Source organism: Bos grunniens, chromosome X, assembly GCF_055505025.1.
Source record: "Bos grunniens cultivar Pamir isolate PY7600 chromosome X, Bosgru_T2T1.0, whole genome shotgun sequence".
Lineage (NCBI taxonomy): Eukaryota > Metazoa > Chordata > Mammalia > Artiodactyla > Bovidae > Bos > Bos grunniens.
In genome coordinates, this window is record NC_141194.1 from 125,919,016 (window position 1) to 126,062,780 (window position 143,765).

Genomic DNA, 143,765 nt, shown 5'->3' on the forward strand with positions numbered 1-143,765 from the left:
TTTCTCAAGATCTATAGGCCCCTTCCTATGTAGTTGGTAGTAACCACAGGGTTTTAATCTATTGCCTGTAGCTTCTAAGGCGGTTCCCTCTGTTATAACTTCTTCTGTCTGCTGGTCTCTTCAGTGTCTGGTTTCTGCCCTGACACAAAGGGGACGGTGGAGGACACTTTTTTTTTTTTTTTTAAGGCTCACTTGTTCAGTCCCACTGAGGGGAGGTGGGGAGGTAGGGAGGGATGCTGCAAACAAATAACACTGGTGTGTGCTCGCAGTGCCTCAGCCACACTGGGTCTGCCCCCCGTTCACGGCGCGTGTAGCCTCTCTGCCCACGCTGCTCATACTCTAGGTTGCTCCTCCGGGAACCATCCATGGCCGGCCCTGGGCTGCCTGTACTTCCCAGGTCCAAGCCGCTCAGGTTCAGGCACTCGGGTAGTCCTCAGAGGCGCAGACTCTCGGTTGGGCCTGTGTTTTGTGCCCTTCCCAGATCCGAGCAGCTCAGGTGATGAGGTGTTTGGCGCGCGCAATTGCTGTGACTTATCGCCTCCCCGCCGCTCGGTTATCTAGGTGTGCCCAAGCACACCTTCTCAGGCAGATGTTGACCGTCCAGACCCCCAAGAAGTTTTAGTTAGCAAATAAGCCTGCTTACAGTTTTGTAGATAATGTCTCTCTGGGGCTGGGATTGTCCCCTTCCGGCTCTGGCTGCCTATCACTGGAGGGGGATGGTCTGCCGCCAGCTATCTCTGTTCAGTCCTTTGTTCCGTGCGCGGGCCTGGCGGTGTCATAGGTTAGGGCTGGCTTTTCGCGTGGTAGATATTCCACAGTCTGGTTTGCTAGCCCAAATTATTTCGCTCAGATAGCGCTCGGGGTATTCAGGCCAGATTCTTGCGATGCAGCCGCGCCACACCTCCCTGTCCAGCCCCTGCTTGCTAATGGCAGATGCAGGCGTCTGAGCTGCTTCTCCGCTGGGGGAGTTAGCGTAGGGCTCGCAATGTGCGGGTTTTAATTGTTTATTTATTTTTCCTCCCTGTTATGTTGCCCTCTGTGCTTCCAAGGCTCGGCACAGATTCGGCAGTGAGAAGGTTTCCTGGTGTTTGGAAACTTCTCTCTTTTTAAGACTCCCTTCCCAGGACGGAACTCCATCCCTCCCTCTTTTGTCCCTTTTTTTTGTCTTTTATATTTTTTCCTACCTCCTTTCGAAGACTTGGGGTGCTTTTCTGGGTGCCTGATGTCCTCTGCCGGCATTCAGAAGTTGTTTTGTGGAATTCACTCAGCGTTTAAATGTTCTTCTGATGAATTTGTGGGGGAGAGAGTATTCTCCCCGTCCTACTCCTCCGCCATCTTAGCTCCTCCCCCGACCACAGCTTTCTTATCCATTCATCTGCTGATGGACATCTAGGTTACTTCCATGTCCTGGCTATTATAAACAGTGCTGCGATGAACATTGGGGTACACGTGTCTCTTTCAATTCTGGTTTTGCCCAGCAGTGGGATTGCTGGGTCGTATGGCAGTTCTATTTCTATTTTAAGGAATCTCCACACTGTTCTCCATAGTGGCTGTACTAGTTTGCATTTCCACCAACAGTGTAAGAGGGTTCCCTTTTCTCTACATCCTCTCCAGCATTTATTGCTTGTAGACTTTTGGATAGCAGCCATTCTGACTGGCGTGAAATGGTACCTCATTGTGGTTGGATTTGCATTTCTCTGATAATGAATGATGTTGAGCATCTTTTCACGTGTTTGTTAGCCATCTGTATGTCTTCTTTGGAGAAATGTCTATTTAGTTCTTTGGCCCACTTTTTGATTGGGTCATTTATTTTTCTGGAACTGAGCTGCAGGAGTTGCTTGTATATTTTTGAGATTAATTCTTTGTCAGTTGCTTTATTTGCTATTATTTTCTGCCATTTTGAGGGCTGTCTTTTCACCTTGCTTATAGTTTCCTTTATTGTACAGAAGCTTTTAATTTTAATTAGGTCCCATTTGTTTATTTTTGCTTTTATTTCCATTACTCTGGGAGGTGTGTCATAGAGGATCCTACTGTGATTTATGTAAGGGAGTGCTTTGAATATGTTCTCCTCTAGGAATTTTATAGTTTCTAGTCCTGCATTTGAATCTTTAATCCATTTTGAGTTTATTTTTGTGTATGGTGTTAGAAAGTGTTCTAGTTTCATTCTTTTACAAGTGGTTGACCAGTTTTCCCAGCACCACTTGTTGAAGAGATTGTCTTTAAAAATAGGGTTTTTTTTAAAGAAAGGTTATAGGCTATAAAATGAAAGTTAAAGGAGTAATAAAGAATCAAAAATTTTAAAACTCTAAACATGATAATAGTAAAAATATATCTAGGTATTTCTCTAGAGCTGTTGTGGGCAGTGTGGGGTCAGTTCAGTGTCAGATAATCCCTTATTCTGGCTTGTACTTGTTCTCAAAATGTCTATAGGTGCCTCTCAAGTGCACAGTCTCGGCATTAACTGCAGGGTTTTAATCTGTTGCACCTGTCACTTCCAGAGTGGTTCCCCCTTTGTTTATTTTGGCTTCCTCTGTTTGCAAGTCTCTTCCGTGTCTAATTTCTGCCCTGATACAAGGGGGCGAAGGTGGCCCCTTATTTAGGCTCACTTGTTTAGTTGTGTTGTGGGGAGGGAGGGACACTGCAAACAAATACCACTGGCATGTGTGGGGAGTGCTTGCAGTGGATGGACCACACTGGGTTTGCCACAGCCTAAGGCGGCGTGTCCTTCCTGGGTCCACCCTGCTCAGGCTCCAGGGTGCTCTGCAAGGGAATTGTCCCAAGTGGGCCCTGTGTTTTATTCACTTCCCAGGTCTAAGCCACTCAGGTCCTCAGGTGCTCCACAAGGCCACAGACCCAGAAGGGCTGTGAGTTTTGTGCCCTTCCCTGGTCCAACCCACTCAGGAGACTGGGTGCTTGGCGAGCACCCGGTGGGCCATGAGTTTTATGCACTTCCCCGGTCTGGCTGCTTGGTTTCCCAGGTGAGGGTACAGTTCCAGGTGTGCTGTGTGACTCCTCTGGGGAGCTGATCTCAGGCCGTGACACTCCTGGCAGATGTGAACTGCCCAGGATCCCAGGAAGACACGGTTAGCAACTGGGAGCCTGCTCACAGTTTGGTGGAAGCTGCAGTCTCTGGGGCCAAGAGGGCAGCAGCCCCTTGCCCTCTGGCTCTGGCTGTCACACAGCTGCCTCTCTGGCTCTGGGGAGGGAAGGCCCTAAACAGCAACGGGCTTGTTCTCCTTGTTCTCTAGGGCACAACCCTTTGTTCTCTGAGCATGCCAGGGGTCACCGTATGGCATTAGAGCCTTCGTAGGAAAGGTCCTTTTTTTTTTTTTTCTTGTCTCATTCGCAATCCCAAGGTTTGGGTTGTTATGTCGCATTAACTCCCTCAGATTGTCCTCAAGGCATTCAAGTCTGGTCCTTACCCTAAGGACCGATGAATCAGCCCATGCTTCCCTGCCCAGGCCCCACTCACTGCTGCCAGATGTGAACTTCTGAGCTGCTTCTCCACAAATATTCGTGGTTAGGCATGTATTCTATGGGTTTTTTTTTTTTTCAATTATGTTGCCCTCTGAGATCCCAAAGCTCCCCACTGACGTGCCCATGAGAGGGTTTTCTGTTGTGTGTAAACTTCTTCTTCTTCACCCCTCCCTCCCCAGGATGGGTCTCTGTTCCTAAATCCTTTGTTTCTGTTTTTGTCTTTTATATTTTGTCCTACCTCCTTTTGAAAAGATTGGGCTGCCTTTCTGGGTGCCTGGTGTCCTCCACCAGTGTTCAGAAGTTGTTTTGTAGAAGTTGCTCAACATTCAAATGATCTTTTGATGAGTTTGGGGGGAATAAAGTAGTCTCCCTGGCCTATTCCTCTGCCACCTTGGGACCTCCCCCCTCAAAAAATTCATAAAATAAATAATATTTAGATCTACATTCTCACCCCTGGGACAAAGGCACCTGAGCCATTCACATTCAGTCAGTCTTGTCCAACCCTTTGTGACCCCATGGACTGTAGACCCAAGGCTCCTCTGTCCATGGGATTCCCCAGGCAAGAACACTGGAGTGAGTTGCCATTTCCTCCTCCAAGGGATCTTCTTCACCCAGGGATCGAACCTGCATCTCCTACACAATAGGCAGATTCTTTACCACTGAGCAACCTGTGAGCTTCCTCAAAGCCACCAGAGGAGTCCTCCTATTGTACACTCCTGTCCAGTCCATCTTCCTGCTGCTTCCTACTATGGTGAGGCTTTCTTTTTTGTGTGTAAATTATGTTTTATTGAAAGTATCTTTCATTCATTGCAGATGCTTTCTGTGTTATGCCACGTGTTTTAACATCAAAGGTTAAATTATTTTTTACATGCAAGGAGTGGAAATAGTTTTCCCCACATGGGATTACTGATTATAAGATGATGACACATCACATGGGTTGTGTGTTTTTAAATTGAATAGCTAGCTAACTGTCTTAATTATATTTCCTCCCAAACCACGAACTGAGTAGTAACTGAACAGATTCAAAGCTGAGAGGGTTAAAAATGCAAAAACAAGTCCTCAGATCCAGTTACCAGAGCCCTGCTACATACTGGCTAATCAATACCAGGGAGATGGAAGATATTCTGATAACACCACTTGGAGCATTTATCTCAAGTAAGATAAGGCTTTTTTTTTTTTTTTTTAGTAAATCATAATAATAAAGACCAGAACTTTGGTGCTTAGAAGAATAAAGACCAGAACTTTGGTGCTGAGAAGGTCAAAGTCAGATTAATTTTAAATGAGAACCATCTAATAAACTCAATCTGTTTGTTACAGCAGCACCCACAGTGAACAGAGGAACACAAATAGACTGGGAAAAGATGCTACTGACCAGTGAGAGGAGTAGGTTGTCTCTACTATGGAGCAAATCAGCAATGCCCTGGAGTGACCCTACCCCTACTGTTAGTTCTAGAGACCCAGGGAATGCATTTCAGCACCAACTTTAGTGATGGCACAGAGGATAGGAGAGAATTGCTGCCTCTGCCGGTACTCCTACCTCCCTAAATAGAGATGTACTACTTTTCTGGCTGGTCTTGACAATTAGGTCTGGCTCCACTTTCTTCACAAGTCCCTAGGCTAACCAGTATTGAATTTTTCCAACAACAGGTCCTGAAAAATTGACTATTGTGCATGCTCTGTACACGTAACTATCGCTGTGTGCTATGTGTACCAGAAGACTGGAACTCACAGACTGGGTTCCCTCAGCCTCTGGCTGGTGGTTGGGTTTGGTCAACGGTAAGCAACTTCACGAATTCCAAGGATGGGGGAGGGGAGAGGCCAAAGTGTTTAATCCCTACCACAACCCTGAATTGTCATTATTGTCACCAGACCAAACTTGGGTCCATTCATCCACAGGCAGTCTGGCCAGAATACTAACACCAGGTTGTGGTGAAGGAAAATGCAGCATTTTTCCTAAGGGTTCCAATACAAGGATGACAAGTGCATCCTACTTTAAAACCCTGAATTCCCCAGAAGGTTGCAGCATAGCATTTTTAAAGGCCAAGTGAGGGAGGCATGTGTCAGGGCCTATGATCAGCTTGTGCACAATTCTCTGCTTGGCTGGTGGTGATCAATTCTTAGGCGCCAGAAGGTCTAGGGACTAGTGATCATGATCCTCAAGTAGTTAATTTCTTCCATTTGATTTTGGTGGGTTTAGCATCGGAAAAACTCAGGAAATTTGCATCACATAGAATCATTTAGGTACTTCAGAGAGAAACTAAAGTAAAGGATATGGGGGAGGGGTATGGCCCCATAGGGTCCTACTCAGTTCCACTGTGTCTCTCGCAGTGGCTGTGTCCCTCCGCAATTGTGGCTGCTGGTGAGTGCCCCTTCCTCTATGAATCTGTAATGACAGAAACTAGATCGGTGGTTGATGAGAAGTGGGAAGCAGGAAAGGACAGGAGGAAGAAATTACAAAGGGGCCTGAGAAGACCTGTGGGTGATGGATACATTCACTTGATTGTACTGATTGATAGTTTCAAGTGGGCATACATACTTAAATAGTTATTAAATCATATACTTTAAATATATTCCTTATATTGTGAGTCAATTTTACTTCAATAAAAGTGTCTAAAAAAATAAAATGAACATTCTCTTTTATCTCATGCCATATGCACACATTATTTGGCCAGACCAGGCAAATTCTCCCCTGTGTGCAGACAACTCCAGCGGGCCCACCTGCCTACTCTCTTGGCAGTCCTTTGCACCATGAGCGAGAAGTGCCCAGCCACCACTGCAGCAGGGCAGGGGAAACCAAAAATTATTTTGAAGTGTGTAACAGATCAAAGTGTAAAACTAAAAGAACTCAAAAACAAGGCTTAGGAGGTCTTGGCAACTTTGTAACATGCACAGTTTTCTTACATAGCATCAAAAACCATGAACCATAAAGAAAACACTGATAAATTTCATCAAAATTTGAAAGAAAAGTCATCTTTGAAATACTTTGTGATACTTAACGGCAAGCCACAGAGTGGGAAAAAGTACTTTCAAAACATATATCCCTCAAATGCTTGATATCTAGAATATATCAATATAAAGCCCTCTTATTGTTGTTGTTTAGTTGCTAAGTCATGATCGATTCTTTTGCTAACGCACAGACTATAGCCTGCCAGGCTCCTCATCCATTAGATTTCCCAGGCAAGAATACTGGAGTGGGTTGCCATGCCTTCCTCCAGGGAATCTTCTTGACCCAGGGATCAAACCCATGTCTCCAGCATTGGCAGGCAGATTCTTTACCACTGAGCGACCAGTGAAACCCATAAAGCCCTCTTACAACTCAATAATAAGTAAACCAGCTAATTTGTTAAAGGAGTAAAAGATTTGAATGGATACCCTACAAGAAAATAGATACTGAATGGCAAACACGCACATGAAAAGATACTCAGCATCATTATTTGTAAGGGAAATGCAAAAGAAATCCACAGTGAAATATCAGTACACGAGGGTGGGATGATTTGAGAGAACAGCATTGAAACATGTTTATTACCATATCTAAGGGCTTCCCTGATAGTTCAGTTGGTAAAGAATCCACCTGCAATGTAGGAGACCTGGTTCAATTTTTGAGTCAGGAAGATCCACTGGAGAAGGGATAGGCTACCCACTCCAGTATTCTTGGGCTTCCCTTGTGGCTCAGCCTGTAAAGAATCTGCCTGCAATGCGGGAGACCTGGGTTCAATCCCTGGGTTGGGAAGATCCTCTGGAGATGGGAAAGGCTACCCACTCTAGTAATCTGGCCTGGAGAATTCCATGGACTGTATAGTCCAGGGGGTCACAAAGAGTTGGACACAACTGAGCAGACACAACTGAGCGATTTTTCACTTCAGACGGGCTGGGGAGGGAGATGGGACGGGGTTCAGGGTTGGGGAACACATGTACACCCATGGCCGATGCATGTCAATGTATGGTAAAAACCACCACAATATTGTAAAGTAATTAGCCTCCAATTAAAAAAAATTAATTTTTCAAAAAAGAATCAAACTGCCCAGGGTTGCTATTAAATGTATGTCAGTAGGTCAAGCCTACATTCAAGACTGCAATTGTCCAAGGGAGTGAATACCAAGCAGCTGGGATCACTGGGTGCAGTCTTAAAGGCTGATTACCATATGTGAATTGCTCAGTGATTAGTGACATATCTATATAATAGAAAACTACTTAGCAATAAAAAGGAATTAAGTATTTACTTGCAACAACAAGGATGAATCTCAAAAATAATATGCTTATATGCACACTACTGTATTTAAAATGGGTAAGAAAACAAGGACCTACAGTATAGTACAGAGAATTCTGCTCAATATTATGTAACAACCTAAATGGGAAAAGAGTTCGGGGAAAAAATACATGTGTATCTATAACTGAATCACCTTGCTGTACACCGGAAACTAACATAATATTGTAAATCAACTATCAGTTCGGTTCAGTTGCTCAGTCATGTCGGACTCTTTGTGATCCCATGAATCGCAGCACACCAGGCCTCCCTGTCCATCACCAACTCCCAGAGTTCACTCAAACTCATGTTCATCAAGTCAGTGATGCCATCCATCCATCTCATCCTCTGTCGTCCCCTTCTCCTCCTGCCCCCAATCCCTCCCAGCATCAGAGTCTTTTCCAATAAGTCAACTCTTTGCATGAGGTGACCAAAGTATTAGAGTTTCAGCTTTAGCATCAGTCCATCCAATGAACACCCAGGACTGATTTCCTTTAGGATGGACTGGTTGGATCTCCTTGCAGTCCAAGGACTCTCAAGAGTCTTCTCCAACACCACAGCTCAAAAGCATCAATTCTTCGGCGCTCAGCTTTCTTCACAGTCCAACTCTCACATCCATACATGACCACTGGAAAAGCCATAGCCTTGACTAGACGGACCTTTGTTGGCAAAGTAATGTCTCTGCTTTTCAATATGTTATCTAGGTTGGACATAACTTTTCTTCCAAGGAGTAAGCGTCTTTTAATTTCATGGCTGCAATCACCATCTGCAGTGATTTTGGAGCCCAAAAAATAAAGTCTGACACTGTTTCCACTGTTTCCCCATTTATGTCCCATGAAGTAATGGGACCAGATGCCATGATCTTAGTTTTCTGAATGTTGAGCTTTAAGCCAACTTTTTCACTCTCCTCTTTCACTTTCATGAAGACGCTTTTTAGTTCAAATTAAGAAGATTAAAAAACAAAACAACAAAAAATAATATGCTTAGCACAGGAGGCTAGATTTCATAGTGTATAATTCCTTTTATGTGAAACAGAATAACAAATCTATAATAGCAAAAACAAATGTAGAATGACAGAAAACAGATCAAGGGTGGACTGGGCATGAAGAGAAGGCGTTGTCTGTAGAAAGGAACTTTCTGCTGTGAAGAAAATATTCGGTATCTTGATTGTGGCAATAGCTACACAGGGGAATGAATACTTTTTACAGAACTCATCAAAATGTGTTCTTATTAGCATTGCATTGCATTGTATGTTAATTATGCCTCAAACACAGGAAAAGGTGGAAGTAGGGACTCCATCAGGACCCTGGGGCTTAAGGAAAGGCCTGGCAGTGAACTCCCTGGGTGTTATTTTGCCTCTCACATATCCCCAAAAGGGCACTGGAGGAGCCTGCAATCCAGAACCATCAACAAAGAAAAGCTCCAAGAAAAGCTGTTCCCCATAACCAAGGGACTGGGAAAAGGTGGCCTAACAGAGCAGGGCACCTTTTTGCCAATAGTCACCTTCCTCCAAGTCTCTTTTCTGCAGTTTCAGCAGGGCTGGGTGGAGAGCTGGTCTTCAATACCCGCTTCAACCTCCTCATGAAAATAAGAGGGCAGGACTAATCAATCCTTTGCTTTTCTACCCACTGTCAGTAGCCAATTATTATTAGTTTTTAGCTTTTATTTTTTAATTAATTTTATTGGAGTATGGTTGCTTTACAATGTTTTGTTAGTTTCTCACTGTGCAGCAAAATGAATCAGCTGTACATATAAATGTTGCTGTTGTTTAGTCCCTAATTCATGTCCAACTCTTTTGCAACCCCATGGACTGTAGCCTGCCTAGCTCCTCTGTCCATGGGATTTCCCAGGCAAGAATACTGAAGTTGGTTGCCATTTCCATCTCCAATACATATACATATAACTTTTGTGGATTTGGGTTTCCTTCCCATTTAGGTTACCACAGAGCATTGAGTAGAGTTCCCTGTGCTATACAAGTAGGTTCTCATTAGTTATCTATTTTATACATAGTAGAGTATATATGTCCATCTCAATCTCCCAATTCATCCCACCCCCTTCCCCTCTTTGTATCCATATGTTTGTTCTCTATATCTGTGTCTCTATTTCTGCTTTGCAAATAAGTTCATCTGCATCAGTTTTCTAGATTCCACATATAAGTGATATACAGTATTTGTTTTTCTCGTTCTGACTTGCTTCACTCTGTATGACAGTGTCTAGATCCATCCATGTTTCTTCAAATAGCACATTTCGTTCCTTTTTATGTCAACAGCCAATTCTGTATCTAGCAAATACAACCTTCAGGAATGAAAGTGAAATAAATATATTCTCAGATGAAGGAAATCTAAGAGAGTTGGTTGCCAACAGACCTACCTTTAAAGAATGGCTAAAGGAAATTCATTAACCAGAAAGGAAATTATAACACAACAAGGATGGGTCTTTAGGAAAGAAGAGCGATAAAGTGAGTAAAAGTTAAGGCAAATAGAATACTCCTCATGAATTTTTTAAGATCATGTTTCATCGTTAAAGCAAAAACTGTACCATCATGTGATGTGAGTTCAATGTGCACAGAGGAAATACTTAAGTTATTTCTATTTAAATGTGGGAGGATAGAGGAACCAAAATGGAAGCAAAATTTTTCTACTTGATGAAGTGATTGAAATGATGATACCAGTAAACCGGGATATGTACACATGTATATTGCATTGAGAACTATAAAATAAAACAATAAAATAAACTATATGAAGAGCTATATTCAAAAGCACTATACATAAATAAAAATGGAATTTCCAAAAAATGCTTAGGTGTCCTACAAGAAAGCAAGAAAAGGAAAACAGAGGAATGAGAAACAGAAAACAAATAATAAAGCAGCAGACTTAAGCTTAAATATGACATAATTACTTTAAATGTAAATGGTGTAGGAATAACAATTAAAAGAAATTAGCAGAGTAGATTTTTTAAAAACACCACCAAATTCTATGCTGTACACAAGAACCTCACTTCAAATTTTCATGGTGTTTTAAAGATTTATTCATTCTAAGCATAGTTTTATGCTTCTTACACACAACAAAGTAAAATTATTTTATTTTATAACATAAACAATGGTGAACTTGAAAGCAACCAAGCCTGGAACTGTGAAGGATCTTTTGTGCCATCTAGTTTAATGGCCTCATCATGGAAAACTTAGTTTAACAATATCCTAGACCAACAATTAATTTCTAGGTGATGCTAGTATACTTAAGATGGCAGTCGTCTCACTACCCCTCAAGTCTATCCATTCCCTAGGTTGACCAAGGACGGTTGCAGCCCTCCGGTCTTAATTCCAAACCATGCAATAGTACAGTGGTAATTTCATTTCTCTTGGGCCTGGTAAACTTTCAAGTATTTGAACATGCTGTCATATGTCCTTTCCAAGTCTTTGTTCTCTAAACCAGGTGTCCCCCACCTCCGGGATCTAATGCTTAATGATCTGAGGTGGAGCTGATGTGATAATAATAGGAATAAAGTGCACAATAAATGCAATGCATTTGAATCATCCTGAAACCACCCCCCAACACTGTTCCATGGGAACATTGTCTTCCACAGAATCAGTCCTTGGTGCCAAAAAGGTCTGTTGGCAACCAATTCTCTGCTGCTCTAAACCACAAATGTTTCTTTCATCCATTCATCACAAGACATGGATCCAGCTCTTTTATCACCCACATTGCCTTCCTCTGGAAACACTCCAGAAGAATGCTTTTCTTAAAGTCTTAAAACAAATCTTAAGTATTTAAAAGCATTGAAAGTATACAGAGTTTAATTTCTGACCACAATGGGATCAAACTAGAAATTAATAACAGAAGGATAGCAAGAAAGTCTTCAAATGTGTTGAAAAAAAACCACACTTCTAATTAATTCTCCATAATTTCTATATGGTAACAATGAGCATGTAAAAATGTAAACTAATATATATATAATTTATAATTGCTTCAAAGAAAATGAATACCTAAGAACATATTTATTAAACACATACAGGATCGAATGCAGAAAATTATACAAATTTTGGGGAAATTTATTAAACATGTACAGGATCTGAATGCAGAAAATTATACAAATTTTGGTGAAAGAAATCAAGGATCTAAATAAATAAATAAAGAGATATACTCATGGGAAATGCCAAATGAGTCATAAGCTGGAATCAAGATTGCCAGAAGAAATATTGACAACCTCAGATATGCAGATGACACCACCCTAATGGCAGAAAGCAATGAGGAACTAAAGAGCCTCTTGGTGAAGGTCAAAGGGGAGAGTGAAAAAGCTGGCTTAAAACTCAACATTCAAAAAACCAAGATCATGGCATCTGGTCCCATCACTTCATGGCAAATAGATGGGGAAAAAATTGCGACAGTGACAGATTTTATTTTCTTGGATTCCAAAATCACTGCAAACAGTGACTGCAGACACAAAATTAAAAGATGCTTGCTCCTTGGAAGAAAAGCTATTGACAAACCTAAACAACATACTAAAAAGCAGAGACATTGCTTTGCCAACAGAGGTCCATATAGTCAATGCTGTGGTTTTTCAGTAGTCATGTACAGATGTGAGAGTTGGACCATAAAAAAGGCTGAGAGACAAAGAACTGATGCTTTCGAACTATGATTCTGGAGAACACTCTTGAAAGTCCCTTGGACTGCAAGGATATCAAACAAGTCAATCCTAAAGGAAATCAATCCTGAATACTCATTGGAAGGACTGATGCTGAAGCTGAAGCTCCAATACTTTGGCTACCTGATGTGAAGAGCTGACTTATTTGGAAAAGACCCTGATACTTGAAAAGATTTAAGGCAGGAGGAGAAGGGGATGACAGAGGATGAGATGGTTGGATGGCATCACCGATGCAATGGACTTGAGTTTGAGAAAACTCTGGGAGATGGTGAAGGACAGGCAACCTGGCCTGCTGCAGTTCATGGAGTTGCAAAGAGCTGGACATGACTTAGCGACTGAACAGCAACAATAACAACTGTGTTCATGGACTGAAATATTAAACATATAAATGATGTCCATTCTCACCCAAACTGATCTGTAAGTTTAACACTTGCTAGCAAGCATTTTGTACCCATAGACAAGTTTATCCTAAAATTTGTACAGATGAACACCAGCCCTAGAATAGCTAAATAAATGTTGAAGAAGAAAAATAAAGTGTGAGGAATCACTCTAACCAATAGTAACATATACTCTATAGCTACAGTAATCAAAATAGTGTGATATTGGAGAGGATAGATAGACACATAGACCAAAGCAACAGAAGAGAGAACATCAAAATAGACCACAGAAATATGCTCCACTGGTTTTTGACAAAGATGAAAGAAAAAAAATTCAAGGGAGGAAGGATAGCTTTTTTAAACAAACTGTGCTCTAGCAATTGGGCATTTTTAGTCAAAAATTGAACCTGGATTTAAACCTCCAAACCCTGCATAAATATTAACTCAAAATGGACTACAGACTTAAATGTGAAATAAAACTTCAAAAAATTTAAAAGAAAACATAGGAGAATATCTTTGAGACCTAAGGCCTGGTAAAAAGTTCTGACATATAATACCAGAGCCATGATCTATAAATAAATTGGACCTCATCAAATCAAAAATCTTGCTGTGAGAAAGCCCTTGTTAACAGAATGAAAATACAAGCTACAGATTGGGTGGAAAAATATTTGCAAACCATCTATCCAACAAAAGAGTCATATCTAGAATATCTTATGTAGAACTCACGAAACTTAATAATAAAAACAAGCAGTTCAATTAGAACATGACAAGACATTTAGCTAAGGAGGATATATGGGGTTTCCCAGGTGGCGCTAGTTTTAAAGAACCCACTTGCCAATGCAGGAGACATAAGAGATGCAGGTTTGATCCATGGATTCCCTGGAGGAGGGCATGGCAACCCACTCCAGTATTCTTGCCAGGAGAATCCCATGGACAGAGGAGCCTGGCAGGCTACAGTCCATAGGGTCGTAAAGAGTCAGACACAACTGAAGCGACTTAGCGTGCATGCACAGACAATATACAGATAGAAAATAAGCACATAAAAAGATTTTCGCCATTATTAGCCATAAGGGAAATATTGGGTTAGCCAAAAAGTTTCAATTAACTTTTAGGCTAACCCCAATATAAATTAAAACCACAATAAGATATCACAATACACCTATCATAATGGCTAAAATTTTTAAAAATAGTGATAACATCAAAGGCTGACAAGGATGTAGAGAAACAATATATTCAGAAATTGCTGACCCAGAGTGTAAAATGTTACAGCCACATTGGAAATTTTAACCGAGTCTTATGAAACTAAATAGGCACTTACCATACAGCTTAGAAATTGTACTCTTGGGCATTTATCCCAGATAAAGAGAAAATTTTGTTCACACAATAATCAGTGAACAAATATTCACAGCAGCTTTATCCCTAATAGTTCCAAACTGGAAGCCCTGGTGTCCTTCTTGGGTAGGAGGTATACAAATTCTGGTGCAACCATGCGAAGGAATACTAACTTAGCAATAAAAGCAGTGAACTATTGACACTTGACATTTCCAGCAACTTGGATGACTCTCCAAAGAAGAATGAGAAAAAAAAATCCCAGACTGAGTGAAAAAGCCAATCTCCAAAGTAAAAGAAAGAAAAAAAAAAAACCCAATCCCCAAAAGTTACATCCTATAAGATTCCATTTTTACAACATTCTCAAAAAGACTAAATTATAGAAATAGACAGCAGATTAGTGGTTGTGAAGCATTAACGAAGGCGAACAGGAGAGAAGTGGGTGTGCTCAAAAAAAAGGGCAACATGAGGGATCCTTATAGTTATGAAACTGTTCTGTATCTTGACTGTGATGGTGGATGCATGAATGCACATATGTGATAAAACTGCATAGAACAATTCACGAACACGCACACACAAACGAAAAAGTAAATTGGGGAAATCTGAACAAGATCGGTAGATTGTGTCAATGTCCTGATTTTGATATTGCACCATACTGCAGTTTTGAAAGATGTGGAAAACTGTGGAAAATTGGGTAAAATGTACGCGGGATCTATTTTTTTCTTGCAACTGTATGTAAATCTACAGTTACCTCTAAATAAAAAGTTTCATTAAAAATTCAATTGCAGGGACTTCCCTGGTGGTTCAGTAGCTAAGACCCTGATCTCCCAGCGCAGGGGGACTCAGGTTCTATCCCTGGGTAGGGAATTAGATCCCACATGCCACAACGAAGACGGAAGATCCTGTGTGCCACAACTAAGACCTTGGTGCAGCCAAATAAATAAATTTTAAAAATAATTGCATTCTGTATATGGAAAGTGAACATGTGGAAACCAAAATTAAGCACACAGTACCATTTACAGCCATTCTAAAGGAAATGAAATAGATGAAACTCTAACAAAATATGTATAGGGTTGCTGAGTAAGTACAAAGAGGTGGCTCAAATCAGTTCTTTTGTGGTGTTGGAATATTTTTGTATCTTGATCATAGTGGTGGTTGCATGAATCCTGACATGGGATAAAATTGCTAGAGCGATACAGGCACACATACACACAAATTAATGCAGGTTAGAAAAATGGAGAAACCCGAATTGCGCCTGTAGTCTAGTCAAGAGTAATATACCAGTGTCAGTTTCCTAGTTTTAATATTATACTGCATCTACAGAAAATGTCACCATTGGGGTACGTGGGTAAAAGGCACAAGGTCTTTTTTGTGCTATTTGTGCAACTTCCCTGAGTCTATAATTATTTCATAATAAAATGCTAAAGATAAATGAGATGTGGCCAAGAAGAGGTTTCAGAAATGATTGGAGGGAACAGGCTCTGCACATGAATGAGGCAGGATCCAGTCTAGGAAAAAAAAAAAAAAAAAAGGTTTCTATGTAGCTTAAGTCTATATTCATGTGGCCCCCTCTTTTTCAAATATTTTTGTTGTATTATACAAGTAATAGTTACAGATACACAAATGGATATACATACATATACACGAAAAACAAAAAGTATGTCTTTCTTTCTACTTCCTTAACCAGAGTAAATGATGTTCAATAATGTGACATTTATCTACCATGATTTTTTTTATGCATTCATATTCATGCATGGTTATATTGTTGTGATCCAATAATCTAGTGCCTCTCAAACTCTCTCTTCTCCAGGACAACTGCTCAATCAGTGTATATGAATCTGCTGGGTTTCTTAAACATTTATACAGATGTCACAGAGATATTCAGTATGACTGTGAACAGGCATTCTGAGAGGAATTAGTAAGGTATTAACTTAGGCCAGCCCTCCTTGTGAAAACTGGGATGAAATCTTCATGAATCAACTTTTGCAGACGGCTTTTTAAAAGTCCTGACTACAATGAAGCAAGCACATTTCAGTAATTCTGAAAATGTCATGGACTTTGAATTGGATTTGGTTTAGATAAAGATTAGGTGAAACCACGAAAGGGCTTTAAAACCCAAGAGCAGATAAACAGCAGTGAATGAGGGCAAATGTATAGCTGAGAAGACCTTGCGCAGCATCCAGGGCAAAGACAGACAAAGAGGAGTGCATAGAAATCACCATGGGATGAAAGGTAAGGACAATGGGGTAAAGGAGCAGTCACGAAATACACATGAACGGGGGGAAAATGAGCATGTAGGTTTGGTGAAATTCCACAGTGCAGAGTTACCAGAAAAAACATGAATTAAAAGTGCAGTGGCTAGCTGGCCAGATTTTCTGCGGAGACAGTGAGGGAAAGGGGATGGTGTAAACGGATAAAGAGCTCCGGGTGGGCCTTCCTTGCAGAATAGCGCATTCTGCAAAAGGATCCCAGGAGGGCAGCACTTGACAAAAAAAGCTTTCAGGCCCTCCGGCTCTCTTGGGAGTCCGGGAGGAGGCGGGGCTTCTCAGAGGGGCAGGTACCGGGGGTGGGGCTGAGTCGTTGGCAGCAGCTCTGTGGTACCCGACAAGGGGCAGGGCCATGCTAGGGGCGGAGCTGCGCAGGCGGTCGCCAATGTGCGTGCAGGCGAGGGGGCGGAGCTGTCCCTAGGCAGCTCAGGTGGGGCCTTGGCTGTGGCGGAGGAGTCATCGGGAGCCCAGCCCCTGAGGGGAGACTGAAGGCGGGGCGCGGCGGAACAGGGCGGGGTGGGACGCGACTGCTGTTGGCCAGCGGCTCCAGGCCTCGCGTCCACCTGTCCGCCAGCTCGTGCTGCGGTCGGTCCGCGGGGCCCGCGCCGGCCCGGGCCCATGGCGGCGTCGGGGGCTCTGTCTGCGGCGGCGGCAGCAGCGGCCCTGTCGGGCGTGGCAGTGCGGCTGGCGCGCTCAGCCGCGATCCGCAGCTCGTACGGTGCCTTCTGCAAGGGGCTCACGCGCACGTTGATCACCTTCTTCGACCTGGCCTGGCGTCTGCGCATGAACTTCCCCTATTTCTACATCGTGGCCTCGGTGATGCTCAACGTGCGCCTGCAGGTGAGGATCGAGTGAACGCCCGCTACCACCTCCGCCCAGCCGCGACGGCAGGGGCATCAGCATGAAGGATCACTGGGCCGGGGGCCGCCGGGACGCTCCGGGGAACGAGGAAGGGGCGGATCAGGCCTCGGGGCCCTAGACCTCCGCCGAGGACGCAGCCACCGAGCCCCGGCTCTGGCCAGCCACTTCGCGGCCGGTGACGAACTGCACTGAAACTCTTAAAACGGGCCCTTTGAATCGAACTCGAGAAAATTATCTGAGTGCAACCGACCTGTTGCCTCACTTTGGCCGAAGCGGGGAGCAGAAGGAAGAAATTCTTCAGTAGGAACATGAATGACTGACCCCGACCGAAAAGGTAGGAGGCCAGAGGTTGGCCTTGCAGGCTGGAGGGAGGTGGTGGCCATGACATCTAGATGTCCAGGCTGCCGGGTGGCTTGGGGAGACGAGGAAGGGACCTGAGGAAACCAGCCTGGAAAGCTGCCTGGCCGAGAGCAGGCAAGGCAGGGTGCATGCAGGCCCTCTGGACTCCCTTGTCATATATCCAAGATGGGGATGAGGGGCAGCTGCCTGGGTATCTCGGAGGGTCAGCCCATCACCTTGTCCCACGGCCCCGGTAGTGTCACCTGAACACAGGGGAATAGAGGGAAATGGCCCAGGAGAGGCCCAGAAAGCCCTGGAAGAGAGCAGATGCTGGCCCCCTTGTCCTCCACCCCTCGAGAGGCAGCCTGGATGGATGGTTGTGTTCTTGGCCCAAGCCCAGGTCTGTCTCTTTCTCAGCCCTTCACAAGACTTCCTCCTGGCGGGTCTCTGGGACTGCTCTCTGCCTGCTCCTGCTGTCTCTCTTGCTCCTCTCCACCCTCCAAAGCTTTGCATCAGGGGACAGGGAAGAGGGAAAGACGTGTTCCTCCCAGCCCTGCCCCATCTCAGCCACGCTCCCTCCACCTCCTATCAGTGCCCTCCTGGTGCCACAGAATGCGCTGCTCCAGTCCTGGACAGCCTCAAGAAGCCCCTGTGTCCCAAAGGATTTGGGAAAGTGGGGGTCTCCTTGAGTGGAGGGCAGCTGTCAGGCTGGGATGGGAGAGCAGATGGAGAAGAGGCTTGTAGGGTAGGCGACAGTTGGGGAGACAGGGACGTCTTTGGGTGAGGAGGAAACTCTCAAGTCCCCATGTTTTTCTTGCAAGAACTGGTGTTATAGAAGGTGAACTGCCCCCTGTGTGGTCAAGAGAATCAAATCCCTGCCTGGGGCACCCCTGACCCTAGAGTTGCCTGGGGAGCGCACGAGAGAAGGGCCTGACCCCTCAAGGAGAGGCAGGGCCTTCCAGGTGGAGAGCCCGAGGGGAGGGGTGGCCTGGTGATCCAGTACTGGCATGAGGGAGGATGGATGGAGCTAGAGACACTCTGGCAGAGCTCTGTTCTTCCCATCTGCTGGGCTCTGGGAAGGGAGACATTTGCCCTTGTCACATAGATCAGAAGTGGGGGAGCTGAACCTGCCTCCGGGCCTGAATTCCCCACCTGCCCCCCAGTCTCTGGGAGACCTGGCACAGTGGGATGGGGGAAGGGAGCACAGGCTCCCAAGGGACCTAGAGAGAAAGGCCCGTGGCAGGGAAGGTGGGGTGTATGGCAAGTCACAGGGAAGAACCAGGGGACAGTCTAAGCTGAGATGGTCACAGGAGAGATGAGTCCCAGAACCCCTGGGGAGCAAGGTATTCACACACAGTCAGGCCTCCCCACCCAACCCAAGCCCCATGCAAGGCTTAACCAGAGGTTCCTTGGTGTTGAGTGGCACAGGTCTCTCAGTTTGGGTGGGGGTGTTGGCTGGCTCCTGGGGCCGAGTGTAATAGGAGGGAAGGGATACAAGTGGGTGGGGTGGAGCTGAGACCCACACATGACCCCATGTCTCTGTCTCCAGGCTGCCCCTCCTGCTAGGATCACACAGGAGCATCTGCTCTGGATGGGCCTGCAGCGGTCCTGGCTGTGCTGCTGACTGGTGCACCAGGAGCGGCACTGAGGGGAGCCGGGAGAGGCCCTGGCCCTCACCCCCATCCCACAACCACATCTGCCCCCTCACTGATTGCTTGCGGTCCTGGTCCTCAGTTCCTGGGACTAAGAACCACAGCAGCCTGGTTGCCCCTGGGACAGAGGGGCTGAGCCTCACACCATGTGCCCTTCTCAGCCACCCAGGTCCCGGCTGAAGAGCTCTGCCTGCCTCACCCCGAGGCCTGAGGCTGCACCTGGGCTACCACGTGCCCCCTGCAGATTCCCACAGACGGAAGGGCGCTGATGGCTTCCTCCCTTGTGCCAAGTTGCCTGGAAACCCCTGGTCCTGGTGGCCCCTCCTCCATCCCAACTGTGTCCCTCCAGGACCACTTCCAGGAGACTGCCAGCCTTTGGACTGCATCCCTGGAGTTCTGAGAGACTGTGACATGGGCTGCAGGGGAGGAGAGGAGCGGAGGACCAGGGGCCTCCTTGGGGCTGATGCGTAAATGTGCCCTTTTCAAGTTTGGATCTCACGCTCTGGGTGACTGGATCCCCAGCCGCAGCTTCTTCCTGGGCCAGCCTGAGAGGACCTGGGGAGGGCACTAGAGAGTGTCTTTACTTAATATGTGTGTTCCTGTGTGTGAATGGGTGTGTGAGCGCACATGTTGAGTGCATGTGTGAGTGTGGGGTGTGTGTGGGCATGTATGTGCGAGTATGTATGCACATGCATGAGGGCTTCAGTGTGTGAGTGTGTGAGGGGGGTGTGTGGATGAGTGTGTGGGTATGAGTACAGATGCATGAATGCACAGATGTTTGTGTGTGAATGTGCGGATGTGAGTGTGTATGTGTGTGAATACACGTGTCAGTGTGCATTTGTGAATGGGTGTGTGTCTGTGCACAAGTGTGTGATTGCTTGTGCACACACAAGTGACTATGTGCTGCAGAGGGTGCAGAGCTGTTTAGCTGGTGTGCAGTGCAGGACGGGCTCCCTGTCCTTCCCGGGCTCGTGGCTCTGTTGAAGCTGCCTGGGCCCTGGGAAGCTGCTTCCCAAAGTGGAGAAAGTATGTTGGAGATTCAGGGGCCCCGGGATCAGAGACCCCTCGTCACCTGCAGAGAATCCCCGCTTCTTGTGGGGCTCTGGCTGGGGCTGTCCGCCCCCAAAGATGTTGGCCGTGGGAGGGGCGGGGACACGTCCTCAGCACATGCTCCTGCCACTGCTCTTCTTACCGTTTTGATCTTGAGTCCTTTGCTGCTTCTGCTGTCCCGCCTCTTCCTCATCTCCCGACTGGGCCCCTGCTGCTCTCTTTGCACTTTATTTGCAGTCTGTTTTTCAGGCAGTGGAGCTTACACACAATCACTGACTTGAATAAGACCACTGCTCCTTTTCTGTGTGTGATGAACTCTGCACCAGTCAGCGCAGTCTGGTCAGAGAAATGTTCTTGTTTCCAGTGTTGTCAAATCTTGTGTCTGTCTAAGTTAATAAAAAATATTCTTTGAATTGAATAAAATAAAAACTGGAGGCCTCTTGTTTCTGGTGTGGTGCCCCCTTGGAGGAGAGGGGCTAGGGGTGAGCTCACCCTACTCTGGTGGCCAGAAGCTGGAGCAGGGGAGCATCCTGAGGGCTATAAGTGGGTGGGGTCATGGCAGGGATGGTGGCCTGTTCAGAAGATGCTCTGAGACAGGACTTGACTTGGAGCGCTGCTCCCATGATGAGAAGTCAGCAGCACAGGCCTGGCCTAAGATGTAGCGAGTGTCCTAGTTTGTCCCATTCACAAACTATTTGAATAACCAGACAGCTAAGTGTTTTCTTTATTTTAAAGCCTGGTGTTAGAAAGCACTTAATTCAGTTGAACCCCAAGGATGGGCTGAGGTAGGTGAGGTGAAATGGACCGTCTGCAGATCATTTTGTGTCACCCGGAGGCCCCTCTGCAGCAGCAGGTGGCAGGGACCCATCGCTTCCCTGGCAGCCAGGTTGGTGCCCAGTTTTGAAGAAGATCAACGTTGGGGACCAGAGACCAGCTTCCCTTCCCTCCACCTTAGACTCAAGCTGTCCCATCACAGGGCCCGGGGTGGGGACTCCGAGACTGCTGCAGAGGGAGCGGGGGTGGTGGTCAGAGGCTGGGGGAGGGAGGCCTGCAGAGAAGCACAGCACCCACCTCAGAGGAAGGAAGGTAGGGCCCTCTTCTGCGCACAGAAACAGAAATGTCAGGTCGTGGGGTGGCTGAGACCTGTGCTTAAGCAGAGTCCCACGACAGGACCAAGGCTCTGAGCTACTGGCAGATCTTAAGGCCTGGCCCTGACATTCCCCGAGGGTCCTGTCACCCCACTGGAGGGACTCATTCTCTGCTCCACATCCTCCCTGTCTGTCTCCTGACTCTGCCCACCCTTAGACCAGGATCCAGCTCAGACCCCACCTCCACGCCTGCATTCACCTACCCAGGCAGGGAGGAAGAGCACACAGCCTCCCCAGCCCTTATCTGGGCACCCTCGGCGCCCCCAAGAGATGATTGTCTGCTCTCCCTCCTTAGCTTCAGCCTCTGGTCTCAGCCAGACCTCTCCTGCTATGTCTTTCCTGCCATCTCCTGCTCTGCTCTTTCACTTCGACCACCCTGAGCTAAGGGCTGACTCAGCATCTGGGCCCAGGCACAGCCTGTGGCTTCTGGTCCAGTGTTCTCGCTGCCTCTGGGTCTCCTTCTTGGCACCCATGATTGTCCTGGGCCTGAGGCTGCTTCTGAGCCTGCACCCTGCACCCCGTCCAGCTCTCAGCTCCCTGCACCCACTTGCCCAGCCCCTCCAGGGAGGCCCATTCCAGCCCTTCTGCTGCCCCCCACACCCAATCAGGCGGGAGGAAGATGCCCAGACAGTGCCTACCCATGAAAGCCAGCACAGTGGGGCTTCCCCTCTGGCCAGAGCGCCTCCTGGGGCCTATGACGGACTTTCCCAACCTCCACAAACAGTAGGCCTCCATGGGCCACAGCTCCCCATCAAGGCACTGGGTATCCCCCCCAACCCTGCGCACTCAGAGACAATCTCACTCCCCACTGCCCCACTGACAGTGGCAGAAGCTCCTGATTATCTTGAGGCTGTGTTCCGCCTCAGCACTGGGAACCAGGCTGAACCTGGGAGCCTCTGCCTCTTCTGCAGAGCAGTCCCCAAGGCTACCTCAGGCCAGCTTCTCCCTTGCCTGGTCACCAAGCCCTTCTCGAGGCTTCCCTCAGTGGCTGCCATGACAGCCCTCCCTCTCTGTGGCCACCACAGGGTCCATCTGCAGCAGCCGCCACTGCTCATCCACCCACAACACCCCTTACCCAGAAATCCGAGGTCTCCTCAGGAATCCCTCCTTCCCCTGCCTCCCACATCCCAATTTATGCCACACATCCCCTGTAGCTCATTAACATTCACCCTGATAATGGGGTCACAGTGGCACCCAGAGGGCCTCAGGGAAGGCGATTCTTCAGAGACCCTCAGCCGCTCATTTGGCAAGACATATTTCCTGGGCTCCTCTCCATGCCTGACCCCAAAGTAGGCCCTGAGCACCGAACCCATGGACCAGACAGAGGAGCCCACACAGACCATGTGAGAGCATAATAGGTGCAGGGCTCATGGGAGGGTTCAGTCAGGAGGAATGCGACCCCTCGTGTACCCAGGAAGTAATCTGGGGTGTCGTTGCTATGGCCAGCTCCAGGTCCAAGGTTAACTCAGAGCAGCCTGGCCACCCGGACCAGCAGAGCCATAGGTGACTTTCCCAGTTCCCAGAGACTGGCAGCCAAAGATTGCATTTTTACATGGTGTAGATTAAAAAGAAATGTCAGGACACATGTGGCAGGAATTCCAATGAATGCCCCAGACACAACTGGAAGGTAATTCCATCGATGTTCTCGAGGCAATTGTTCTGGAAAGTCTTATCGAAAGTTGTTTCCAGGTGAATACCACGGCAGATCGGAGCACTTTTTAAAGCATTTTTTATTCAGATGTTGTGCACATCCTTAACCCAGACCCCATGGAGTGTTCTCCATCCTGCTTTTCCTACCTCTCTCTACAACAGGGTTTTGCACTCAGGAGTACAGAGGGCAGAGCCCTAGCCCAGGAATGAAAGGCCGGGTGGGTTCCAGCTCCACAGATCACCAGCTCTGGGCATGTGGGCATGGCACCGTGCCTCCCTGCACCCGTTTCCTGGCCTACAGGCACAGTAGTGCAGGCCCCAGGGAAGCAACTTCTCAGTTCTCTTTGATGTTTTGAGACCAGTAGACTATTTTCTCTATGTTTCTGTTTTCTCATTTTCCATGACCTCATAATGATGGCAACTCTCCATGTACATGCCACCTGCGAAATACTGCAGTTTGACCTTGCCTTGCCGGGTGCCCTTTCTGCAAGGTCAAATTTAACAGAAAGCCAGTCTCTGTCACCCTGGGAATCCCAGTCATATGGCTAAAGCAGAGGCTCTACAACCTCATCTTGACACCCATTCCTCCCACTCCCTTTCTGTGCCCCAAGACCTCTCTTCTCATCCCCTTAGCATCTATGTCTTTTTTTTTTTAGAAATGTCTGTTTAGCTTTTCTGCCCATTTTTTTCATTTTCTTATATTGAGTTTCCTGATTTGTTTGTATATTTTGGAAATTAAACCCTTGATAAATTAGGAGTATGGTATTAACGTATACACACTGCTGCTGCTGCTAAGTCACTTCAGTCGTGTCCGACTCTGTGCGACCCCATAGATGGCAGCCCACCAGGCCCCGCCGTCCCTGGGATTCTCCAGGCAAGAACACTGGAGTGGGTTGCCATTTCCTTCTCCAATGCATGAAAGTGAAAAGTGAAAGCGAAGTCGCTCAGTCGTGTCCAACTCTTCGTGACCCCATGGACTGCAGCGTACTAGGCTCCTCCGTCCATGGGATTTTCCAGGCAAGAGTACTGGAGTGGGGTTCCATCGCCTTCTCCAGTATACACACTACTATATATAAAATAAACAAGGACTTACTGTAAAGCATAGGCAACGATGTTCACTATTTTCTAATAACTCAGAAAAATTTTAAAAAGAATATACATATATAAAACCGAATCACTTTGCTGTGCTCTTAAAACTAACACAATATTGTATATCAGCTGTACTTCAATTTAAAAAACAAAACTGACTGTATATGCATGACTGCTTCTGTCAATGAAGTTCTTGGTCACACAATACCCACAGGGTTTTCTGATATAGTTCAAGGGATCAACCAGCTCTGGCCAGCCTTGGACTGGAGCATGGAGCCTTCACCAAGTTTTGGCAGAATTTGCTTTCTGTAATGAACAAACCGTGAGGACGAGATATACAGGTTTTCAAGTTATAGGAGGTGCAAGATCTTGAGCAAATAAGAATCTATGAACTGACTATGTGCTTCAGATTTCTATGCACACCACAAGATTTGCAAATACATCTGGGATGCAGGGTACCCCCTTAAGTCACCAGGGACTTTTCAGAACACCAGCAGTACTGGAAATTGTCATTACCTCTTATACACCAGGCACGTGGTGCTTGGAGCAGACTTGGGAGGGGAAACTAGCTGGGTTCGAACCCAGACTCTTGAGCGGAGTCACTTTGGCCAGGTCCTTCAGACTCTCTGGGCTTCCCTGGTGGCTGAGTGGTAAAGAATCTGCTTGAAACCCACTTGAGAGGCGGGTTCGATCCCTGGGTCAGGAAAATCCCCTGGAGAAGGGAATGGCTACCCACTCCAGCATTCTTGCCTGGAGAATTTCAAGGACAGAGGAGCCTGGCAGGCTATGGTCCATGGGGGTCATAAAGGGTAAGACAGGACTGAGCGACTGAGCACATTCAGATTCTCTGTCGTTCACTTCATCTGCGAGATGGTGAGTAATTCCATGGTTCTCTGAGGAACATGTGAACCAGTACACATCAATCACTGAACACTGAGCACGGTGACTGACTCGTGGAAGTGGTCTGTACACAAGACCCCATCTTTGTTATGATCAGCTCGATTCAGAGCTGGTCAGAAGAGCTGCTCAGTCTCAGGACATCAAAAGACAAGCTGCTCTTGCTGAAGCTGGGGAGGGGCTGGTGACTAGAGTCCTGCCTCTGGCCTCCACACCAGCAGTGAGAGCCCTTGAGCCACTTCTGTAGTGGACGCTTGCCTGCTACTCAAAGTGTGGTCCAGGGACCAGCAGGATCAGTATCACCTGGGAACTTGTCACTCTGAGGCCTCCACCACAGGCCTATTGAATTAGGACTTACACTTTCATAATAACTGGTGATTCCAGTGCACATTAGAGTTTGAAAAGCACTACTCCCTGATATCTTGAGAGTCGAAAGGTTGACATAAGTAAACTGTAGTTTACTTATGTTTAGTTCATTTAAACTAAAAAAGGACTTACAGTGATGTACCGAAAACCACAAAACTAATGGGTGGCAGAGCCAAGATTAGCATCCAGGTCTCCTGACTTTCAGCTCAGGCTTTTCTGCACGATTCTGGTCAGTTGCACCCTGTGGCAGATTCCCCTCTGGTCCCAGGGGACAAGTTCATGTCTTGTTTCTGCAACCAAGCCCCTGTCATATGTCCTTGCATCTAAATCCATGACTTGTGAGACTTCCTTGGTTATCCAGCAGTTAAGATTTCACCTTCCAGTGCTCCCTTGATGGTTCAGTGGTTGAGAATTATCCTGCCAGTTCACTGCACAAGGCTTCCATCTCTGGTCCAGGAAGATCCCACTTGCCACAGAGCAACGAAGCCAGGTAGCCACAACCGTTGAAGCCTTCTGGCCCTAGAGCCTGTGCTTCGAAACAAGAGAAGCCACCGCAATGAAAAGCCCACGTACTGAAACCAAGAGTAGCCCTGGCTCGCTGTAGCCAGAGAAAAGACCCAGCACAGCCAAAATAAATAACTTAGGAACCACAATGGCACCCCACACCAGTACTCTTGCCTGGAAAATCCCATGGATGGAGGAGCCTGGTAGGCTGCAGTCCATGGGGTCGCTAAGAGTCGGACACGACTGAGCGACTTCACTTTCACTTTTCACTTTCATGCATTGGAGGAGGAAATGGCAACCCACTCCAGTGTTCTTGCCTAGAGAATCCCAGGGACGGCTGGGCCTGGTGGGCTGCCATCTATGGGGTCGCACAGAGTCGGACACGACTGAAGCGACTTAGCAGCAGCAGCAGCAGCAGCAGGAATCCATTACATTCTTCCGATTTCTGAGTGGAGCATCGCCATCTGCTTGTTGATCCCTCGAACTACATCAGAAAGCCCTAAAGGTGTTGTGTTGCCAAGGCCTTCAGCGACAGGGACAGTCATCCGTGCACAGCCAGTTTTGATAAGGGCAAGATAAGAAAGAGAAGAGAGACCTTGGGACACACGAAGGGAGTGGGAGGAATATATGTCAACGTGAGTGTGCAGAGCCTCCTATAACTCGAAAACCCAGTGGAGCTGCGCCATCTACTGGTGGATTCTTTGAATTATATCAGAAAACCAGGGGGTGTTGTGTTGGCAATTCACATCACATCAATTAGTGGACACTGAGCACAGTGGCTGACACGCAGAAGCGGTCTATCCATGAGGACCCGTCTTCGTTAGTGATCAGCTTGATTCTGAGCTGGTCAGAAGAGCTGCTTAGTCTCAGGACGTCAAAACGCAGCACTGCGTCAGGGTCAAGGGCATAAACTCTCTATTTAGACACAGCAGCTCTACCACTTAACCAGGGCAGGCCACTCGGCCTTTCTGAGCCGCAGCTTCGTGACTGGTCAAATTGGCGTGGGTAGCACCCACCTGGCGACTGTCATGGGTCCAGTGTGGCCACGAGTATGGGTAAGGGCCTGGCTGGCTGCGGGGGCGCCTCCACTGTGCACCATCCAGAAACAACTCACTCCTTCCGCCTCATCTGTAGTTCCTTCACCCAGTTCTCATCTGCTTGCCCTCAGCTGCACAGAGTGGGTAGCCGAGATCCAAAGGAAGAAAAAAGAACACAGGAAATGGAAGGGATTCTATTCATCAACCTTCCCTGGATTTGGGAAAGACAAAGCCACCCTGCGACTTTCAGGGTGTACTACAGCTGAAACCCCCTCACAGCCTCCCCCTGCTGTCTCTTTGGTGTACCTGAACCTTTGGCCTCCCGAAGCCTCAGGAGCAAGCCAGTTGGTACTATTGCCTCTCCTTCTGGGTGCGGGGAGTGGGGCCGCTGGGAGGGCAACTGAAGGCTGAGAGCTCCACTAGATTCCTGCCCTCCCTCGGTTCTGCCCTCTGCCTCCACCAATCCCTATCTATGCTTTTCCATCACCTGTGTGCTCCATGGAGCATACGGATTTGCTCAGCCTTTTATGCCACAGAGGACTTAAACCTGCAAAGTCAACCACATTGTTTTCCTCTGGAAGATTTATGGAACTGCAGACTATTATTTTTCACCTGGGGCTTCTGAGGTCCCCAGTTAAAATACATCTGTTCTGGCATCACTTTCCCTCAAGAATATTTTCTGCTTTCTAATTCGTGTTGGTATTTTACCCTGACCATTATAGTTCCCACTGTAGTTCTGATTGGCATTCTAGCTTGTAGATCAGTCTCTGGTGAGTATATCTTAATTTTTGACTCTTGCAAAAATGAGTTCATTACCCTGCAATATCAAGAACCAACCCTTAGTGGTAACCAAGTAGATTCTCATCAGAGATCTAGCTGCTTTTGGCACACTCAAGTGTTCATAGTCAAACTGTTCCAAATTGAATTTGTCTTTTCTAAAAACCCAAAATACCCTTCTTTTCTTTTTCAGTTCCCTATCTTGTGTGGTGTCACCACCATCCACTCCAAAATCAGGAGTCGTCTCTTTACTGGCTGTGTCCTTCTCCCTCATGTATCCAGTAAGTAAGACTCCACTTCCTGTTGTTTCTTGAATCCATCCCCCATTAGCCTTGCTTTGGTTTAGATACAACTTATGTTGCTGTTGACTCTCTACAAGATTCCTGTCACTGTCTACCCATTCCCAGGTTTTCAGCCCCACCCCAACCAATGCCAAGTTCACCCTCCTTCTCCTAGATAATGTGGTTCATAAATATAGCCATCCCATTCTTCTCTCAATATCTTTCAACAAATCCCAAAGTTTAGGATGAAACTGCATCTCCAGAGCACCTCTGACCCCGTCTCGCTGAGGCACATTGTGCACTGTGAGGTTTGTTTTCTTGCTCTCCAGAGACTAATGAGCTAAAAGAGCACTTCATGTGCACCAGGGCCTGCACTTGTAGCTTCTCGCCAAACAGATTGCATTTCACAAACTTCATGACAATGATCAAAACACATGGAAGTTGAAAAATAATACAGAGATACTGCATGTTCTCATCATCTATGAGCAATAAGTATCAACCCATACGCAATCAGAATCGATCTCTGCCCCCTTCTCTTTCCTGCTGCTGCTGCTAAGTCACTTCAGTCCTGTCCGACTCTGTGTGACCCCACAGACGGCAGCCCACCAGGCTCCCCCATCCCTGGGATTCTCCAGGCAAGGACACTGGAGTGGGTTGCCATTTCCTTCTCCAATGCAGGAAAGTGAAAAGTGAAAGTGAAGTCGCTCAGTTGTGCCCGACCCTCAGCGACCCCATGGACTGCAGCCCACCAGGCTCCCCTGACCCTGGGATTTTCCAGGCAAGAACACTGGAGTGGGGTTCCATTGCCTTCTCCGTCTCTTTCCTACCACCATGCAATTAATTCAAAATCAACCCTATATGAGTATGTGCAGGAAATTGCTTTCAAAGGTGAACTGGAAGGCCTTATGAATAACACTAAATAAGCAATTTTTGGATCTGTTGTATTCCTCCATTTTATTGGCTTGTGAGATAATTCAGACATCCCCGATGCAGGAATAATGTTTTCAGTTTCTAGGTCCATGAACAATACACAGCCTTATAGGAAAAGAAACTTTTGCAGGTGACTCCAGCCAATGCAAGTGAGTGTACTAGGCCATGTGGTGTGCTGTGTGATGGTGCTGTAGGGCATATCAGGTGGCTGTAAGAAGCCTATGTCAAGCCAATAGATGAGAGTCTTCCTGGCACATACTAGAGGAACTGCATGCTCTCTTCATCTTTTCCTTGCCTCCCTGATACTAGATGACTAAATGCCCCACTGTGAGATACCAGATCTCTCAAACTGCCCTGCGTAACTGGTGATTTCTGAGGCTTAACAATTCATTAAGGAAAGAAAGAGAGTAGGTAAATAAATAGATCCCTATGAGAAATTATCCTTTGGGCCACAACACAAAGGCCACACATACATATTTGAGGACTATAAGAATGTTTAAGGAAATCTCCTGACCCTGCTAAGGTAAGGCAGAATTAGAGTGATTGGTATGCTCCTATGCATGGTCACAGAAGAAGTCAGGAGGTTCTGACACCAAAATCAAAGGAACAAAAGCAAAACATAAGCAAGCAGGGCTATATTAAACTAAAAGGCCTCTGCCCAGCAAAGGAAACCATCAATGAAATGAAAAGGCAACTATTAAATGGGTCAAAATGCTTGCATGTCATGTATCTGATAAGGGGCTAATATCCAAAAAAAATATGGGAACTTCCCTGGTGGCTCAGATGGTAAAGAATCTGCCTGCAACTCAGGAGACCCAGGTTTTACCCCTGGGTAGGGAAGATCACCTGAAGGAAGAAATAGAATATGTAAAAACCTCATACAACTCAAGAGCAGAAAAGTGAATAGTGCCATTAAAACTGGGCAGAGGATCCGAATAGAAATTTTCCCAAAGACATACAGATGACCAGTGTTACTCACTCACTTGTGTCTGACTCTTTGCAGGCTCCATGGACTGTAGCTGGCCAGGCTTCTCTGGCCATGGACTTCTCCAGGCAAGAATACTGGAGTGGGTTGCTATTCCCTTCTCCAGCGAATCTTCCCAACCTAAGGATCAAACCCAGGTCTCTCACATTGCAGGCAGATTCTTTACTTCTGAGCTACCAGGGAAGCCCAGATGGCCAACAGGTACATTAAAAGATGCTCTCACCACTATTATTCAACATAGTTTTGGAAGTGCTAGCTACAGCAATCAGAGAAGAAAAAGAAATAAAAGGAATCCAGACTGGAAAAGAAGTAAAGCTCTCACTGTGTGCAGATGACATGATACTATACATAGAAAACCCTAAAGATACTATCAGAAAATTACTAGAGATAATCTGTGAATTTAGCAATGTTGCAGGATACAAAATCAATACACAGAAATCACTTGCATCCCTATACACTAACAATGAAAAAGCAGGAAAAGAAATTAAGGAATCAATCCTATTGACCATTGCAACAAAAAGAATAAAATATATAGGAATAAACCTACCCAAGGAGACAAAAGAACTGTATCCTGTATACAGAAAATTATAAGACACTGATGAAATAAATCAAAGATTAAAACAACAGGTGGAGAGATATTCCATGTTCCTGGGTAGGAAGAATCAATATTGTGAAAATGACTATACTACCAGATGCAATATACAGATTCAATGTGATCCCTATCGAATTACCAATGGCATTTTTCACAGAACTAGAACAAAAACTTCACGATTCATTTGGAAACACAAAAGACCCCGAATAGCCAAAGCAGTCTTGAGAAAGAAGAATGGAGCTGGAGGAATCACCCTTCCTGACTTCAGATAATACTACAAAGCTACAGTCATCAAGACAGCATGGTACTGGCACAAAAACAGAAATATAGACCAATGGAAAAAGATCCAGAAATAAATTCATGCGTCTATCCATACTTTATTTTTGACAAAGCAGGTAAGAATATACAATGGGGCAAAGATAGCCTCTTCAATAAGTGGTGCTGGGAAAACTGGACAGCTACATGTACAGAATGAAATTAGAACACTTCCTAACACCACACAGAAAGATAAACTCAAAAAGGATTAAAGACATACATGTAAGACCAGAAACTATAAAACTCTTAGAGGAAAACATAGGCAGAACAATTGATGACATAAATCAAAGCAAGATCCTCTATGATCCACCTCCTAGAGTAATAGAAATAAAAACAAGAGTAAACAAGTAGGACTTAATTAAACTTAAAAGCTTTTGCACAGCAAAGGAAACTATAAACAAGGTGAAAAGACAACCCTCAGAATGGGAGAAAATAATAGCAAATGAAACAATTGACAGAGGATTAATTTGCAAAATATATAAGCAGCTCATACAACTCAATACCAGAAAAACAAACAACCCAATCAAAAAGTGGGGAGAAGACCTAAACAGACATTTCTCCAAAGACATACAGATGGCTAACAAGTACATGAGAAGATGCTCAACATCCCTTAGTATTAGAGAAATGCAAGTCAAAACTACAATGAGATATCACCTCACACTAGTCAGAATGGCCCTCATCAAAAAGTCTACAAACAATAAATGTGGAGAAAAAGGAACCCTCCTGTGCTGTTGGTGGGAATGTAAATTGATACAGCCACTATGGAAGATGGTATGGAGATTACTTAAAAGACCAGGAATAAAACCACCGTATGACCCAGCAATCCCACTCAGAGGCATATACCCTGAGGAAACCAAAATTGAAAAAGACAGGCCGCCCCGTGCCCGCCCCTCTTCCCCTCCCCAGGCGCCGAGGCCCGGCCCCGCGGCGCTCCCCTCCCTTGCCAGCTCCCCCCCGCCCCCGGCCCTGCCCCCAGCCCGGGAGCCACCGCTTCCCTGGCGGGCGGGCAGGGGGACGTGGGGACCGCCGGGCGCGGCCGTGCGGCGTAGCGGGATGCGGGTGGGCGGCGAGTGTGCCCAGGGGCGCGCGCGAGTGCCCGCCTGCCTGGAGACCGAGGTGCGGGCGTGGAGGGCGGCGGAGGCTCTGGTGTGTGTGTGTGTGTTTGGGGTTTATCACCGTGCTGGAGCGCCTAGAAGTGCGGCCCCGTGGATTTAGGTATTCGCGTCCACCTCAGAGCCTGCTCCCTCTGAAGTCTTCTGTATTCTTCTAACAACCCTAGAAATTCTTCAACCCGGAGCTGTGTACTCAACAGGCAGACGGCTCAGCCTGTGTATGTTGTCTACGTGTCTGGAATGGTTCCTGGTTCCTCTCCACTGGCATCCACAATTTAAGAAAGTAAATAGATGCTTTCAAGGAGGAACATGGGCACACCAGGATCAGGAGCTACTGTAGACATTTCCGTCTATTTTGGGGTTCTGTTTGATATGAGAAACTGTGATTGCTCAGATGTCTTCCTTGGAAAGACCCTTCATTAAAAGAAAGACTCCAGCACCAGATGTCTGCTATTAAATTTCAACTAATCAGTCCTAACTCGACTCTGCCACTGACTCTCTTCATGGGTGAAAATTAGTATCTAATTTTTGGTAGCTCACTGAGCAGTTTTTGGCAAAGTAACCACTCAAGCCATGCTTCCATTTGCCTGCTATTGTCCTGGTGGAATGTTTCTCCAGTCTCACTGATGTGTTCATTAATGTCAGTGTTCACGTTCAATGGTGGTGATTGGAGAAGACAGGGAACAAGAACCAGGAAGAAGAAGAGGCACTGACAGTGATGGCCCCGCTCATAGAAGCAGTAGAATAATGCTGCAGTTTACTAGCTGGGGTTAGTAATGTCCTCATTTTCCCTCTCACTCTGAATCTTTGCCCTGGATAAGGGGGAGTTGAATTTAGCTTTAAGAAGGGATTAGTAAGAAGAGAATGTGAATGTTGGTTTGACAGGTGGGGTGGGGGAGGCCACTAAAGCCCAGGGGCCAACAGCCACACTAGCACTTGCTTTTCCTCCATGTTCAAAACCCAGCACTAGTAGGTTTCCATTCTAAAAAAATTTATAACAAAAAGTAAGCCATTTGAGTGTGAATGTTACTAACAACGTGGTGGTGAGGATATTTGGCTTAGAATTTTATCTTTTTTAAAAGCTGAGGCTGTGTTTAAAATTTCATTGGTGATTTCCCTTTATTTACACATTAGAATTATTGAGAATTTTTAATAAAACTACAAACGACAGAAAGCTAACCTGAAAAAAAAAAAAGAAAAAGACACATGTACTCCACTGTTCATTGCAGCACTATTTACAATAGCTAGAACATGGAAGCAACCTAGATGTCCATTGACAGATGAATGGATAAAGAAGTTGTGGTACATATACACAATGGAATATTACTCAGCCATAAAAGGAATGCATTTGAGTCCGTTCTAATGAGGTGGATGAAACTAGAACCTATCAGAGTGAAGTAAATAGAAAGAGAAAAATAAATGTCGTACACTAATGCATATATCAAGAAGGTCAAGGTCAAGAAGCAACAGTTAGAACTGTACATGGAACAATAGACTGGTTCCAAAGCAGGAAAGGAGCATGTCAAGGCTGTATATCGTCACCCTGCTTATTTAACTTCTATGCAGAGCACATCATGAGAAATGCCAGGCTGGATGAAGCACAAGCTGGAGTCAAGATTGCCGGGAGAAATCTCAATAACCTCAGATATGCAGATGACACCACCTTTATGGCGGAGAGCGAGGAAGAACTAAAGAGCCTCTTGGTAAAAGTTAAAGAGGAGGAAGAAAAAGCTGGCTTAAAACTCAACATTCAGGAAACTAAGCTCATGGCATCTGGTCCCATCACTTACTGGCAAATAGATGGGGAAATAACGGACACAGCGACAGACTTTATTTTCTTGGGCTCCAAAATCACTGCAGATGGTGATTGCAGCCATGAAATTAAAACACGCTTGTTCCTTGGAAGAAAAGCTATGACCAACCTAGACAGCATGTTAAAAAGCAGAGACATTTCTTTGCCAACAAAGGTCCATCTAGTCAAAGTTATGGTTTTTCCAGTAGTCGTGTATGGATGTGAGAGTTGGACTATAAAGAAAGCTGAGCGCTGAAGAATTGATGCTTTTGAACTGTGGTGTTGGAGGAGACTCTTCAGAGTCTCTTGGACTGGAAGGAGATCTAACCAGTCACTCCTAAAGGAAGTCAGTCATGAATATTCATTGACTGATGCTGATGCTGAAACTCCAATACTTTGGCCACCCGATGCAAAGAACTGACTCATTGGAAAACACCCTGATGCTGGGAAAGATTGAAGGCGGGAGGAGAAGGGGATGACAGAGGATGAGATGGTTGGATGGCATCACCAACTCAGTGGACATGAATTTGAGTAAACTCCGGGAGTTGGTGATGGACAGGGAAGCCTGGCATGCTGCAGTCCATGGGATGGCAAACAGTCGGACACGACTGAGCGACTGAACTGAATGCATATACCCGAAATCTAGAACGATGGTAACAAAGAATTTATTTGCAGGACAGCAGTGGAGAAACAGACATAGAGAACAGACTAATGGACACAGGGAGAGGGGAGAAGAGGGTGAAATGTATGGAGAGAGTAACATGGAAACTTAAATTACCATATGTAAAATAGATAGGCAATGGGAATTTGCTGTATGTTTCAGGGAAATCAAACAGGGTCTCTGTTTGAGACCCACAACCTAGAGTAGACGGATGGGATGGGAAGGAAGATAGGAGGGAGGTTCAAGAAGTAAGGGACATATATATACCTATGGCTGATTCATTTTGAGGTTTGACTGAAAACAACAAAATTCTGGAAAGCAATTATCTTTTAATTAAAAAATAAATAGAAAAAAAAATGCACTATGCTCTTAACCATCAGGGAAATGCAAATCAAAATGATAATGTGATATCACATCACACTTGTTAGAATGGCCATTATGAAAAAGAAGAGCTATAACAAGTATTGACAAAAATGTGAAGAAATATGAATCTTCCTACACCACTGGCGGAAATGTAATTGGTGCAGCCACTATGGAAAACAATATGGATGTTCCTCAGAAACAAACAAACAAAAAAATAGAGCTACCATATGATCCAGCAATTCCACTCCTGGGTACGTATCACAAAAGAAAAAGAAAAATGCTAGCTTGAAAAGATACATGCAAGCCCTTTCCCAAGTGTTTTGGAGGAGACAAACCCAGCTGGCAGAAGCATTTGTAAAATGCTTACGTTTTTCAGTAAGATATGTATGTTGAAAAAGCTCCCACTTGTAGATGTTATTATTTGTGATGACTACAAGCGTGATCGATGAACATATGGCTCTGGGTGTGCATCACACCAGGTACCGAGTGGGACTCTGGGCTCTGTAATCTGGGCATTGATGAGAGGTGGTGGGTGGCAGGGGGAGGGGTCTCCAGGCCGGAATTGAAGTTCTCCCCTGGTTAAGGTAAGAAAGGTGGTAGGTAATCTGACACCTTCCTATGTGAAGTGATCCTTTTGCCTACTACATGAGAGCCACAATACATGTTCAGATATTGTGGGGGTGTTGGGCAGTTCCTGGTAGAGTGAGGCAAAGTTAGGGTGACCAGCACGGTTCTGCAGAACATCAGTGCAGAAGTCACAGGGAACAAAACCGGAACCAGTGAGCATGCAGTTCTGTCTGGGTAAGATGGTAATTGATGTGAATGGTAAGTCTCATAAGGATGTACCCTCTCCCCACTGCAGCCACTGTTATAGCCCCCATACAGATCTTATGATGTCACCAAACTGATGTTGCTCCTACTTGGAATGTTTCCCTTGATGCCGGAGCAAAGAGGAGGCCCATATAATTGCTCTTAGGCACTAAAAAGGCATTCCAACAGGGGTCTTCACCTAGTCTCCAATTCAGCCCCTCTTCTGGTAAGCTTTCACTAGTGGTAAAGAACCCATCTGCCAATGCAGAGATGTAAGAGACACGGGTTCCATCCCTGGGTCAAGAAGATCCCCTGGAAGAGGACATGGTAACCCACTCCAGTATTCTTCCGTCCACCTATAAAGTTGTTTGCTGCTCAGGATCTCATCTTGATTCCTTGGGTGACTCAAAGTTGAAGTGTTTACAGGAAAGAAAATCCTTTTTACACAGATTTTACATAGTTTCTCTTTTTTACTTAGTGTTTCAAACATATTAGACAAAACATAAGTATGGAAGGGATCTGGGCGTTATGGATTTAAATTATAAGTAAACTATAAACCTTTAATTATGCAGAGTTTTATAATGGAAAAATGTTTTAAAACGGGTCAATGTATGCTTAAACCACTAATCATATTAATAATATGTAATGAAATTTAAGTGAATTACAACCTGTCTTCCTGGAGTCTCTAGTCATTTAAACTTTTTTTTTCTTTTCTTTGAAGCATATAAGCCATAGTAGGTTATAAGGAAAACTGAAGAGATCATTATACTTATTTCCACATTCATTCTAAATGGCTAACTGTATAATCTAATTTCTATTGAAAACAATTATAAGGAATAACTTTGAGCAGATTAACATTAAATTTCACATGGTTTACAAATCTCACTATTTAAAAAAGAGGAAAAAGAAAATGCCTTTATCTGACCATCCTCACTGGTTAGTGACCCAGCTGAAAGGTAAGCCTGGGAATTATCCAGAAGCAACAATGCTCTGACTTTTCTTCTATTGTCATAAAACATTCGGTTGAAAATGCCTGACCTCAGGAACACAGCTTTGAAAGAATCATTCTGAAAACGACTCCCTGGTGAAGCAAACATGTTTACTAGTTTTACATCACAGATAATGCACGGTGTCCTCTCACACTTTTGGGCAGCTTTGCTCTATAAATAAGGATTAACCTTATCTTCTGAGTGTAATCTTAGTTTGCATGTGAAAAGGCAGACAGGCACTCCTTGTTTATTTTCCTCCTTGGCATGTAGATCTCTGGTATCCTTGCCAGAGGAGTTTCTCACACTGATTTTTCACACTGACGACAGTTTCATCTTCACTGTACCACTGAGCTACACATACTTTCTCCTCTTCGATTCCTATAGATAACTTTTGTCCAAATGGCTCTGCTGCTGCTAAGTCGCTTCAGTCGTGTCTGACTCTGTGCGACCCCATAGACGGCAGCCCAATAGGCTCCCCCGTTCCTGGGATTCTCCAGGCAAGAATACTGGAGTGGGTTGCCATTTCCTTCTCCAGTGCGTGAAAGTGAAAAGTGAAAGTGAAGTCGCTCAGTCGTGTCCGACTCTTAGCGACCCCATGGACTGCAGCCTACCAGGCTCCTCCATCCATGGGATTTTCCAGGCAAGAGTACTGGAGTGGGGTGCCATTGCCTTCTCCACCAAATGGCTCAATACTGGGTAAACAATGAAAATTTGGAGACACTGACAACCTGAGATATCCGGGTTCTTAGAAAGATGCCTTCTCCAAAGAACTATTCTAAGCACTACAGGACGTGTAAGATGAAACAAGAGTCCTGTCCTTCAGGGATGCATAATATAGTAGCAAAAGCATGGGGTATGACAACAGGAGACCTACATTGGTCTAAAATCTGCCACCTGTAATCCACGTGACTCTGCGGACGCCGCGTCCTGTATCTGAATTTCTTTATATATCAAAGAGAAATATAAATGGAAGGGACACCATGAGGTTAAAACCTATCTAATAAAAATAAACAATAATAGTTGGGAAGCACGTGCCTGCAAACCAGAAAAGGATTTTTAAAATATCAGGGACTGCTGCTCCTGATCCAGCGAGGGGTCTGGCCAGGAGGACCAAAAGCCTCTTAACTCGAGTCCGGGACAATTCTAGTGATGACTTTCGGAGATAGGGGTCCTAACCAGGCGAACTTCCCGGTAGAAAAAGCCACCGGCTGTTGGAACGTGATTCTGTAACAATCTGGACGCAAGACACGCGGCAAGTCGGAGGGTCTGAGATCGGGGACGCTCGCAGAAGACAGCCTCCTTCGCGGCGCCGCTAGGACTCCCGTGAGCCCGAGACACGCTGACCTGAACTGTCTGCATCCGGGGCTGACCCCAGGATGGGGCGGACCTGCGGGACACTTCCGGACTCGCGCGGGCGCGAACACACAGGTCTGGGGAGGGCGGTGATGGGCGTGGATATCACGCAGCCACCGGAAGCCATCCTCTCTTTTCCGGTCGGCGTCCGGCCCACAGCACGAGACCCCGAAATGGCGAGCCGGGGTACGGTCTCCAGACGTTAGAGGGGTCGCGCCGGGGACTGAACTTCCAAGGTCCGTGCGCTCCCGGGGCCTCGCGCCTTCCCAGCACCGCCCCTGGGGGCGCAGGAACCCGGACCTCCCTGCCTCCCCACGACGGCGTGAGGTGTGGTGACATCATAGCCGAGCCCAGGAAGAGGGAAGTGGCGTCCACGGAAGTCAGAGCTGGGTGGAGGTAATCAGGAAGCTGATTTTCCTTGGGGGTTTGGTCAGGAGACCCTCGAGAAATAACGAGCCATACCCTTAGAGATACCTCACGAGCCAGCTGGGTTGCGGTGAGCGGGGGTGGGGGGAAGGGCGGAAGTTAGCCGGGGCTCGGCCTTTTCGTTTTCGCTGTGGCTTCTTTGCCGGGCGGCGGGTGGGTCTGAGAACCGGCGATACCTGTTCTCGAGGAGGCCGGTACTCAGGCAGGCACCTACAGTCATACCTAACCTCCGGAAGCAAACTTTTGTACACTGTGTGGAGACAAACCCAGGGTTGCTGCTGAAGTAGACTCAGAGGCTGCTGGTGTGTGGAGAGCTTTTGGTACTTTGGACCTAGAAGGTGTAGGTGGGCCATAGGGCGGAAAGGCCTACCAGTGCACCCAGCGAAACTTGCCCGTTTCTGCTGGCTTATGAGCATATTACTGGTGAATTTGAAAGTCGCTCAGTTGCGTCCAACTCTTTTCGAATACAGTCCATGGAATTCTCCAGGCCAGAATACTGGAGTGGGTAGCGTTTCCCGTCTCCAGGGGATCTTCCCAACCCAGGGGTCGAACCTAGGTCTCCCACATTGTGGGCAGATTCTTTACCACCTGAGCCACAAGGGAAGTCCAAGAATACTGGAGTGGGTAGCCTATCCCTTCTCCAGCAGATCTTCCCGGCCTAGGAATCCAACTGGGGTCTCCTGCATTGCAGGCGGATTCTTTACTAAAACTGAGCTATCAGGGAAGCTCCGAGAAAGATGTCATTTCAGCCTCCAAGACATTAGTTTCTGCTGACAGAGAAATGCAGGAAGTGTCCCTGTACTTCTCGACCTAGATAGGCATCAAGAACCAACCATTTCTTAGAATACCTGTGGGTTCCTTGAAAGAGCTTTGTTGTTGTTTCTCTTGGGTCCCCTCTGAGAAAATCAGACTCTCAAGACCATCGTCAGCCTTGCTTAAAAATCTCTATGACCCTGAGGAAATGTCAAGTCAAGACAAGGGTTACCTTTTCTAGGACCTTTCTTGTTTCCGAAGAACCTTAATCGTCACTGTTTCTCCGTTTGTTTGTTTGTTTTTTTTAAGAGTGTGACGTTTGGATATCTTGTAAACAAAGCCAGCTGTCAGTTTTTCTGGTAAAGTGAGCAGAAATTTTCATACATAGGTAGAAAGGGGCTGCTGCTGCTAAGTCGCTTCAGTCGTGTCCAACTCTGTGCGACCCCATAGATGGCAACCCACCAAGCTCCCCACTCCCTGGGATTCTCCATGCAAGAGTACTGGAGTGGGGTGCCTTTGCCTTCTCTGAAAAAGGGGTACAGTGACATTCATATGTGTTCCCAGGAGGTGCCAAAGAAGCAGTGTTAATGCCATCTAATAGGTTAGTGGGGCAAACTTGCTGAAAGGAATAAGGTTACTTTTTCTCTAATTTTTTTCTGATCTGGGTGTCTCAGTTTCCCTTCCAGTATTAATATGATGGAAAAGAGAATCTAGATGTTCCGTGAAGCAAAGGAATCAGTCTGCATAAGAAGATGAAGGGACAGAGCAGTTGTCCCTCATCTCACTGAGGATAAGAAACTGGAATGATCTATTAAAATGTAGAGAAAGTCAAATACCCCTGTTTATAAAGGTGGGACAGGAAGTGCACAGATTAAATATTGGATAACATCAAAGCTCCTTTTAGCAAATGCATGTAAGTTTTTTATTCCTCAACCTTAAAGAAAAAGTGATGAACTAACATTTGTCTTTCCAGAGTTGTATATTTGTTTCAAAGTTGGGTAACAGAGGAAAGGTTGAAAACATGTCCTGAGTCTTGAGCCTTCAGGAGTAGCAGTTAATTTTAAAGAGGAGGCAGAACGGTTACTTTCTGTTCCTCCTTTTCTGATAACTTTCTGTTCTTCTTCTCTGATAAGTAAGTAAATGTGCATCATGTGGCTTTCTTCTTGATGTGTACTTTTTTTTTCCTCCCCTCTCTCAGTGCCCTTGGGGAGAAGATCCACTCATTGGTTTTGTACCAAAGCTGACAAGGCCTCAGTTATCAGGTGGCCCAGGAGGATGTCACAAGTAGGAGAAAAGCTGTTCCCAGAGCAAATAATGATGAGCCCTGTGAAGGCGCCTGCATGCTTGTACCCACATGTGGAGGTTTTACAGGGGACTAAGAGGTCTGTGAAAGAGAGTTCCAATAAGAGTAAGAAATCCAGCCCACAGATGGGCAGTCTTCATCCTGAGAGTGCTCGCCAGCACTTCCGGAGATTCTGTTACCATGACACACCTGGACCATATGAGGCTGTCAGCCAACTGCAGGAATTATGCTCTCAGTGGCTGAGGCCAGAGATCCACTCAAAAGAGCAAATCTTGGAATTGCTGGTGCTGGAGCAGTTCCTGGACGTTCTGCCCAGTCATATCCAGAACTGGGTGCAGAAGTATCGTCCACAGAACATCAAAGAGGCTGTGGCCCTGGTAGACCGCTTTCAGAGAGAATCTGGTGGAATAAGCAATGAGGTGAGCAGAAAGATTCCTTACATGTCACTGTGAAAGAGGGTGAAAGTGGGGTCAATAATTGGAGAATGAGATGGATTAAGTCACTCTTCTGTTGTTCCTTTAGAATAACTAAGTGCAATCTGAAATCACAGGCTTGCAGTGACAGCTTCCAGGTTGGGGAGTTCCTGAGAGTCTTTTCCTGGCCTTAGAAAAAAGAAATGCATTTTGCCCTCTTTAGGGCCAGGGTGAATTGAAGGTGGTGGGCCTGGCCTAGCATGGCCAAGGAGACAGGACTTAGCAGCCAAGAAATAAAAGGCAAGAAAATGCTAGGAAGGGAGGAAAAAACCTCCGAATGCAGGATTTTAAAGGTCAAAGGCAGGAGAGGGTAGCAGCCAAAGTATAAATCAAACCTTTCTGGGGAGACTGCAAAGAAAGAGAAGAAATGGAAGGAGAAAAGGGAAACAAGGATCAGAAAGAAGAAAAAAGCTAACAGTAAAATGGAGAAAATCTGAATGCTGAGGTGTGGTGCTCTCTGGGCTGGGAACACACATCTCAGGGCCAGGAGAAAAGTGTCTCCGTGGCCTGCCTTCATGCTTTGCCTTGGCTTTGCTGGTGAGTGGGTAACCAGGTCTGCCCTGGGGAGATGGCAGCCTACTTCTCCTTGAGAGCCCCGCCTTGAGGAGCACAAGTGTCTTATACACCTGAAGTGTATGGCGGAAAGTTGAATCCAGCTCTTCCCCCATTTTTTCCTCCACTGCATCCCCTTTCTCCATGAAATTGTTCCTGGACGTGGGAGGATTGGAAAATCCAACTGACAGAAAACCCTCTTTTATTCATTTTGTTGTTCTTTAGAGGAAACTAGAAAATAAAAGTCCACTAAAGCAAGGATCCAAGCCTAGAAAGCAAGAGATTGGAGGCAGTGAGAGAACAGGCAGCCTACCCCTACGCTGCTCTTGGCCTGAGCTGTGGCTGTCCAAGGAGGTGTGGAGGCAAGCAAGTCATAGCTTCTCTCATTTTAATCTGATTTTCCCAGATCATGTGTACAGTTCCTTGTGAGAAAATCATGGCGCAATATCTCTTCATTTTTAAAAATTTCCTTACACGCTCCCCAAACCTGGACTCTACTCTTGTTTGTTCTTCCATCACCACCCCAAAAACAAAAGCTCTTTTCTAATGAGGATGGGTTATTTTTAGGTCACAGCCCATGAACTGGGAAATGACACAGCGCTCTTGGGAGGAACAGCAGTGGCCCCAGGCTTTAAGTGGAAGCCAGCAGAGCCCCAACCAATGGGTGTGTTCCAGGAAGAATGTTCGAACATATACCAGGTACTGCAGGAGCCGGGCTGGAATACTCACAAAGAAAGCCAGCCTGTGGATGAAGGAGGTGAGGAGTTTCATCATAATTATCTTCTCCTGGGAGCTGTGATAGTAATTGGTTCAGGGAGCATTCCATGGGAATTTTCCAGGTGCCCAGTCATGCTTTCAGTTAGGATGACTGTCTAGTGGGAGTACAGTAGGTCCGTGGTGGGTGAAGGTGAAGGCCATTCTGGGGTACAGAAGCATCCAAACCACAGAACCCTGGTATTCACAATGTGGACCTTTCTCTATAGAAATTTGAGAGGGGAGAAGAAGGTAGAGCAGGGACAAGGCCGGGGGGTGGGGTGGGGTCATCTCATCATTAGAAGTTAGAGGAGAAATTGGGATCAGAAATGGGCTGTCAGTGGCAGAATGGGAAGAGAATTGTACACCAGGAAAAAAGTGATAAAAGAAATCTCCCATGTTTCCCACCAAGGTTTTAATTTTCAAACACCTCTAATGCTTGCCTAGCTCAGTGAACATTTTCTTTAATGAGAGGAAAAGCAGTGGATTTCCTTTCATTTAATGAAAACTGGGAACCAGTTCTATGGAGTGGTGGCTTTTTGGTTCTAATTTATGAGAAGGCCACTTGTGGTGCACATGTGTGAGCTTGCGTGTGCACACACACACGTGAAGGTGAGCTGTCTTTACTGAGGGAGTCCTAAACTGTAGAAGTTGGTTTGGGGTATTCATAAACAGAAAATATATATTTTTTTCTGGCTTCTTCCCCACAGCTGTGCCTGCTGAAGAGAGTCCAACTTTTTCTAAACAGAAAATCACCCCAAGCTGGAACATGGCATCTGAGCTCACCTGGCCTCAGTCCCTGGTGAGCTGTACTTTACAAGTATTTTCAGGCAGCCTGAATGTGGCCTTGTCTGCTTTTCTCTGCTGCCCATGATCCTGCCTTACACAGCAGATGCTCTGAGGCACATTAGCCCCGGGTGTTCCCTAGGCAACTAGGATTGGCACTGTGGGATTGGGCACCTCCCAAGCTGTGTACTGATCTCTTGGGCACCTTTCCTGTCATCTCACTCCTTTTCCCTTGAATCTTCTCTTAACTTTTTTGGTAACTGGCCTCCCATGTAATTCAGAAATGAGTGATAGGACGGCTTCTGTTGTAGCGAGTACTGAACTACAACTTACTCTCTTCTCTAGCGTCCATTGACATTTGAAGATGTGGCCTTGTATTTTTCCGAGGAAGAATGGAAAATAATGACCCCTGATGAGAAGACCCTCTACCTTGATGTAATGCAGGATGTCTATGAGGATGTCACCTCTGTAGGTAAAGAGTCTTCCTTTCCTTTGTACAGCAATTGAGCAATCTGTTACATCCTCAGTTCATGGAAAATGCACACCTGTGAGTGTCCCAGTGTCCCAGCAGTGGGTTGGTTCTCAGCTTGATGGTGTGAGGGAGAGGGAAGGCAGATCCAGATCACCTGGAGAGCTTTTTACAAATACACATCTTTCTCCTAAGTAGACTGCTTGATCTATCATACTCTTGCCCTACCCTGCAAGCCCACTCTTGCCAGATCTTTTCCATGTCCGTAGAAAGCACAGTTTACCCAGTTGTTCAGGCCCCAAAACTCTCAGTTATCCTTTTTTCCAGTCCTTTTGTTATACCCTACCCCCCAGCCAATCAGGAAGCAAGTACTCTTAACTCTGTCTTCAAAATAGGTCCTGAATACAACCATGTCTCAACCTCTTCTGCTCTTACCATCCTGGTCTCTGCCACCTCATCTCTAACCAGGTCTGCTGGAATACCACAGGACTCCTGTCCCACGACGTTTCCATGTGTCCTTAGGGTTAGTTCCTAGCTTCCTCATTGCACATCCAGCCACAGCCACGGTAGAATATAAAGAAGATACTGAGTTTAAGATTCCGCCCATTTAAATGTTTGGAATAAATAAAAGTATAAAGAGTTATTCACTTTTTCTGAAAATAGTCTGGAATTTAGATGGCAGTCCATGACCTCCAAGTTTTATCCTCAGAGCGTTATCATTGCACCCTAAACTTAAAGTGATCTGTTTAGCACAAGGGCAAGAACCATAGACCCAACGTCCCTAAGAGTTCGAGGACATTCTTGGAGAGTCTCTTTGAGGTAAACGTACATATAGGAAGAGGAGAAAATTCCTTAATAGGAGCCTTTATAAAGGCTTAACAATTTTAAGATTTTGTTCCTCCATATTTTTAAAAATTAACCTCTTTATTGACTGACTTGTAGATTCACATGCATATTTAAAATGTAACACAAAGAACCCATATACACTTTACCCATTTTCCTCAGTGATAACTTTTGCAAACGTACATGATGTCACAACCAGGATAATAAAGTGGGTACAGTCCACTGACCTTATTCATATTTTCATTTTCCTTGTATTCATTGGTGGGTGTGTATGTATTTAGTTATATAAGATTTGATCACGTGGAGGTTTGTATATTCACCACCCCAATGCAGATCCATTACCACAAGGATCCTTCCTGTTGCCCTTTTATCAATACAACAACACACCCTTCCCTCCCAAACCCTACCTCGTCACCAACCTGTGCCAACCACTGATCTGCTTACAGTTTTTAAAAATTTTGTCATTTCAAAAATAGAGCTTTGGGAGATTAACTTTTCTCCTTCACAATAATTCCCTGGAAATTCATCTAAGTTATTGTGTGTATCAGTAGTTCATTCATTTTTACTGCTGAGAAGTGTTCTGTAATATTGATAAACCATTGAAAGATATTTTTGCTGTCTTCAGTCTGGGGCTATTGTGAATAAAGCTGCCATGAACATTCCTGTACAGAATTTTGTGTAGAGATGCTAAGTTTGCGTTTCTCTGGGATAGAGAGTGAAAGAGTGAAATTGCCGTTTCATATGGTAATTAGATGTTGAATGCTAAACTGGTTTTCAGAGTGGCTGCATCATTTGACCTTCCTAGCCAGCAATGGATGTGATCGTTTCTCCACATTCTTGCCATTGTTTAATAGTATTACCACTTAAAATTTTTTTTTGGCTTTCTGTTAAGTATGTAATGTTATCTCATTGTGGCTTGGACTTGCATTTCGCTAATAGCTGATGATGATGTAGTTTTTCATGTGCTTATTTGCCATCTTTATATTATCTTCAGTGGAACGGCCTTTGCCATGGTTTTCATTTGGTTGTTTTTTAACTGTTGAATTTTGAGAGTTCTTGTATAGATTGTAGTGCTTTCTAGCGTATATGGTTTGCAAGTAGTTTCCCCAAGTCTGTATATTTTTCTTTTTATCCTCTTCCCATGGGTTTCCACAGAGTAAGTTTTTTATTTTGATGCCCAGTTTTTCACTTTTCTTTTTACCGATTGTATCTTTGCTATCAGGGCTAGCCATGGATCCCTAAAATTTTCTATGTTTTTCCTAAAAGTTTTTTAAGTTTGCATTTAAGTCTGTGATTTATATTGAGTAGATTCTATATAAGATAACGAAATTTAGATTGAAGCTCATTTGTGTTTTTGCTTGTGTAGGTCCAGTTGCTTCAGCCTTGTTTATTGAAAAGGCCTTCCTCCATTGAATTGCTTTTGCACTTTGGTCAAAATCAGTTGGGCATACTTGTGTATCTGTTTTGTTCCATCGAGTTATGTGTCTATCCCTCTGCCAATATTGCACTGTCTTGATTACTGTAGCTATACAATATAGAAAGCCCAAATCAAATAGAGTCTTTCTTCCCACTTTATTCTTTTGTCAAGGTAAATTTTATTTTAAGCTATGCTAGGGCCTGTGCCTTTACATGTAAAGTTTAGAATACGCTTATCTATAAGAAACTTTTTTGGAATTTTGCTAGAAATAACATTAAACTATATGTGAATTTGAGGAGGAATGATCTCTTTACTGTGTTGATTTTTCCAAACAATGAACACAGTATGTTTTTCAAGTTTTTTTGATTTCTTTCATCATTTAAAAAACGTTATCTACTTATCTATTTTGGCTACACTGGGTCTTTACTGTGGTGTGCAGGCTTCCCTAGTTAGAGCTCGAGGGCTCTCTCTAGTTTCAGGGTGCTAGCTTCATTGCCTTGGGGCATGTGGGATTTTAGTTCCCCAACCAGGGATCAGACCTGAGTCCCCTGCATTGGAAGGTGGATTCTTAACCACTGGACCACCAGGGAAGTCCCATCACCAACTTTTTGATAGAGAAAAAAATTTATTTTATCTATGTTTTTGTTGGAGTATAGTTGTTCATCTACTTTTTATAATTTTCAGTGTGCAGATCCTCTACATGTTTGCCAAGTATATGCAGGAGCATTTAATTTTCATTGGCACAACTGTAAATGGTATTATTTTAAATTTTTGTTAAAACAAATGTTCAGTGTTTTTACATAGGTCTGCCTATAATTTTATGTTTTCTTCTTTTATCCTGTGACCCTACTGAACTTGCTCATGAGTTCTAAGAAGGTTTTTTTTGGTAAATTTCTTGGGGTTTTTATACATAGTCACATGATCTACAGTGCTTTTTATTTCTTTATTTATTTGTTGCCTTGTTGCAGTAGGTCCAACTTCTGGTACAATGTTGAATACGAATGGTGAGAGCAAACATCCTTGCCTTCTTCTCAGTTTTATCATGGAAACGTTATGTCTTTCACCTTTACATATGATGTTAGTGCAGGGTTTTTATTGATACTTTATCAGGTTGATAATAATTCCTAACTTTCCTAGGGTTTTATTTATTTATTTTTGGCTGTGCTGGGTCTTCATTGCAGCACTCGGGATCTCTTTAGTTGAAGTGTGTGAACTCTTAGTTGTGGCATACAAATTCTTCGTTGCGTCCTTTCGGTATCTAGTTCCCTGACCAGGAATTGAACCTGGGCCGCTTGTATTGGGAATGTGGAGTCTTAGCCACTGGTCCACCAGGGAAGTCCCTCTTGAGTTTTTTTTATCGTTAATGGATGTAGGGTTTGTCAAATACTTTTCTGTGTCAGTCAATGGGATTATGATCTTTCAAAGCTCGTTGATATATGGTGGGTTATGTTGGTTGATTTCAAATATGGAAATCCTACTTGATCACAGTATATAATGCTTACATATTGTTACATTCAGCTTGCCAGTATTCTGTTGAGGATTTTCGTGTTGAAGTTCATGGGAGATGTTAGTCTGTAGTTTTCCTTCTGAGTACTGTCTTTGTGTGATTTTGTTACCAGAGTAATTACTGGCCTTATGAAATGATTTGGGTAATAGTTCTTCTTTTCTGGAAGAGATGATATAAAAGTGGTGTTAATTGTATAGATATTTTGTAGAATGCTCCAGTAACACTATATGAATCTGGAGATGTCTGTTTTGGCAGCTTTTTAATTATGAATTCAAGTTTTAATTTTCAGAGTGCTGTTCAGATTATCTATTTCACACTGGTTGAATTCTGGTAGTTTGTAGATTTTGAGAAATTTACCCATTTCCCCCTAACTTTTAACATTTGTGAACATAAGTTGCTGATAGTATTCCCTTATTATCTCTTTAATTGCTGCAGAACGTGTAGTGATAGACCCAGTTCCTTCCTGATATGGATGGTTTGCATCTTCTTTCATTTTTGCCTAAGTTAATACAGGTTTATCAGTTCTACTAATTTTTTGAGGAGCAAGTTTTTTGTTTAATTTTTGCTGTGATCTTTATTATTCCTTCAATTTTTATTTTCCTTTTATTCTAGCTTCTTCAGGTAGAAACGTAGATTATTTATTTGAGAGCTTTCCTCTTTTCTGTTGTGTGCCTTTAGGGCTATACATTTTCCTCTGAGCATTCCTATAGCTGCATTCCACATATTTTGATTATATTATATAATTTCATTTTCATTTAAGTATGTATTTTTAAATTTCCCTTGAGACTTTCTCTTTGAATCATGGATTATTTAGAAGTATATTTCCATTTGTTCCCATATATTTAAAATTTTTCTGTTGCCTTTCTGGTTTTGATTACCAATCTGATTCCATTTTCGTCAGATTGCCTTTTCACACTCAAGTTGTGTTTTTTTTGTTTTTGGTTCTACGTGTGCCGTGTGATTTATTTTTTTGTATCCTGATCATTTTGTCTATTATGTTAGGAGAGTCTGAGTCCTATTTAAATATTTTAATGGGCAGTCACTCTGTTTTAGTTTAGCATGTAAGTTCTTTTCTACTTTGTGGAATATGTGTCTAGTGACAGCTTAATTTTCAGAGCCTTTATGGTATTATTTTGGTCTCCTCGATTTATGTGGTACTGCTGGGATTCCCATGTGCTCCTGCTCATGCTGCCAGAGAGTGAGGAATGAGGAAAATCTTTACTTAGGCTAGAGTGTCTCTCAGTGGGAATCTCTGACCCGTAGGGATGAAGAGGCTTCCTGGGGCCGGCTGCTAGTGGCTGGTTAGCTAGGTCCATCTTGCTAGTTCTGCATGACAAATCTGATGTCTCCGATTGGAGTTCTGATGTTGTCAGACGGTTTCCCGTTTCCGATTGCGGATGGACTGAGCCTATTCAGGTAGCCTTCTGTTGCTCAGTTGAGATTTGGAAAACACGAGATCTGGGTTGCCTACATTTTTGGATGTGGGGATGTAAGATACCTACTGTGTTACTCTTCTAGTCCTGGAGTCCCAAACCATTTTGCCTTCCTCTTACCACTTTATAGAATTCTCTGTTCATTGTATCTTGCATTCTTGAATGGATTTGTAGTTGTGCCCAGAAAGGAAGACCAGGGAAAAATGGGTCTGTGCCATTTTGTCCAGATTGGACCAAAAATCCCTCGTTCCTGTATTTTTAAAAAGCTGTCAGTATTGATTTTTCTTCCATGCCTACAGTTTTCTTGTTCTGGGAAACAGATGGTTGATTCTTCTGTTTATTCCAACAGGGTTAAAGCTCAAAAATGACACTGGAAATGACCCACCTGTATCTCTTCCTACATTAGAGATACAACCATCAGGATGCGAAGTATTAAGAAAGGCCACAATGAAAGATGCTGAGACAACAATGGGCGATGTAAATCATGGTGGTACATGCAGGGTATGGAAACGACCTCGTGCTTTTCCAGGAAGGAAAAGAAAGAAACTTAAAACTTGTAAACAAGAGCTTCCAAAACCTGTTGATGTTCATGGGAAAGGCTGTGAGGGAGAGAAACCTTTTAAATGTCAGGAATGTGGAAAAAGCTTCAGAGTTAGCTCTGACCTTATTAAACATCAGAGGGTTCATACCGAAGAGAGACCCTATAAATGTGAACAATGTGACAAGCAGTTTAGATGGAGTTCAGATCTTAATAAGCACTTAATGGCACACCAAGGAATTAAACCATATAGATGCTCATGGTGTGGAAAAAGCTTTAGTCATAACACAAATCTACACACACACCTAAGAATTCACACTGGAGAGAAGCCCTTTAAATGTTATGAATGTGGGAAAAGATTCATTCAGAACTCCCACCTTATTAAACACCAGAGAACCCACACAGGTGAGCAGCCTTATACCTGTAGCATATGCAACAGAAATTTTAGCAGGCGTTCAAGCCTTCTTAGACACCAGAAACTCCACAAGAGAAGGGAATCATGTCCAGTGTCTCCAGTCTGAGGAAAGTCACCATTTAGAGCTAGATCCTGGATGTGATGAGAGTGCATAATGTTGAGATGGCCAGTAACAGTGTTTTTAGGAGGGGCACATGGGATGTTTCACAAAAAGGAATCTAAACTCTCTGTTTTATGCTTGTATCTTTTAGCTTTGTATTTTCAGTGCCTACCAGCAATACCTGGAAAATTCTTTATAAATAAAAGAGTGGAATCATTCTTTTATATCTGAAGTTACCTGTTTGTATCTGTCTGGTTACTCAGCCTCCCCATCCTCCATGATCTAAATTCTTCAGGTATCAGATACTCAGTAAATATATGATGGTGAGGAATCCTACTCCTATTCTTTCTCATGAGAGATGGATCATAAGAGTATACAGTTTCTCTGAAGGGAGCTCAGAATGAATTACTAAGTTTGAGGCAGTATCTGTGGCTATCACCCTATCTACATGAACAACCTAAGCCCAGGGTTCAGAGAACTGTATCCTGAAACAGGAAGAGAAGTTTCAGTGTTTGCCCTGGGAGAAGTACCCCCATTCTAGTTGCCTCTCCCCTGAGCACCCACTACTGCAGTGTTTTCTGTCAAGGAATTCTAGCATTAAGCAAAGGCCTAGGGCCTTGGAAGCACTTGGTACCTTTCTTCCTGCTGAGCCTTCGACACTTAGGTATTTAGACTGAAATGATGAAGGAGGCAGCCTGGGCTCTCATCTGAGTACTTATCTCTGTAGAAGGCATAGGGCATGTGAGTGGCCTTTTTTTTTTAAAAACTTTCATTATATGGACCAAAAGACTTTCACGTTGATGCCACCCTGCTCCAGGACCTAACAGGAGGCCAACTTGTATGGCTGTTCAGGCATTGCTTCATATGTATGGATGCTTTGCAGGAAGATCTGGAGATTTTGCAAACTGATTTATTCAGAATGGTAAGGAGAGCCCTGTGGCCTCATGGTCTTGTAGACTCAGTGAACATTGGATGCTAGGAGGGAATGTCCAGTCAGAGCAGGGTAAGGCCTGTGACTTAAAAGTGAAAGCCAAGTCAGACAGAAACTGGTTTGTTCATGTTGGGATTTTAGTTCCCGGACCAGGGATCAAACCTGTGCCCCCTGCAGTAGAAGCATGGAGTCCTAATCACTGGACAGCCAGGAGAATCCATGTGTAGCATTTAGAAAGAAGAGATGGACTCAAAAATTGAAGGAAGTATTGTGCAGATGGAGCCAGTAGTTATTGCCCATTCACCAAAGTTCCTGAGAACAGGTTGGCAAAGGGGCACTCCATCTTCCCAAAGCTGCTGTCCCCACTCACAACACTTGTAGCTTCAGAGTTCTGCAAGTTCTCATCTATACTGACATTCCCAGGAGAGGTTAAAAACAGGAAACATGGGTCTTCTTTTAGAGATTTTTTTTTTAATTGGAGGAAAATTGCTTTACAATGTTATATTGGTTTCAGCTGTACAACAATGCAAATCAGCCATAAGTATACATATTTCACCTCCCTCTTGAGCTTCCGTCCCCTCCCCAATCCCTCCCCTCTAGGTCATCACAGAGCACCTGCCTGTGATGCTATACAGCATCACAGATGCTATACAGAACAGCAACTTCTCACCTGCTATAGAGATCGAGTTTTTTTTTTTTTTTTTTTTTTTAAGGCATAAATGGCAGAAAGACCTTTTAGATGTAAAGAGAAACAGGAAAAGTATTGGGAATGCCTGGTTCCAAGTTCAGATACTCCACTGCTCCGGGAAGAAAGGACATTCTTGTAGTGAAACAGAATGTAGAAGTTGGGTCTCCTGGCTGACTCATTAGTACCTGTTCTTCCCTTTCAACCCTCTGCCGTGGCCTCGCAGGGCCCCCTTCCCCATGCATCTTGACCACTCATATCAGCCCTCACCATCTCAGAAGTGGGCACTAAGGGAAGAAATGGCAGGATGAAATGAAGGAGAGAGATTCTGCTTCATACTCGCTAGCCACCTCCCTGGCATGTGGCTAAAGAGGCAAGAACTCCGATGCTTTTCTGAGGACAACGGAGACATCATACAAAATCCAGGGGACTGGAGATGCAGGCTGGATATTCATTCAGGGGACAAAATGGAGAGGCCACTTAAGATCCCACAGGCAGAGATGGCACTGAAGAGACGAAAGATGACCAGAGCCAGGGGTGAGGGCTGTGGGCTCCTCTCTTCCCACCACTGTGCTCCGACTCACAGCAAGTGAGGGATATCAGGGAAAAGATGGGCTGAGAATGGAGCCAGGAGAGCAGCAGGCAGTGGTCTTTTGCCCTCCAATCTCTGTGATGCCTGAGGTTGGGAGTCAAGGGCTCAGGGAGCAGAGTGCCACTGCCCACTGTGACCAAGGTACCACCACCTGTCCTCACGTGCAGGCCAGTTCATGCAAGACATGTCTCTTCAACTTCTGCCCAGAAAACAGTGACGTGGCTGCTACCAAAGAGCCTGTGGGGCATCCTTTCCAGCCCTTCTCCCATCCCAGCAGCCTCTTCCTCCATCACTGCCTTGCTCCCTTGGCCATGGCCATGCCCGCTTCAGCCACCACCAGTTGTGAGTGTAAACTGTCCCTCTGTCCCCAGGGGAATGGGCACAGTGACTGAGAATGGGCAGGGAGAAAAGAAAAATGAAATTATGGTCTTGTCGTTGTCAGATTCAAATGCTCTCTTTGCTACCTCTTCCCTCTAGTTTTTGAAAAACATGAGATGTTAGGTTGTTGGTCATCATGATGACCCTGTTGGGGTGGGATGGAGGGAAGCTACTCCTAATAGGGAGGGGATTCCCTACAAAATCCTGTCCCAGGCTGAGTGGCCAGACATAGTGGCTGTGAAGGCTGTCCATTCCTGTCACTGTCTTTGCCTTCTTCCCTCCCTCTGTGCCACCTGCTCCTTCCTACCGTCATAGGCCAGGCGAGGGATGTAGCTGTGGACAAAGTGAAGGGGAGGGAGGGCCATCCTACTGAGGATCAACAGTCATGAGCACGTGAGGAGGAGTGGTGGTGAGCACCTGTCACCTCTTGATCTTCCAGACCACCTGGGGGAAGGAGGGAGGGAGAAGGCCAGGCCAGCTCTGGGAAGCAGTTCTGCTCCAGGGTTGGCATTTCAGGTGAAGTAGAGAGAAAGACAAAGAAGGAAATGGCAACCCACTCCAGTGTTCTTGCCTGGAGAATCCCAGGGATGAGGGAGCCTGGTGGGCTGCTGTCTATGGGGTTGCACAGAGTCGGACATGACTGAAGTGACTTAGCAGCAGCAGCAGAGAGAAAGAGCCAGGAAACGCCAAGAGAGGTTTCCCTCATCCATCCTTAGGCTCTGATGTGTGACCGGGGGTGACAGGAAAGAACTGACTCCAACCTCTGGGCTGCAGACACCTCAGAGGAACTTGAGTTTGGTGACAGATCTCATGGCTGAGAGTGTTCTCTTTTCAGGTAGTACCCATATATCTGCCATCCCCAGGCCTCCCTTGGGGAGGCCCTTAGCTTCCCTAATGGATGTTATTGTGGGTTTTCTTCTTAACCTTATGCCCCACTCACTGAAGTGTCAGCACCGTATTTTTTGGGCATTCCCCATGCTGGAGCCAGTGCAGGTTCTCACATAAAGTTGAGGTGGTACAGGCACAAGCTGTCTGCTCATTGTGTGTGTGTATGTGAAAAGTAAACCTAAAGGGAAACATCTAATCCCTTAGAAGACTGAAAAATAGCCATCTTAACTCTGTCTATTGTTTGCTTTTAAGAAATAGGGAGTTTGGGATGGACATGTACACACTGCTGTATTTAAAATGGATAACCAACTGTAGAGCACAGGGAACTCTACTCAATGTTGTGTGGCAGCCTGGATGGCAGGGAAGTTTGGGGGAGAATAGATACATGTGTATACATATGGCTGAGTCCCTGGGCTATGCACCTGGAACTATACCCCAAAACAAAAGTTAAAAAAAGGCCTTTCTTAAAACAGGTAAGCAGGTATGTAAGCTGAGAGAAATGTAACAGCAGGGGGCAGTCTATGTGGCTCATATTCTGCTTTGTCCAGCCCTTACTCCCACAGATCCCGACAGCGGGTGAAAACTTTCTGAAAATTCACAAGGGAAAAAATTCTCAGGTCTTCAGGCTCGGTGGACACAGGCCTACCCAGGCCCAGGCTCCTAATGGTCCTTGTACAAAGACTCGCCCCTCCCTTGCCAAAGCCTTTCTGCCCATTGTGCTGGCCAGGGCCCCTCTGGGAGCTGGCATCCCCACGGGATAGATCAGCACGAAAACAATATATCTTCCCATCAGTGGTCTTTGACAAGTCTGGGAAGCAAGGCTTCCTTATCTGTGGTCCATGGATGAGTTCAAAGGACTTTCAAAATTCTGAGTATGTGGGCATTTCTCTGAGAAGCTATGTGGTAACTTGTTGGGGTTATTGAAAGTCTTTGTGACCCCTGAGCCTTTAGGCACAATTACTGCTGCAGTTACTTAAAGCTGTGTCCCTGACTCCTCAAGTCTTGTAGTGCATTAGGGCTGAAGGGCCCTTGGAAAAGCTAGGGAGACCAATCCCTGGTTTTACAGAATAGGAAACTGGAGCTTAGATGGTTTCCTTTCCAGGGTTTTGAGACAGAGGGGGGATTGGAATAGAATCTCCCAAGACCCAAGCCTTGAGACTAAGGTCCCTCTCTCCACACATCACAGTACCTTCACCCTGGCAGTGGCATCTCAGGAAGTGTCATCACTTTCAAAAGGTGATCGCTTGGCTATCTCCCATGGGACTAGGAATTTGTTTTTAGCGATGGTCTGTTTTGTTGTAGCCACCCAGGTGGCTCAGTGGTAAAGAATCTGCCTGCCAATGAAGGAGACATAAGAGACACAGGTTCGATCCCTGGGTCAGGAAGATCCCCTGAAGGGGGGCATGGCAACCCACTCCAGTATTATTGCTTGGGAAATCCCATGGACAAAGGAGCCTGGTGGGATAAAACCCATGGGGTTGCAAAGACTCGGACACAGCTCAGTGACTAAACAGCAACAATATCCTTGCACAGGCAGGTCCAAAATCCTCTGATAAAGGAGAGCACTCTCCAGAAGTTGGGGGTGCTGCAGTTCCCTAGCCCCTGCCAGTCAGCAGAAGCCTGGGTGCTCGAGGCCCAGAGAGGCCTCTTAGAGATGCTTTCTGAGGAGCTACCTCTGATGAGTCCTTTAGTCCAACAGGCTTCAAACCAAGGTTCACTTATGCCTGGGGGGCACCCAAAGACTGCCCAAGGGAGACTGGAGCACAGATAATTTTAAAGGAATCTATTTCTGGGGCCTCCCTGGTGGTCCAGTGGTCAAGACTCTGCACTCCTAATGCAGGGGGTGAAGATTCGATACCTGAATAGGGAACTAAGAGTTCGCCTATTGCGACCAAAAATAAATATATAAAATAATCTATTTCCAAATCCTTAGTTTCATATCTTTTTCTTCCTAACACTGATCTGGGGAGACCCAAAGGACGGTATTCCGCTCCCACCTTCCCTTCTCCTCAAGCCTGCCACCACCCTCCCCTGCCCTGACCTCACCATGGCACCCCACCCCAGAGTGAAAAGTGTTTGAGGAGCCAAATAAGCCTCTTTATTAGTGCTGTTGGAATCTTGGTGAAGAAATCACCTGCCCCAAGGTCATGAAGATATTTTCCCATGTTTTCATTTACAAGTTCAATTATTTTATTTAATTCAATGGATAATTATCTAGCCAAAAAAAGAATGAAATATTGACACATGTATAATATGCTGCTGCTGCTGCTAAGTCAGTTCAGTTGTGTCCGACTCTGTGCGACCCCAGAGACGGCAGCCCACCAGGCTCCTCCGTCCATGGGATTTTCCAGGCAAGAGTACTAGAGTGGGGTGCCATTGCCTTCTCCGATGTATAATATGAATGAACTTCAAAAACCAATATGCTAAATAAGTCAGGCACCAAAGGTCACATATGATTCCACTTACTTGAAGTACCCAGTAGAGGTAAACCCATAGAGACAGAAAGCAGATAAATTTTCCAGAGGCTGAGGAGGCTGGAGTTTGGGTTGATGAGAGTGTTTTCAAAGTTGACAGATGTCATGGATGGACAGCATAGTGAATGTACTAAGTGCTACTAAACTGTAGCATTTTTTGAGGTCCACTTTTTGAGGTCCATCAGTGTTGTAGCATGTGTCAGTTCTTCATTTCTTTTTATAGCTGGATTAGATTCCATTGAATAGATAGGCATAGTTTGTATCCATTCTTTCACTGAAGGGCATTAGGGGTATTTTGATCTTTTGGCTATTGGGAATAGTACCATATGAAGATTCATGTACACGTATTTGTTTGGATGCCTCTTTTCAAAATAGGGATTCCCTAGTGGCTCAGATGGTAAAGAATCAGGTTGCAATGAAGGAGACCCGGGTTTGATCCCTGGGTCTGGAAAATCCCCTCGAGAAAGGAATGGCTACCCACTCCAATATTCTTGCCTGGAGAATCCCACAGACAGAGGAGGCTGGCAGGCTCCTCAAAATAATTGAAAATACCAATTCTTTTAGGTATATACCTAAGAATAGAATTTCTTGGCCACATGGTAGTTGTATGTTTAACTTTCTGAGCAAACTCCAAATAGTTTTCCACAGCATATGCACCATTTTATATTCTCACCATCCAAGTACAAGGGTTCCAATTTCTCCACATCTTCACCAAGTCTTGTTAATGTCCATTTACTTTTCATTATAGCCATTCTTGTGGATGTGAGGTTGTACATATCATTGTGGTTTTGATTAGATTTCCCCAATGACTAATAATTGAGCATCTTTTCATGTGCTTGTTGGCCATATGTATATATTCTTTGAAGAAATGTCTGTTTAAGCCCTTTGCCAATTTTTAATTGAGTTGTTTGTCTTTTTGCAGTTTGTTATTTATACATTCTGTTTATTATTTATATATTCTGTTATCTATTATTATATGTAATAGTTACTTTTATATATTCTATATATAATAAATAATAGTTATTTATATATTCTGGATGCTTGAACCTTATCCTATATGTCATTTGCAAATATTTTCTCCCATTCTGGGGAAATGCATCACTTTCTTGCACAAAAGTTTTTACTTTCATGAAGTCCTATTTTTTTCTTTAATTGCTTATAATTTTGGTGCTATATCTAAAAACCATTGTCAAACACAAGGTCATGAAGATTTGACTTATGTTTTCCTCAGAACTTTTATGTTTTAGCTCTAGCATTTAGGTCTTTGATCCATTTCGAGTTAATTTTTGGTTGTATTGTAAGGTAGGGGTCCAACTTCAGACTTTTTCATGTGGATATACAATTGTCCCAACACTATTTTTTGAAGAGCCTACTTTTCCTCATCGAATGATTCTGACACCCTTGTCAAGAATCATTTGACAGTAGATGTATGGGCTTGTTTCTGAACTCTCAATTTTATTTCATTTGTCTATATGTCTGTCTTTATGCCAGTACCATACTGATTTGATTACTATAGCTTTATGACAAATTTTGAAAAAATCAGAAAGTGGGGGTCCTCCAATATTGTTCCTCCTTTTCCATGTTGCTTTGATTATCGGCATGTCTTGCAATTCCATAGGAATTTTAGGGTTGGCTTTTCTGTTTCTGCAAAAAGGGCTGTTTTTGAGATCATATTGAGTTTATAGATTGCTTTGTGTAGTATTGTCATTCTATCAATAAATCTTTCAATCCATGAACACAAATAGTTTGCATAATCAAAGAAGGAATTACTTTGATGATTAAGGTCTGTTTAAAAATGCAGATTTTAAGTAGATAAATATCAGGTAGATCGGGGTGGGCCATATTCCAGGCCTTGTGAAATCCACTATAAGACCAATTGTAAAGAAGGCAGAGAAGAAAAAGGTAATAGGTAAGAAACTTCTAATTGCATGTTAATTAATTGATCATATGTAATATTTACTATGCCTGGAAAGCATCTCCAAAAGGTATATCCTCTAATGACTGAACGGTACTGATTTCGTTAGTGCTTTCCTTTGCAACAACATCTCTCCAATATGAAATAAGCTTGTTCTAAAATTTTAAGTTATAACTAATATTTTAAGAAATATTAGACTCGATTATACTTACCAAAGGAACACTAATATTTTCCTTTGTGTTAAATATGCATTTAGACTTTTACTTAAAAAGAAATTAATGTGATCAAACTGATTAATTCCAGTCATCATTGTTGGGTCACACCTAGTACCACAGTCTCTGAAACTTTTGCTTCTGTCTTCCCTTTCATTGCACGGTTGCTAGTCAATGTACTCAGTTGAATTTGGGGGCAGACCATTAGGAGGCTTCACAAAAGCTGTAAAAGTTCCTTTCCTCAGGTGGCCCTGGCATTCTAGGAGCTCTGGGTCTGCATAATGGCTCATTCTGATAACTGTGTGTGAGGATGATCCCAGGGCAAGGTACACTTATGTCCTTGTACATTTAACTTATAATTTGCACATGACTGTACACAACTGGCAGGAAATTACAGACACAGAGGGTCAGCATTTCCACATATTTTGGTGAGGCGGGGGCGGAAATTCAATCCACAACACCCTGTTTTAATTCGTATTGGACTGTATTAACTATTTTATGTGGGATTGAAGATTCAGGTTCTTCCATTTCATAGAGCCAATTGTGTCAAAGACTTTATTTTTCATTAAATCAGAGCATATTTTAGGGTAATGGGCTATGGGGGAATTTATGCAAGGCAACAGTTCTGATGGTTACAGTGGGGCATAGTTTTTGTCCTCTATTTTTGTGTTTGGTAACTCTCTCCTAAGAGTATAATAGGTTCCCTTTTAAAATTTAGTGAAGACTCCCAGGTATGACTGTGTTTCCTAAGCCTGGTGCTGATTAAGGCTATGAAGCTTTGCCAATTGGTGCATATGAACAGATCCTAAAGTTAATTTAGAACCTATATTGTAAGGGTACAAAAGCCAATTCAGTTCAGTTCAGTCACTCAGTCATGTCAGCACGCCAGGCCTCCCTGTCCATCACCAACTCCCAGAGCCTACTCAAACTCATGTCCATCGAGTCGGTCATGCCATCCAGCCATCTTATCCTCTGTCGTCCCCTTCTCCTGCCCCCAATCCCTCCCAGCATCAGACTCTTTTCCAATAAGTCAACTCTTTGCATGAGGTGGCCAAAGTATTGGAGTTTCAGCTTTAGCATCAGTCCTTACAATGAACACCCAGGACTGATCTCCTTTAGGATGGACTGGTTGGACCTCCTTGCAGTCCAAGGGACTCTCAAGAGTCTTCTCCAACACCACAGTTCAAAAGCATCAATTCTTCGGCGCTCAGCTTTCTTCACAGTCCAACTCTCACATCCACACATGACCACTGGAAAAACCATAGCCTTGACTAGACAAACCTTTGTTGGCAAAGTAATGTCTCTGCTTTTGAATATGCTATCTAGTTTGGTCATAACTTTCCTTCCAAGGAGTAAGCGTCTTTTAATTTCATGGCTGGAATCACCATCTGCAGTGATTTTGGAGGCCCCAAAAATAAAGTCTGACTCTGTTTCCACTGTTTCCCCATCTATTTCCCATGAAGTGATGGGACCAGATGCCATAATCTTCGTTTTCTGAATGTTGATCTTTAAGCCAACTTTTTCACTCTCCTGTTTCACTTTCATCAAGAGGCTCTTTAGTTCCTTCATTTTCTGCCATAAGGGTGGTATCATCTGCATATCTGAGGTTATTGATATTTCTCCCAGCAATCTTGATTCCAACTTGTGCTTCTTCCAGCCCAGCGTTTCTCGTGAACAAAAACCAATTAGTATAATTTAATCTTTCGTTGAATAAAAATTCTTTTAGTAAATTTTAGATTTCAAATTGGATAAAACTATGGACCTCTATTTTAATTTTTTGTCCTCCTCACCATCCAATATTTTGTTTTTTGAATAGTTACTGGATACTTCCAGGGTCCACTCTATCCTGATCAACCCCAAATTTGGTTTAGATATCAAGACTGATGATGCCACATATGCATTAAAGCACTAGTGAGGCAATGGCACCCCACTCCAGTACTCTTGCCTGGCAAATCCCACGGACAGAAGAGCTTGGAAGGCTGCAGTCCATGGCGTCGCTGAGGGTCAGACATGACTGAGCGACTTAACTTTCACTTTTCACTTGCATGCATTGGAGAAGGAAATGGCAACCCACTCCAGTGTTCTTGCCTGGAGAATCCCAGGGACGGGGGAGCCTGGTGGGCTGCCGTCTATGGGGTTGCACAGAGTCGAACACGACTGAAGTGACTTAGCAGCAGCAGCAACAACAGGATTACTACTCATGTATTGAGGCTTTCTCGAGAGAACAGGGCAGCCTCCGTAGGCAGATCTGAAAATGGCTTGAGTGAACATGGAAAGAAAATTGACTTTGGGGCTTTATTGGGCCTAGGAGATGGAGCTGGAGTGAGGGATTTTGCTACCACTGGATGAGGCTGGCATGGTTTGAGCTTCTGGCTTGCATCAAAGGAGGGAATATGTGTCCCAAATCTTCTTTAAGATGATATGGTCCATATATACAATGGAATATTACTCAGCAATAAAAAATAATGAAATAATGCCATTTACAGCAATATGGATGGACCTAGAGATTGTCATACTGAGTGAAGTAAGTCAGAAAGAGAAAGACAAATATTGTATATTGCTTGTATGCAGAATATTAAAAAAAATGATACAAAGGAACTTATTTACAAAACAGAAACAGACTCACAGACTTAAAGAATGAATTTATGCTTACCAAGGGGGAAGGATAGGGGAGAGATAGACTAAAAGTTTTGGATGGACATGTAAACACTGCTATATTTAAAATAGATAACCAACAAGGACCTACTGTATAGCACAGGAAACTGTTCAATGTTATGTTACAACCTAAATGGGGAAAGAATTTGAAAAAGAATTGATATGTATTAAAAAAAAAGTTGTAATAAGAGGGAGGAATTGGGAAATATATTCCACAATGAATGCATAATCCATGTACACAAAATGCTAAATAATAACTAATAAAAAATAGACATAAAAAAGGAGGGAATACTCAGGTGCTCTTATCAGCTTGCCCACATATGTAGGAAGAAGGGGAAGGGGTAGTAGCAGGGCTTGAAATCTGTCAGCAAACATTAACACTGAAGTGATATCCTTTACTATCAACATTTTCTTGACGAACTCTGGGATGGGAGCAATTATGACCTTCACTTTACAGATGAAGAAATGTGGCTTAAATTGAATCCTCAATGTGAAGGGATTTGAACATACATTTATTTTATATCAATCAGTGCTTTTGTCTTTGATACAAGGTAAAGTGGGGGAGCATTTGCACTAACAAGTTGATTTCCAAAGCAAGTGAGCAGAGTGTTATTATGTCTGGATTCCTGTAAATTAATGAAAAATGTTGTACTAATTATTTACAGTATACAATTACCCTTTAAATTTCAGGATGTTACTGCTGGTATATGAATCCTTATTCCATTTGGACACAAAGCTCACCTTTACATCAGTGCCTTGCACTACATTAATGAAAATGTCCTGGCCTGAGGGCACATGTTCCTCTCTGCCACCAGCAACGCTGTAGACATAGACCATAGTTGGTGTGTCTGTAGGCTACGGAACTTCATGGTCTTGTGCCTGACTTGGGGCAATGACTCCTTAATCAGGGACTAATGAGCACCATTAGTAACACCAGCAGCAGTGCTTCTGGTCTAGATGCCCAGACTGGCTCGTGTCTAGGTCACAGACAGACCTCAGGATCCTCAGCCCCAGTGAGAACTGGAATTGAGCTCATGCATGGCTGTAAGAGTAGTTGTCCTAGCTCTCTGGGACTATGGCCCATGCCGAGTTATTCCAGCAATGCTTCTCAAAGATGCTAGCAGAACTTTTAGGAATACAAATGGAATGTTGTCTTTTGAGAGAATACAAGTAACTGCATAATCAAGGACTTGACCATCAGCATGACACTGAGACCAGCTTGAGACTCAGGAGCCCTGCCCCTTCTGATACTGTGAGGAGCATGAACTTTGCCTTGCGCCAAGACCTCTTCTTTGGAAATGCGATAAAGAGGAGGGGAACAGTGTCACTGGGGAGGTGAACTTTGAAGGGACTCAATATACAGTATATCCAACTAAGGCTGCATCAGATCATTGTGGCTGAGATGACCACGAAGATGAATGCTAAGGTCATCCAAGCACTACCTGTGTGCTAGACACTGTTCTGAGCACTTCAGCAGTATCATCTCATTCAATCCTCACAACTCTAAAGGAAGTGTTGTTGTCCTCTTACCTTTACAGGGGGGGAACGTATGGATCAGAGAGTTTAAAGGACGTGTCCAAGGTCCCACAGAACTGGCACTGGAAATTAAACAGCCTGCCTCCTGAGCTTGTACTCTTAACACTACGATGCAGCAACATTTTCCTAATGTGGGCAAATGGTAGTCACTTAACTTTTATCCAGCAGGGCTGGGGTTCATCAAGCCAATTCATTTTGTGATGGCAGCTAAAGATGCTACATTAGCTAAATGTATCTGAATGTTTTACCACGGAGGTTATACTGAGAGGCCACATTTTTCACAGGAGTAACCATTGGTCTGGAAGGGAGAGCAAAAAAGGGGAAGAAAATGACTTTTCCCCTTCTTCCACTACCTTTCTCTAAGTCGCAGGGCCTGATTGGTTAGGCACCAAGAGGAGTCATGGTGACTCACAATGGCTCAGAACACTCTGGTCACGTGCAATGGTAAGATCTGACCATGGCTGCCACCACCTGAGTTTCTCTGTGTTCAGGCCTGAATACACTGAGTTAGAGGTGCTGGAAGACAGGGCAGACCATCACCTATGTTTGAGGACCATCTGTGTATCTGTTCCCTGGACATTCAGTTCTCTTGTCTTAGGCTCTTTCTTTTTATTTATTTTTTTAAATATTTATGTGGTTGTGTCTGGCCTTAGTTAAAGCAGGCGGGCTCTTCATTGCAGCTCACAGGCTTCTCTAGCTGTGGTGGGTGGGCTTCTCTCTAGTTGTAGCCTGTGGGTTCCAGAGTGCGTTTGCTCAGTAGTTGCGGCATGTGGGTTTAGTTACCCCGCAGTATGTAGGATCTTAATTCCATGACCAGGGATCAAATCCCTGTCCCCTACATTGAAAGGCAGATTCTTAACTACTGGACGGCCAGGGAAGTCCTGACTCTTCCTTGACTTGAGCAAAATCTCTCTGTTAAAACTTCTCCCATGGGAGGATACAAAAAGTATCCTAACTATGTTCATTGCATTTCAACAGGTCTGCTGGGTAATGTCAGCAATTGTGGTATCAAGATCCAATCATCCAGTGAAAGCTTCAAGGCAATTCAATTCAAGGTAGGATTCTCTACACTTCCTTGATCTCATTGCCAGCCTTGGCAATGATTCTCAAATTGCTGCTTTTTGTTAAATACCAATTCACATAAATGGGATGTTCAATTGTAGAAAATATAGTTGTGAGTGGTCAGACTTCTCATGCCATATTACCTTGTGAGTCTCTGATATAGAACAACTATATAGTTAATGTTAAAAGTGTGTGACCCATGGGGATATCGTCTCAAAGTAGGACATAGATTTCTACAGGATGTTTTTATTAACAGTGAAGACTGGGCTTTGTGTTTTTTACAGTGCTACTGTTTAAGGAACTAAAATGACTATTATGAGGAAATGTGACTTGGCCCCACACACTGGCTGCCCTGCTCAGTCTCACATGACAACTGAGAAAACCGAGATATGGATGCCTGGACGAGGGACCCAGGCCATGTGCCCCCTTCCTTGAGTGGCAGGGAAGGCTCGGCCATCCGGGTTTCCTCTCACTCATGTAGGACCATGTAAAGGCACTAGGATACTGTTTTCAATGTTCAGAACAAATAGAGGGATGGGAATTGTTTCCTCGTCTTCCACAAGGATCAAGAGAAGGCAAACTGAAGGGGTAGAAGGCTGGGGCCCTTATGCCAAACAAATTGGGTTCACTTCCTGGTTCTGCCACATACCAGCTGTATGACCTTGGGCCAATTACATGCTTTTCCTGTACCTCAGTGCCCTCTTCTGGGTAAGTGGACATGACAATGGACCCACCAAAGCTGTTATGACATTACATGAGCCAGAGTATGTTAAGCCCTTTGGAGAAGTGCCTAGCAGACAGACACCCTGAGCAGAGGTCTGCTGCTGCTGTTCTTATCAGGAATGTATTCCTCATAAAATGGAAGCCTGAGACTGGAGAATGCATATCATCACCTTCTCTTTCTCTCCTGAATGAGAACCTCTTAAAGCCACAGACTGGTAGAGAGTCTTCCCTGGCAAAGTCTGTGCCCTTGCCTTGAACTCTAGTTACAGGCTGGTTCACTGTTTGTTTGGGGTTTTGATATCTTTCTTCTGAGCCCCAGTGCTCTTTTCTTGGAGAAAACAGGCTGAATCTGGGTCAACCTGCCTTGAGGTTTGCACCTCTCTGTGTCTCAAATTTATGCTTCTAGGAATCTTTTTCTATTTAAATAGTTTTATAGAATTGACTCACGTTTTTAGACTCTTGTTGTAGAAAATACAAGAATTACATCTACAGAGATCAACTAATAATCCATCTCTCCACCCCTTTTCTGTATTCCCCCATCTTACACTCCTACCCCAGAAGAACTGCCATTTGCTTGCTGTAAACATTTCTGATTTTATTCTTTGCATTTACTTTTATCAATAGAGATGACTCTGAAGAAATACAAATGTGATACTAAGACACATATTGTTTTTCAAGTTTCTTTCTTCAACTACCATTTCTTGGATATTATTTCCAGGTCAATACATAGAGGACCCCTTCACCATTTTCAATAGCTGCATTTTATATCCTATTATTGATATACTATAATTTATTTACATAAGGAAATTAGAAAAATTGCCTTTGTCTTAAGTGGGTGTCTCTTTGGAATAACAAGTCATTCACCCAGATATTTTATAAAAACTATTGGATATAAGTTAAATACATAAAAGAAGATATGTGCTCCAACAATAAAATATGAAATAGCAGAAATGATGTGTCCATTTCACATTGACTACAAAACGCACATGAATATCATTTTTAAAACTAGAGAGAAATGTGCTTGAAGATTTTTGTTTTCTGTTTTAAGACTAAAAAGACCATTTCTTGCATGACAGGAAAATTAATTACTGCCATCCTATCAGTTCTTCCCAAAATACATCTTTGAATTCAGTGCAAGCACAGTCATGAACCTCAACAGGATTTTGCCATGAAATGAACAGATTGTTCAATCAAATAAAAGAGCATCAATGTGAAAGCTTCCTAGGTGTCTCAGTGGTAAAGAATCCTCTTGCACATTTGATCCCTGAGTCAGGAAGATCCCCTGGAGGAGGAAATGGCAACCCACCCCAGTATTCTTGCCTGGAGAATCCCATGGACAGAGGAGCCTGGCGGACTACAGTCCATGGGGTCACAAAGAGTTAACATAACTGAGCAACTAAACAACATGTGGAAACAGCCATGATTGTGAGCTGTTTCAAGATGTGAAAATCTATACTATAGATTTAGCGACTAAAACAAGAATCAAAAATATGTCAATGGAACAGAACAGAGATTCTCAACACAGACTCATGTATATGACAGAATGAAGGAAATGATAAGGTTGACATTTCAAATTATACTATGCCCCAAAGCAATATCTTATGACCACTTGCTGAAAGCAAGTGTGTGTGGTGGGGAGGTGGCAGGGGTGTGGGGCAAGAAGTCCCTCAGTCCACTGGATTAAGTAGGTTTCCTCATCTTTTTCAGGCCCTCTCAGCTGTGCTCTCTTCTGAAAGCTGTCTGTGGAATCAACCAGTCATGGATAAAAGAACCTCTAAAGTCAATCCCAACACACCCATACCAATCATCAGAAGGCTGGCAGATAAATACCTAAAACCCACCCTGGCTTCCAAAAACATAATGAGTTTTGTACTTGGTAGGCAACTGGGGAGGCACAGAAATGATCTGGATTTGTCCAAATGGCTGTGGATGCCGACACAAGCTGCACCAGGGTGGAGTTGGCCATTGCCAAAAAGTCATATAACCTACCTGCTTATGCCTGTCCATAATCTTGGAAAATGCAAAAAAAAAGTAAAATAACAAAATCCTCCCTTGTTTCACTGGCTAAAATGAAAGATGCCTGTCAGTCCTTCTAGTTTGATATGTTTTTATGTTGATATAATTTTCCTGAGTTACACTGGAGAGGAAATTCTATTCATTATAACAGTCTTTGCAGGGGCTCTCAGACACAGTGGAGATGGTGAGATCACACTTCCTATCAGATTTCTTTCAGCTTTAATCTGAAAAAAAATCAAGGGAATAGTTGGATAGTTCTAGGTCACTCAGGGACCCAAGACTCCTGTCCCCTAGGAAAGACATTCACTGCCATTCACTGCCAAGGAAGAGCACTGCTTCTCAGCTGGGCCTGAAACTGCCCTCCCCACTCCCCCAAGACCCACTCTGCTGCTGGGAGGCACCAGCAAAAGGAATCAGGCCACGAAGAGCCCAGGCCCAGGAAATACTCCCCAGCCCCACTGGTCCGTGCCTCTTGCCTCCAGAAGCTCCCCACATAGCAAGCATTCCTGTCTCTGGAGGCAGCAGGGGGAATCCTTTCCCTTACCTAGAATCCCAAGGTGGCCTGGCCTGGGAAAACTGCTTCCATTTTCCAGGCAGCATCCCCAGGAACTCAAGGAAGCCCCAGTAGCCTGCAATAAACCAAGCAAGGCAAAGGCCCCATGAAGGCTCGGAAAATCACGCTGTCCACACAACCACAGCCCAGGACCTGCTCTCCAAACCCAAACAGGGAGACTACCTACTACACTACCAAGCTTCCACAGAATCCAGTGTCTCCTAACATGACACCAAAAGTCCAAGACACAATGGAAAATTACCCTTCATACAAAGAAGCAGGAGATTCACAACTTGAATGACAAAAGACAACCAAGTGACACTAACTCCAAAATGAATTAGGTATCAGAATCATCTGACTGTGATTTTAAGCAACAACCATAAAAATAATTTAACAAACAATTAAATGTTCATACCAGCTTATTTGGGGCTTCCCAGGTGGTGCTAGTGGTAAAGAACCTGTCTGCCAATGCAGGAGACATAAAAGACGAGGGTTTGATCCCTGGGTTGGGAAGATCCCCTGGAGAAGGGCATAACAACCCACTCCAGTATTCTTGCCTGGAGAATCCCCATGGACAGAGGAGCTTGGTGGGCTACAGTCCATGGGGTCACAGAGTTGGACACGAATGAAGTAACTTAGCACACACACACGTACCAGCTTGTTTGTAATAGCCAAAAGCTGGAAATCACCCCCAGGTCCTTCAGTGGGTGAGTGGTTCAACAAACTGTGATACATACATATCATAGCATGCTACTCAGCAATAAAAAGGAACAGATATTGTTACACAGAAGGATTTAGATAAATCTCTGGAGAATTACAGTGAATGGGGAAAAAGCCATCTCAAAAGGTTACAAACTATGATTCAATTTATAAAACATTCTTAAAATGACAAACTTCTAGAAAAGAGTGGTTGCCAGAGGTGAGGGGTTTGGGAGTGGGTAGGAGACGGGTGGATGGGAAGGACAAGATGAGGGTGAGTCTATGAAAGAAAAGCAGGAGGGCCCTTGCAGTGATGAACTAATTGTTCTGTATCCCGACTGTATTCATGTCAATATTCTGGGTGTACCTTGCGCTGCAGTTTTGCAAGGTATTACCACTAGGGCTTCCAGGTGGCTCAGATGGTAAAGAATCTGCCTGCAATGTGGGAGACCTGGGTTCAATCCCTGGGTTGGGAATATCCCCTGGAGGAGGAAATGGCTACCCACTCCAGTAGTCTTGCCTGGAGAATCCCATGGACAGAGGAGGCTGGCAGGTTACAGTCCACTAGGCTGCAAAGAGTTTGACATGACTGAGTGATTTTCACTTCACACCACTAGGGAAATGAGGGAAAGGGGAAAGAGACACCTCTATTTCTTTCAACTGCCTGTCAATCTACAGTAACATCAAAATGAAAAGTTTAATTTAAAAGAGGGACTCGAAGACATGCTCCTCCCTTCCAGAAAGACCCCAAACCACCATTTCTGAGGTCTTTCACTCCACACTCACTCCACCTTGACTTCAGAAACTCTCTCTTGTTAGCAGCCATGCTCCATCCTGCCCGTCAGTGAGGCCATTCCCCAGCCCTGACTGCTGACCTTAATACAACACCTAACAACTTCCTTTGTTTGTTTGTTGGGGGGGGGGCGGGGTCTCGAGATGTTGCCCAGGCTGGAGGGCAGTGGCTACTCACAGGCACAGTGTGGTACTGATCAGCAGGGCAATTTTGACCTGCTCCATTTCAGACCCGGGCTGCTTCACCCTTCCATAGGCCACCTGGTGGTCCCCTGCTGCTGGGATGTTCCTTGTGGACGATCACAGAGTGCCCTGGATCCCAGAAGTCCTGAGCTCAAGAGGATCTCCTGTGTCAGCCTCAGGAGCAGCAGGGTGTGCCATAAGCAGAAATCGCACCAGGCCTGCTCAGTTTTAAGCATCAACTATGTGATCCAAATGTACACGCTGCTGCTGCTGCTAAGTCACTTCAGTCGTGTCCGACTCTGTGAGACCCCAGAGATGGCAGCCCACCAGGCTCCCCCGTCCCTGGGATTCTCCAGGCAAGAACACTGGAGTGGGTTGCCATTTCCTTCTCCAATGTACACACTGGTCTCCCTTAAATCCTCAAAATCCCAGATGCCATTTTACCAAAAGGGAATTGAGGCCCAAAGAGGAAAGTGATTTGCCCCAAGTCACGTTGCCACTGAGCAACAGGCAGAGCCAGGATCCAAATCCCTCTGATCCAAGATGACACTGACTATTTGCAGCAGTGACCTGCCTCCCTGTGAAGACAGGCACTCTACACTGTTCCTCTGTGTGCTTGGGTTGGGGGTGGAATCTGGAGGATGAAAGTTCCAGACTACACTACAAAGTCACTTGCCCATGTCGTTCTACTCAGGAGACTGTTGAGGGGAAGTAAGACATTGTGATGTCCCAGTCAGGGCTACCGAAGCCCACATAAAACATCTCTTTCTTAGTCACCTCTTCCCTCATTCTCGAAAGCTCTGTCTGCATGCATTTTAAAAGAGTCACAGCTTCTTGGCAAGTTTATCAGATGGTGCAGAAGCTGCATGTACACCCTGCTGTGGGTCTCCTGGGACAGGATGGTCAGGAACTGCTCCATCACCAGCAGCTTCAGGACTTGCTCCATGCTCTTCTCCAGCCAAAGGCACACATCCATGGCAAAGCTCAAGGAGCTGCCTGAGTGATTCCAGGGACCAGCAGCAGAATCCACAGAAGCGCAGATGAGAGGCCCTGGAGCTGGGCCTCCTTTGGCTCTAGCTGCAGAAACTACTCTGGTTTCACAATGAGGACCACTTTTTGCTCTTGGGAGTTGGGGTCAAACGCAGACTATCTTGGCCTGCAAACCATCCAAAACAGCTGGTGAAGGCACCTGGCGCCCCATGCAACAATACACAAAATCTGCAGGAGTCAGCGTATCCCTGGTGCCAAGTCCCAGTCCATGAGCCCAACTCCAGCTCAGACAGAGCTGTTTGAAGTGCTTTGGCCTCTGTGGGTTCGGGATGGTGGGGTGCCTGCCTCGTCTAGCTTCCACCAGCGCCTCTGGGAGGCACAGTTGCTGGCAGCTCTTTCCTCTCTGTCTTGGACCAACACCAAAGTTTGGCGTCCAAAGATACACACACACACACACACACACACACATCCCTAGCCCAGGTCAAATGTGAGGACACACACACAAACTTGCTCGGGCCAAATGTGAGGACTACATCTTCCGGATGACATCATTGCCTCTGGCCTGGCCAAAACACCGCTGACCACCCAGAAGTGAAAATTTGATTCCGGAGGCGGGAACAGCGAAAGACCAATTGGAAGACAAGAGGAGGGGCCATGTTGGCGACCTAAAGATCCAAGAGCTCTCTGGTGGCGGCCGAAATCAGAGAGGCGTATCAGTCCTGAATATTCATTGGAAAGACTGATGCTGAAGTTGAAACTCCAATACTTTGGCCACCTGATGCGAAGAACTGACTCATTTGAAAAGACTGGGAAAGATTGAAGGCGGGAGGAAAAGGGGACGACAGAGGATGAGATGGTTGGATGGCATCACCGACTCAATGCACATGAGTTTGAGTAAACTCCGGCAGTTGGTGATGGACAGGGAGGCCTGGCGTGCTACAGTCCATGGGGTCGCAGAGTCGGACACGACTGAGCGACTGAACAGAACTGAATTGAGCTTCGTCAAATCCTAGTTCTTTAAGAGGACAATACAAAGATAGCTCAAGGGCACTATGATGCGGAAGGGAAAGATCAGGGTCATTATCCCCAGGAAAGCTTATTAAAATGCGAATCCTCCAGCTCACGCGAGATCCAATGCGTACCGGTGTCGGGGGAGAGCCCAGAAAGCTGAATTTTTAACAGGTCCTCACAAGAAATTCTTCCTAAAAAGAGGTTTGAAAAACATTGATCCAGTCATAACAGATTTCAGGAAGTCCCCAGCCGCTCCAGTTACTCTAGGGCTGATGGGAGAGAAGCCAGCGCTAGGATCTAGAACAGCGGCATGCCCCACCCAATCCCCAGGAATTTACAGGCGTTTAAGACCGGAAATGGGATCGCTTCCAAAAGCGGCCTCAGGACCGAGGGAGGCCAAGGAAAATCCCAGCCTCTCCCGCGTCAGCATCCTTAGAGACTGAGATCGCTGGGCGAGTGTTGTGGAGCCTGCCGGGAGTTGTAGTCCGCAGCGCGGCCGCGCGCCTGCGCCATGGGCAGCTGGACCCGGTGAGCCTGGGAGAGCCGCGGGCGCTGAGGCGGTGAGTCCCGGAGCGGCCAGAGGGCGTGGTCGTCCCTGGGGCGCGGGCGCGGGGAGCCGGGCTCCCATCTCGCTCGGTCTGAGCTAACCCGCCGTCTCCAGTCCCGATCGGGCGGCGGGCGTGGGAAGGAGCGACAGGCGGAGGGCCCATGTCCGGCCCGCGTCCCCGCCGCCGTCCCCTGCGACCCGCCGGGCCTTCGCGGGCTTCTCCCGGGCGGGGAGCGCAACATCCTCCCCGGGGAGCACGCTGCGGCCGCGCCGCACCGCGGGTACCCGATTTTCAACCTGCATTTTAGCTTGTCCCCCGATCCTTTTCCCGAGTGCCCTCTCTTTACACCCTTATTCATCCACGGGCCCTGTGGGCCCGGGTTCGCTCTGGCGGGTTTGGGGAGGAGCCATCCGCCCCGGGATAGAGTGAAGTTTTTCTCCGGAGGGGCCGACGCGGGGGAAACCCGGAGGGTCAGTTCCCTGGTCGACGTGGTGTAAGGTTTGGGACCGTCGAGGGAGGGCTGCCCAGTTGCGAGGCTGGAGCACGTTCAAGGTACGTCCCTGGATGCTCCCCAGAGACATTTAGGTGCCTTGGCAGGGTGGAGGTTAAACAGAAGCTTCCTAGGAAATGACCTTTCCTGAGCACTTCCTCTGTGCCAAGGATGCTGCTGTTCCCTGCAGTGGGCTCTGCCGAGGGAACTTCTAGGAAAGAGGTGCTGTGATTATCTCATGTTAACGACAGAAGCCCTGGGTGTCAGCATCACACGGCTAGCAGGTTATCACTAGATGGGTCTGACACCAAAACCCAGACTACCATCAAGATAAAGGTGAGATGGGGACTGTGTCCATTTGGGATGATTGGCTGGAATCATGAGTATTTTTTCCTTGTCCCACTCCAAGAAGGAGGACAGGTACATGAGGTGTCCCCAAAAATACAGGCAAAGAAGAGCCACAGTGCCCGGGTGGGTACTAGGGTTGACATCTGTGGAGACATGGATGTGAGGGCCTCTGTGACCTCAGAGATTTCACTGAGAACATTTGGATGTTTTTAGACTTTAGCATTCGGAGAAGGCAATGGCAACCCACTCCAGTACTCTTGCCTGGCAAATCCCATGGACAGAGGAGCCTGGTAGGCTGTAGTCCATGGGGTCGCTGAGGGTTGGACATTACTGAGTGACTTCACTTTCACTTTTCACTTTCATGCATTGGAGAATGAAATGGCAACCCACTCCAGTGTTCTTGCCTGGAGAATCCCAGGGACGGGGGAGTCTGGTGGGCTGCTGTCTCGGGTCGCACAGAGTAGGACACGACTGAAGCGACTTAGCAGCAGCAGCAGCAGCAGACTTTAGCATTGCAGTAGCAGGTCGATTCCAAACTCCTCGCCACTCCCCTCTGGCATTTACCATGTGACTTGGAGCAAGTTATTCAGTCCTCCTCATCCTTACCTCAGTCTCTCACCTGTGTTCAGGACACGGTACTAGAGCCCACTTCCTGATGTTGAGTAAGGGCTAAATGAACCAATATAGGTGGGAGGCGTAGAACAGTTCCTGGCACAAGGCGTGAGAAATGTCCTTGGTTATTAATGCAGACCTGATTCCTGCTGGCCTGCCCTGTTGCCATCTATTTTTCTCATGAGAAAGTCACTTAGAATGCTGTTTCAGGGTGAGGGTCATGGTGATGTTGGCTGAACTACAGGTGACCCCTAGCGGGGAGGAATAAGGGATTGGTGGTTTACTGTCTTTGCAAGGCATAAGTCTAGCTAAGATCCCCATGGTTGAAGATGACTAAAGGCTCCTCAAAGGTAGATAAACTTTTAGGGTTCTTCACCATTGTAAATATTGCTTGCCATTTCTTCTGTGGCCTAGCTGTATTCAAAATCACAAGACAGTGGGACTTAGGTTGGAAGTGGGTTCAGAAGCCACTAAATCTGTAGGGGTTCATTTAAGGGAAGGGTTTCTTTGCTTTAGGTCCATGGAATCCTAGAGCAGAGCTGTCCAATAGAACTTTCTGCAGAGATGTCTCTCCTTTTCTAAAAAAATTTTATTGGGGTATAGTTGATTTACATTGTTGTGTTAGTTTCAGGTGTACAGCAAAATGGATCAGTTCTACATATATTCACTCTTTTTTAGAGTCTTTCCCCATATAGGCCATTACAGAGTATTGAGTAGAGTTCCCTATACAGTAGGTACTTATTAGTTATCTGTTCTGTGTATAGTGTGTGTATGTCAATCTCAATGTTCCAATTTATCCCTCCCCCCTTACCCCCTCATAACCATAAGTTTACTTTCTACATCTGTAACTTTTTGTTTTGTTGATAAGTCATTTGTATCATTTTTTAAGATTCCGCACATTTGTCTTTCTGTGTCTGACTTACTTCACTCAGTATGACAATCTGCAAATCCATACATATTGCTGCAAATGGCAATATTTCATCCTTTTTATGGCTAAGTAATATTCCATTGCATATATGTACCACACAGAGATGTCACTTGAGCACTTGAAATGTGGCTAGTATGAATGAGAAATTGAATTTTTAGTGTAATTAATTTAAACATCCATGTAAGCCTGCTTTTTTCTATTGAAAGTGAAAGTGTGAAAGTCACTCAGTCGTGTCCAGCTGTTTGCAACCCCATGGATTATACAGTCCATGGAATTCTCCAGGAAAGAATACTGGAGTGGGTAACCTTTCCCTTCTCCAGGGGATCTTCTCAACCCAGGGATAGAACCCAGATCTCCCACATTGCAGGCAGATTCTTTACCAGCTGAGCCACAAGGGAAGCCCAAGAATACTGGAGTGGGTAGCCTATCCTTTCTCCATTGGATCTTCCTGACACAGGAATTGAACCGGGGTCTCCTGCATTGCAAGCAGATTCTTTACCAACTGAGCTATCAGGGAAGCCCACTTTTTCTGTTGAGGTGTGGTTAATTTACAATGTTGTGTTATAGGATATTACAAGATATTGAGTATAGTTCCCTGTGCTATACAGTAAGTCCTTGTTGTTTACCTACTTTATATATAGTAATGTATATATGTTAATCCCAGACTCCTAATTTATCTCTCCCCCCAACTCACATGGGACTATTGAATACCAGATTGGAGAGTATATTTCTAGAGAATCCATAGATGGTCTTGAAGATTTTATAGCCTTATTGAAATTAAATGCAGAATTTCACGTGATGTGTATTTTTCTAGAAGAGAGTTTATGGCTTTCATCAGATTCTCAATCCCTTCCCGCCCAAGATTGATTTGCTTCCTTAGGGCTTTGGAGAAAAGTAAGCAAGTTAAGGGAGGTAAATCTGCCCCCTGGTAACCACTTCTGTTTCTCTTTTCTCATTTTGTCCCGACCTCAGCGTATACATAGGTGGCTCCACCCGGAGGATAACAGAAGTAAAGAAATTTGAATCTGCCACTTCAAGTTCCATATAAATTGCACATTTCTGGAAGAGGGCGATGGCTGTGGCCCTGGGTTGTGCAATCCAGGCCTCCTTGAATCAGGGCTCGGTGTTTCAAGAGTATGATACTGACTGTGAGGTCTTCCGCCAGCGCTTCCGGCAGTTCCAGTACAAAGAAGCAGCTGGGCCTCATGAAGCTTTCAACAAACTCTGGGAGCTCTGCTGTCAATGGCTGAAGCCAAAGATGCGTTCTAAGGAGCAAATCTTGGAGCTGCTGGTATTGGAGCAATTCCTAACGATTCTCCCCACAGAGATAGAGACTTGGGTGAGGGAACATTGCCCAGAGAACAGAGAAAGAGTTGTGTCACTGATAGAAGACTTACAGAGAGAACTTGAGATACCAGAGCAGCAGGTGAGAAAAGAGGTTGGGATCTTGGTAATTAGACCCAAAGAAGTAACAAGGCAGCTGGGACTGGATCAGACCTTCTGACTGGTACCACAGGATTTCCCTGCTGGAGCTTTCCAATTTTTCCTTCTACTGGAATCAGCATAGGTTCCAGACAGTCTCAACTATTAAACCCAACTCCACTTCTATAACAAATATTTGGTAATGTCCCCTTTACTATCCTAAAATGAAATTTATGAATAATATAAATTACATATACAAAATTAGGGAAAAAATCAATATAATAAGTGCCCTGTGGGCCAAATATTACACAAAGCCTATTTTTATACAACCCACGAAATAGTCATAGTTATTACCTTTTTGAAGGATGGTTAAAAAAAGAAGAGACAACAAACCAGTACTGCAGTACTACCCACAAAGCCTAAAATATTTACTGTCTCTTTACAAGAAAATATTGCCAACCCTGAGTTGAGTAGTCTAGAAGGAATATAAAGGAAAAGGATTGTGATTTCTTATGAACTAATAAGCATTTCATTGTGCATGTATTTGGGCTTGACTGTACCAAAACTTTATGGAATTGTCATTTGCTTGAATCTATGCATAGATACACTGGGGATGTGACAGCCAGAACTTCTGAGTGATATGGTACACTCAGACATTACGAGTGGTGTTGCTGCTGGTCATATGATTTCTCAAAGTGACAAACAACTCTTGGTCAATTGGAACAATAAGTAGTATAGTCTTTCTTTGATTGCCAAAGTAATGCTTTTCTAGAAAATCTAAGTCATGCTAAAATATGCAAAAATATTTTGTGTTTATATAACCAACAGGGTGAGATCCTTGACAGGTTCTTTTTACCCACGTGAGTGTTTGAGGGAACGTTCCTAAATGGTTTGGGAAGTGGAACAATTCTTCCTTGTGAATTATATAGAATCCCATCTCTGGCTTAGAACATTCTGATAGCCATCACCTACCATCCTAGGCAAAATGCCCCATAGAGGTGGTGGCATTAGTCTCTGTTCAGAACCATCGAGTGAAACCCATAGCTGAGCAGAGGCAGAATCTTTGGGAGAAGGCAGGAAGTACTTGTGGGTGGGCATTAGGGGCACTCCAGCAGGGGATGTCGATGGGGCTCTGTAGTTAGCCTGCCTGAGCAGGAGTCATCCAAGGTTCCCTGGTCCCTAGGATAGGATGAATTTATGGTTTCCCTTTCTCTGTCTTTCTGGTTTAGCTTAGCATATAGGATTTTATCTTTGTATGGTCTAATCATGCACCACCCAGCACAGTACCCAGCACAGTGGCTCTTAAGCACTTGTAATGTGGCTGTTCCAAAGTGAAATATGCTGTAAGTGTAACATACACAGCACATTCTGAAAACTTAATATGAAACAAGAGTAGGTGAAATATCTCACTAACAATTGTTTATACTGATTACATTCTGAAATTATGATAATTTAGATACATTGGGTTAAATACTGTATGTTGTTAAGATTAATTTTATTTCCTTTTTTGTTTCATATGGCCTCTGGTAAATTTAAAAGGACATGGGTAGCTTGTATTATATTGCTACTGGGCAGGGCTGCTCTGGACTTGTAGTGATGGTTCTGGCATTTCCTCCAGCTCGATAGGCAAGAAATGCTCTTGGAAGAACTGGCACCAGTGGGCATGGCACACATACCACCAAACATCCACCTGGAGTCACCCCCACTCCAAGTAATGGGACCTGCCCCAGAAGTCCCAGTGGCAGAGGCATGGATCCCACAAGCCGGGCCACAGGAGCTGAGCTTCAGTGCTGCTGGGGAAGGCCAGCCCTTTCTCGACCCTGGTAAGGCAAGGGTTTGCTTTCCTTTCTTTGGTTTCTGTTTTGAGAGCTCAAGAGCTCTCTAGGGTTGGGGAATGCCTGATGGAAATGGGCCACTCTGATCAAGAGTAGAAGGAGGAAATATCTCTCTGGGAATAGCTGGTCACAAAGCACCTTAGATCGAGTGGGATTGAAAATCCCTTAAGCTAATGACCCTGCTCAGGAAGCCTATTTTTCTCTTTTCAATTTTGTTTTTATCATGATAAAATACCCACCACCTAAGATTTACAACCTCAACCATTTTTATGTGTACAGGTCAGAGGTATTAAATACATTTGTAATTTTGTGGAGCTATTCCAACATCCATCTCCATAACTGTTTTTATCTTGTAAAATTGAAACTCTATACCCATTTATACAACTTCTCATTTCTACATTCCACACCCTGCCCCCCACCCCATCACCAGCTCCTGGTTACCACCATTCAACTTTCTGTTTTAATGAATTTGACTACTCTGTGTACCTCATGTAAAATAATGCAGTGCTTGTCTTTTCGTGACTGGCTTATTTCACTTAGCACAATGTGCTCAGGGTTCATTCATGTTGTAGCATATGTCAGAATTTCCATCCCTTTAAAGGCTGAATAATAATCCTTTGTATGTATATATCACATTTAGCGTATCCATTTTCCATAAATGTGTACTTGGGTTGCTTCTATATTTTCAGTTCAGTTCAGTCGCTCAGTCGTGTCTGACTCTTTGCGACTTCATGGACTGCAGCACACCAGGCTTCCTGTCCTTCACCATCTTTCAGAACTTGCTCAAACTCATGTCCATTGAGTCAGTGATGCCATCCAACCATCTCATTCTCTTTTGCTCCCTTCTTCTCCTGCCTTCAATCTTTTCCAGTATCAGGGTTTTTCTAATGAGTCGGCTCTTCACATCAGGTGGCCAAAGTATTGGAGCATCAGCTTCAGCATCAGTCTTTCCAATGAATAGTCAGGATTGATTTCCTTTAGGAGTGACTGGTTTGATCTCTTTGCAGTCCAAGGGACTCTCAAGAGTCTTCTCCTACACCACAGTTCAAAATCATCAGTTCTTTGGTGCTCAGCTTTCTTTATGGTCCAACTCTCACATCCATACATGACTCCTGAAAAAACCATAGCTCTGACTATATGGGCCTTTGTTGGCAAAGTAATGTCTGCTTTTTAAGATGCTGTCTAGGTTTGTCATGGCTTTTCTTCCAAGGAGCACATGTCTTTTAATTTCATGGCTGTAGTCACTAGACAATGGGAACTCAGGTCAGAAGGGTGGGGGACAGGTCAAGGGGAATGGTTAGTGGCCTCCACTGACATGGGCTTTGAGCATAGGTTGGGGAATACAAACTGGTGATAGTGTCAGAAGCAGGGCTCTGAGAGTCCAGGAGGAGGAGACTGACTGCACCAGAGGCATAAGGATCTGTGTGTTATGCAAGATAATGGAGGTGGGTAGGGGTGGAGTTGCTATATAATTAAAAATTGCATGAAGTTAACATTCAGGAAGAAGCTCAAGTTTGAGCGCACATTTCCTGTCTGCATCCAGGGTATGGTGTAAGGTGTAAAGTTAGGTTATTGAGATTTTTCTTCCTTTTTAATATAGGCATTCAAAGCTATAAATTTCCCTCTAACTAAGCACTGGTTTTACCTCCCAAAGTTTTCATTTTCATTTACCTCAGAGTATTTCTAATTTCCCTTTTGATTTCTTCTTTGACTGATGGGTTACATAGGAATGTGTTGTTCAATTTCTTTATATTTGTGACATTCCCAATTTTCTTTCTGTTATTTATAATGTCATTTTAGTGGGGGAATGTACTTTGTAATTGTGATCCTTTAACATTTTTGAACATTTGTTTTATGGTATAGCATCTCGACTGTCCTGTAGAATTTTCTCTGAACCTAAGAAGCATGTATATTCTGGTGTTGTTCGCTGTGGAGTGTTATCTGTAAATGTCTGTGATGTTTAGCTGGTCTCTGGTATTTTTAAGTCTTTTATTGTTGATATTCTGCCTAAATTTTCTATCTAGTAGTGCAAAGAGGTGTTGAAGTCCACAACTATTGTTATTAATTGTCTATTTCTTTTTACATTTTTTTCTTCATATATTTTTCACTGTGTTATTTAAGTGCACATATGTTTATAATTGTTACATCTTCCTAGTGGATTGATCCTGTTATCATTATGAAGTGATTCTCTTGTTCTACTATCTATTTTGTCTGATATTAATATAGTCATTCTGGCTGTCTTATGGTTGCTTGCTGCTTGCATGACATATCTTCTTCTGTTCGTTTACATTCAGTCTGTTTGTATCTTTGAATCTGAAGTGTGTTTCCTTGGACAGCATATAGTTGGATTTTTAAAAATCCAGTCTGATGATCTCTGCCTTTTGATTGAGTTGTTTAATTCATACCATTTAATCTTATCTTTGATATGGTTGGATTTATATCTGCTATTTTAGTTTTCATTTTTGGATAGGTCTCATATCTTTTTTGTCCCTCTATCTGTCATCTACTGCTTTCTTTGACACCAAGTAAATATTTTAAATGTAACATTTTACTGACTTTAATGAATTTTCACAATTTTTAAAGTTATTTCCTTAGTGGTTACTCTAGAGTTAACATGTACATCTTGACTTATAATCAGCTTCAGATTTATATTGACTTAATGTCAGTGAGATGTAGAAATATTTCTCGTATGTAACTCTATTCCATTTTACCCCTTCTGGGGGTATTAAAAATAGATGTTTCTTAATTTTCTAGACTTTAAATGTTTCTTGTGTTATTTTTAAGAATTTTCACCAGTTAAACTGGGAAATAGGTCTAAGAGCTCCTCATGGTATCATACTAGAAGTCTGTCTCCCTTCCTACATTTAGGTTATACGTCAGTATTTCACATGTAGGCCTTTGCTACTCTCTCTGCTTATTTCAAGTTTCAGTTTGCTTCCATTTTTAATACATAATGGCAGCTTTCCTTTGACCTGTGACCTCCAGTGTATTTGATCTTGGTCTCATTGCCCTGTCATCCTATTCCTAGCTTTGAAACCCAAACAAAAACAATATAGTGAATTTAAACAGAATTTTATATGAAGCACATATTTGTTTCTTAATCTTAAAAGATCTTTTTTCCCATGAAAATATAAAATAAGATATTTTAGTCCACTTCCTATGTTTTGATATAATGGTTAAAATTCATCAAATTAACCTGCTAATATTATGTTAATGGTGCTAATATTTAAACATCATGCTGCATTTCTGTCTAAAATGAGCTACTTCCAACCCACACTTGATGATGGACCAGTTAACTTGGGCAGAGCAGAGAAGGCAAGGAAGGGATATGGAGAGAGACCGTGAGCCAGAGAGGCTCTCAGTAAGGAGAAGGTAATAGGGCACAGTGAGGGGGGCACTGAATGGAGAAATTTCTTTGGTTGTTCTTAGCCTGACAGTGTGGAGAAGGCAATGGCAGTCCATTCCAGTACTCTTGCCTAGAGAATCCCATGGACGGAGGAGCCTGGTAGGCTGCAGTCCATGGGGTTGCTAAGAGTCAGACATGACTGAGCAACTTCACTTTCACTTTTCACTTTCCTGCATTGGAGAAGGAAATGGCAACCCACTCTGGCAACCCACTCCAGGCAAGAACACTCAGTGTTCTTGCCTGGAGAATCCCAGGGACGGGGGAGCCTGGTGGGCTGCCGTCTCTGGGGTCGCACAGAGTCGGACACGACTGAAGCGACTTAGCAGCAGCAGCAGCAGCAGCCTGACCGTGAGAAACACTCTTTAATGGTTACTTGGGGTAATTTCAGGAGAATCAGTCCACTTCCAGATTTCAGCTGAAGCAAACAGAAACTGCTTTTCTGGTTGTCAGCCCAGTCAATTTCCATTATAATTTGGAAATCTCAATTGAAATTATTCCAATAAGCAGTTGCATAACTTCTGGCTTTACCTCTCTTCATGTAGTACTCAATATCAGCATCTCTCAGTTTCAATGCCAACTTTATGAAGATTTATTTCATATTTTGGCTCTAACCTAGGGTCTTCCCTGGTGGCTCAGTTGGTAAAGAGTCTGCCCACAGTGTGGGAGACCTAGGTTCAATCCCTGGGTTGAGAAGATCTCCTGGAGAAGGAAATGGCAACCCACTTCAGTATTCTTGCCTGGAGAAGTCCATGGACAGAAGAGCCTGTTGGGCTACTGTCCATGGGGTCACAAAGGGTCAGACACAACTGAGTGACTAACACTTTCACTTCACTTTCTTGGCTCTAACCTAAATAAATCTATTATGAAAATAGATAAAGTAGCAATTTAGTGTATTGATTTCAGCGCAGAATTGATTCACTCCCTTCCATAGGTTAGAGGAAGAGTGCCTTAAGTTGAACACAAAGGTTGTTCTCTCATTTTTTGCTCTTATCTTTAAAAAAAAAGACTCTTGCAAGAGATTCCAGGTGATGTAATAGTAATTGAGGAGGAAGTGAATATTAAGCAGCCACATGTCCAAGATATCAGGCTGAACTCTGTAAAAACCTTTGATGACCCAAATTATTATGCTTCTCATCTTTCTTCTGGCAAGGATACCCAATACCAAAACTTGACGTGAGCTTTCCATTGGAGCATAGAGAAGAGGCATGGGTGAAGGAACTGCAAGATTCCAAAGAAATTAAGCAATTACTTGATTCCAAGTTAGGTAAGTAATTGTTCATTGATACCACACAAGAAAGAAAAGAAAAAAATCAACCTTGATCAGGGTAAAGAGTTTTGGATTCTACTAAGGAACATCTCTTATTTCTATGAATGGTTTAATATAAACTCTTCATTTTCCCTCATGTTCTTTTCCATGTGGGACATGGTGAGATCTGTATTCTGTTTCTTCTCTCAGGTTTTGAGATTGGAATAGAAAATGAAGAAGATACTTCAGAAAAACAGAAAAAACTGGAGAATATGTATCCATTTATTGTTACTTTAGAGGGGAATGCTCTTCATGGCCCCATTTTGCAAAAAGACTATGTACAGCTAGAAAATCAATGGGAAACCCCTCCAGAGGATTTACAGGGAGATTTAACAAAACTTGTAGAGCATCAGAACCCCTCAGCAGGAGAGAAACCTGAGAGCTCCAACTTGGAAGAACCTCTCAACCCAAGACCCCATAAGAAGAAGAGTCCGGGTGACAAACCTCACCGATGTTCTCAGTGTGGGAAATGTTTTGCTCGAAAGTCACAACTTACAGGGCACCAGAGAATTCATTCAGGAGAGGAACCTCATAAGTGCCCTGAATGTGGAAAGAGATTCCTCCGTAGTTCAGACCTTTACAGACACCAACGACTTCACACAGGGGAGAGACCCTATGAATGCACTGTGTGTAAAAAGCGATTCACTCGGCGGTCACACCTTATAGGGCACCAGAGAACCCATTCCGAAGAAGAAACATATAAATGTCTTGAGTGTGGGAAAAGCTTTTGTCATGGATCAAGTCTTAAAAGACATCTGAAAACTCATTCGGGTGAGAAACCTCATAGATGTCATAATTGTGGGAAGAGTTTTAGTAGGCTGACAGCTCTTACTTTGCACCAGAGAACACACACTGAAGAGAGACCTTTTAAATGTAATTATTGTGGGAAAAGCTTTAGACAGAGACCAAGCCTTGTTATTCATTTAAGAATTCATACAGGGGAGAAGCCATACAAGTGTAGTCATTGTTCTAAAAGCTTCAGACAGAGAGCAGGCCTTATTATGCACCAAGTCACTCACTTTAGAGGACTTCTTTAAGGATTGTTAAAGGAAATGAATCCTATAGAGATTGATAACTAACCCCAAAACAAAATCTTAAACATGCAGCAGCCTGTTTGTCTTGGAAGAATTCTTTTGTTTGAGCTTGTAAGAAAAGAAAAGCTTTTTTTTCTGCTTTAAAAACCCATCTTCCAAGTTATATGAATTCTAGAGTATCTACCTACTCTTGCAGTTTTCATAGATTTGATTTATTCTGTCTCTGCAACTCATTTTTTATTACATTGACAAATTTTGTGAACCAAGCCAACCGTATCGTAAATGTCAGCATAAAAATAATGGCAATCCTTTTCAGGGTAGGGTCAACATAATGGATTATCATATTTATCTGGCATATCTATTACAGTATTACCATAATTATTCTGCTGTCATTATTAAAGGTGATTATATTAGTTTAAAACTTTATATGTGTCCCAGGTGGCAACAAAGGGGACAGTGTATTTTATGAAATAATAAAAATATGTTAGGAACACGTGGATGAAGAGGATTTCGTTTGCCTGCTATGAACTGGGTTCTTTCCATTGAAAATTTTGTTTTTGAAGAAATTAGAATTTTAATCTTTACTTTTGAATTTTGCAAAGTTGACTAATCTGCTTAGTTGGCAGTCTGGGGTGATGCTGCTCAGAGCTGAGTATTGGTTTGATGATTTATTTTGTTCCCAGGATAAGTCAACTCTTTGTGGAAGAACCCATTTGCCAGTTGAAGTCATACAAGTAGACTCTAATTTAATTTACACTGACTGAGGAACCAGTATCCATTGCTTTTCACTCTCCTTTGCTATTCAACTGTGTGTCTCTCAGTGCTTTCAAATTTTATCCATTCTTTAATTCAGTGTCTCCCTAAGTGTGTGTCATAGAACACCTATTTCTGTAAGATAGTTTGCAAATAAGTTTGGGAATCCCTTCCTGCTGTTTCTGCTTTGTAGATTCACAGTGCACTTCAGCCTATGAGGATTCTGAGAGGTCCTCTCATGAAGGTGGAAAAAGTACCTCTTTTGGCTCACTGTTTTGCAATCCTGTTTGACCCCAGAACCCGTTTCCATGTATACCCAATAATAACCCACAGAGCTCTTATTCTGCAAATATTCTTGGAACACACTGCCTTTAACACATGTTTCTATAGCTATCTGTATAGCCTGATTGTTCTCAAGCCTAGCTATTTCCAGTTGCTTCAAGCGTGTTATGAAAGTCTTTACACTTATTTTTTTTTTATGTAACATACACACATCATTTAAGGAGGATCAGTAATTCAGATATTTATGCATTGCTCAGTGATTTGTAACCTCTTTGAATTTTACTTATAATCACACACACATTGCTACTTATATAAATGTTCTCATATACTAGTGGTTATGACTCAAGTTCCTATAGCAAAGGAAGAACTCTCTTTGTCAGTTAAAGCTGTTAATACATGAAAATATTCGTTCAGCCTAGTTCCTTGTTAAAAAATACAAGCAATAGGACATTCAAGTATTTTCCTTTGTGAGGATACCAGTCATCCTTTCCTTAAACTAGAATTAGGGAAAGTATATTTTTTTCTATTCCATTAAAGTTCTTGCAACTGATATTTAATACAAGCATGGTGGGGGTATGTACTATGTGCCTAACTAGTCCTGTTCTAGGCTTAATGGAAACTATTAAAAATTAATTCATAAAGAGTTTATAATATCTTTAGTTAAACAAGAGTTGGGAAACAAATGGCGAGCAGTGCAAGAGAGTTTGTAGTTAAGTGTCAGTTCATACCAAGTACTAGAGCCAGGATGTATCCTTCATTGTTGTCATCCAGGTCCCAGTATGATGCTGCTATAAGTTTGTGGATAAAATTGAGATCCCAGTAGCAATAAACATGGAACAGGGGAGGAGTCTGAATGTAGAGGTAAATAATACTGAATGTAATGGCTTCTCTTTTCTCTCTTGTGGAATTGCATTCAAACCAGGACAGTGCCTTAGAATGGATGAGCCCAACTGCTCTGTATCTATGCAATATTTTAATAAAGTGAAAACGTATGTGCTCTTCCTGCTTTGATCACATTAACTAATTGTTTGAACTTAGAGATGCTTCCCTGAGCAGTGGCAACAAGCACCACAATGGACTCCTGCCCCGACTTCAGTTGGAATCTTTATTCTCTGCAACCATGGGTTTATGTATCCGTTTTAGCATTTAATGCAATCAATTTTAGCTAGTAGAGTTAGTTGTGGTCATAAAAGGAGCTTTATCATCTACATCATGAACACACATGGCTGGATTTTATAGGGTAGAGAACATCTATTCTTTATCTCTTTGTCATAGTATTCTGTGTATAATAAGCACTAATAAATATTTGTGGCATCGGATCAAGGATTATATGAAGTAGTTCTTAGAAACATGTCATAGTTAGAACATTGTATGGATGTGCCTAATTATACTTCTGAGCATTTCAAATAGGGCAAAACATAGTACCCACCTCGTAAGTACTATGAAGATGAAATATATTTTGTTCAGGCCCTGCACAGTGTACACTTGCAATAAATATCCAGCATATTGTATCTTAAGTATTTGTTGTTTAATGATAAAAGCATTTTAAGGCTATGAATTTTCCTTTAAATATGGCTTTGGTCACATTCCATACATTTTATATATAATGCTTGTATTAGCCAGGATTCTCCAGAGAAATAGGGAGGATGGATAGATGGAAATGTATGCATAAAATTTGTATATGCATAATATATATTTTTATATATAATTAGATTGATTATAGAAATTCACCCATATAGTTACGAAGCTTAAGTCCCATAATCTGCTGTCTGCAAGCAGATGAAAAAGGAAAGCTGGTGGTGTAATCCAGTCCAGGTATGAAGATGTAAGAACCAAGGGAGCCAATGGTTTATCTCTCAGTCCAAAGCCAAAAGCCTGAGAATGGAGATGCAGGGGAGGCAAGGCAAGGGGAGCTGCAGGTGTAGGTCCCTGAGTCTGAAAGCCAGAAAAGCAGGAGCTCCAGTGTTCAAGGGCAGGAAAAGATGGACATTCCAGCTGAAGAGGGAGTTTGCCCTTCCTCTGCCTTTTTGTTCTATTCAGCCCCTCAACAGATTGGATGATGCCTACACATATCAATGAAGGTGGAACTCAGTTCACTGAATGAGTGCAAATCTTTTCTGAAAATACTCACAGACATGCCCAGGAATCATGTTGTACCAGCAATCTGGGCATCCTTTAGTTCAGCCAAATTGCACATAAAATTAACCATCACCATGTTATTATTGATGATTTCAAAGTTATCACAGTTTTCATTATAATTTCTCTTTGACCCAAGAACTGTACAGCATTGCCATTTTCCTCTTAATTTTTGGTTTTCCTGCACTGTGATTAGAAAATGAGGTTCACTTTATTTCTACTTCTAAAGTTCATTTAGGTTTTTTTAAAGGCACATTTAATAAAATTTGCAAAGTGTCCTTAGACCCTAGAGAATCCGGATTCTCCTCGTTCTTTTCTAGTCTTCTGTAACAAATATGGAACAGATGAGAAGACAACTCGTCTCCTAGTCTTTCCTCAGGATTAATAATCAGTTTACTGAATCCCCTAATTCTGGAATTTTAACTACTGGTATCGAGGAGTGATGTATAAGTTAGTCTCTATCTAGCCTTTTCCAGGTTGCATTGTCAGACAGGACTTCTCAGAGGTCTAGCATGACCTAAGTTCACATTTTTTAAGGATTAACAGGTATTAAAGTATTACATATCCTTCGTCTGAGTGAGTGAAATCCATTACAATCCCCAACATGATACAAAAACAATATTTTATCTCCAAGGAGTACCTGGAAACCTGATTTATATATGAGAGAACCACTTTACATTCAAAAGATATATAACTCCTGAGTCACTGAAGAATTCCCTTAGAAGTTTATTACAAATAAACAATGTTAGTAGTCTGCGTGGATTGTATGCAACAACTTCCTGCTGCACTGAGAGTTTTCTTTCAACATGATGATGATGAGTCTGTCCATGGTCTTCTCTCTCTTGCATACTCCTACTGCTATCGTCACCTTTCAATGTGGCCTTCATTTTGAAGTGCTTAGTACTAAAAGGAGTGTTATCAAACTCAGGTTTGGCTGCTCATCGCTCAAAAAGTCAATATTTGAGAGACAAGTGTTGGTTGGAAAGGAAAAGTTGCTTTCATCAGGAAACCAGCTACTCAGAGTGAGGGTGGATTCATACTCCAAAATCAACTCCAGATTCAGCTTGGACATGAAAACTTTTAAAGGGATAAAGGGGAAACAATCTCGGTTAATCATCAGGGTAGGGGGACTGGATTCTGTCTTTTTTCTGTTGTGTGCGGATCTGCTGATTCATGCTCTTCCTTTGAATGCTATCTTGCCCACATGGTCCATCTGCAAATTTGCGAAGGGGGATACTAGGGGTAGAAAATCAGTCATTCCTCAACTATTTAATTCTTCATTCTTACTCCTTATAATCCGGGAAGGGACTCACCAAGTTAGGGAAGGCATTGTGTACATTCAGTAGAGCATAAGTCAGGAGTTAGGTTAAATGTTACCCAGTGATCTCATTTTTCTAATTAAGTTCTGCGGGGTGACAGAAAAGGGGCAAAAGAGCTGCTTACAAGAAGACTGTGCAGGATGGATAATATTCTGTACTTCACACCACACTTTATAGCCCTTAAACTTCTTGCTTCTTCACACTCCCTTTGAAAATAGCATTGTAAATTATCTATGCTTCAATTAAAAAAAAAGGAAGCATGAAGATGACCACTGGATTAAGCTTACATTTTAGCATATATATGGCCACAAGATGATGAATGCTGATAGAAGGCAATTATTCATTTCTCTGACTCCTACATAAACTGACCCAGAATGGATGCTTCTAGAGACTTCAAAAGCATGAAATAGAGAAACTACACCACCCTTCTTCATGCAACTTCAAGCTTATCCTTCAATTCCAGCTACAGAAGAACTAAATAAGTTAAACTCTTTGTGTCGTGTCTGCAGCATGAATATGACAACTTCAAAGGAGTATACTGCAGTATGAGACTAGATTCCCACTGCAATAAGGTCAAGTTTCAGTGTAAGACAACCAGCATGATGCTGCCAGCTGGAAAATGTAAGTTCAGTGTCCTAAACAACAGGCTAACAAGAAGAGTGATGGCTCCTGAAATACAGTCACTGGTCAATGTGGACAGTAAACATGACGTTGACCACTTGTGTAAGGATAATGTTCAGTGTGAGACAAAAAGCATGCTGAAATAAGGTTACTGAAATAAGGTTAAGATTCAATGTGAAATAACCAACATGACAATGAAAACTAGGATCAGGTGAAGGTTCAGTGTAATGTAATGAGCATGAAGATGGCTACTGGAATGATTTCTAGGTTCATTGTGGGGCTATGAACAAGAGGGTGACTGCTGGAGAAGTGTAAGATTCAGTGTGTGACAAGCAGGCAAATGTCAGCAATAAGCTGTGACTTCAAATATGATCATGAATGCTGGAATAATCAATCCATCTATAGAGATGGAGATAGAAGTATTAATAGTACTTATAGGATGTTTGAGAAGATTAAATGAGATAGATGAAAAAAGCTGAGCACAGATCTTGGTCCTAGTAAGCTTTAAGTCATCATTTTCTTAGGATCATCACCTCCACCCCCACCAATAGCACCATCACAGTGGTTAGTGCCAGCAAACTGGTGCCTCTTTCAAAATGACTGTTGCCACCTGTGTTCCTCTATTGGCTGGATTTAACAAGAACCCTTCTTTTAGGAAAGTAGACACACAGTTACATTGTTTTCAGTGGCTAATGACTCCCATCTGTGGACAGAATTTAGGCTCCAGAGAAACAACACAGTCCCTGGGAGGACTGAAGATGGCATTCAAGTTGGGAAGGAGAGGCATGAAGTTTCCAACGGGGTGAGGGTAGGGTAAGGTACATTTTCCCTATCTGTAATTTTTTTTTCCAATTAAGGCCTCTCCCTCCACCTGCAATGCAGGAGACCCCAGTTCGATTCCTGGGTTTGGAAGATCCCCTGGAGAAGGGAAAGGCTACCCACTCCAGTATTCTTGGGCTTCCCTGGTGACTCAGGTGGTAAAGAATCTACTTGTAACGTGGGAGACCTGGGTTCGATCCCTGGGTAGGGAAGATCCCTGGAAACGGGAACGGCTACCCACTCCAGTATTCTGGCCTGGATAAACTAGGACTAATAGTCATGGACTATTCCATGGGGTCGCAAAGAGTCAGATACAACTCGGTGACTTTCACTTTCACTTTCTGTTGTTCACACATACACAAATCCTGACTTTACAAGGATCCTGAGAGAGGCAGACACTGAGCAGCCAACAGTTAAAACGATAAATTGGGTCTGTTGTGTACACAGTACATTTAGACAAGGAAAAAAGCTACGGTCTGAGTGGGAGGCTGCACAGAGTCCTTTGTGCAGTATGAATAGTCCTGCTTCTCTCACTACTCCTTTCCCACCGTGCTTCCAGCTGACATGTCTTACCTGTCTCCTTTAGTGAAGTTGTTGCCCAGACATCAGTCACTGTCATCAGATGGAGAAGAATACAAGCCAGGTTGGACTAGAAGGAAAGCTCCAGCGGAAGCTCACAGCTCTGCTCTTTGGAAATCTAGCAGTTCCCAGGCTAGTCTGTGCCACTTTATACAATAGTACAGCAGAGACAACTAGACCTTCTTCTTTGTCTAGTCAGGGAGTTAGGAAAACCTAACAAGAAATACACTAAAATGCTAACAGTGGGTGTAATTCTAGGTGGATGGATTTTTTGGTGATTTGAAATGTCATTAATACACTTCCGAAATCTCTAGACCTTTCACATAAGCACATATTTCATCTATAGTTAGACAAGTGGTTTCAAAAAGAATAAAAATTGAACACATCCAGCCTTTTTGTATGTTCTGCTTTTTCAAGTACTAGCAAAATTGCATTCTACATAGATAATCCATAGAGTTGAAGTCAATGGCTTTGCCCCAAATTGGCAAAAATCTTCACCTGATCTTCAACTAATTAATCACTGCCTGGAAAAGAAGTAACTTTTATATAGAAAGAGAAAGAGTAGAGACCTTTCTGGCACTGCCAGGTAACAGGCACCCTCTGGCCTGCACAGAGTTCACACCCGAAGTGACTCACAGGTGCAGATGTGAAGCCATGTCAGCCTCTACATGAGGTGTCTGAGTGGACCAGAGCAGAATGTTGCTCCCAGCAAGGAACAGCCTGGAGTCCTGGGCTGCCTCTTGCTTCACAGCAGGACTAAAGACATGTGATTTCCAAAGAGAAGCCCATGTAATCTCTGAGGAAATTTGCTGTTCTGGGAAAGAAAAACAATGAAAGGAAATGACAAATAAGTCCAGAAAGCTTGGAAGGAAGTGGGGAGAGGGATGAGGGATGGGAAGACAATCAGGGAGGAAGAAATGCTAAAACAAGCCCCAGAATGTTCTGCTCCAAAATAAGCATGTGGTGTACTAATCCCTTGAGCATCTCCTGTGTGCTGAGCACTTTACAAAGATAATCACACTTGATCCTCAGGACATCACTGATGGCAAAGTATGGTTCCCATCTTGTGGCTGAGGAAACTCAGGCTTGAAGATTAGATTTAGTGAGAGTGAGCCAAAGGTCCTTCTATTACCAAAACTTGGGGGGTCTGGCTGCTCGCTGCTCAAAAACCAATAAAAAGGACAGGTGGGTAGAAAGGGAAGTTTGCTTTACTTTGGATGCTATCAATGGGAGGTGGGAGGTGGGGGGATAGGCGAGTGGGGGAGGTGGGAGTGGGGGGAGGGTGGATATCTGTCTGTCCAAAGGCCGACTTTCCCCCACTGACAACCACTGGGCAAGAGCTTTTATAGATGGAGAGAGGGAGCTACATGCAGAAACAGCACAGTCAGCTCTGATGATCATCTTGAAATTGGCCGTGCAGTGGTCTGACCAGCATCATCTTGATTGTTTTAAGTATAATTAATCTTTAGTTCCATGCTTCCCAGGTGACTCTAGTGGTAAAGAACCCACCTGACAATGCAGGAGACGTAAAAGATGCTGGTTCGATCCCTGGGTGGGGAAGATCCCCTGGAGAAGGGAATGAGTTCTCACTCCAGTATTCTTGCCTGGAGAATCCCATGGACAGAGGAGCCTGGTGGGCTACAGTCCATAGTGTCACAAAGAGTTGGACACGACTGAAATGACTTAGCACACAATCTTCAGTTCCCGGGTCGATTTGTTCCCATTTCCTTGAGGCCATTTCTCAGACCTGTGGCAGCTTGTTATGAACCCATGGAGGAGGGTGTGGCAAACCACTCCAGTATTCTTGCCTGGAGAATCCCATGGACAGAGGAGCCTGGCGGGCTACAGTCCATAGTGTCGCAAAGAGTCGGACATGACTGAAGGGACTTTGCACGCACATGCTGTGGCTACAGTATGGTCATCATGTAGTTAATTTCTTCCACCTCCTGGGAGTTCCAGTAGCTACAAGACAGTTCACAGGATATGGCTCAGAATATTATCTATAGCCCTTGAGAAGGAACTAAAGATCCTTGACTTTGCTTACTGACAAACTGCTATTGCTCTGTCCTGTTTGACTGTTTTTCTTTGCTTCTGTATTTTCTCACCTCTCTGATTAAACTTATTCTTTGGCTAAAGTTGTTTCACAGACAAAAGGCAGGTGGAATACATGGGGAGAAGGACCATAGGGTACTGCTCTGTTTCATTTCCGACTCAGATAATGGAGACTCATGGATGGACATGGTTTGTGATCTCAACAATGTCTGCAAAGCAAGAATGGACAACAGTGTATCAGAGGTAAAGATGTAGAGTAATACTGATGTATATATTACTTTGATTGTTGGTCTGTGCCTTCAGGACTCCAACCACATGCCTACCACACCATTGCAGGGGGAGACTTGCAGAGCACGGTCCCCACTCCCCACTAGGTGCATGGCTCCCATCTTCCCCCTTTTCTATGGATAGCACTGGTTTTAAATAACATTTAGGCAGGTCTCTGGTGATCCAGTGGTTAAGACTTTGCCTTCCAATGCAGGAGATGTGGATTCGATCCCCAGTCAGAGAGCTAAGATTTCACATGCCTTGCAGCCAAAAATCCCAAACATAAAACAGAAGCAATATTGTAACAAATTCAAAAAAGTCTTTAAAAATGAAAAAAAGACTATGGTCCACATCAAAAAATTCTTTTTTTGTTAATCGATTAATTTAATTGGATTTTAAATTTAATTAATTTTAATTGCTTTACAATATGGTGGTTTTTGCATACATCGACATGAATCAGTCACATGTACAGATGTGTACCCCCATCCTGAACCCCCTTCCCTCCTCCCTTCCCATCCCATCCCTCTGGGCCATCCCACAGCACTGGCTTGGAGTGCCCGGCTTCATGCAGTGAACTTGCACTGGTCATCCATTTTACATATGGTAATATACATTTTTCAATGCTATGCTCTCAAATCATCTCACCCTTGCCTTCTTCCATAGTCCAAAAGTCTGTTCTTTACATCTGTGTCCCTCTCGAAGCTGCCCTGCATATGGGATCATCGTTACCGTCTTTCTAAATTCCAATTATGCATCAATATATTGTATTAGTGTTTCTCTTTCTGACTTCTCTCTTTATAATAGGCTCCAGTTTGATCCACCTCATTAGAACTGACTCAAATGCATTCTTTTTTTATAGCTGAGTAATATTCCATTCCGTATATGGACCAAAATTTTCTTATCCATTCATCTGCCAATGGACATCTAAATTGCTTCCATGTCCGAGCTATTGTAAACAGTGCTGCAATGAACATTGGGGAACATGTGTCTCTTTCAATTCTGGTTTCCTTGGTGTGTATGCCCAGCAGTGGGATTGCTGGGTCATATGGCAGTCCTATTTCCAGTTTTTAAAGGAATCTCCACACTGTTCTCCATAGTGGCTGTACCAGTTTGCATTCCCACCAACAGTGTAAGAGGGTTACACTTTCTCCACACCCTCTCCAGCATTTATTGTTTGTAAATTTTTTGATGGCAGCCATTCTGACCAGTGTGATATGGTACCTCAGTGTGGTTTTGATTTGCATTTCTCTGATAATGAGTGAGGTAGAGCATCTTTTTTCATGTGTTTATTAGCCATCTGTATGTCTTCTTTGGAGAAATGTCTGTTTAGTTCTTTGGCCCACTTTTTGATTGGGACGTTCGTTTTTCTGGTATTGAGCTGCATGAGCTGCTTGTATATTTTGGAGATTAATTCTTTGTCAGTTGTTTCATTTGCTATTATTTTCTCCCATTCTGAAGGTTGCCTTTTCATCTTTCTTATAGTTTCCTTCATTGTGCAAAAGCTTTTAAGTTTGATTAGATCCCATTGGTTTATTTTTGTTTTTATTTCCATTACTCTGGGAGGTGGACCATAGAGGATTATGCTGTGATTTATGTCAGAAAGTGTCCTGCCTATGTTTTCCTCTAAGAGTTTTATAGTTTCTGGTCTTACATTTAGATATTTAATACATTTTGAGTTTATTTATTTAATTTTTTTTTTTTAAAGTTAGTGCTTTTTTATTGTGGTAAAAAGCACACAATATATGAAACCATCCTCTTAACAAAACTTTTTTCTTTGTTTTTTAATTTATTTATTTTTAAAATTTCTTTATTTTTTAATTGAAAGATAATTGCTTTATAGAATTTTGTTTTCTGTCATACCTCAACATGAATCAGCCATAGGTATATATATACGCCCTCCATTTTGAACCTCCCTCCCATCTCCCTCCCCATCCCACCCCTCTAGGTTTATACAGAGTCCCTGTTTCAGTTTCCTGAGCCATACAGCAAATTCCCATTGGGTATCTATTTTACATATGGTAATGTAAGTTTCCACGTTACTCTCTCCATACACATCACCTTCTCCTCTCCTCTCCCCATGTCCATAAGTCTATTACACATGTATCCCATTGTTCATTGCAGCACTATTTGCAATAGCCAGAACATAGAAGCAATGTAGATGTCCATCGACAGATGAATAGATAAAGAAGTTGTGGTACATATACACAGTGGAATATTACTCAGCCATAAAAAGGAACACATTTGAGTCAGTTCTGATAAGGTGGATGAACCTAGAACCTATTATACAGGGTGAAGTGATTCAGAAAGAGAAAGATAAATATTGTATTCTAACACACATATATGGAATCTAGAAAAATGGTTCTGAAGAATTTATTTACGGGGCTGCAGTGGAAAAACAGACATAGAGAATAGACTTATGGACGTGGGGGGAGGGGAGGAGAGGGTGAGATGAATGGAAAGAGTAACATGGAAACTTACCTTACCATGTGTAAAATAGATAGTCAACGGGAATTTGCTGTATGGCTCAGGAAACTCAAACAGGGGCTCTGTATCAACCTAGAGGGATGGAATGGGGACGGAGATGGGAGGGAGGTTCAAAATGGATGAGATATATGTATACCTATGGCTGATTCATGTTGAGGTTTGACAGAAAACAACAAAATTTTTTAAAAATGCATTTTAGTCAGTTCTAATGAGGTGGATGAACCTAGAGCCTATTATACAGAGTGAAGTAAGTCAGTAAGAGAAATATAAATATCATATACTAATGCATATATGCAGAATATAGAAAAATGATACTTAAGAATTTATTTGCAGGGCAGCAATGGAGAAACAGACATTTTGAGTTTATTTTTGTGTATGGTGTTAGAAAGTGTTTTAGTTTCATTCTTTTACACTTGATTGACCAGTTCTCCCAGTATCACTTATTAAAGAGATTATCTTTCTCCATTGTATATTTTTGCCTCCTTTGTCAAAGATAAGGTGTCCATAGATATGTGGATTTATCTCTGTGCTTTCTATTTTGTTCCATTGATCTATATTTCTGACTTTGTCCCAGTACCATACTGTCTTGATGACTGTGGCTTTCTGGTATAGTCTGAAGTGAGGAAGGTTGATTTATCCAGTTCCATTCTTCTTTCTCAAGATTGCTTTGGTTATTCGAGATTTTATCTGTTACCATACAAATTGTGAAATTATTTGTTCCAGTTCTGTAAAAAATACCATTGGTAGCTTGATAGGGATTGTGTTGAATCTATAGATTCCTTTGGGGGTACTCATTTTCACTATATGGATTATTCCAATCCACAAACATAGTATGTTTGTCCATCTATTTGTGTCATCTTTGATTTTTTCACCAGTGTTTTATAATTTTCTATATATAGGTCTTTTGTTTCTTTACGTAAATTTATTCCTAAGTATTTTATTCTTTTTGTTGCACTGGTGAATGGGATTATTTCCTTAATTTCTCTTTCTGTTTTTTCCTTTGCTAGTGTATAGGAATGCAAGGAATTTCTGTGTATTAATTTTATATCCTGCAACTTTACTATATTCATTGATTAGCTCCAGTAATTTTCTGATGGTGTCTTTAGAGTTTTCAATGTAGAGGATCATGTCATCTGCAAGCGGTGAGAGTTTTACTTCTTCTTTTCCAATCTGGATTCCTTTTATTTCTTTTTTTAAATTTTATTTTATTTTTAAACTTTACAATATTGTATTAGTTTTGCCAAATATCGAAATGAATCCGCCACAGGTATACCTGTGTTCCCCATCCTGAACCCTCCTCCCTCCTCCCTCCCCATACCCTCCCTCTGGGTTGTCCCAGTGCACCAGCCCCAAGCATCCAGTATCGTGCATCGAACCTGGACTGGCGACTCGTTTCATACATGATATTATACATGTTTCAATGCCAGTCTCCCAAATCTCCTTTTATTTCTTTTTCTTCTCTGATTGCTGTGGCTAGGACTTCTAAAACTATGTTGAATAGTAGTGGTGAGAGTGGGTACCCTTGTCTTATTCCTGATTTTAGAGGAAATGCTTTCAATCTTTCACCATTGAGGATAATGTTTGCTGTGGGTTTGTCATATATGGCTTTTATTATGTTGAGTTATGTTCCTTCTATGCCTGCTTTCTGGAGAGTTTTTATCATAAATGGGTGTTAAATTTTGTCAAAGGCTTTCTTGGCAACTATTGAGATAATCATATGGTTTTCTCTTTCAATTTGTTAATATGGTGTATCACATTGATTGATTTGTAAATATTGAAGAACACTTGCATTCCTGGGATAAAACCCGCTTGGTCATGATGTATGATCTTTTTATTATGTTGTTGGATTCTGTTTGCTAGAATTTTGTTGAGAATTTTTGCATCTATGTTCATCAGTGATATTGTCCTGTGGTTTTATTTTCTGTGGCATCTTTGTCTGGTTTTGGTATTAGGGTGATGGTGGCCTCATAGAATGAGTTTGGCAGTTTACCTTCCTCTGCAATTTTCTGGAAGAGTTTGAGTAGGATAGGTGTTAGTGCTTCTCTAAATTTTTGATAGAATTCACCTGTGAAGCTGTCTGTTCCTGGGCTTTTGTTTGTTGAAGATTTTTTATTACAGTTCTGATTTCTGTGCTCATGATGGGTCTGTTAAGATTTTCTATTTCTTCCTGATTCAGTTTTTAAAGGTTATGCTTTCCTAAGAATTCCATTTTTTCCAAGTTGTCCATTTTACTGGCATATAATTGTTAATGGTAGTCTCTTATGATCTTTTGTATTTCTCTGTTGTCTGTTGTGATTTCTCCATTTTCATTTCTAATTTTATTGATTTGATTCTTCTCCCTTTTTTTCTTGATGAGTCTGACTGTTTGTCTATTTTATCTATCTTCTTAAATAACCAGCTTTTAGTTTTGTTGATTTTTGCTATAGTCTCCTTCATTTCTTTTTCATTTATTTCTGCTCTTATTTATGATTTCTTTCCGTTTACTAGCTTTGGGGTCTTTCTTTTCTTCTTTTTCTAGTTGCTTTACATGTAAAGTTAGGTTGTTTATTCGATGTTTCTCTTCATTCTTGAGGTAGGCGTGTATTGCTATGAACCTCCCTCTTAGCACTGCTTTTACTGAATCCCATAGGTTTTGGATTGTTGAGTTTTCATTTTCATTTGTTTCTGTGTATATTTTGATTTCCTATTTGATTTCTTCTGTGATCTGTTGGTTATTCTGAAGTGTGTTGTTTAGCCTCCATATGTTTGTATTTTTAATAGTTTTTTTTCCCCTGTAGTTGACATCTAATCTTACTGCACTGTGATCAGAAAAGATGCTTGAAATGATTTCAATTTTTAAAAATTTACCAAAGCTAGATTTGTGGCCCAATATGTAATCTATCCTGGAGAATGTTCCGTGTGCACTTGAGAAAAAGGTGAAATCCATTGTTTTGGGGTTAAGTGCCCTGTAGATATCAATTAGGTCTAACTGGTCCATTGAATCATTTAAAGCTAATGTTTCCTGGCTAATTTTCTGTTTGGTTGATCTATCCATAGGTGTGAGGAGGGTATTAAAATCTCTTACTGTTATTGTGTTACTGTTAATTTCCCCTTTCATACTTATTACCATTTGTCTTACATGTTGAGGTACTCCTATGTTGGCTGCATATGTGTTTATAATTGTTATATCTAATTCTTGGATTGATCCCTTGATCATTATGTTATGTCCCTCTTTGTCTCTTATCATGGTCTTTATTTCAAAGTCTGTGTTATCTGATATGAGTATTGCTACTCCTGCTTTCTTTTGGTCTCCATTTGCATGAAATATCCTTTTCCAGCTCCTCACTTTCAGCATGTATGTGTCCCTAGGTTTGAGGTGGGTCTCTTGTAGACAGCATATATAGGGGTCTTGTTTTTGTATCCTTTCGGCCAGTCTTTGTCTTTTGGTTGGTGCATTTAACCATTTACATTTAAGGTAATTATTGAAAAATATGATCCAATTACCATTTACTTTGTTGTTTTGGGTTCGATCTTGTAAACCTTTTCTGTGTTTCCTGTCTAGAGAAGATCCTTTAGCATTTGTTGAAGAGCTGGTTTGTTGGTACTAAATTCTCAGGTTTTGCTTGTCTGTAAAGCCTTTGATGAAAAAGCAATAATACACAGAAGAACTGTACAAAAAAGATCTTCATGACCGAGATAATCATGATGGTGTGATCACTCACCTAGAGCCAGACATCCTGGAATGTGAAGTCAAGTGGGCCTTAGAAAGCATCACTACAAACAAAGCTAGTGGAGGTGATGGAATTCCAGTTGAGCTATTTCAAATCCTGAAAGATGATGCTGTGAAAGTGCTGGCACTCAATATGCCAGCAAATTTGGAAAACTCAGCAGTGGCCACAGGACTGGAAAAGGTCAGTTTTCATTCCAATCCCAAAGAAAGGCAATGCCAAAGAATGCTCAAACTACCGCACAATTGCACTCATCTCACACGCTAGTAAAGTAATGCTCAAAATTCTCCAAGCCAGGTTTCAGCAATATGTGAACCGTGAACTTCCAGATGTTCAAGCTGGTTTTTGAAAAGGCAGAGGAACCAGAGATCAAATTGCCAACATCCACTGGATCATGGAAAAAGCAAGAGAGTTCCAGAAAAACATCTATTTCTGCTTTCTTGACTATGCCAAAGCCTTTGACTGTGTGGATCACAATAAACTGTGGAAAAATTCTGAAAGAGATGAGAATACCAGAGCACCTAACCTGCCTCTTGAGAAATCTGTATGGAGGTCAGGAAGCAACAGTTAGAACTGGACATGGAACAACAGACTGGTTCCAAATAGGAAAAGGAGTACGTCAGGGCTATACATTGTCACCATGCTTATTTAACTTCTATGCAGAGTACATCATGAGAAATATTGGGCTGGATGAAGCACAAGCTGGAAACAAGATTGCTGGCAGAAATATCAATAACCTCAGATATGCAGATGACACCACCCTTATGGCAGAAAGTGAAGAGGAACTAAAGAGCTTCTTGATGAAAGTGAAAGTGGAGAGTGAAAAAGTTGGCTTAAAGCTCAACATTCAGAAAATGAAGATCATGGCATCTGGTCCCATCACTTCATGGGAAATAGATGGAGAAACAGTGGAAACAGTGTCAGACTTTATTTTTTGGGCCTCCAAAATCACTGCAGATGATGACTGCAGCAATGAAATAAAGACACTTACTCCTTGGAAGGAAGGTTATGACCAACCTAGATAGCATATTAAAAAGCAGAGACATTACTTTGCCAACAAAGTTCCATCTAGTTAAGGCTATGGGTTTTCCAGTAGTCATGTATGGATGTGAGAGTTGGACTGTAAAGAAAGCTGAGCACTGAAGAATTGATGCTTTTGAACTGTGGTGTTGGAGAAGACTCTTGAGAGTCCCTTGAATTGTAAGAAGATCCAACCAGTCCGTCCTAAAGGAAATCAGTCCTGAATGTTTATTGGAAGGATAAATGTTGAAGCTGAGACTCCAATCCTTTGGCCACCTGATGTGAAGAGCTGACTCGTTTGAAAAGACCCTGAAGCTGGGAAAGATTGAAGGTGAGAGAAGAAGGGGATGACAGAGGATGAGATGGTTGGATGGCATCACGAAGTCAATGGACATGAGTTTGAGTAAACTCCGGGAGTTGGTGATGGACAGGGAGGCCTGACGTGCTGCAGTCCATGGGGTCACAAAGAGTCAGACATGACTGAGCAACTGAACTGAACTGAAAGCTTTTGATTTATCCTTCATATCTGAATGAGACCCTTGCTGGGTAGAGTAATCTTGGTTGTAGGTTGTAGGTTTAATCTAGGTTGTAATCGCTTTATGTCCTGCTGTTCCCTTCTGGCCTGAAGTGTTTCTATTGAAAGATCAACTATTATACTTATAGGGATTCCCTCATGTGTTATTTTTTGCTTTTACCTTGCTGCTTTTAATATTTGCTCTTTGTGTTTGATCTTTGTTAGTGTGATTAATATGTGATGTGTCTTGTGGTGTTTTGCCTTGGGTTTCTCCTGTTTGGGACTCTCTGGGTTTCTGGACTTGGGTGGCTATTTCCTTCACCATTTTAGGAAAGTTTTCAACTATTATCTCCTCAAGTATTTTCTCATGCCCTTTCTTTTTTTCTTCTTCTTCTGGGACACCTATGATTCAAAAATTGGGGTATTTAACGTTGTCCCAGAGGCCTCTGAGGTTGTCTTCATTTTTTTTCATTCCTTTTTCTTTTTTCCTCTCTTTTTCATTTATTTCCACCATTCTATTTCCACCTCACTTACCCTCTCTTCTGCCTCAGTTATTCTACTGTTGGTTCCCTACAGAGTGTTATTAATCTCAGTTATTGCATTGTTCATTATTGAATGGCTCTTCTTTATTTTTTCTAGGTCCTTGTTAAACATTTATTGCATTGTCTCAATCCTTGTCTCTAGTCTATTTATCTGTAACTCCATTTTGTTTTCAAGATTTTGGACAATCTGTACTATCATTATTCTGAATTCTTTTTCAGGTAGATTCCATATCTCCTCCTCGTTTGTTTGGTTTGGTGGGTTTTTATCATGTTATTTCACTTGCTGAATATTTCTCTGCCTTTTCATTTTGTTTAGATTGCTGTGTTTGGGGTGCCCTTTTTGCAGGCTGGAAGTTCGTGGTCCCTCTTAATTGTGGAGTCTGCTCCCTGTGGGTAGGGTTGGACCAGTGGCTTTTCAAGGTTTCCTGGTTGGGGGAACTTCTGTCTGTGTTCTGGTGAGTGGAGTTGGATCTCTTCTCTCTGGAATGCAATGAAGTGTCCAGTAGTGAGTTTGGGGGTGTCTATGGGTTTGGTATGTTTTGGGTCGTGTTCCTGTTCTGCTGGAGAATTAACCTGGTGTGTCTTGCACTGGAACTTGTTGGCTCTTGAGTGGGGCTTGGTTGCAGTGTAGGTATGGAGACTTTTGGGTGAGCTCTTGTTTATTAATGTTCCCTGGAGTCAGTTCTCTGACATTCTAAAGTTCTGGAGTTGGGCCTCCTGCCTCTGGGTTTTGGTCCTCCTCTTACAGTGGCCTCCAGACTTCTCTATCCATACAGCACAGAAGATAAAACCCCTAGGTTAATGGTGAAACAACTCTCCACAGCCAGGAATACCCAGAGAGAGTCACAGAGTTATATAGAGAAGAGAAGAGGGAGGAGGGAGATAGAAGTGATCATGAGGAGAAAAGGGAGAATCAAAAGTGGAGAGAGCAATCAAGCCAGTAATCATATCCCTAAGTGAAAACGGATACTGAAGATTAGATTCTTTTTTTTTTTTTAACTTTACATTATTGTATTAGTTTTGCCAAATATCGAAATGAATCCGCCACAGGTATACCTGTGTTCCCCATCATGAACCCTCCTCCCTCCTCCCTCCCCATACCCTCCCTCTGGGTCGTCCCAGTGCACCAGCCCCAAGCATCCAGTATCGTGCATCGAACCTGGACTGGCAACTCGTTTCATACATGATATTATACATGTTTCAATGCCATTCTCCCAAATCTCCCCACCCTCTCCCTCTCCCACAGAGTCCATAAGACTGTTCTATACATCAGTGTCTCTTTTGCTGTCTCGTACACAGGGTTATTGTTACCCTCTTTCTAAATTCCATATATATGCGTTAGTATACTGTATTGGTGTTTTTCTTTCTGGCTTACTTCACTCTGTATAATAGGTTCCAGTTTCATCCATCTCATTAGAACTGATTCAAATGTATTCTTTTTAATGGCTGAGTAATACTCCATTGTGTATATGTACCACAGCTTTCTTATCCATTCATCTGCTGATGGGCATCTAGATAAGATTAGATTCTTAAAGGTACAAAATTGATAACAAATATCAAAAAGCAAAGTTTAAAAACCTAGAATAGAAGTTAGACTCTCAAAAACACAATATAAAAAATACAAAACAAAATCAATCACAAAAAATGAAAAATACATATGGAATTGATTTTAAAAAATAGGTTTTTTTTTAAAAAGAAGGGAGACATACAGATGGCTAACAAACACATGAAAAGATGCTCAACATCACTCATTATCAGAGAAATTCAAATCAAAACCACTATGAGGTACCATTTCACACCAGTCAGAATGGCTGCGATCCAAAAGTCTACAAATAATAAACGATGGAGAGGGTGTGGAGAAAAGGGAACCCTCTTACACTGTTGGTGGGAATGCAAACTAGTACAGCCACTGTGGACAACAGTGTGGAGATTCCTTAAAAAACTGGAAATAGAACTGCCCTATGATCCAGCAATCCCACTGCTGGGCATACACACTGAGGAAACCAGAAGGGCAAGAGACATGTGTACCCCAATGCTCATTGCAGCACTGTTTATAATAGCCAGGACATGGAAGCAACCTAGATGTCCATCAGCAGATGAATGGATAAGAAAGCTGTGGTACATATACACAATGGAGTATTACTCAGCCATTAAAAAGAATACATTTGAATCAGTTCTAATGAGGTGGATGAAACTGGAGCCTATTATACAGAGTGAAGTAAGCCAGAAGGAAAAACACCAATACAGTATACTAACACATATATATGGAATTTAGAAAGAGGGTAACAATAACCCTGTGTACGAGACAGCAAAAGAGACACTGATGTATAGAACAGTCTTATGGACTCTGTGGGAGAGGGAGAGGGTGGGAAGATTTGGGAGAATGGCATTGAAACATGTATAATATCATGTATGAAACGAGATGCCAGTCCAGGTTCGATGCACGATACTGGATGCTTGGGGCTAGTGCACTGGGATGACCCAGAGGGATGGTATGGGGAGGGAGGAGGAGGGAGGGTTCAGGATGGGGAACACATGTATACCTGTTGTTGATTCATTTTGATATTTGGCAAAACTAATACAATTATGTAAAGTTTAAAAATAAAATAAAATTAAAAAAAAAAGAAAGTTAAAAGAGAAATAACCAAAATTTTTAAAAATCAAAAAATGATCATAGTAAAAATATATCTAGGCATTTCTCTGGACCTTTTGTGGGCAGTGTGGGGTCAGTTCAGTGTCAGTTCAGTTCAGTTCAGTTGCTCAGTCATGTCCGACTCTTTGCGACCCCATGAATCGCAGCACGCCAGGCCTCCCTGTCCATCACCAACTCCCGGAGTTCACTCAGACTCATGTCCATCGAGTCAGTGCTGCCATCCAACCATCTCATCCTCTGTCGTCCCCTTCTCCTCCTGACCCCAATCCCTCCCAGCATCAGAGTCTTTTCCAATGAGTCAACTCTTCACATGAGGTGGCCAAAGTACTGGAGTTTCAGCTTTAGCATCATTCCTTCCAAAGAAATCCCACGGCTGATCTCCTTCAGAATGGACTGGTTGGATCTCCTTGCAGTCCAAGGGACTCTCAAGAGTCTTCTCCAACACCACAGTTCAAAAGCATCAATTCTTCGGCGCTCAGCCTTCTTCACAGTCCAACTCTCACATCCATACACGACCACAGAAAAAACCATAGCCTTGACTAGATGAACCTTTGTTGGCAAAGTAATGTCTCTGCTTTTGAATACGTGCTATCTAGGTTGGTCATAACTTTCCTTCCAAGGAGTAAGCGTCTTTTAATATCATGGCTGCAGTCACCATCTGCAGTGATTTTGGAGCCCCCAAAAATAAAGTCTGACACTGTTTCCACTGTTTCCCCATCTATTTCCCATGAAGTGATGGGACCAGATGCCATGATCTTCGTTTTCTGAATGTTGAGCTTTAAGCCAACTTTTTCACTCTCCACTTTCACTTTCATCAAGAGGCTTTTTAGTTCCTCTTCACTTTCTGCCATAAGAGTGGTGTCATCTGCATATCTGAGGTTATTGATATTTCTCCCGGCAATCTTGATTCCAGCTTGTGCTTCTTCCAGTCAGTGTTTCTCATGATGTACTCTGCATATAAGTTAAATAAGCAGGGTGACAATATACAGCCTTGACGTACTCCTTTTCCTATTTGGAACCAGTCAGATAACCCCTTATTCTGGCTTGTATATCTGGCATATATATCTTATATATATTCTGGCTCATCTCTGGCTTGAGATCTTGTTTTCAAGGTCTATAGGTGCCTCTCAAGTGCAGTCTCAACATTAACTGCAGGGTTTTAATCTGTTGCACCTGTCACTTCCAGAGTGGTTCCCCCTTCTTTGTTTATTTTGGCTTCCTGTGTTTGCAAGTCTCTTCCATGTCTAATTTCTGCCCTGATACAAGGGGGCGAAGGTGGCCCCTTATTTAGGCTCACTTGTTTAGTTGTGTTGTGGGGAGGGAATGGCACTGCAAACAAATACCACTGGCATGTGTCGGGAGTGCTTGCAGTGGATGGACCACACTGGGTTTGCCACAGCCCAAGGTGGCGTGTCCTTCCTGGGTCCACCCTGCTCAGGCTCCAGGGTGCTCTGCAAGGGCATTGTCCCAAGTGGGCCCTGCATTTTGTGCACTTCCCGGTTCTAAGCCACTCAGGTTCTAGGGTGCTCTGCAGGGGCACAGACCCAGATGGGCTGTGGGTTTTGTGCCCTTCCCTGGTCTGAGCAACTCAGGTAACTGGGCGCTTGGTGAGTGCACTGTCCCAGGTGGGCCATGCATCTTGTGCACCGCCCCGGTCCTGGCCACTTGGTTTCCTAGGTGCACTGTGACAGCCTCAGGTGTGCTACGTATCTCCTCTGGGGAGCTGATCTCAGGTTGTGACACTCCTGGCAGATGTGAACTGTCCAGTATCCCAGGAAGACATGATTAGCAAGTGGGAGCCTGCTCAAAGTTTGATAGAAGATGCAGTCTCTGGGGCCAAGATTGCAGCAGCCCCTTGCCTTCCGGCTCTGGCTGTGGCACAGCTGCCTCTCTGGCACTGGGGAGGGAGGGCCCTAAATGGCAGCTGGCTTGCTCTCATTTGGTATTCGCTCAATCCTTTGTTCTGTGAGCACACCAGGGGTCATCGTGTGGCATTAGAGCCTTTCACAGGAAAGGTTTATTTCTTTGTTTTCATCTCTCTAGCAATCCCACGGTTTAGGTTGCTATCTCACATTGGCTTCCTCAGATTGTCCTCAGGGCATTCAGGCCCGGTCCTTACCGTAAGGACCGATGATGCAGCCTGTACCTCCCAGTCCAGCCCCCACCTGCTGCTGGTGGAAGAGAGTGTCTGTGCCGCTTCTCCATCTCTGCTTGTAGTTGTGGTGAGGTGCATATTCTGTAGGGCATCCCCCCCCGTCCTGTTATGTTGCCCGCTGAGATCCCCAAATTCCCCACAGACACACCTATGAAAGGGTTTTCTACAGTGTGGAAACTTCTCCTTCACGACTCCCTTTCCAGGACGGGTCTCTGTCCCTAAATCTTTTGTCTGTTTTCATCTTATATATTTTGTCCTACCTCCTTTTGAATACATTGGGCTGCTTTTCTGGGTGCCTGGTGTCCTCTGCCAGTGTTCAGAAATTATTTTGTGGAAGTTGCTCAACATTCAAATGATCTTTTGATGAATTTGGGGGTGAGAAAGTGGTCTCCCTATCCTTTTCCTCCACCATCTTAGGACCACCCACTTTCTCTTTCTCATCTTGCCCATATCAAAACTGTCTGTGCTGGATGGCTGTTCCTGTACCTGAAGGTCATGGACACACAACACCCACAAGGCTTTGTGATGTCCTTCAAGAATTCTACATGCAGATGGCGCTGCCCCACTAAGTTTTCCAGTTATATAAGTATCTACAGTCTCACATTGAGATATACTCCCCCTACTTTCTTTCTGTACCCCAAGACCTCTCTTCTCTTTCTTACCTTGCTCTTCTGAAGACTGGGTGTGCAGTAGGCACTGTCCCTGTGACTGAAGGCCTTGACAACACAATACCCACAGGCTTTTCTGATTTAGTTGAACAAATCCACTAGCAGATGGTGCTGCTCCACTACATTTCCTGAATTCTACCTGGCTCTACAGCCTCACATTGACATTTACTCTCCCACTCCCTTCCTGTGCCCCGAGACCTGTCTTTTCTTTCTTCTCTTGCCCTTATCAAACGTGACTGTGCAGGAGTGACTCTCCCTGTCGCTGAAAGCCTTGTTGACACAACACCTCCATGGCTCTCAGATGTAGTTCAAGGAATACACCATCAGAAGGCACTGATTCACTAGCTCTTCGAGTTCTACTTGGCTCCACAGTCTCACAGTGATATCTACTCCCACTCCCTTCCTGTGCCTCAAGACCTCTCTTCTCTTTCTTCTTTTGTCCATATCAAAATTGTGCGAGGGTGACTGTCTCTGTCTGAAGACCTTAGCAACACAATACTCCAAGGGACTTCTGATGTAATTCAAGGAATCCACCAGCAGATGGCTCTTCTCCACTAGCATAGAAATCGGAAGCACATAATCAGTTAACAGGTTCCTTTTTTTATTTATGTATTTATTTGACTGTGATGGGTCATCCTTGCTTCAGTGGGCTTTTATCTAGTTGCGGCGATCCAGGGCTTCTCTTGGTTCAATTTTATGAGCTTCTCATTGCTGTGACTTGTTTCCTAGCAGAGGCCCTAGTGATGGCTTCAATAGTTGTGGCGCCCTGGCTTAGTTCCCCCTTGGCATGTGGGGTCTTCCTGTACCAGAAATTGAACCTCTGTCCCCTGCAGTGGCAGGTGGAATCTTAACCACTGGGACCCCAAGGGAAGACCTGGAAGGTGAAGTCTTAACTACTGGACCACTGTGGAAGTTCCCCCAGGTCATAGATTTAGATGCAGACATATGACGGGAGCTTGGTCCAAGAAACAAAGCATGAACAGGGTGCAACTGACCAAAATCGTGAAGAAGTGCCTGAGCTGAAAATCAAGCAAACTGGCTGCTAACCTTGAATCTCCCACCCCTAGTTCTGTGGCTTTTGTACATCATTGTGAGTCTTTAAATTTTATTTTTAAACTTTACATAATTGTATTAGTTTTGCCTTAAACTCACTTAAAATACAGTTCACTTATGTTAACCTCTCGGTCCTCAAGCTACCAGGGCGTAGTGCTTCTCAAACTTTAATGTGCATGGAATCACCAGGCATATTATGAAAGTGCAAGTCCTGGTTCAATAGGCCTGTGATGGAGGCCTCAGAGTCAGAAATTCCCAGGTGATGCTAATGCTGCTGGTCCCTAGACCACACTTTGAGTAGCAAGCATATACTACAGAAGTGGCTTAAGGGCTCTCACTGCTGGTGTGGATGGAAGGTCAGAGGCAGAACTTTAGTCATCACGCCCTTGCAAGCTTCAGCCAGTGCCTTGCCTTTTGAGGTCCTGAGACTGTGGAGCTCGTCTGATCAGCTCTGAATCAAGCTGATCAGTAACAAAGATTTATCCTGGAGGATAGACTGCTTCCACGTGGTCAATGTTCCCCTTGGTCAGTGTTCATTGATTGATGTAAAATGAGTGGCCAACACATCCCCAGGGCTTTCTGATGTACTTCATGAGATCCACCAGCAGATGGTAGGTTATTGAGTTATACTAGGCTCTACGGCCTCACATTGACATCCGCTCCTCCCACTCCTATGCTGTGCCCCAAGACCTCACTTCTCTTTCTCCTCTTGCCCTTATCAAAACTGACTCTTCTCAGGTGACTGTTCCTGTTGTTGAGGCCTTAGGAACACATCTCCCTTGGACCTTTCTGATGCAGTTCAAGGAATCCACAAGTAGAAGACGCTGCTCAAATATATTTTCGAGTTATACAAGATTCTATAGCTTCACGTTGACATCCACCACCACCCCCACTCCCTTCCTGTGCCCCAAAAGCTATCTTCTCTTTCTTCTCTTGACCTTATCAAAACTGGCTGTGCAGCAGTGACTGTGTCTGTGGTGAAGCCTTTGGCAACACAACACCCCAAGGGCTTTCTGATATAGTTCAAGGAATCAACCAGCAGATGGTGATGCTCCACTAACATGGATATCAGAACCACATAATCAGTTCATAGGTTCTTTATAATTTTTTATTTATATATTTACTTTGGCTGTGCTGGGTCTTTGGAGAAGGCAATGGCACCCCACTCCAGTACTCTTGCCTGGAGAATCCCATGGATAGAGGAGCCTGGTGGGTTGCAGTCCATGGGGTCCCTAAGAGTCGGACATGACTGAGCGACTTCACTTTCACTTTTCACTTTCATGCATTGGAAAAGGAAATGGCAACCCACTCCAGTGTTCTTGCCTGGAGAATCCCAGGGACAGGGGAGCCTGGTGGGAGGCTGTCTATGGGGTTGCACAGAGTCGGACACAACTGAAGTGACTTAGCAGCAGCAGCTGGGTCTTTGTTGCTGTGGTGGGCCTTTCTCTAGCTGCGGTGAGCCAGGGATACTCTTTTTTGCAGCGTTCAGACTTCTCATTGCCCTGACTTCTCGTTTCAGAGCACAGGACCTAGGGCACCAGGGCTTCCACAGTTGTGGAGCCCAGCTTCGTTGCTCCGTGCAAAGTGGAATCTTCCCGGACCAGGGATCGAAGCCATGTGTCATGCACTGGCAGGCTGAGTCTCAACCAGTGAACCACCTGGGGAGCCCCCGAGGCTGAAATCTTAACTACTGGACCTCCAGGGAAGTCCCACAAGTCATGGATTTAGATGCAAGGACATGTGACAGGGGCTTTGTCCCAGAAACAAGGCATGAACTTGTCCTCTGGGATCAGAGGGAATCTGCCACAGGGTGCAACTGACCAGAATAGTGCAGAAAAGCCTAAGCCGAAAGTCAGGAAACCTGGCTGCTACCTTGCATCTCCCACCCACTAGTTGTGTAGCTTTGGGTGCATCATTATGAATCTTCATTAGTTTGTTTGTACAACACAGTTCACGTACGTCAACCTCTTGGCCCTCAAGCTTCCAGGGAGTAGTGCTTCTCAGTACTGCAGTACTTTGCAGGTGGCATGTATTTTGGTTTTGTCTCATGATATCTAGTTAATTTTTGTATGTTATGTGAGTTTTTTTGTTTTTAAAGATGTGCTTTTCCAATGTTTCCAGTATTTTGTTGAAAATGTTATTTTTCTCTGTTGTACTGCATTTACACCTCAGTCAGAAGGCAATAGTCCTTCTGACTTACTTCACTCTGTGTAATAGTTTCATCCACCTCTTAATTAGCTTCCAATTAAAATAAATTTAAAAAAAGGCAATCGTCCATATAGTTTTGAGTATATTGTGAACTCTGTTCTCATCCATTGATCTGTAAATCTATCTTTATACCAAGATCACACTGAATTATTGTTGATCTATATCAAGTTTTGAAATGAAGTAGTATAAATCCTGCATCTTTGTTCTTTTTCAAAAATTTTGGCTCTCCTTAGCCTTTTGTATTTCTATGGAAAGGTGGAATCACTTTGTCAATTTATTTTCAAAGTCCTACTGTTGCTTCACTGGGAATGCATTGAATCTATAGGTCAGTTTTCTAGAGCTCCCATCCAGCAATATTGAGTGTTCAAATCTGTGAGCATGAGATATCAATTTATGTTTGTAGTATTTAATTCCTTCTGTAATTTTCAGTGTACAGGTCTTCCAGAAATTTTGTCAAATTTATCCCAAAGTACTAATATTTCTGCAAAGAAAACATAAATGGCTACCAATCAAATGAACAGATGCTCCACATCATTGAAAGTTGAAAGTGTCAGCTGCTCAGTCATGTCCAACTCTTTTGCAATTCCAGGGACTGTAGCCCACCAGGCTCCTCTGTCCATGAAATTCTCCAGGCAAGAATACCGGAGTGGGTAGCCATTACTTTCTCCAGGGGATCTTCCCAACCTAGGGATCAAACCCTGGTCTCCTGCACTGCAGGCAGATTCTTTACTGTCTGAGCCACCAGGAAGTCCAATTTCACATCATTAGCCTTAGGGAAATGCACATGAAAATTGCTTCACACATACTAGGATAACCGTAAATTAGAAAAGAAAAATAACAACTGTTGGAGAGTGTGGAATCATCATACATTACTAAGTGGGACTGTAAATGGTGCAGCCTCTATGTAAAACAGTTTGGTGAGTTCTTCCATTAGTTAAACACAGAATTAACATGTTATCCAGCAATTCTACTCCTAGTTGTGGACCCCCAAAATTGCAATCAGGTGTTCAAACAAAACCTGTACTTGAATGTCCATAGTAACCCTATTCACAATGGCAAAAAGGTAGAAACAACACAAATGTCCACAAACACATGACTGGATAAATAAAATGTCATATATCCATAAAATGGAATTTTATTCTCCCATTAAAAGAAACATACAATAATGTGAATGAACTACAGATAATGTGAATGAACTACAAAATATTACACTAAGAAGCCAGGTATAAAAGGTTACATATCATATGATTCCATTTGTATGAAATACCCATAAAAAGTATATACATAGAGACAGAAAGCATATTTCTATTTGCCAAGGAGTAGGGTAGGGAGGTAATGAAGACTGACAATGCACATGGTGTTCTCATCTGTGGTGATGGAAATATTCTAGAATTAGATAATGGTGATGGTTACATATTGGGGATGTACTTCATGCTACTGAATTTGATACTTTAAAATGGTTAAAATGGCGACATTTGTTGTGTATTTTGCCACAATAGAAGACCCATCTCATCATAAATTTAAGGATTTGTTCATACTTTCTCAATCTGTTCCACTGATCTACATGACTATCTTTGTACAAGATGCATACTGTTTTGATTGCTGTGGCTTTATGACTTCTGGAATAGGTATGATAAATCCTTCAACTGTTTTCCTTTTTCAAAATGTTTTGGCTATTTAAGGTGATATAAATGTATATTCCGCATACATTTTAAGATCAGCTTGTCAACTTCTACAGGAAATTCAGCTGAGATTTTGATAGATATTGGGCTCAATCTACAGATAAACTTGGGGAAGGTTGTCATATTGAGTCTCCCAATCCATGAACTATCTTTACTAAGTTTAAATTTTCTCAGCTATGTCTTATAATGTTTTAAGTAATTTTTAGTTTTCAGGTCTTATTCATTTTTTATGGGATTTATCCCTAATGTTTTATTCTTTTGAAGGCTATTGTGTATCCAGTTGCTTTCTTAATTTCATTTTTGGAATTTTTGGTGCTAGTATGTACAAGTATAAGTGATATTTTGATGTTGATATTGTGTCCTGTTGGCCTTGCTAAATTTGTTTATGGGTCTAGTGGCTTTTTTGTGTCTGTGCTTTACTTGTTATTTTCTCCATACAGGATGATCTGTGAATAAATAAAGCTTTATTTCTTCCTTTCCAATTCGGATGGATTTGTCAGGGTAGGGGGCTTATTCCATTTGCTCAAGCTTCCACTGCAATGATGAATAGAAATGGCAAGAGTAGACACCATGCATTGTTCCCAATATTAGGAACATTCTTTCACCATTAAATACTATGCACACTGAGGTTTTTTATAGACTATTTGCCAGAAGAATGAGTTCCTAACAATTTCAATGTTCTTAAAAGATGTTAAAATCATGAATGGGTATTGAATTTCACCAAATCCATGTTTTAAATCTTTTGGAATGATTATGTATTACCCCTTTGTTCTCTTAATATGAAGTATAACATTCACTGGTTTCCTGCCATGACCCCACCCAATTATAGCCCTCAGGATGCTCCCCTCCCCCAGCTTCTGGCCACCAGAGTCGGGTGAGCTCACCAACAGACCCTCTCCTCCAAGGGGGCACCACACCAGAAACAAGAGGCCTCCGTGTTTTTTTTTATTGAACTCAAATGATTTTTTTTTATTAACTTAGATAGACACAAGATTTGACAACACTGAAAACAAGAACATTTCTCTGACCAGACTGCGCTGACTGGTGGAGAGTTCATCACACACAGAAAAGGGAAAGCTGTCTTATTCAAGTCGGTGATGGCGTAGAACCTCCACTGCCTGAAAAAGAGATTGCAAATAAATAAAGTACACAGAGAGGAGAGCAGCAGAGGCCTAGTGAGGAGATGAGGAAGAGGTGGGAGAGCAGCAGCAGCAGCAAACTACTCAAGATCAAAATAGTAAGAAAAATAGTGGCAGGAGCACGTGCTGAGGACGTGTCCCCGCCCCTCCCACAGCCAATACCTTTGGGGGCAGACAGCCCCAGCCAGAGCCCCATGGGGAGGGGGGATTCTCTGCAGGTGATGATGGGTCTCTAAGCCCGGGGCCCCTGAATCTCCAACATACTTTCTCCACTTTGGGAAGCGGCCTCCCAGGGCCCAGGCAGCTCCAACAGAGCTGGGAGCCTGGGGAGGACAGGATGCCCGTCCCCCAGAGCACACCCACTTAACAGCTCAGCACCGTCTGCAACGCACAGCCACTCATGTGTGCATAAACACTCACACACACGCATTCACACATGCACACTGACATGTATATTCACACTCTCACACCCGTACCTTCACACACACACATCCGTGCATTCATCTGCACTCATACCCATACACTCATCCACATACACCCACACACACATCCCCACGCTTACACACTCAAGCCCTCATGCATGAACATGCAAATTCACACACACATCCCCACACTCACACATGCACTCAACATGCACACTCACACACCCATTCACACACAGGCACGCACATATTAAGTAAAGACCCTCCCTAGTGCCCTCCCCAGGTCCTCTCAGGCTGGCCCAGGAAGGGGCTGCAGCTGGGCATCCAGTCACACGGAGGATGAGATCCAAACTTGAAAAGGACATATTTACGCATCAGCCCCAAGGAGGCCCCTGGTCCTCCGCTCCTCTCCTCCCCTGCAGCCCGTGTCACAGTCTCTCAGAACTCCAGGGATGCAGTCCAAAGGCTGGCAGTCTCCCGGAAGTGGTCCTGGAGGGACACAGTTGGGGTGGAGGAGGGGCCACCAGGACCAGGGGTTTCCAGGCAACTTGGCACAAGGGAGGAAGCCATCAGCGCCCTTCCGTCTGTGGGAATCTGCGGGGCGCATGTGGTAGCCTGGGTACAGCCTCAGGCCTCAGGGTGAGGCAGGCAGAGCTCTTCAGCTGGGCCCTGGGTGGCTGAGAAGGGCACATGGTGTGAGGCTCAGCCCCTCTGTCCCAGGGGCAACCAGGCTGCTGTGGTTCTTAGTCCCAGGAACTGAGGACCAGGACCGCAAGCAATCAGTGAGGGGGCAGATGTGGATGTGGGATGTGGGTGAGGGCCAGGGCCTCTCCCGGCTCCCCTCAGTGCCGCTCCTGGTGCACCAGTCAGCAGCACAGCCAGGACCGCTGCAGGCCCATCCAGAGCAGATGCTCCTGTGTGATCCTAGCAGGAGGGGCAGCCTGGAGACAGAGACATGGGGTCATGTGTGGGTCTCAGCTCCACCCCACCCACTTGTATCCCTTCCCTCCTATTACACTCGGCCCCAGGAGTCAGCCGACACTCCCACCCAAACTGAGAGGCCTGTGCCACTCAACACCAAGGAACCCCTGGTTAAGCCTTGCATGGGGCTTGGGTTGGGGTGGGGAGGTTTGTGTGTAAGGACCTTGCTCCCCAAGGGGGTTCTGGGACTCATCTCTCCAGTGACCGTATCAGCTCAGACTGTCCCCCAGTTCTTGCCTGTGACTTGCTCTCACCTTCCCTGCCACGGGCCTCTCTCTCTCTCTAGATCTCTTGGGAGCCTGTGCTCCCCTCCCCCATCCCACTGTGCCAGGTCTCCCAGAGACTGGGGGGCAGGTAGGCCGTGCAGACCCAGAGGCAGGTTCAGCTCCCCCACTTCTGATCTATGTCACAAGGGCAAATGTCTCCCTTCCCAGAGCCCAGCAGGTGGGGAGAACCTGCTCCACCAGAGTGTCTCTAGCTCCATCCTTCCTTCCCCATGCCAGTACTGGATCACCAGGCCACCCCTTCCCTCGGGCTCTCCACCTGGAAGGCCCTGCCTCTCTTCGAGGGGTCAGGCAATTTTCTCAGGTGCTCCCCAGGCAACTCTAGGGTCAGGGGTGCCCCAGGCAGGGATTTGACTCTCTGGACAAGACCACGGAAGGGGCGGTTCACCTTCTATAAAACCAGTTCCTGCAAGAAAAACATGGGGACTTGAGAGTTGCCTCTTCACCCAGAGATGTCCCCGTCTCCCCAGTTGTTGCCTACCCTACAAGCCTCTTCTCCATCTGCTCTCCCACCCCGGCCTGACAGCTGCCCGCCACTCAAGGAGACCCCCACTTTCCCAAATCCTTTGGGACACAGGGGCTGCTGGAGGCTGTCCAGGACTGGAGCAGCGCATTCTGTGGCACCAGGAGGGTACTGGTAGGAGGTGGAGGGAGCGTGGCTGAGATGGGGCAGGGCTGGGAGGAACACGTATTTCCCACTCTTCCCTGTCCCCTGATGCAAAGCTTTGGAGGGTGGAGAGGAGCAAGAGAGACAGCAGGAGCAGGCAGAGAGCAGTCCCAGAGACCTGCCAGGAGGAAGTCTTGTGAAGGGCTGAGAAAGTGACAGACCTGGGCTTGGGCCAAGAACACAACCATCCGTCCAGGCTGCCTCTTGAGGGGTGGAGGACAAGGGGGCCAGCATCCGCTCTCTTCTAGGGCTTTCTCAGGGCCTCTCCAGGGCCATTTCCCTCCATTCCCCCGTGTTCAGGTGACACTACCGGGGCCATGGGCCGAGGTGATGGGCTGACCCTCCGAGATGCCCAGGAAGTTGCCTCTCATCCCCAAGTTGGAAATATGACAAGGTTGTCCAGAGGGCCTGTGTGCACCCTGCCTTGCCTGCTCTTGGCTTGGCAGCTTTCCAGGCTGGCTTCCACGGGTCCCTTCCTCCCCCAAGCCCCCCAGGGGCTGGATATGTAGATGCCATGGCAACAGCCTCCCTCCAGCCCGCAAGTCCAACCTCTGGCCTCCTACCTTTTCGGTCAGGGTCAATCATTCATGTTTCTGATGAAAAATTTCTTTCTTCTGCTCCCTCCTTAGGCTAAAGTGAAACAACAGGTTGGCTGCACTCAGATAATTTCCTTGAGTTTCATGGAAAGGGCCCGTTTTGAGAGTTTCAGTGCAGTTTGTCACCAGGCACGAAGTGGCTGGCGAGAGCTGGGGCTTCGGGACTGCGAGGTCGTTTCCGTACCCTGCATGTATCACCGTGATTTTCATTGCCCACTGTTATCTCAGCATCTTTCATTGTGGCCTTTCCTAATACTTCGCATCCTGATGGTTGTATCTCTAATGTAGGAAGAGATACAGGTGGGTCATTTCCAGTGTCATTTGTGAGCTTTAACCCTGTTGGAATAAACAGAAGAATCAGCCATCTGTTTCGCAGAACAAGAAAACTGTCGGCATGGAAGAAAAATCAATGCTGACAGCTTTTTAAAAATACAGGAAACAAGGGATTTTTGGTCCAATCTGGACAAAATGGCACAGACCCATTTTTCCCTGGTCTTCCTTTCTGGGCACAACTACAAATCCATTTAAGAATGCAAGATACAATGAACAGAGAATTCTATAAAGTGGTAAGAGGAAGGCAAAATGGTTTGGGACTCCAGGACTGGAAGAGTAACACAGTAGGTATCTTACATCCCCACATCCAGAAATGTAGGCAACCCAGATCTCGTGTTTTCCAAATCTCAACCGAGCAACAGAAGGCTACCTGAATAGGCTCACTCCATCCGCAATCGGAAACGGGAAACCATCTTACAACATCAGAACTCCAATCGGAGACGTAAGATTGGTCATGCAGAACTAGCAAGATGGACCTAGCTAACCAGCCACTAGCAGCCGGCCCCAGGAAGCCTCTTCATCCCTAAGGGTCAGAGGTTCCCACTGAGAGACACTCTAGCCTAAGTAATGATCTTCCTCATTCCTCACTCTCTGGCAGCATGAGCAGGAGCACATGGGAATCCCAGCAGTACCACATAAATCGAGGAGACCAAAATAATACCATAAAGGCTCTGAAAATTAAGCTGTCACTAGACACATATTCCACAAAGTAGAAAAGAACTTACATGCTAAACTAAAACAGAGTGACTGCCCATTAAAATATTTAAATAGGACTCAGACTCTCCTAACATAATAGACAAAATGATCAGGATACAAAAAAACAGATCACAAATCACACAGAACACCTAGAACCAAAAAAAAAAAAAACCAAAACACAACCTGAGTGAGAAAAAGCAATCTGACAAAAATGGAATCAGATTGGTAATCAAAACCACAAAGGCAACAGAAAAATTTTAAATATATGGGGACAAATGGAAATATACTTCTTAATAATCCATGATTCAAAGAGAAAGTCTCAAGGGAAATTTAAAAATACATACTTAAATGAAAATGAAATTATATAATATAATCAAAATATGTGGAATGCAGCTATAGGAATGCTCAGAGGAAAATGTATAGCCCTAAAGGCACACAACAGAAAAGAGGAAAGCTCTCAAATAAATAATCTACGTTTCTACCTGAAGAAGCTAGAATAAAAGGAAAATAAAAATTGAAGGAATAATAAAGATGACAGCAAAAATTAAACAAAAAACTTGCTCCTCAAAAATTAATAGAACTGATAAACCTGTATTAACTTAGGCAAAAATGAAAGAAGATGCAAACCATCCATATCAGGAAGGAACTGGGTCTATCACTACACGTTCTGCAGCAATTAAAGAGATAATAAGGGAATACTATCAGCAACTTATGTTCACAAATGTTAAAAGTTAGGGGGAAATGGGTAAATTTCTCAAAATCTACAAACTACCAGAATTCAACCAGTGTGAAATAGATAATCTGAATAGCACTCTGAAAATTAAAACTTGAACTCATAATTAAAAAGCTGCCAAAACAGACATCTCCAGATTCATATAGTGTTACTGGAGCATTCTACAAAGTATCTATACAATTAACACCACTTTTATATCATCTCTTCCAGAAAACAAGAACTATTACCCAAATCATTTCATAAGGCCAGTAATTACCCTGATAACAAAATCACACAAAGACAGTACTCAGAAGGAAAACTACAGACTAACATCTCCCATGAACTTCAACACGAAAATCCTCAACAAAATATTGGCAAGCTGAATGTAACAGTATGTAAGCATTATATACCGTGATCAAGTAGGATTTCCATATTTGAAATCAACCAACATAACCCACCATATATCAACAAGCTTTGAAAGATCATAATCCCATTGACTGACACAGAAAAGTATTTGACAAACCCTACATCCATTAACGATAAAAAAAACTCAAGAGAGACTTCCCTGGTGGACCAGTGGCTGAGACTCCACATTCCCAATACAAGCGGCCCAGGTTCAATTCCTGGTCAGGGAACTAGATACCGAAAGGACGCAACGAAGAATTTGTATGCCACAACTAAGTGTTCACACACTTCAACTAAAGAGATCCCGAGTGCTGCAATGAAGACCCAGCACAGCCAAAAATAAATAAATAAAACCCTAGGAAAGTTAGGAATTATTATCAACCTGATAAAGTATCAATAAAAACCCTGCACGAACATCACATGTAAAAGTGAAAGACATAACGTTTCCATGATAAAACTGAGAAGAAGGCAAGGATGTTTGCTCTCACCATTCATATTCAACATTGTACCAGAAGTTGGACCTACTGCAACAAGGCAACAAATAAATAAAGAAATAAAAAGCACTGTAGATCATGTGACTATGTATAAAAACCCCAAGAAATTTACCAAAAAACGCCTTCCTAGAACTCATAAGCAAGTTCAGTAGGGTCACAGGATAAAAGAAGAAAACATAAAATTAGAGGCAGACCTATATAAAAACACTGAACATTTGTTTTAACAAAAATTTAAAATAATACCATTTACAGTTATGCCAATGAAAATTAAATGCTCCTGCATATGCTTGGCAAACATGTAGAGGATCTGCACACTGAAAATTATAAAAAGTAGATGAATAACTAACACAAACATAGATAAAATAAATTTTTTTCTCTATCAGAAAGTTGGTGATGGGACTTCCCTGGTGGTCCAGTGGTTAAGAATCCACCTTCCAATGCAGGGGACTCAGGTCTGATCCCTGGTTGGGGAACTAAAATCCCACATGCCCCAGGGCAATGAAGCTAGCACCCTGCAACTAGAGAGAGCCCTCGAGCTCTAACTAGGGAGGCTGCACACCACAGTAAAGACCCAGTGTAGCCAAAATAGATAAGTAGATAACATTTTTTAAATGATGAAAGAAATCAAAGAAAACTTGAAAAACATACTGCGTTCATTGTTTGGAAAAATCAACACAGTAAAGAGATCATTCCTCCTCAAATTCACATATAGTTTCATGTTATTTCTAGCAAAATTCCAAAAAAGTTTCTTATAGATAAGCGTATTCTAAACTTTACATGGAAAGGGACAGGCCCTAGCATAGCTTAAAATAAAATTGATCTTGACAAAATACAGTGGGAAGAAAGACTCACACATAACTCGATGGAACAAAACAGATACACAAGTATGCCCAACTGATTTTGACCAAAGTGCAAAAGCAATTCAATGGAGGAAGGCCAGCCTTTTCAATAAACAAGGCTGAAGCAACTGGACCTACACAAGCAAAAACACAAATGAGCTTCAATCTAAATTTCATATCTTATATAGAATCTACTCAATATGAATCACAGACTTAAATGCAAACTTAAAAAACTTTTAGGAAAAACATAGAAAATTTTAGGGATCTATGGCTAGCCCTGATAGCAAAGATAACCGGTAAAAAGAAAAGTGAAAAACTGGGCATCAAAATAAAAAACTTACTCTGTGGAAACCCATGGGAAGAGGATAAAAGGAAAAATATACAGACTTGGGGAAACTACTTGCAAACCATATACGCTAGAAAGCACTACAATCTATACAAGAACTCTCAAAATTCAACACTTAAAAAACAACCAAATGAAAACCATGGCAAAGGCCGTTTCACTGAAGATAATATAAAGATGGCAAATAAGCACATGAAAAACTACATCATCATCAGCTATTAGCGAAATGCAAGTCCAAGCCACAATGAGATAACATTACATACTTAACAGAAAGCCAAAAAATTTTTAAGTGGTAATACTATTAAACAATGGCAAGAATGTGGAGAAAGGATCACATCCATTGCTGGCCAGGAAGGTCAAATAATGCAGCCACTCTACAAACCAGTTTAGCATTCAACATCTAATTACCATATGAAATGGCAATTTCACTCTTTCACTCTCTATCCCAGAGAAACGCAAACTTACCATCTCTACACAAAATTCTGTACAGGAATGTTCATGGCAGCTTTATTCACAATAGCCCAAGACTGAAGACAGCAAAAATATCTTTCAATCGTTTATCAATATTACAGAACACTTCTCAGCAGTAAAAATGAATGAACTACTGATACACACAATAACTCAGATGAATTTCCAGGGAATTATTGTGAAGGAGAAAAGTTAATCTCCCAAAGCTCTATTTTTGAAATGACAAAATTTTTGAAAACTGTAAGCAGATCAGTGGTTGGCACAGGTTGGTGATGAGGTAGGGTGTGGGAGGGAAGGGTGTGTTGTTGTATTGATAAAAGGGCAACAGGAAGGATCCTTGTGGTAATGGATCTGCATTGGGGTGGTGAATATACAAACCTCCACGTGATCAAATCTTATATAACTAAATACATACACACCCACCAATGAATACAAGGAAAATGAAAGTATGAATAAGGTCAGTGGACTGTACCCATTTTATTATCCTGGTTGTGACGTCATGTACGTTTGCAAAAGTTATCACTGAGGGAAAATGGGTAAAGCGTATATGGGTTCTTTGAATTACATTTTAAATATGCTTGTGAATCTACAAGTCAGTCAATAAAGAGGTTAATTTTTAAAAATATAGAGGAACAAAATCTTAAAATTGTTAAGCCTTTATAAAGGCTCCTATTAAGGAATTTTCTCCTCTTCCTATATGTACGTTTACCTCAAAGAGACTCTCCAAGAATGTCCTCGAACTCTTAGGGACGTTGGGTCTGTGGTTCTTGCCCTTGTGCTAAACAGATCACTTTAAGTTTAGGGTGCAATGATAACGCTCTGAGAATAAAACTTGGAGGTCATGGACTGCCATCTAAATTCCAGACTATTTTCAGAAAAAGCGAATAACTCTCTATACTTTTATTTACTCCAAACATTTAAATGGGCAGAATCTTAAACTCAGTATCTTCTTTATATTCTACCGTGGCTGTGGCTGGATGTACAATGAGGAAGCTAGGAACTAACCCTAAGGACACATGGAAACGTCGTGGGACAGGAGTCTTGTGGTATTCCAGCAGACCTGGTTAGAGATGAGGCGGCAGAGACCAGGATGGTAAGAGCAGAAGAGGTTGAGACATGGTTGTATTCAGGAGCTCTTTTGAAGACAGAGTTAAGAGTACTCGCTCCCTGATTGGCTGGGGGGTAGGGGATAACAAAAGGACTGGAAAAAAGGATAACTGAGAGTTTTGGGGCCTGAACACCTGGGTAAACTGTGCTTTCTACTGACATGGAAAAGATCTGGCAAGAGTGGGCTTGCAGGGTAGGGCAAGAGTATGATAGATCAAGCAGTCTACTTAGGAGAAAGAGGTGTATTTGTAAAAAGCTCTCCAGGTGATCTGGATCTGCCTTCCCTCTCCCCTCACACCATCAAGCTGAGAACCAACCCACTGCTGGGACACTCTCACAGGTGTGCATTTTCCATGAACTGAGGATGTAACAGATTGCTCAATTGCTGTACAAAGGAAAGGAAGACTCTTTACCTACAGAGGCGACATCCTCATAGAGTTCCTGCATTACATCAAGGTAGAGGGTCTTCTCATCAGGGGTCATTATTTTCCATTCTTCCTCGGAAAAATACAAGGCCACATCTGCAAATGTCAACGGACTCTAGAGAAGAGAGTAAGTTGTAGTTCAGTACTCGCTACAACAGAAGCCGTCCTATCACTCATTTCTGAATTACATGGGAGGCCAGTTACCAAAAAAGTTAAGAGAAGATTCAAGGGAAAAGGAGTGAGATGACAGGAAAGGTGCCCAAGAGATCAGTACACGGCTTGGGAGGTGCCCAATCCCACAGCGCCAATCCTAGTTGCCTAGGGAACACCCTGGGCTAATGTGCCTCAGAGCATCTGCTGTGTAAGGCAGGATCATGGGCAGCAGAGAAAAGCAGACAAGGCCACATTCAGGCTGCCTGAAAACGCTTGTAAAGTACAGCTCACCTGGGACATAGGCAAGGTGAGCTTAGATGCCAACTTGCAGCTTGGGGTGCTTTTCTCCTCAGAAAAGGTTGGACTCTCTTCAGCAGGCACAGCTGTGGGGAAGGAGCCAGAAAAAAAATATATTTTTTCTGTTTATGAATACCCCAAACCAACTTCTACAGTTTAGGACTCCCTCAGTAAAGACAGCTCACCTTCACGTGTGTGTGTGCACACACGAGCTCACACATGTGCACCACAAGTGGCCTTCTCATAAATTAGAACCAAAAAGCCACCACTCCATAGAACTGGTTCCCAGTTTTCATTAAATGAAAGGAAATCCACTGCTTTTCCTCTCATTAAAGAAAATGTTCACTGAGCTAGGCAAGCATTAGAGGTGTTTGAAAATTAAAACCTTGGTGGGAAACATGGGAGATTTCTTTTATCACTTTTTTCCTGGTGTACAATTCTCTTCCCATTCTGCCACTGACAGCCCATTTCTGATCCCAATTTCTCCTCTAACTTCTAATGGTGAGATGACCCCCCTGCCTTGTCCCTGCTCTACCTTCTTCTCCCCTCTCAAATTTCTATAGAGAAAGGTCCACATTGTGAATACCAGGGTTCTGTGGTTTGGATGCTTCTGTACCCCAGAATGGCCTTCACCTTCACCCACCACAGACCTACTGTACTCTCACTAGAAACACATCCTAACTGAAAGCATGACTGGGCACCTGGAAAATTCCCATGCAATGCTCCCTGAACCAATTACTATCACAGCTCCCAGGAGAATATAATGATGATGAAACTCCTCACCTCCTTTATCCACAGGCTGGCTTTCTTTGTGAGTATTCCAGCCCGGATCCTGCAGTACTTGGTATATATTCGAACATGCTTCCTGGAACACACCCACTGGCTGGGGCTCTGCTGGCTTCCACTTAAAGCCTGGGGCCACTGCTGTTCCTCCCAAGAGCGCTGTGTCATTTCCCAGTTGATGGGTTGTGACCTAAAAATAACCCCCATCCTCATTAGAAAAGAGCTTTTGGTTTTGGGGTGGTGATGGAAGAACAAATAAGAGTAGAGTCCAGGTTTGGGGAGCAGTAAGGAAATTTTTAAAAATGAAGAGATATTGCGCCACGATTTTCTCACAAAGAACTGTACACATGATCTGGGAAAATCAGATTAAAATGAGAGAAGCTATGACTTGCTTGCCTCCACACCTCCTTGGACAGTCACAGCTCAGGCCAAGAGCAGGGTAGGGGTAGGCTGTCTGTTCTCTCACTGCCTCCAATCTCTTGCTTTCTAGGCTTGGATCCTTGCTTTAGTGGACTTTGATTTTCTAGTTTCCTCTAAAGAATAAGAAAATGAATAAAAGAGGGTTTTCTGTCAGGTGGATTTTCCAATCCTCCCACGTCCAGGGAACAATTTCATGGAGAAAGGGGATGCAGCGGAGGAAAAAATGGGGAAAGAGCTGGATTCAACTTTCTGCCATATACTTCAGGTGTATAAGACACTTGTGCTCCTCAAGGCGGGGCTCTCAAGGACAAGTAGGCTGCCATCGCCCCAGGGCAGACCTGGTTACCCACTCACCAGCAAGGCCAAGGCAAAGCAATGAAGGCAGGCCATGGAGACGCTTTTCTCCTGGCCCTGCGATGTGTGTTCCCAGCCCAGAGAGCACCACCCCTCAGCATTCAGATTTTCTCCATTTTACTGTTAGCTTTTTTCTTCTTTCTGATCCTTGTTTCCCTTTTCTCTTTCCATTTCCTCTCTTTCTTTGCAGTCTCCCCAGAAAGGTTTGATTTATACTTTGGCTGCTACCCTCTCCTGCCTTTGACCTTTAAAACCCTGCATTTGGAGGTTTTTTCCTCCCTTCCTAGCATTTTCTTGCCTTTTATTTCTTGGCTGCTAGGTCCTATCTCCTTGGCCATGCTAGGCCAGGCCCACCACCTTCAATTCACCCTGGCCCTAAAGAGGGCAAAATGCATTTCTTTTTCTAAGGCCAGGAAAAGACTCTCAGGAACTCCCCAACCTGGAAGCTGTCAGTGCAAGCCTGTGATTTCAGATTGCACTTAGTTATTCTAAAGGAACAACAGAAGAGTGACTTAATCCATCTCATTCTCCAATTATTGACCCCACTTTCACCCTCTTTCACAGTGTACATGTAAGGAATCTTTCTGCTCACCTCATTGCTTATTCCACCAGATTCTCTCTGAAAGCGGTCTACCAGGGCCACAGCCTCTTTGACGTTCTGTGGATGATACTTCTGCACCCAGTTCTGGATATGACTGGGCAGAACGTCCAGGAACTGCTCCAGCACCAGCAATTCCAAGATTTGCTCTTTTGAGTGGATCTCTGGCCTCAGCCACTGAGAGCATAATTCCTGCAGTTGGCTGACAGCCTCATACGGTCCAGGTGTGTCATGGTAACAGAAGCTCCGGAAGTGCTGGCGAGCACTCTCAGGATGAAGACTGCCCATCTGTGGGCTGGATTTCTTACTCTTATTGGAACTCTCTTTCACAGACCTCTTAGTCCCCTGTAAAACCTCCACATGTGGGTACAAGCATGCAGGCGCCTTCACAGGGCTCATCATTATTTGCTCTGGGAACAGCTTTTCTTCTATTTGTGACATCCTCCTGGGCCACCTGATAACTGAGGCCTTGTCAGCTTTGGTACAAAACCAATGAGTGGATCTTCTCCCCAAGGGCACTGAGAGAGGGGAGGAAAAAAAAAGTACACGTCAAGAAGAAAGCCACATGACACACATTTACTTACTTATCAGAGAAGAAGAACAGAAAGTTATCAGAAAAGGAGGAACAGAAGTAACCGTTCTGCCTCCTCTTTAAAATTAACTGCCACTCGTGAAGGCTCAAGACTCAGGACATGTTTTCAACCTTTCCTCTGTTACCCAAGTTTGAAACAAATATACAACTCTGGAAAGAGAAATGCTAGTTCATCACTTTTTCTTTAAGGTTGAGGGATGAAAAAACTTACATGCATTTGCTAAAAGGAGCTTTGATGTTATCCAATACTTAATCTGTGTACTTCCTGTCCCACCTTTATAAATGGGGGTATTTGACTTTCTCTACATTTTAATAGATCATTCCAGTTTCTTATCCTCAGTGAGATGAGGGACAACCGCTCTGTCCCTTCATCTTCTTATGCAGACTGATTCCTTTGCTTCATGGAACATCTAGATTATCTTTTTCAGCATATTAATACTTGAAGGCAAACTGAAACACTCAGATCAGAAAAAAATTAGAGAAAAAGTAACCTTATTCCTTTCAGCAAGTTTCGCCCACTAAGCTATTAGATGGCATTAACACTGCTTCATTGGCACCTCCTGGGAACACATATGAATGTCACTGTGGCCTTGTTCACAGAACACAATGGCACCCCACTCCAGTACTCTTGCCTGGAGAATCCCAGGGAGGGGGGAGCCTGGTGGGCTGCCGTCCATGGGGTCCCACAGAGTCGGACACGACTGAAACGACTTAGCAGCAGCAGCAGCAGCAGGAGCCCCTTTCTACCTGTGTATGAAATTTTCTGCTCACTTAACTAGAAAAACTGACAGCTCGATTTGTTTCCAAGATATCCAAACGTCACACTCTTAAAACACACACACACACACACACACACACACACACACACAAACGGAGAAACAGGGACGATTAAGGATCTTCGGAAACAAGAAAGGTCCTAGAAAAGGTAACCCTTGTCTTGACTTGACATTTCCTCAGGGTCATAGAGATTTTTAAGCAAGGCTGACGATGGCCTTGAGAGTCTGATTTTCTCAGAGGTGACCCAAGAGAAACAACAACAAGGCTCTTTCAAGGAAGCCACAGGTGTTCAAAGGAATGGCTCCAGAGGTACAGGGACACTTCCTGCATTTCTCTGTCAGCAGAAACTAATGTCTTGGAGGCTGAAATGACCTCTTTCTCGGAGCTTCCCTGCTAGCTCAGTTCCGCCTGCAATGCAGGAGACCCCAGTTCGATTCCTAGGCCGGGAAGATCTGCTGGAGAAGGGACAGGCTACCCACTCCAGTATTCTTGGGACTTCCCCCTTGTGGCTCCGGTGGTAAAGAATCCGCCCACAATGTGGGAGACCTAGGTTCGACCCCTGGGTTGGGAAGATCCCCTGGAGACGGGAAACGCTACAGTTTCCCCAGTGTTCTGGCCTGGAGAATTCCACGGACTGCATTCGCAGAGAGTTGGACACAACTGCGCGACTTTCAAATTCACCAGTAATATGCTCATAAGCCAGCAGAAATGGGCAAGTTTCGCTGGGTGCCCTGGTAGGCCTTTCCGCCCTACGGCCCACCTCCACCTTCTGGGTCCAAAGTACCAAAAGCTCTCAACACACCAGCAGCCTCCGAGGCGACTTCAGCAGCAACCCTGGGGTTTGTTTCCACACGGTGTCCAGAAGTTTGCTTCCGGAGGTTATATATGACTGTAGGTGCTGGCCTGAGTACCGGCCTCCTCGAGAACAGGTATCGCCGGGTCTCAGACCCACCCGCCGCCTGGCAAAGAAGCCACAGCGACATCGAAAAGGCCGCCCGCCCCGGCTGACTTCCGCCCTTCCCCCCACCCCCGCTGGCTCGTGAGGTATCTCTAAGGGTATGGCTCGGGATTTCTCGAGGCTCTCCTGACCAAACCCCCAAGGAAAATCAGCTTCTCGATTACCTCCACCCAGCTCTGGCTTCCGTGGACGCCAATTCCCTCTTCCTGGGCTCGGCTATCAAGTCACCACACCTCACGCCGTCGCGGGGAGGCAGGCAGGTGCGGGTTCCCGCGCCCCCGGGGGCGGTGCCGGGAAGGCGCGAGGCCCCGGGCGCGCGCGGACCTTGCGACTTCAGTCTCCGGCGTGACCCCTCTAGCGCCTCGAGACCGTACCCCGGCTCGCCATTCTGGGGTCTCGTGCTGTGGGCCGGGCGCCCACCGGAAACGAAAGGATGGCTTCCGGTGGCTGCGTGATAGCCACGCCCATCACCCCCTCTCCTCTGCCCCCCAAACCTGCGTAGGCGCGCACACGCGAGTCAGGAAGCGTCCCGCACGTCCGCCCCATCCTGGGGTCAGCCCCGGATGCAGAAAAAAAGGACAGTTCAGGTCACCGAGTCTCGGGCTCACGGGAGTCCTGGCGGCGCCGCGAAGGAGGTTGTCTCCTGCGAGCGTCCGCGATCTCGGACCCCCGACTTGCCGCGTGTCTTGCGCCCAGATTACTGCCGAATCGCGTTCCAACAGCCGGGGGCCTTTTCTCCCAGGAAGTTCGCCTGGCTAGGACCCCTGTCCCCGAAAGTCATCACTAGGATTGTCCCAGGGACTCGAGTTAAGAGGCTTTTGGTCCTCCTGGCCAGACCCCTCGCTGGATCAGGAGCAGTAGTCCCTGATATTTTAAAAATCCTTTTCTGGTTTGCAGGCACGTGCTTCCCAACTATTATTGTTTATTCTTGATGCTGCTGCTGCTGCTGTGGCCGCCGCCGCCAAGTCGCTTGAGTCGTGTCCGACTCCGTGCGACCCCATGGACGGCAGCCCACCAGGCTCCCCCGGTTCCTGGGAGTCTCCAGGCAAGAACACTGGAGTGGGTTGCCATTTTCTTCTCCAATGCATGCAAGTGAAAAGTGAAAGTGAAGTCGCTCAGTCGTGTCCGACCCTCAGCGACCCCACGGACTGCAGCCTTCCAGGCTCCTCTATCCATGGGATTTTCCAGGCAAGAGTACTGGAGTGGGGTGCCACGGCCTTCTCCGTTATTCTTGTTAGGTAGGTTTGAACCTCCTGGTGTCCCTTCCGTTTACATTTCACTTTGACGTATAAAGAAATTCAGATACAGGACGCGGCGTCCGCAGAGTCACGTGGATTACAGGTGGCAGATATTAGACCAATTGTAGGTCTCCTGTTGTCATAGCCCATGCTTTTGCTACTGTATTATGCATCCCTGAAGAACAGGACTCTTGTTTCATCTTACACGTCCTGTACTGCTTAGCATAGTTCTTTGGAGAAGGCATCTTTCTAAGAACCCGGATATCTCATGTTGTCAGTGTCTCCAAATTTTCATTGTTTACCTATTATTGAGCCATTTCGCGGAGAAGGCAATGGCACCCTACTCCAGTACTCTTGCCTGGAAAATCCTATGCTCAGAGGAGCCTGGTAGGCTGCAGTCCATGGGGTGGATAAGAGTCGGAGAAGTCTGTGCGACTTCACTTTCACTTTTCACTTTCATGTATTGGAGAAGGAAATGGCAACCCACTCCCGTATTCTTGCCTCGAGAATCCCAGGGACAGGGGAGCCTGGTGGGCTTCCGTCTATGGGGTCGCACAGATTCAGACACGACTGAAGCGACTTTTCAGCAGCAGAGCCATTTGGACAAAAGTTATCTATAAGACTCGAAGACAAGAAATTATGTGTAGCTCAGTTGTACACTGGAGATGAAACTGACCTTAGTGTGAAAAATCAGTGTGAGAAACTCCTCTGGCAAGGATACCAGAGATCTACATGCCAAGGAGGAAAATAAACAAGAGTGCCTGTTCTCCTTTTAACATGCAAACTAAGATTACACTCAGAAGATAAGGTTAACCCTTATTTGCAGAGCAAAGCTGCCCTAAAGTGTGAGAGGACACCGTGCATTATCTGTGATTGTAAAACTAGTAAACATGTTTGCTTCACCAAGGAGTCGTTTTCAGAATGATTCTTTCAAAGCTGTGTTCCTGACGTGAGGCCTTTTCAACCGAATGTTTTATGACAATGGAAGAAAAGTCAGAGCATTGTTGCTTCTGGATAATTCCAGGCTTACCTTTCAGCTGGGTCACTCACCAGTGAGGATGGTCAGATAAAGGCATTTTCTTTTTCCTCTTTTTTAAATAGTGAGATTTGTAAACCATGTGAAATTTAATATTAATCTGCTCGAAGTTATTCCTTATAATTGTCTTCAATAGAAATTAGATTATACAGTTAGCCATTTAGAATGAATATGGAAATAAGTATAATGATCTCTTCAGTTTTCCTTATAACCTACTATGGCTTATATGCTTCAAAGAAAAGAAAAAAAAATTTAAATGGCTAGAGACTCCAGGAAGACAGGTTGTAATTCACTTAAATTTCGTTACATATTATTAATATGATTAGTGGTTTAAACATACATTGACCCGTTTTAAAACGTTTTTCCGTTATAAAACTCTGCATAATTAAAGGTTTATAGTTTACTTATAATTTAAATCCATAACGCCCAGATCCCTTCCATACTTATGTTTTGTCTAATATGTTTGAAACACTAAGTAAAAAAGAGAAACTATGAAAAAACTGTGTAAAAAGGATTTTCTTTCCTGTAAACACTTCAACTTTGAGTCACCCAAGGAATCAAGATGAGATCCTGAGCAGCAAACAACTTTATAGGTGGACGGAAGAATACTGGAGTGGGTTACCATGTCCTCTTCCAGGGGATCTTCTTGACCCAGGGATGGAACCCGTGTCTCTTACATCTCCTGCATTGGCAGATGGGTTCTTTACCACTAGTGAAAGCTTACCAGAAGGGGGGCTCAACTGGGGACTAGGTGAAGACCCCTGTTGGAATGCCTTTTTAGTGCCTAAGAGCAATTATATGGGCCTCCTCTTTGCTCCGGCATCAAGGGAAACATTCCAAGTAGGAGCAACATCAGTTTGGTGACCTCATAAGATCTGTATGGGGGCTATTACAGCGGCTGCAGTGGGGAGAGGGTATATCCTTATGAGACTTACCATTCACATCAATTACCATCTTACCCAGACAGAACTGCATGCTCACTGGTTCCGGTTTTGTTCCCTGTGACTTCTGCACTGATGTTCTGCAGAACCATGCTGGTCACCCTAACTTTGCCTCACTCTACCAGGAACTGCCCAACACCCCACAATATCTGAACATGTATTGTGGCTCTCATGTGGTAGGCAAAAGGATAACTTCACATAGGAAGGTGTCAGATTACCTACCACCTTTCTTACCTTAACCAGGGGAGAACTTCAGTTCCGGCCTGGAGACCCCTACCCCTGCCACCCACCACCTCTCATCAATGCCCAGATTACAGAGCCCAGAGTCCCACTCGGTATCTGGTGTGATGCACACCCAGAGCCATATGTTCATCCATCATGCTTGTAGTCATCACAAATAATAACATCTACAAGTGGGAGCTTTTTCAACATACATATCTTACTGAAAAACATAAGCATTTTACAAATGCTTCTGCCAGCTGGGTTTGTCTCCTCCAAAACACTTGGGAAAGGGCTTGCATGTATCTTTTCAAGCTAGCATTTTTCTTTTTCTTTTGTGATACGTACCCAGGAGTGGAATTGCTGGATCATATGGTAGCTCTATTTTTTTGTTTGTTTGTTTCTGAGGAACATCCGTATTGTTTTCCATAGTGGCTGCACCAATTACATTTCCACCAGTGGTGTAGGAAGATTCATATTTCTTCACATTTTTGTCAATACTTGTTACAGCTCTTCTTTTTCATAATGGCCATTCTAACAAGTGTGATGTGATATCACATTATCATTTTGATTTGCATTTCCCTGATGGTTAACAGCATAGTGCATCTTTTTTTTCTATTTATTTTTAATTAAAAGATAATTGCTTTCCAGAATTTTGTTGTTGTCAGTCAAACCTAAAAATGAATCAGCCATAGGTATATATATGTCCCCTACTTCTTGAACCTCCCTTCTATCTCCCTCCCCATCCCATCCCTCTACTCTAGGTTGTGGGTCTCAAACAGAGACCCTGTTTGATTTCCCTGAAACATACGGCAAATTCCCACTGCCTATCTATTTTACATATGGTAATTTAAGTTTCCATGTTACTCTCTCCATACATTTCACCCTCTTCTCCCCTCTCCCTGTGTCCATTAGTCTGTTCTCTATGTCTGTTTCTCCACTGCTGTCCTGCAAATAAATTGTTTGTTACCATCGTTCTAGATTTTGGGTATATGCATTCAGTTCAATCACTCAGTCGTGTCCGACTATTTCCCAGCCCATGGACTGCAGCATGCCAGGCTTTCCTGTCCATCACCAACTCCTGGAGTTTACTCAAATTCATGTCCATTGAGTCAGTGATGCCATCCAACCATCTCATCCTCTGTCATCCCCTTCTCCTCCCGCCTTCAATCTTTCCCAGCATCAGAGTGTTTTCCAATGAGTCAGTTCTTTGCATCGGGTGGCCAAAGTATTGGAGTTTCAGCATCAGCATCAGTCAATGAATATTCATGACTGACTTCCTTTAGGACTGACTGGTTAGATCTCCTTCCAGTCCAAGAGACTCTGAAGAGTCTCCTCCAACACCACAGTTCAAAAGCATCAATTCTTCAGCGCTCAGCTTTCTTTATAGTCCAACTCTCACATCCATACATGACTACTGGAAAAACCATAGCTTTGACTAGATGGACCTTTGTTGGCAAAGTAATGTCTCTGATTTTTAACATGCTGTCTAGGTTGGTCATAGATTTTCTTCCATGGAGCAAGCGTCTTTTAATTTCATGGCTGCAATCACCATCTGCAGTGATTTTGGAGCCCAAGAAAATAAAGTCTGTCACTGTGTCCATTGTTTCCCCATCTATTTGCCATGAAGTGATGGGACCAGATGCCATGAGCTTACTTTCCTGTATGTTGAGTTTTAAGCCAGCTTTTTCTTTCTCCTCTTTCACTTCTACGAAGAGGCTCTTTAGTTCTTCCTCACTCTCTGCCATAAAGGTGGTGTCATCTGCATATCTGAGGTTATTGAGATTTCTCCCGGCAATCTTGATTCCAGCTTGTACTTCATCCAGCCTGGCATTTCTCATGATGTATTCTGCATAGAAGTTAAATAAGCAGGGTGACAAATAGAGCCTTGACATGCTCCTTTCCTGCTTTGGAACCAGTCTATTGTTCCATGTACAGTTCTAACTGTTGCTTCTTGACCTTGACCTTCTTGATATATGCATTAGTGTACGACATTTATTTTTCTCTTTCTACTTACTTCACTCTGATAGGCTCTAGTTTCATCCACCTCATTAGAACGGACTCAAATGCATTCCTTTTATGGCTGAGTAATATTCCATTGTGTATATGTACCACAACTTCTTTATCCATTCATCTGTCAATGGACATCTAGGTTGCTTCCATGTTCTAGCTATTGTAAATAGTGCTGCAATGAACAGTGGAGTACATGTGTCTTTTTCAATTTTGGTTTCCTCAGGGTATATGCCTCTGAGTGGGATTGCTTGGTCATACGGTGGTTTTATTCCTGGTTTTTTAAGTAATCTCCATACCATCTTCCATAGTGGCTGTATCAATTTACATTCCCACCAACAGCACAGGAGGGTTCCTTTTTCTCCAGGTTTATTGTTTGTAGACTTTTTGATGAGGGCCATTCTGACTAGTGTGAGGTGATATCTCATTGTAGTTTTGACTTGCATTTCTCTAATACTAAGTGATTTTGAGCATCTTCTCATGTACTTGTTAGCCATCTGTATGTCTTGGGAGAAATGTCTGTTTAGGTCTTCTCCCCACTTTTTGATTGGGTTGTTTGTTTTTCTGGTATTGAGTTGTATGAGCTGCTTATATATTTTGCAAATTAATCCTCTGTCAGTTGTTTCATTTGCTATTATTTTCTCCCATTCTGAGGGTTGTCTTTTCACCTTGTTTATAGTTTCCTTTGCTGTGCAAAAGCTTTTAAGTTTAATTAGGTCCCATTTGTTTACTCTTGTTTTTATTTCTATTACTCTAGGTGGTGGATCATAGAGGATCTTGCTTTGATTTATGTCATCAAGTGTTCTGCCTGTGTTTTCCTCTAAGAGTTTTATAGTTTCTGGTCTTACATGTATGTCTTTAATCCTTTTTGAGTTTATCTTTGTGTGTGGTGTTAGGAAGTGTTCTAATTTCATTCTGTACATGTAGCTGTCTAGTTTTCCCAGCACCACTTATTGAAGAGGCTATCTTTGCCCCATTGTATATTCTTACCTGCTTTGTCAAAAATAAGGTATGGATAGATGCATGAATTTATTTCTGGATCTTTTTCCATTGGTCTATATTTCTGTTTTTGTGCCAGTACCATGCTGTCTTGATGACTGTAGCTTTGTAGTATTATCTGAAGTCAGGAAGGGTGATTCCTCCAGCTCCATTCTTCTTTCCCAAGACCGCTTTGGCTATTCGGGGTCTTTTGTGTTTCCAAATGAATTGTGAAATTTTTGTTCTAGTTCTGTGAAAAATGCCATTGGTAATTCGATAGGGATCACATTGAATCTGTATATTGCTTCTGGTAGTATAGTCATTTTCACAATATTGATTCTTCCTACCCAGGAACATGGAATATCTCTCCACCTGTTTTTTTAATCTTTGATTTCTTTCATCAGTGACTTATAATTTTCTGTATACAGGATACAGTTCTTTTGTCTCCTCGGGTAGGTTTATTCCTATATATTTTATTCTTTTTGTTGCAATGGTGAATAGGATTCATTCCTTAATTTCTTTTCCTGATTTTTCATTGTTAGTGTAGAGGGATGCAAGTGATTTCTGTGTATTGATTTTGTATCCTGCAACATTGCTAAATTCACTGATTAGCTCTAGTAATTTTCTGATAGTATCTTTAAGGTTTTCTATGTATAGTATCATGTCATCTGCAAACAGTGAGAGCTTTACTTCTTCTTTTCCAGTCTGGATTCCTTTTATTTCTTTTTCTTCTCTGATTGCTGTAGCTAGGACTTCCAAAACTATGTTGAATAATAGTGGTGAGAGCATCTTTTAATGTACCTGTTGGCCATCTGGGCTTCCCTAGTGGCTCAGAAGTAAAGAATCTGCCTTCGATGTGAGAGACCTGGGTTTGATCCTTAGGATGGGATGATCCGCTGGAGAAGGGAATGGCAACCCACTCCAGTATTCTTGCCTGGAGAAGTCCATGGACAGAGAAGCCTGGCCAGCTACAGTCTATGGAGTCTGCAAAGAGTCAGACACAAGTGAGCGAGTAACACTGGTCATCTGTATGTCTTTGGGAAAATTTCTATTCGGATCCTCTGCCCAGTTTTAATGGCACTATTCACTTTTCTGCTCTTGAGTTGTATGAGGTTTTTACATATTCTATTTCTTCCTTCAGGTGATCTTCCCTACCCAGGGGTCAAATCTGGGTCTCCTGTGTTGCAGGCAGATTCTTTACCATCTGAGCCACCAGGGAATTTCCCATATTTTTTTTTGGATATTAGCCCCTTATCAGATATATGACATGCAAGTATTTTGACCCATTTAATAGTTGCCTTTTCATTTCATTGATGGTTTCCTTTGCTGGGCAGAGGCCTTTTGGTTTAATATAGCCCTGCTTGCTTATTTTTTGCTTTTGTTCCTTTGATTTTGGTGTCAGAACCTCCTGACTTCTTCTGTGACCATGCATAGGAGCATACCAATCACTCTAATTCTGCCTTACCTTAGCAGGGTCAGGAGATTTCCTTAAACATTCTTATAGTCCTCAAATATGTATGTGTGGCCTTTGTGTTGTGGCCCAAAGGATAATTTCTTATAGGGATCTATTTATTTACCTACTCTCTTTCTTTCCTTAATGAATTGTTAAGCCTCAGAAATCACCAGTTACGCAGGGCAGCTTGAGAGACCTGGTATCTCACAGTGGGGCATTTAGTCATCTAGTATCAGGGAGGCAATGAAAAGATGAAGAGAGCATGCTGTTCCTCTAGTATATGCCAGGAAGACTCTCATCTATTGGCTTGACATAGGCTTCTTACAGCCACCTGATATGCCCTACAGCACCATCACACAGCACACCACATGGCCTAGTACACTCACTTGCATTGGCTGGAGTCACCTGCAAAAGTTTCTTTTCCTATAAGGCTGTGTATTGTTCATGGACCTAGAAACTGAAAACATTATTCCTGCATCGAGGATGTCTGAATTATCTTACAAGCCAATAAAATGGAGGAATACAACAGATCCAAAAATTGCTTATTTAGTGTTATTCATAAGGCCTTCCAGTTCACCTTTGAAAGCAATTTCCTGCACGTACTCATATAGGGTTGATTTTGAATTAATTGCATGGTGGTAGGAAAGAGACGGAGAAGGCAATGGCACCTCACTCCAGTACTCTTGCCTGGAAAATCCCATGGACGGAGGAGCCTGGTAGGCTGCAGTCCATGGGGTCGCTGAGGGTCGGGCACAACTGAGCGACTTCACTTTCACTTTCCTGCATTGGAGAAGGAAATGGCAACCCACTCCAATGTTCTTGCCTGGAGAATCCCAGGGATGGGGGAGCCTGGTGGGCTGCCATCTGTGGGGTCACACAGAGTCTGACACGACTGAAGTGACTTAGCAGCAGCAGCAGGAAAGAGAAGGGGGCAGAGATCAATTCTGATTGTGTATGGGTTGATACTTATTGCTCATAGATGATGAGAACATGCAGTATCTCTGTATTATTTTTCAACTTCCATGTGTTTTGATCATTGTCATGAAGTTTGTGAAATGCAATCTGTTTGGCGAGAAGCTACAAATGCAGGCCCTGGTGCACATGAAGTGCTTTTTACCTCATTAGTCTCTGGAGAGCAAGAAAACAAACCTCACAGTGCACAATGTGCATCAGCGAGATGGGGTCAGAGGTGCTCTGGAGATGCAGTTTCATCCTAAACTTTGGGATTTGTTGAAAGATATTGAGAGAAGAATGGGATGGCTATATTTATGAACCATGTTATCTAGGAGAAGGAGGGTGAACTTGGCATTGGTTGGGGTGGGGCTGAAAACCTGGGAATGGGTAGACAGTGACAGGAAACTTGTAGAGAGTCAACAGCAACATAAGTTGTATCTAAACCGAAGCAAGGCTGATGGGGGATGGATTCAAGAAACTACAGGAAGTGGAGTCTTACTAACTGGATGCATGAGGGAGAAGGACACAGCCAGTAAAGAGATGACTCCTGATTTTGGAGTGGATGGTGGTGACACCACACAAGATAGGGAACAAAAAAAGAAAAGAAGGGTATTTTGGGTTTTTAGAAAAGACAAATTCAACTTGGAACAGTTGACTATGAACACTTGAGTGTGCCAAAAGCAGCTAGATCTCTGATGAGAATCTGCTTGGTTACCACTAAGGGTTGGTTCTTGATATTGCAGGGTAATGAACTCATTTTTGCAAGAGTCAAAAATTAAGATATACTCACCAGAGACTGATCTACAAGCTAGAATGCCAATCAGAACTACAGTGGGAACTATAATGGTCAGGGTAAAATACCAACACGAATTAGAAAGCAGAAAGTATTCTTGAGGGAAAGTGATGCCAGAACAGACGTATTTTAACTGGGGACCTCAGAAGCCCCAGGTGAAAAATAATAGTCTGCAGTTCCATAAATCTTCCAGAGGAAAACAATGTGGTTGACTTTGCAGGTTTAAGTCCTCTGTGGCATAAAAGGCTGAGCAAATCCGTATGCTCCATGGAGCACACAGGTGATGGAAAAGCATAGATAGGGATTGGTGGAGGCAGAGGGCAGAACCGAGGGAGGGCAGGAATCTAGCGGAGCTCTCAGCCTTCAGTTGCCCTCCCAGCGGCCCCACTCCCCGAACGCAGAAGGAGAGGCAGTAGTACCAACTGGCTTGCTCCTGTGGCTGCGGGAGGCCAAAGCTTCAGGTACACCAAAGAGACAGCAGGGGGAGGCTGTGAGGGGGTTTCAGCTGTAGGACACCCTGAAAGTCGCAGGGTGGCTTTGTCTTTCCCAAATCCAGGGAAGGTTGATGAATAGAATCCCTTCCATTTCCTGTGTTCTTTTTTCTTCCTTTGGATCTCGGCTACCCACTCTGTGCAGCTGAGGGCAAGCAGATGAGAACTGGGTGAAGGAGCTACAGATGAGGCGGAAGGAGTGAGTTGTTTCCGGATGGTGTGCAGTGGGGGCGCCCCCGCAGCCGGGTTCACACAGAAGTTGCCGCCCACCGAACCCGTCCCAGGACGAGCCAGGCCCTTACCCATGCTCGCGGCTGCACTGGACCCACGACAGTCGCCAGGTGGGTGCTACCCACGCCAATTTGACCAGTCACGAAGCTGCGGCTCAGAAAGGCCGAGTGGCCTGCCCTGGTTAAGTGGTAGAGCTGCTGTGTCTAAATAGAGAGTTTATGCCCTTGACCCTGACGCGGTGCTGCGTTTTGACGTCCTGAGACTAAGCAGCTCTTCTGACCAGCTCAGAATCAAGCTGATCACTAACGAAGACGGGTCCCCATGGATAGACAGCTTCTGCGTGTCAGCCACTGTGCTCAGTGTCCACTGATTGATGTGATGTGAATTGCCAACACAACACCTCCAGGTTTTCTGATATAATTCAAAGAATCCACCAGTAGATGGCGCAGCTCCACTGGGTTTTCGAGTTATAGGAGGCTCTGCACACTCACGTTGACATATATTCCTCCCACTCCCTTCGTGTGTCCCAAGGCCTCTCTTCTCTTTCTTATCTTGCCCTTATCAAAACTGGCTGTGCACGGATGACTGTCCCTGTCGCTGAAGGCCTTGGCAACACAACACCTTTAGGGCTTTCTGATGTAGTTCAAGGGATCAACCAGCAGGTGGCGATGCTCCACTCAGAAATCGGAAGAATGTAATCGGTTCCTGCTGCTGCTGCTAAGTCGCTTCAGTCGTGTCCGACTCTGTGCGACCCCATAGATGGCAGCCCACCAGGCCCCGCCGTCCCTGGGATTCTCCAGGCAAGAACACTGGAGTGGGTTGCCATTTCCTCCTCCAATGCATGAAAGTGAAAAGTGAAAGTGAAGTCGCTCAGTCGTGTCCGACTCTTAGCGACCCCATGGACTGCAGCCTACCAGGCTCCTCCGTCCATGGGATTTTCCAGGCAAGAGTACTGGTGTGGGGTGCCATTGCGGTTCCTAAGTTATTTATTTTGGCTGTGCTGGGTCTTTTCTCTGGCTACAGCGAGCCAGGGCTACTCTTGGTTTCAGTACGTGGGCTTTTCATTGCCGTGGCTTCTCTTGTTTCGAAGCACAGGCTCTAGGGCCAGAAGGCTTCCACGGTTGTGGCTACCTGGCTTCGTTGCTCTGTGGCAAGTGGGATCTTCCTGGACCAGAGATGGAAGCCTTGTGCAGTGAACTGGCAGGATAATTCTCAACCACTGAACCATCAAGGGAGCACTGGAAGGTGAAATCTTAACTGCTGGATAACCAAGGAAGTCTCACAAGTCATGGATTTAGATGCAAGGACATATGACAGGGGCTTGGTTGCAGAAACAAGACATGAACTTGTCCCCTGGGACCAGAGGGGAATCTGCCACAGGGTGCAACTGATCAGAATCGTGCAGAAAAGCCTGAGCTGAAAGTCAGGAAACCTGGATGCTGATCTTGGCTCTGCCACCCATTAGTTTTGTGGTTTTGGGTACGTCACTGTACGTCCTTTTTCAGTTCATTTAAAATACAGTTTACTTATGTCAACCTCTCGACTCTCAAGATATCAGGGAGTAGTGCTTTTCAAACTCTAATGTGCACGGGAATCACCAGTTATTATGAAAGTGTAAGTCCTAATTCAATAGGCCTGTGGTGGAGGCCTCAGAGTGACAAGTTCCCAGGTGATACTGATGCTGCTGGTCCCTGGACCACACTTTGACTAGCAGGCAAGCGTCCACTACAGAAGTGGCTCAAGGGCGCTCACTGCTGGTGTGGAGGCCAGAGGCAGGACTCTAGTCACCAGCCCCTCCCCAGCTTCAGCAAGAGCAGCTTGTCTTTTGATGTCCTGAGACTGAGCAGCTCTTCTGACCAGCTCTGAATCGAGCTGATCACTAACAAAGATGGGGTCTTGTGTACAGACCACTTCCACGAGTCAGTCACCGTGCTCACTGTTCAGTGATTGATGTGTACTGGTTCACATGTTCCTCAGAGAACCATGGAATTACTCACCATCTCGCAGACGAAGTGAACGACAGAGAATCTGAATGTGCTCAGTCGCTCAGTCCTGTCTTACCCTTTATGACCCCCCATGGACCATAGCCCGCCAGGCTCCTCTGTCCTTGAAATTCTCCAGGCAAGAATGCTGGAGTGGGTAGCCATTCCCTTCTCCAGGGGATTTTCCTGACCCAGGGATCGAACCCGCCTCTCAAGCGGGTTTCAAGCAGATTCTTTACCACTCAGCCACCAGGGAAGCCCAGAGAGTCTGAAGGACCTGGCCAAAGTGATTCCGCTCAAGAGTCTGGGTTCGAACCCAGCTAGTTTCCCCTCCCAAGTCTGCTCCAAGCACCACGTGCCTGGTGTATAAGAGGTAATGACAATTTCCAGTACTGCTGGTGTTCTGAAAAGTCCCTGGTGACTTAAGGGGGTACCCTGCATCCCAGATGTATTTGCAAATCTTGTGGTGTGCATAGAAATCTGAAGCACATGGTCAGTTCATAGATTCTTATTTGCTCAAGATCTTGCACCTCCTATAACTTGAAAACCTGTATATCTCGTCCTCACGGTTTGTTCATTACAGAAAGCAAATTCTGCCAAAACTTGGTGAAGGCTCCATGCTCCAGTCCAAGGCTGGCCAGAGCTGATGGATCCCTTGAACTATATCAGAAAACCCTGTGGGTATTGTGTGACCAAGAACTTCATTGACAGAAACAGTCATGCATATACAGTCTGTTTTGTTTTTTAAATTGAAGTACAGCTGATATACAATATTATGTTAGTTTTAGGAGCACAGCAAAGTGATTCGGTTTTATATACGTATATTCTTTTTAAAATTTTTCTGAGTTATTAGAAAATAGTGAACATCGTTGCCTATGCTTTACAGTAAATCCTTGTTTATTTTATATATAGTAGTGTGTATACGGGAGAAGGCGATGGCATCCCACTCCAGTACTCTTGCCTGGAAAATCCCATGGACGGAGGAGCCTAGTAGGCTGCAGTCCATGGGGTCACGAAGAGTCGGACACGACTGAGCGACTTCGCTTTCACTTTTCACTTTCATGCATTGGAGGAGGAAATGGCAACCCACTCCAGTGTTCTTGCCTAGAGAATCCCAGGGACAGCGGGGCCTGGTGGGCTGCCATCTATGGGGTCGCACAGAGTCGGACACGACTGAAGTGACTTAGCAGCAGCAGCAGTGTGTATACGTTAATACCATACTCCTAATTTATCAAGTGTTTAATTTCCAAAATATACAAACAAATCAGGAAACTCAATATAAAAAAATGAAAAAAATGGGCAGAAAAGCTAAACAGACATTTCTAAAAAAAGACATAGATGCTAAGGGGATGAGAAGAGAGGTCTTGGGGCACAGAAAGGGAGTGGGAGGAATGGTGCCAAGATGAGGTTGTAGAGCCTCTGCTTTAGCCATATGACTGGGATTCCCAGGGTGACAGAGACTGGCTTTCTGTTAAATTTGACCTTGCAGAAAGGGCGCCCGGCAAGGCAAGGTCAAACTGCGGTATTTCGCAGGTGGCATGTACGTGGAGATTTGCCATCATCATGAAGTCATAGAAAATGAGAAAACAGAAACATAGAGAAAATAGTCTACTGGTCTCAAAACATCAAAGAGAACTGAGAAGTTGCTTCCCTGGGGCCTGCACTACTGTGCCTGTAGGCCAGGAAACGGGTGCAGTGAGGCACGGTGCCATGCCCACATGCCCAGAGCTGGTGATCTGTGGAGCTGGAACCCACCCGGCCTTTCATTCCTGGGCTGGGGCTCTGCCCTCTGTACTCCTGGGTGCAAAACCCTGTTGTAGAGAGAGGTAGGAAAAGCAGGATGGAGAACACTCCACGGGGTCTGGGTTAAGGATGTGCACAACATCTGAATAAAAAATGCTTTAAAAAGTGCTCCGATCTGCCGTGGTATTCACCTGGAAACAACTTTCGATAAGACTTTCCAAAAAAATTGCCTCGAGAACATCGATGGAATTACCTTCCAGTTGTATCTGGGGCATTCATTGGAATTCCTGCCACATGTGTCCTGACATTTCTTTTTAATCTGCACCATGTAAAAATGCAATCTTTGGCTGCCAGTCTCTGGGAACTGGGAAAGTCACCTATTGCCGGGGTCCAGCCCCGGCTGATCCAGGGTATTCGAAGGAGAGACGGCCTAGGCGACTATTTATAAGCTAATTAGAGATATAAAGAGTAATAGAATGAGCATAGCTCAGTCGGAAAATTCAGTGGAGAAAAGAGGCTGAGTAGCTTGGTTTACGCGGAAAATCAATATAACCGGTGACACCAGGTTAGCTCTGACCACGGAGGCCGCAGGCGCGCTCTCGAATAGCGGAAGGTGCCCCACCTTAGACACCTTCTCGAGTGGGTCTTAGAAGCCCAGGCAAATAAATGGTCGCAGAGGATATCCGCGCTCCAGATCGAGACTTCAGCCAGAAGTTAAAGGGAAGAATGACATGGGGAGACCAAGCGTTGGTGAGCAAGGCCCATAGCTTTATTTTCAACAGGGGTTTTTATACCCTAAGTTACACATAGAGGATAATAGGGGATGCAAAGTCAGCAGTTTTTGATCCTTATCAAAAACCAGGGTTTCTTTCCTGCAAATTTATCGTATACAAATGGTTTAGGTGATTTACATCATCTTCTGGCCAGAAGGCCTATTAACATTTTATGACTCTTGACAAGGACTTATCAACAAAGACTTATTTTCTCTAAGAGTAATTATTTTAAGGTTTGGCACCATCTTCCGAAGATAAAATTGCATTCCTATAGGGCAAATGTGTAATCGGTTTACAACAAAGGAAAGAATTTATTACTTTAAGGGTCTAAAGTTACTAACACCAAGGCCACTACTTATTTTTTCTACATACCAACTATTAATTAATACATATCCAAGGATACAATTCAGGGGATGTGAAAACTTGGCAGCAGGCATTGACTCATCAATGAAATCTTTTACTAGTTTTATTCTGACAGTTTCTAACTCTCTGAGAGGCTCTAAGCTATTTGAATATCTTAAGCTTCCCGTGCCTCTCGAGGCTGGGAGACTGTAAACAATCCTTTGCATAGCTGTAGGAGTCCGGGTAAACTTGTCAGGCGAGTTAGAGAGCCATCTGAGGGGTTTGGATTTAAACACTCCTAATTGCCCAGGAATTTTATTAATTGGAGCTGTAAGTTAACTCTTTGACAGAGAGAGCGAGATGGTGGTGGGGGACAGCTCCCCAGTAAAGTCAGAGATGAGAGCACAAAGCAATAAAGTAGGCAGACTCTGGTTTTTTGGGGGTAGATGCTCAAGAATATCCGGGGGGACTCCTGAGGCTCGATCCCGCCTTTGCGTATACCGAGCCTCCTTCCTCATGACCTTTGTCACGAGTGGAATGCCTCACTGGCTCCCGGGAACCTATGGCTCTGCTGGTCCGGGTGACCGGGCTGCTCTGAGTTAACCTTGGACCTGGAGCTGGCCATAGCAATGACACCCCAGATTACTTCCTGGGTACACGAGGGGTCGCATTCCTCCTGACTGAACCCTCCCATGAGCCCTGCACCTATTATGCTCTCACATGGTCTGTGTGGGCTCCTCTGTCTGGTCCATGGGTTCAGTGCTCAGGGCCTACTTTGGGGTCGGGCATGGAGAGGAGCCCAGGAAATATGTCTTGCCAAATGAGCGGCTCAGGGTCTCTGAAGAATCACCTTCCCTGAGGCCCTCTGGGTGCCACTGTGACCCCATTATCAGGGTGAATGTTAATGAGCCACAGGGGATGTGTGGCATAAATTGGGGTGTGGGAGGCAGGGGAAGGAGGGATTCCTGAGAAGACCTTGGATTTCTGGGTAAGGGATGTTGTGGGTGGATGAGCATGGCGGTTGCTGCAGATGGACCCTGTGGTGGCCACAGAGAGGGAGGGCTGTCATGGCAGCCACTGAGGGAAGCCTCGAGAAAGGCTTGGTGACCAGGCAAGGGAGAAGCTGGCCTGAAGTAGCCTTGGGGACTGCTCTGCAGAAGAGGCAGAGGCTCCCAGGTTCAGTCTGGTTCCCAGTGCTGAGGTGGAACACAGCCTCAAGATAATCAGGGGCTTCTGCCACTGTCAGCGGGGCAGTGGGGAGTGAGATTGTCTCTGAGTGCGCAGGGTTGGGGGGGATACCCAGTGCCTTGGTGGGGAGCTGTGGCCCATGGAGGCCTACTGTTTGTGGAGGTTGGGAAAGTCGGTCATAGGCCCCAGGAGGCGCTCTGGCCAGAAGGGAAGCCCCACCATGCTGGCTTTCATGGGTAGGCACTGTCTGGGCATCTTCCTCCTGCCTGATTGGGTGTGGGGGGCAGCAGAAGGGCTGGAATGGGCCTCCCTGGAGGGGCTGGGCAAGTGGGTGCAGGGAGCTGAGAGCTGGACGGGGTGCAGGGTGCAGGCTCAGAAGCAGCCTCAGGCCCAGGAAAATCATGGGTGCCAAGAAGGAGACCCAGAGGCAGCGAGAACACTGGACCAGAAGCCACAGGCTGTGCCTGGGCCCAGATGCTGAGTCAGCCCTTAGCTCAGGGTGGTGGAAGTGAAAGAGCAGAGCAGGAGGTGACAGGAAAGACACAGCAGGAGAGGTCTGGCTGAGACCAGAGGCTGACGCTAAGGAGGGAGAGCAGACAATCATCTCTTGGGGGGGCCGAGGGTGCCCAGATAAGGGCTGGGGAGGCTGTGTGCTCTTCCTCCCTGCCTGGGTAGGTGAATGCAGGTGTGGAGGTGGGGTCTGAGCTGGATCCTGGTCTAAGGGTGGGCAGAGTCAGGAGGCAGACAGGGAGGATGGGGAGCAGAGAATGAGTCCCTCCAGTGGGGTGACAGGACCCTCAGGGAATGTCAGGGCCAGGCCTTAAGATCTGCCAGTAGCTCAGAGCCTTGGTCCTGTCGTGGGACTCTGCTTAAGCACAGGTCTCAGCCACCCCACGACCTGACGTTTCTGTTTCTGTGCGCAGAAGAGGGCCCTACCTTCCTTCCTCTGAGGTGGGTGCTGTGCTTCTCTGCAGGCCTCCCTCCCACAGCCTCTGACCACCACCCCCGCTCCCTCTGCAGCAGTCTCGGAGTCCCCACCCCGGGCCCTGTGATGGGACAGCTTGAGTCTAAGGTGGAGGGAAGGGAAGCTGGTCTCTGGTCCCCAACGTTGATCTTCTTCCAACCTGGGCACCAACCTGGCTGCCAGGGAAGCGATGGGTCCCTGCCACCTGCTGCTGCAGAGGGGCCTCTGGGTGACACAAAATGATCTGCAGACGGCCCATTTCACCTCACCTACCCCAGCCCATCCTTGGGGTTCAACTGAATTAAGTGCTTTCTAACACCAGGCTTTAAAATAAAGAAAACACTTAGCTGTCTGGTTATTCAAATAGTTTGTGAATGGGACAAACTGGGACACTCGCTACATCTTAGGCCAGGCCTGTGCTGCTGACTTCTCATCATGGGAGCAGCGCTCCAAGTCAAGTCCTGTCTCAGAGCATCTTCTGAACAGGCCACCATCCCTGCCATGACCCTACCCACTTATAGCCCTCAGGATGCTCCCCTACCCCAGCTTCTGGCCACCAGAGTAGGGTGAGCTCACCCCTAGCCCCTCTCCTCCAAGGGGGCACCACACCAGAAACAAGAGGCCTCCAGTTTTCATTTTATTCAATTCAAAGAATATTTTTTATTAACTTAGACAGACACAAGATGTGACAACACTGGAAACAAGAACATTTCTCTGACCAGACTGCGCTGACTGGTGCAGAGTTCATCACACACAGAAAAGGAGCAGTGGTCTTATTCAAGTCAGTGATTGTGTGTAAGCTCCACTGCCTGAAAACCAGACTGCAAATAAAGTGCAAAGAGAGCAGCAGGGGCCCAGTTGGGAGATGAGGAAGAGACGGGAGAGCAGAAGCAGCCAACGACTCAAGATCAAAACGGTAAGAAGAGCAGTGGCAGGAACACGTGCTGAGGACGTATCCCCGCCCCTCCCACGGCCAACATCTTTGGGGGCGGACAGCCTCAGCCAGAGCCCCACAAGGAGTGGGGATTCTCTGAAGGTGACGAGGGGTCTCTGAGCCCGGGGCCCCTGAATCTCCAACATACTTTCTCCACTTTGGGAAGCAGCCTCCCAGGGCCCAGGCAGCTCCAACAGAGCCACGAGCCCGGGAAGGACAGGGAGCCCGTCCTGCACTGCACACCAGCTAAACAGCTCTGCACCCTCTGCAGGGCATAGTCACTCGTGTGTACACAAGCAATCACACACTTGTGCACAGACACACACCCATTCACAAATGCACACTGACACGTGTATTCACACACACACACACTCACATCCGCACATTCACACACAAACATCTGTGCATTCATGCATCTGTACTCATACCCACACACTCATCCACACACCCCCTCACACACTCACACACTCAAGCCCTCATGCATGTGCATACATACTCGCACATACATGCCCACACACACCCCACACTCACACATGCACTCAACATGTGCGCTCACACACCCATTCACACACAGGCACACACATATTAAGTAAAGACACTCCCTAGTGCCCTCCCCAGGTCCTCTCAGGCTGGCCCAGGAAGAGGCTGCAGCTGGGGATCCAGTCACCCAGAGGGTGAGATCCAAACTTGAAAAGGGCACATTTACGCATCAGCCCCAAGGAGGCCCCTGGTCCTCCGCTCCTCTCCTCCCCTGCAGCCCAAGTCACAGTCTCTCAGAACTCCAGGGATGCAGTCCAAAGGCTGGCAGTCTCCCGGAAGTGGTCCTGGAGGGACACAGTTGGGGTGGAGGAGGGGCCACCAGGACCAGGGGTTTCCAGGCAACTTGGCACAAGGGAGGAAGCCATCAGCGCCCTTCCATCTGTGGGAATCTGCGGGGGGCATGTGGTAGCCTGGGTGCAGCCTCAGGCCTCGGGGTGAGGCAGGCAGAGCTCTTCAGCCGGGCCCTGGGCGGCTGAGAAGGGTACATGGTGTGAGGCTCAGCCCCTCTGTCCCAGGGGCAACCAGGCTGCTGTGGTTCTTAGTCCCAGCAACTGAGGACCAGGACCGCAAGCAATCAGTGAGGGGGCAGATGTGGATGTGGGATGGGGGTGAGGGCCAGGGCCTCTCCCAGCTCCCCTCAGTGCCACTCCTGGTGCACCAGTCAGCAGCACAGCCAGGACCGCTGCAGGCCCATCCAGAGCAGATGCTCCTGTGTGATC

General features: G+C 44.3%; 4 protein-coding genes and 1 long non-coding RNA gene across 13 annotated transcripts; 4 read left to right on the forward strand and 1 right to left on the reverse strand.

Annotated features, from left to right (window-relative positions):
- The first annotated feature begins 16,686 nt into the window (after positions 1 to 16,686).
- LOC147341316 (small integral membrane protein 10-like protein 2A) lies at positions 16,687 to 32,397 on the forward strand. The gene is made up of 3 exons (XM_086389180.1): positions 16,687 to 17,529; positions 27,898 to 27,985; positions 29,919 to 32,397. Exon 1 carries the CDS (start codon positions 16,953 to 16,955, stop codon positions 17,187 to 17,189), a length of 237 nt encoding a protein of 78 aa, XP_086245306.1. The 5' UTR covers positions 16,687 to 16,952; the 3' UTR covers positions 17,190 to 17,529; positions 27,898 to 27,985; positions 29,919 to 32,397.
- Positions 32,398 to 38,042: 5,645 nt separating this feature from the next.
- On the forward strand, positions 38,043 to 49,887 carry LOC147341317 (zinc finger protein 75D-like). 6 transcript variants are annotated; one of them, XM_086389171.1, is made up of 7 exons: positions 38,043 to 38,283; positions 39,741 to 39,979; positions 40,265 to 40,788; positions 41,962 to 42,151; positions 42,858 to 42,949; positions 43,279 to 43,405; positions 48,952 to 49,887. In XM_086389171.1, exons 3-7 carry the CDS (start codon positions 40,342 to 40,344, stop codon positions 49,659 to 49,661), a joined length of 1,566 nt encoding a protein of 521 aa, XP_086245297.1. In that variant the 5' UTR covers positions 38,043 to 38,283; positions 39,741 to 39,979; positions 40,265 to 40,341; the 3' UTR covers positions 49,662 to 49,887. The 6 variants fall into 6 exon arrangements, with proteins under 6 accessions (XP_086245297.1, XP_086245294.1, XP_086245298.1 ...); XM_086389170.1 differs by having other exon boundaries at positions 38,270 to 38,383; XM_086389168.1 differs by lacking the exon at positions 39,741 to 39,979.
- Positions 49,888 to 69,402: 19,515 nt separating this feature from the next.
- ZNF449 (zinc finger protein 449) lies at positions 69,403 to 83,906 on the forward strand. Of its 4 annotated transcripts, none has more exons than XM_086389176.1 (5): positions 69,403 to 70,478; positions 73,849 to 74,302; positions 75,917 to 76,121; positions 80,690 to 80,803; positions 80,996 to 83,906. In XM_086389176.1, the coding sequence occupies exons 2-5, from the start codon at positions 73,949 to 73,951 to the stop codon at positions 81,880 to 81,882; spliced, it is 1,560 nt and encodes a 519-aa protein (XP_086245302.1). In that variant the 5' UTR covers positions 69,403 to 70,478; positions 73,849 to 73,948; the 3' UTR covers positions 81,883 to 83,906. The 4 variants fall into 4 exon arrangements, with proteins under 4 accessions (XP_086245302.1, XP_086245300.1, XP_086245301.1 ...); XM_086389174.1 differs by having other exon boundaries at positions 70,240 to 70,510; XM_086389175.1 differs by lacking the exon at positions 69,403 to 70,478 and adding an exon at positions 70,479 to 71,050.
- Positions 83,907 to 90,524: 6,618 nt separating this feature from the next.
- LOC147341319 (uncharacterized) lies at positions 90,525 to 109,413 on the forward strand. Its single transcript, XR_015159593.1, has 2 exons — positions 90,525 to 90,683; positions 107,023 to 109,413. It is a non-coding gene; the product is annotated as an uncharacterized LOC147341319 (long non-coding RNA).
- Positions 109,414 to 113,508: 4,095 nt separating this feature from the next.
- LOC147341320 (zinc finger protein 75D-like) lies at positions 113,509 to 122,449 on the reverse strand. Its single transcript, XM_086389182.1, has 5 exons — positions 121,904 to 122,449; positions 120,538 to 120,727; positions 119,749 to 119,840; positions 119,293 to 119,419; positions 113,509 to 113,818 (listed from the first exon to the last, which is right to left on the reverse strand). The coding sequence occupies exons 1-5, from the start codon at positions 122,348 to 122,350 to the stop codon at positions 113,592 to 113,594; spliced, it is 1,083 nt and encodes a 360-aa protein (XP_086245308.1). The 5' UTR covers positions 122,351 to 122,449; the 3' UTR covers positions 113,509 to 113,591.
- Between the last annotated feature and the right edge of the window lie 21,316 nt (positions 122,450 to 143,765).

Excerpts from the sequence above, each read along its gene's own strand:
- LOC147341316 (XM_086389180.1), top strand. The coding sequence starts at position 16,953 with ATGGCGGCGTCGGGGGCTCTGTCTGCGGCGGCGGCAGCAGCGGCCCTG.
- LOC147341317 (XM_086389171.1), top strand. The coding sequence starts at position 40,342 with ATGTCACAAGTAGGAGAAAAGCTGTTCCCAGAGCAAATAATGATGAGC. Across the intron at positions 40,789-41,961 it reads CTGGTGGAATAAGCAATGAG|GTCACAGCCCATGAACTGGG; the intron begins GTGAGCAGAAAG and ends GGTTATTTTTAG. Across the intron at positions 43,406-48,951 it reads TGAGGATGTCACCTCTGTAG|GGTTAAAGCTCAAAAATGAC; the intron begins GTAAAGAGTCTT and ends TTATTCCAACAG.
- ZNF449 (XM_086389176.1), top strand. The coding sequence starts at position 73,949 with ATGGCTGTGGCCCTGGGTTGTGCAATCCAGGCCTCCTTGAATCAGGGC. Across the intron at positions 74,303-75,916 it reads TTGAGATACCAGAGCAGCAG|CTCGATAGGCAAGAAATGCT; the intron begins GTGAGAAAAGAG and ends CATTTCCTCCAG. Across the intron at positions 80,804-80,995 it reads ATTACTTGATTCCAAGTTAG|GTTTTGAGATTGGAATAGAA; the intron begins GTAAGTAATTGT and ends TTCTTCTCTCAG.
- LOC147341320 (XM_086389182.1), bottom strand. The coding sequence starts at position 122,350 with ATGTCACAAATAGAAGAAAAGCTGTTCCCAGAGCAAATAATGATGAGC. Across the intron at positions 120,728-121,903 it reads CTGGTGGAATAAGCAATGAG|GTCACAACCCATCAACTGGG; the intron begins GTGAGCAGAAAG and ends GGTTATTTTTAG. Across the intron at positions 119,420-119,748 it reads TCACCTTGCCTATGTCCCAG|AGTCCGTTGACATTTGCAGA; the intron begins GTGAGCTGTACT and ends TCTCTTCTCTAG.